Below are 144179 nucleotides of genomic sequence, written 5' to 3'. Positions count from 1 at the left end.
TCCTTCATGAGGGTAGGAGTCTGTACTAAGAGAATCACACGTGTTTAATATTAAAGTGCTGTGCCGTCGATAAGGTATTGCTCTCTTCAAGATTTTTATCCAAGTTTTTTTACCAAGCTCGAGCACGTGTGCAGTCAACGGCTGCCTTGAGATTCTTTCACATCAGTCACGCGCTGACTGCAAATCAGCGTGTGGATGCCACAACATAAGATCCGGTGTATGCTTTGGCTAACACCTCAAATGCTACTAAACACTTGGCAAATCGATTACCATTTAGACATCTGCAGAGCCACTAATGGTGTTAACATTGAACTTTATTAACCTGCGAATAAACTTGAGGAGTGCCCTCTTTAATGCAACTGAAATTTATAAATAATCATGGGTGTTTCTCCCACATTACATAAACCATTATTTCTGAATATCTATAGCCCCGACACGCTGGAGGAGGAAGCAATGCCGCTCCCCCCCCCCCGTTATCTCCTACCATGGCTTCACTCCAGATTATGTGTTCCTCATTTTTAACGGGTTTTTAATGATTCTTTTTTCACATTAAGAACTGAAGTACACATATGTATACCTAACTCAAATGGTCCTAGTGAAGATACCAACCCAAATCAATTAATTAATTAATTGGAAAATCTTTTAAAGGAAATTTTGGCATGCAATAAACACAAATCAATCAAAAAAAATTTAATAGTTAGTTTTGGCTCAGGGGTGTCAAGGGGATAAACATCTTCATATAGACAATCTTTATCTGCTTTGACAGGGCTCCTAGATCCAGTCCTTAAGCCACGTGATAGCTCAGTAAGGGGCCGACAAAAGCTCAGATCACAAAGATCTCTATCTGCTCATACGTTTCGATATTAGAACCCTTATTTTGAAACTGAATTTGATGGCTCACATAAAAAAAAGTGACGAGGCAATAAGTCCTATCAGAAATAAGTGACAATAACTCACCACGAAATGAAAATAACAGTGTGTAAAAAATTGAGGACTGAAATGGCACTTCGGAACTTAGCCAACTCCTCCACTGCGTTGACTGATGCAAACTTTCTAGCTGGCAATATGACCATCTATCAATATGCACAAACACACCCACGAGAAATATAGTCCGGGATTTTTTTGCATAAATTAGATCGAAATAATTCAGTCGTGCAAAATTGTTTTCTGAACATTATTCAGAGGTAGTTAAAAAGGCAAACGAATGCTCGGTTTCATTCTTACAAAGGTCTCATCGCAATTCTCCTAAAGTCATTCTTCCGCTTCTCCGAGGCTCTTAGTTCGTCCTGAACTGGAGTATGCCCTAAGGTTTTGGAGACCAATACTTTCGGACGAACATAGACTTAGTTGAGGGGGTGCAGAGAAGAGCTACGCGTGCTTTTGTTGGTACACAAGGCTTGAGCTATGAAGAGACATTTGATTTCTTGAATAAGTTTACATTAGAAGAACGCGAATGTCGGGGGAGGGAGATAAGATCGAAGTGTTTAAAATTTTCAACGGGATGTATAGAACCATGAGTTATTAATACACCGTCAATCAAATGCTTCATCAAGGGGACACCAGTATGCTTCAGTGGTGTCCACAGCAGCAGAAAGAAAAGTATCCTTTAGTAAGGGACAACTCCAGGTTGTGGTGTCGCAGGGAATTTTTTCTCTTAAGGGTTGTTAATAAATGAATAGCTTACCTCCGGGGATAGTGAATTCTAACAAAATTGACACGTTTAAATAGAAATACGATAAATATAGTGAAATAAATCAAGAAACTATCCACATACTTAGATAAGACAACCATAATCTTTTTATGGCAGTGTATTATATATTATTATTTTCGAGATAATAGTTTTATATTGGGTTTTTTTTTTTCAAACCGAGCACAACTCAGGTCTATCACCATTTATGGGCGATTTACTACCTAGTGAGTTGTGCCGGAGGTGTAACTGTGTATGTAACCTAACAGTCTGAGTGCATATGTAGTGTTGTGTTTGATTTTTCAGTGTTGCCATCTATATTTCAGAAGGGAAGTGAGCGATGTGTTATGATTGAATTACATTTGTGCTCTTTGATGGTCTGTTGCTATCTGTGGCGACACTTTTTACCGGGGAGATCGGCTCGCATTCGTTCCTTGAAGTTGGGAACCACAGAAAACCAACTTCAGCCGACCACCACTATGGCGACGGTGGGGCTCGAACCCGACGAGTCCACGAGCCCATCACTATAACCACTCGACCACCATAGCGGCTTAATTGGGTTGCTGAATATTTTAGTTACATTTAACATCCATATTTTTTATGGGCATCTTTTATCAGCCACCTCGTTAGGCAATTTGCCTGTTGTGGTCTTTGTGTTTGTATTTTTAAGGGATAAAGTTGAAGGAATCAAAAATTCTATTGGAACGAATCTTTGAAATAGACGAGTTGTTTATGCACTTGATGCACAGCTGTCATACATTGCAGCTTCAATTTCGAAGAAAACAGTTCTTCAAAAAAAATAAATAAATAGGTAACGGGGCATCCCGTTGAGTTCTTATTCGTTTGTTTGCTTCGGGCTTCTTTTAGACATCTAAACCTTTGTGTGTGTGTGTGTGTGTGTGTTTTTTTTCTTTTCTTAACCTTATAATATATCAATATATATATATATTTTTCCTTTCTCACTTCCTTCGTATACCAAGAATCTCTAACAGAGGCTAAAAAAATGGCCTATCATTTTTCTGTTCTAACACAAAACGTCCGTATTGTCTGTTACTGTTCTTCGGTGCCAAGGAACATAAGCAGAAAGGAAAGGAGGGATGAGGATTGCTTTTCACGACTTCCAAAACCGTGGGCCAATACAAACCTATTTTTCCTTTTGAAAGCTTCATAGTTCCCTATTTTTTTTCTCAACAATTTATTTTATTTTTATTTTCCTATTTATTATTATTTTTTTACACCCCCACTATTTATTAATATATATATATTTTTTTTTTTCGAGCTATTCAATTCAATTTTTGACCAGCGGTGGTGTCGCGGGTGGCAGGGGTTTTTTATTTTATTTTTTTGTGCCGGAGTGCAAGGATGACCAGAAAGTGGTGGTAGTAACTGGAGGGTAAAGCCAGACATTCGAAAAATGGCGAGGGAAAAGTTGGCCATTGTTAAATATCGCCTTCAAAAAGTACATTTTTCGAAATGGAATTCATCCCATTGATTTTGCTCATCCAGCCATCCTCTCGCACTTGCTTCTTTTATTTTTTATTTTTTATTTACCCTCCATCTTCTGTGTGTACGTGCGTGGTTTTCATTTTTAGATTTTTTTTTATTATTATTATTTAGCTTTATTCTTTTGGTCCCTTTGTGGGAAATGTTTGTGTTCAGCGTCTATCTTCGAAAATTCCGCGTCCCTGGTGCTACTGCTGGACGCTACCAACCCCACCTTCTTCGTCAACCATTATACGCTGGGAAAAAGTTTTGTAGATTTTCGAAGCAATAGTTTCAACCGGACACGATCCCGTTTGTTGTGCACACATGTACACACACATACACACGAACACATCCCTTCTCTCTCTCTCTTCTCTCTGACCATATCTATTCTATAGGAGCCAAGAAATACATTTTCCAACACAACGGGCGCATTGAAAGAATCTTCTGTCAGAATCCTCTGCCATTGTTCGCTTCCACAATGAGATCCCTTTCTCTCTGGGCAAAAATGCTGCGAGTTGGGGGTGAAAAATAATAGGATTTTCCACCGGGTTTTTTTTTTCCTATTATTATTTTATTATTCCCGAAAATTTTTCTCCTCCAGTGGTGTATAGAAGAGAATGACACGAGTAAACTGCAGAAAAAAATTATTTTTTTACTCTTTTTTTTTTTTCTATACTATCTGTGATGATACAGAAACGGTTCATTCGTCTTTCTGTTCTCTATATCTGAAATTTGATGTGATACAAAAGTTTGCTCTCTTGCTTTAGAGATGATATCGTTGGGTGGATGCGAATATAATATAATGTTCTCTACACTCTACAGATTTTTTTTCAGGCAATCATATACCATCTGTGATATCTATAGGTATTGTCAAAATAGTACTTTTTACCGCTATCATGAGTACCAAACACATTGAATGTTCACACTTTATGATAAATCACTATCAGCCGTTGTTAGTTTTTGAATTTTATGAAAAAATGTTACCACAATAGATGAATGTAAATTTTACCAAGTAAAGAAAGTGATGAAAGAATAAAGTTACCAATAGATGAAATTATATTATAATGATGAATTACAGGCCATTTCATAAGAAATTCAAACTGGTGAGCCATTTTGAAGAAAGGCCAGTGTAAAAAAAAAACAATGGTGGGGGGGGGGGGTTGTGCCTACGAATAAATATTTTTTTCTCTTTACTGGTGGGCCCAAATAGAAAGGGGCTGAAAACCCCATCAGTTAAAGTGTTAAAAAAAGGCTTGAATGAATTATAAAACGCCACAATACATATTTTCCTATTTAAAACTATCTCAATAAAGCGTGTGACCCAGATAACGCGTCACTCCACTTACCGGATCACTTTTCAAAATCCAGATTGTTTAAATTCCCGATAATGCGTCTCCACGCTCTGCTTAAGGTAGGGGTTCTCAAACGGTGTGCCCTGGTGCTCCGCAACCCTCCTTCAGGTTTCGATGACAGGTTTTTCAAAGATATCTTTTGTTAAACTGCCCTAGGGAGCCGCGGATAAGCATTGATCAGTGCAAGGCACGCCACGGGGGGGGGGGAACAAATTAGAGAACCCTTGGTTTAAGGGGCCATTTTTTTGAAAATACGCCTTCATAATTTTTATAGAAATTGGAAACTCTTCATACAATGTGCGAAGAGTTGACACCTCTCCATCAATGATTGAGCGTTAAGTCAGCTGGACAAATCCCAAGCGCCAGGTCACCAAGGCGACTAGAAAATCGGTATTGGTGCCCAAAATTTACTGCGTCTATAGAAACGGGTTTTCTTCTCGTTCCAGGACGAACAGCCAACGATCCTTTTTGTGGTTTCAAATTTCGTTATCATACTCCGAAGGTATTTTAACATTCATTGGACCTTTCGAATCCTCTTCCAAGTCCGATATTTTCGTTGAGCAGTTACTGCGGAATTGCTGTTTTGGTAAAACAATTTAACCACGAAAGCGCGATCTCGTAAACTTACCGTCGTTGTGAGCAGCAAACACATTGAGAAACAAGATCTCCGCGAATGTTTCCAGGTTTTATAACAGCTGCTGTGTGACATCACATAAATTTACATGTTTACTACAAGTATTCAAAGTGAAATGCCCTCTGGTGTCGACATGTGCAACTAATTTTTATCCCCGAAACAAATTCCCATCACTTCACGAAGTCCTCCACAAAATTTCGCACTTTTCTGATGACTGGTTTCGCCTGTAGGCTGCTTTAAAATAGGGTCTTTTAATTATGGACGCCCTGTACTTTCTCTAATTGGAAATATGCCTTTAGGATCAACGATTCACCCGTAAAATGCTGCAATTAAGTAATCAACCCGTATATACAGGGCCGCCACTAGGGGAGAGAAGGTGGGTCTCGTGCCCCGGGCGCTGGACCAGACGGGGCGCAAATTTTTTTCTCAAACCTCTCATTCAACATTACAAGGGGGCGCCAAAATGCGCACTTGCCCCGGGTGACCAAACATCTAGTTGTGGCCCTCCGTATATATGTTGGTCACAGTTTTTACTGGACGAATAATCAATACACTTGGATGGTCTTGAACATTTTTTTTATTATTATTGGAGTAGCTTTTAGCATCAAAACTATAGAAGTGTCTAATGCAGTCAAAACGACCCGAACTTGTGCTTTTGCGAAATTCCACGATCTTTCTCTTGGAAGGGAAAATATAAATTTATATATAATTTACTTAAATTAATAAATTTCCACCACTGAACTCATTTGAATAATGAATAGTTGGTTTTATGTTCAATGCATCAATGGGGGAGGGGGAAGAGTAGTAGTGAGGCCATGGCTTACTCCGTTTAGTGGATCACTCACGGGGTCATATTTATGCTCTCCCAAGAATGACCTCTTAACGAGGCTTGAGTGTAATTCGGTCCCGCTTTCATTGCGAGTGCCGAAACCGACGACTATTGAACCTTTCTGGTAAAATTCATTGTTTAGGTCGTAAGAGGTGATCAAAAACGTTTTTTATATAACTAGGCTGATCATGTGTTTTATTAAAGAAAATATAAAAATAGCGACCCTAAATACGAAAAATACTGAACACGCCAATTCTCGCCAAAAAAATTGACAAACGTGAGTAAAATCAGCCATTATGGGTAAAAAGTAGGTTGGGCCGATTAATCGATCTCAACTGTTAATCCAGTTAAAAAAAATTTTTAGTAATTATTTGAAGTAAAAAAAAAAAGGCCGGTATTCACCGACATGGTTTAAACTAGTCACAATTTTTTGATAAGTGATCGACACGGATATATATATATATATATTGGTTAAATTCAGGTTTTTAACCAATCTATGTTGATCTCTTATCCAAAAATTGTGACTACAGTTTAAACCATGTCGGTGAATACGGCCCTTACGGAGTGAACAAGGACGCATTTATAAGACGCCCGTTACTTCCAACAAAATCCCATTTTAGTCAGTCAGACAACATTTTAGATGAATTACGATATTTAAAAATATTTGAATCAATGTATTGAATGTATAAAATTTTTCGGCATTTGGGAATACATGTCGATTTAACGAAAATTGGTGATACAGAAATTTCAGTTTCAAGAGTTTGATGGGTGTTTCAGAAGACAAGACCAAAATTTATTCTCTCCAACAGTTTTCGTATATTCTGTATGTATTTTTGACATCCATATTTTTGCAGACATTTTTTTTCAGCCACTTTGTTGGGCAGTTTGCCTGTTGTGGCCTTTTTATATTTGTATTTGGGAAGCATCAGCTCCTCTCCCAACAAGTAGCCTACTATACGGCAATAGTTTCTAGGAAAATAAGTAACAGTATGAAGACTAGAAGTAGTTTCGAAATCGGTGATTAACCTAAAATAACTAATTTAAGTGAAGAAACTCCAAGATTTTTCACAACGTTCAGGATTCATTTCTTAATTTAGCCTTATATTTGTTTAAAATTAATGAATAAGTGTATGAAATGAATAAAAAATATTTTTATAGCAGCAGTTAATACAGGGTGGGCAAAAAGTCCGTAGAAACTTTGAAAATGAATAAAAACCGGAAAAAACCGAAATAAAAAACGGTTTGCAGGGTTAGCATCACTAGGTCACGGGATTTTTTTAACAGAGGAAAAAACCCTCAAAATATATATATACAGACGATAAGTGGCGCTAACGCGTACACAAGTCAGAGAAAAGATACGCAAATAACGAACAGAATGCCTCCAAATCGTTCATTACAGCAGTATGTGTTCCACGTGACCACCACCAAAGGGGATAACACATTGCAGGCGAGTCACAAATCCAGCAACGGCAGAGTGCAGCAGGTCCGGATGTGTACATGACACCTCTCGGCGGATCACATCTTTCAGTTCCGACAGATTGGATGGACCGGATCAATACACCCGGGATTTCAAATACCCCCATCACCAGAAGTCTGCCGGTGTCAAATCTGGAGACCGAGGAGGCCATGAGAGCCTGCAACACCCAATGATTTTGTCTTCCCGAACGTCTGTATCAGGAATGCCTTGACCGGAGTATCAGTGTGTCTAGTTGCTCAATCTTGCATAAACGTGACGGTAGAAAGCGCATCTCTTTCACGCAAACATGGCACGACCTTCTCGCGAACGCTGCGCATTCACCGTAGCCGTTTTCCTCCCATTTACTGGGCAGTGCGTTTTAAAGAAGAGTCCTATGATGAACGAACCTGTGAACCCACACCACACTGTCACTTTTGGGGAATGCAATGGTTTCTGCGTGTACTCACGTGGATTAGATGTCGCCCAGATGCGACAATTATGGGTATTAACGTCGCCGTGAAGCAAAAAATGAGCTTCATCTGTCCACAAGATGTTACGAACCCAAGTGGGGTTCTGTTCAATTTTGGAGAAAGCCCACCTCGCAAATGCTTCCCTCTCTACGGTATCCGCTGTTAAAAGTTCATAGCACGACAGCAATCTGTATGGGTAAAGATCAAGGATTCCATAAAGAATATTGCGTATCGAGGATGGTGATAAGACCAAGTGTCTGGCAACTTCACGAGCACTGCTGGTCCCTGCAGCTGATTCGGACGCTAACGCTTCCATTTCGGCTGCAACACGCGGCGAACGTGTCTTCCTTAAACATGGTCGCGTCCGGCTCTCTCTCTTACACGATCCTCCAGCTTTCCTCAAACCGCTAAACAAGCTTTATGAGGCCTGTCGCTGTTAAAGGCCCTTTTCCAGTCCTCACATTCTTCTAAACTCGGAGTTTAAGCAAGACAATGGTCGCTGATTCCTGGTTCACGTAAAACAACTTCACCAACAAAACTTTACCCCTTCGCACTCAGAATCCTTGTTCACATACACGGTTTACAACGGTGAACTGGTTGTGGTTTAGGAGGGCAAGTTCTTATAACCATCTCATTTGCATATTTCCACCGAAGTCACTCGTACCAGCGCCATCTATCGGCGTTTTTTCCTGTCTTTAAAAAATTCCCGTGACCTAGCGATGCTAACCCTGCAAACCGTTTTTCATTTCGGTTATTTTTCCGGTTTTTATGCATTTTTGAAGTTTCTACGGACTTTTGACCACCCTGTATTATATAGTTAGGAAAAATATTCGATTAAAATTCGATTAATCGATCAAAAATGTTTGATTAACCAGTCGCTGTGGTGGTCGAGTGGTTATAGTGCCGGACTCGTGATGCGAGGATCCGGGTTCGAACCCCACAGTGGTGGTCGGCTGAAGTTGGTTTTCTGTGGTTCCCAACTTCAAGGCGCAAATGCGAGCCGATCTCCCCGTTAAAAAGTCTCGCCACAGAGAGCAACAGTCCTACAACGGTAAATCATTCAATCATAACACTTCACTCATAGTTAGTAAAACTGGGGGCAGATGACAGCACTACACATAACAAGCATTACACAGATACAAACTTTACGTCAGGTTGCACTACACGTACACGCACATTCCCGCACGTACCGATTCGTTGGGGGGTTCCGTGGGGGGGGGTTGCATGTGTGGTGTAGTAGGTAGGGGCTCGGGGATCAGCCACCTCGTTGGGCAATTTGCCTGTTGCGGCGTTGTATTTGTATTAAAAATTTTAATCGATTCCCAGCCCTAGTAAAAAGTAAATTTGAATTGTTAAAAAATCAATAATGAGAGGGAAATGAAAACTACTGTATTAAATTTCGCAGTAAAACTATATTCATCAGAAAAAACGTTGAAAATTATATTTATTAAATATTTATATTTATATACATAGTCATAATCACATCATAATTTAATTTATAAGTTGGGGAAATGTCATCCTGATTGAAATAAAGAATAAAAATTGAATCAAAGCTTCATTAAAAATTTTCAAATTTCATTAATTAATTCCATATTTTCAGATTTTTTTTTTTCCTCATTAATTTTCAATTACTTCTTCCATTGATTTTGTATATACATCAAATCCGAACTTTCACTAATTCTAGAATGTGATATTCCTATTATCAATTTTCAACAATTTATTTTATACAAAGGTTTCAACAGCTGGCTGATGCGAAGAACTAATTCTGCGGAGAAACGAACCAACGTCCTCTCATTGGCCGAGTGAGCGTGCTAGACTACTTCTTTACAAAGGCAACGAACCTCATTCCTTAGAGCTCGCGTGCGCTGAACAGGACCGTACATAGACAGTCAGACCTAACTCAGTCCAAAGATCACAACTGCTGACTCTGCCACCAGATGGCGACTTATCCGAAGATGTGTGATGTCATTCTCCGCTATTCATGTATGAATCAATAAAGATCATATCTTCGGATATTTTTTTATCAATTCTGCATTTTCTGAATTTTTATTATTCAAATTATTATTTTCAAATGATTGTGATTAAAAATTACCAAATTATTTTATTATCAAATAATTTTGAAAATTATTTCGCAAACAATGTGGCAACATTTGGTGAGCGGGCCATCGATACAGCATGTATGCTCTACTATGTGCTGAATCAGGGAAAACCTACGGTTTGTCGAAAACTTGCTTCAAAAATGAATTTTTTAGATTTATAGGCGATACGAAACACCATTCTGATCAATAGGAATAAGTTTCTGTATTTTTAGAGATCATAATAATTCTGTTTCTTTTATGAAAAATTGGTTTCCTCCAAATCATGTTCCATGTCTAAAAACCTAAGCCAACGATATAATGCACTTCATCATTGACATCGCAAATTTTTGTCAATTACGAACATAAATGCACTTTATTCGGTCTTTTTTTAGCTTTTGCATAATTTTCCTGACTTTAAAAAAATCACGTACTACTGCATAACCCTTTTAGACCCAGCATTCAGTTTTTGGAATTTTCAAAATCTTTTGATATTTTTGACACTCAAAAATGCATTGAAAACATCAGTAAATCTTTATTTTTCCAAATTATTTCCAAAATATATTTTTTTTTTGAAAAAATAACTCACTTTTCACATTTTTCAGCCAAGATGATGCAGAGTATATTCACTTTACATACAAATTCTTTTCCAAAACTTTGTTGCTAAATTTTATGTAATAAATCACTTTTCTCGGAGGTACTTTCTCCTGGAAGCCATCCTAAAAAACCCCTGAAAGCAGGACCGTCTTAAGAGCTCATGGGCCCCCGGACCAAGCGATTTTTCTGAGGCCCTACCTGGCAAATTCTCGAAAATTTGAACCAATTTTCATTTTTGTGAGGGCCCCCCAACCTCTTTTCTCGAGACCCCGAGCCGTGCCCGGGAGGGCCCATGCGTAAGACGTCACTGCCTGAAAGTTCAACTTCAAGTGCTCCCCTCTGATGTGAAAGCTCCCAAAGTTCATATTCACTATTTCTAACTCAACACTTACACAAGTCAGGGCTTAACTCCCTGAGATCAAAAGAAAAAATTCTACAGTGAGGAAAAAAACAACCAGCACACATTTGTGTGACACCAGGATCTGAAAGGGATATATAAATCAAACCGCTTTTTTAAATTAACTTTTTTTTCAATTAATATTTTATCACGCAATTTCACATAAGATTTATTGTATGCAATTTCTTCGGTTTTTTATATATGCATAGTCCTCTTTCGTTTAGTTTATATAAATAAATTTCCATGGAATCAACTCTCATGTGTGTCCCAAAATTAGTCAGAATCGTAATAATCTTTTCGGACGGTTTATATTTAAATAACCACTCCTTGACCGAGAAAGATGTCATTGGCACTTGCTGAAAGTTGAGATAAATGGCTGTGTGTGTGTGTGTGTGTGTGTGTGTGGTTCAAATTTTGGCTTCCAGTGCTTCTACAAATCGTCATGATTTGCGAATTTATTCTCCGTGACTAATGAACGGTCACTAGAAAAGGGTCGGAACGTGGATTAATGTAATAAAGGTAGGGTTTCAGGATGGGCATTCAACAACAATGAATGATAAAGAATAACGCGTATCTCGATGGTTCCAACTGCATCTATTTTACGTGCGCTTTTAATATCTCTCAATTCATTTCTGCAAATGAATTCAAGTTTTTGATACGGCACTTTATGTTGGTTTCTATCATAGGTGCTCAATCTTTTCGAGAGTGCGGGCCACTTCATTGGTTTCTAAACGTGTCACGGGCCACTTAAGTCATCTGTTATTGTGCTGCATGTCATTTAGGTGATCTGCCAATGTACCGCGAGTCAGTTAAGTGATCTGTAAATGTGCCGTGCTCACTAAACGTGATCTGTAAATGTGCCGTGCTCACTAAACGTGATCTGAGACTGTTCCGTGGGCCACTCAAGTAATCTGGAGCAGTTCCCTAGGTCACTTTAAGTGATTTGTAAATGTGCTGTGGGTCGTTTAAGTGATCAGGAAATGCGCTGTATGCCACTCAAGTGGTCTGGAACAGCTGCCTAGTCACTCAAATGATCTGTAAAAGTGCCGTGGGTGACTTAAGCGATTTTTGATTATGCCGCGAGTCCTTTAACTGATCAAGAAATGCGCTGCAAGTCGCTCGAGTTATCTAAAACTGTGCCACTGGTCACTTAAGTGATCTATAAAGGTGCCGCGATCACTTCAGGGATCTGGGAATATGCCGCAAACCACTTAAGTGATGTTGAACTGCACCGAGGGTCACGATAAGCAGGACACATCAGATGACTCCGAGGGCCACATTTGTCTCGGAGGCCGTGGGTTGAGCATGTATGGTTTGTAAATTTTTTTAACCTTCTAACGTCCAATTTTCCTTATCATATAAATATGGAAACATCGGTTTTATTAATCAGAAAAAAAATATATTTTTTCTTCATAAAAGCACTGTTTTTTTTTTTTCTGAAGGTGTGAGATTTCAAACTTAATTTACAAAACAAAAAAATTTCAACCATTTCAACACATATGCTATCAATTTGATTTTTTTTTAATTTAAGGAAGTATAAAAATTAATTTTTGTTTTAATGTTGTTTCTGTGGACATGGGAAAGTTCAGAAAACACACAGGAAAAAAATTTTCAGATTTTTTTTGATTGAGAGAGAGATGAATGTGTGTCTAAAATGGGAAATATATATATATATACAGGGTGATTATAAAAAAAATACCCCCCCATCCAAAGGAACTTTAGGCCCCGATAAGGTATCTTAATGTAAACCGCCCCTTTTTATATCAATTATTTGATTTGTTATTTATTTTATATTTATTCTTGGCTTGATATTTATTCTTTGGAGATTCTTTGATGTTTGCGTGACGTCATTTTGTACTCGATAGGATAATAGAGAATTCCAAGAAATCCTTGAACAAAATAAGTGCCTAAAAAAACTCAGACTTCTGTAGTTTTTCACGATTCACCGTAGTTCCGTATTTTATGGTAGAAATCCGTAGAAACTACAGAATTTCCGTAGTAGTTGGCAAATACGGCTCACTTATATTTTTTAAAAATTTGCAAAAACAAATAACTATTAAAGATATGTAAAATATTCTATTGACATAGGATAGCACATAAATTCAAAAATATGTGTATTAAATTTGGAACGAATAAATAATTAAATAATTGTTTTAATGATATTTCTTCAGAAGCATAGTTTTCCACTATGTTAAAAGGTAGGAGATTCCTTAAACTAAATAAGTTCCATTATTGGGAGAGAAATGTATATGTTCTTTTCCGCACTGCTCTCCATTTCAATCTTTCGCTTTCGGTGTAAATTTGCATTCGATGCAATTTTTCAACTGTTGTAGAGCCCAACAAAAAGCTTGCCATGAATGAATGCGACGTCTGTGTTCATGCAAATTTGGACAGATGAACATTGTACCTACGACTGATATACGTTTATTAAAATTTTTGTGTGACCTGAATTCTGTCTTCTGTAGATTTCGTTGGACAAGACAGACTCGATTTTGTTGTTCGCGTAGTTTCTCGGTCGCAGTCTTTCTTCTCAGGCGGTTGAAAGTGATTTTTCTTAAGAGATTTACTTTCTACAGTCTGGAAGAGACCAAGACACATGAGAACATGTCTAGTACAAGAATCGGAAGTTTGACGTTTTCTCAAGGTTCTAGCAGACAATGATGGATTTACTGATATTGATAAAATTGAATACTGGGCATAGTACTTGTTAGAATGGTATATCGCATCATTCTCTCGAGATATTTTTAAAGTACTGAAGGATCGTTACATGAATTTATGTATAGGTAATATTTATGTATGTACAGGGTGCCCCATAAATTCGTAAATAGTTTAAAAATTCATAAAAATCGAAGTAATTGCTACATGTGAATGAGATTTTGCGAAAACGTTATTCTCACAAAGGGGAAGGAAACAAAAAAAGAATGTTTTTTTTTAAAAACAGAAAAATAAATTAGTAAGAATTTTTGTCGATATAGAGGGAGCTAGAAACTAGTCTGGAAGGAGCGATTGGATCTGAACCTTTCTTTAATCTCTTCTGTGTCCGAAATATTCGAGAAGCTTCAGCCGGTGATTCGTGGCTGAGATAAACAATTGCGCTTTATCCACTAATGTCAACATCGCAATGATAATCTTATGGGGCGCGGTAGCCCAGGTCGATAAGATACTCGCCTAAAGTACTAAAGGATGTTTAGAGCAGCGGTTCTCAACCTATTCGGACTCGCACAGCCCTGTCCAACGTATAATTTCTATGGCGGAGCCCCGTTTGGCTCGAGGAGCCCTTTTTAGTATATAACTTATATGGGGTGGAACCCTCGGGCCTCTTTTTTTATTTATTAATCAAATTTACTGACTTATTTTACTTTCTCGAGTTGCTGCGGAGCACCGGGTGAGAACCGCTGGTTTAGAGGATTCGCGAGTTCGATGCCCATTTCGTTCTTGTCAGAAAATCTTTCCTGACACAGGGATAAAATAGAAACGGTGACATGACCGCAGGGAAAATTGCTACCGAAGGGAGTTCCCCATCGACGGGTAAGCGCACCAACCTCTCGATGAGTATAAAAAACAAGCCTACCGTTCGGAATCGGCAATAAATCCTAGGTCCCGGTCTAATTAGCCCTCGTGTGCAGAAAATGACCGTTTTACGACAAAAATGATCAAATTATAATCTTATGTAAGTGCCAGGAAAATTCAAAAATGAGCGGTTAATCGTATCCCCTGCATTTTATAGGACTCTGATTTGCATATTTCCGGTGATTTTCTTTCATGCAACACCCTCTATCGACAAAAATTTGAACTAATGTTTCTTCTGTGCCAAAAATCCTCCTCTATGAGAATTTTCCTATTTCTTCAATTTTTATGAATTTTTAAACTATTCACGAATTTGAGGAACACCAAGGTTTTGAGGAACATGTATTTATGCAAATAAGAAAAAAATAAGCTTACCTTTGTGCTGACGTGTGGATGCACAATTATCTTAAACAAGCACTATGTTGGTATCCTTGCTATAGAGTTTTTAATGGTACAGTATATCCCTTGTTTCCTTTCTTATTCACGGCTTGACATGAAAAACAAATGTCATTAAGGTAATTATCTCTCTACTTTCATGTCTGATGATGATTTCCAGAGAAAAATTTTCTGCTTACACAGATTTAGTTGATTCTGTTCAAAGGACCGCCTATCAAACATGATTCCAGTGATAATCTTTCTGACACCTGCAAATATATAAAAGTTTACTCATAATTCAGTCACATTAGCCATCGTCTCTCAATTGCTTTAAATTACTTGAAAAGGAAATCATTTACTGCTCACACACATATATATTTCTAAAATATAGTTCTACTATCAACTAAGCGTAACACTCGGGCCCTTGCATATCGAAAAGTTTTAGCAATCAACATAGAAAATTCACGTTTTTATCTCCAGTAATACAAATCCTTTGAATTTTGTTGCTGGAGAAAGATGCTTAGAATTCCAAATGGACAACTAAAAGGACTAATAAATCAGTTATCGAAGAAGTCGAAGCTGACTACTCTCTAGAAGGTGAAGTCACTATAAACAGAAACTATCTTACTTTGGGCATATAATGCGTACAGAAGGCTCACTAGAAAAAATGATAATTCTTAGAAGAATTGGAAGGAAAAAGCAGTCCAAGCACCAGATGGATAGAGGAGGCGTTGCAAAGCACCAGAATGAAGCTAGCACAACTGAGACATGCTGTGAATGACAGGCCAGCTTAGAGACCCATGATCTATGGAGTCACCAAGAGTCGAAATCGACTCCATGGCTCCTAACAACAACAAATACAAATCCGAGCTCTACAACAGGTAAAACACCCAACGAGGTGGCTTTAAAAATATTGCAAAAAAGAATGCCCATAAAAATATGGATGTCAAATAATGGATGTCTTAAATACAACACTTCAAAATAAAAGCAAATTTTATGAAAAAAAAACGAACTTCGAGAAAAAATATGGCCATAAAAATCATGTGGTTGTCTTTAAATTTAAAGAAAGACTGATTTTTTAAAACTTGGATAAACGACTTGATTGCGACATCACAACCTGGAGTTGTCCTCAGCCATTCGATACTGATGTTTCAATGTCGAAGCACTCAGTTGATAATGTATTAATAATTAATAACTCGTGGTACATCCTATCCATCCCATAGGAAATTTTAAACTCATATTCCCCCGACATCTGCGTTCTTCTAATGCGAACATATTCAAAAAATCCAAGTCTTTCTTGTAACTCAAGCCCCCGTGTACCAACGCGTAGCTCATCTCTGCCAACACCTTCTATAGCAGAAAGCCTCCATGCGAAGCTCGTGACGTCACTGACGTCGTCCATAGTCATTGGATATACTGCAAAAAAATACAGATTTCGCATACGTCGGCCTGCTTTATCCAATGGCTACAAGCGAAATGAACGACTTCTGTGACATCAAAGCTTCGCGCGGAAGCTTTCTGCTATAGAAAATGTTTTCTTTGCACCCATCGACCAAGTCTATATCCGTCTCTGTAAGGCATGACTTCGAAAACCGTAAGGCATTATCCAGGCCAGGATGAATTACGTCTCGGAAAAGTGGAAGGATCACATTAAGAAAACTCAAAAAGACCGTCTTAAGTGTGAAACAAGCATTTAGTTTGACTTTTGATCACCACAGAACAACGTTCAGAAAACCTAAGCCACCCATCAATGAAAATTCCGTCCGATTACCATCGTGAAACGTAGCTTATTCGATCCAAAGTGAGCCACCATGCACTTATCAACATTGAAAATTACCCTTCATTCAATTGCTCTTGCTGCAATGACATTCAAGTTGGTCTGGAGCATATATACAGCTTGGATTTCCAACTACACCCGTTAGTTTCACGTAATTTGCTACTAATCCCATCAATACCTTAATTGAGGTTATCTTGTGACCATCGAATTAGAAAATTCCCCGTTGATTTCCGTTACCATGATTCTCTGTGACTTAATCCGCAACCACAACTCATCCAATTCCAAAAGTAGCACCCCCCCCCCCCCCCGTCAATTCTAATCTCATATAAACGTTTCAAGGGTGGTTTATCGCGTTGGACCCAATCGAATGTCTTTTGAAAATCCAAGTAAACAACGTTTACATTTTTGCCCTGCCAATGGGCTAGAGCCCTATCGCATCTCTCGTGATGGGGCATGTAGATAGATATTTTAGACAGTCGTAAACTGTTTTTGCACCGGGCCGCTAATGGCCAAGTCCGGCCCTGCCTCTAACTAGCTGTAAGTACCTGTCTACCAAATTTTCATACTATATTTTATTACCCTGCTTATAAGCAGTGGATTATGCGTTAACAAAAACAAAATTTTTCTCTGTGGATTTTATGCCTCGTTTTTTTCTGCGAGGATGAAATAGAAATGGATATTTTGAAAAAATTAATTTATAAAAAATAATTTTTTTTAAAGACTTTTGAATGGCGTATATATGCAAGTAGAAAAATCCACATTTGTTTCTACAAAAAAGTGACCAATAAGCTTACTCTTTCGATACGATTTCATTATTCGCATTATTAGTGAATGAAATCAGCATATGCGGAAATTTGCATTTGCATATGCCTCCACCCCGGATTATATGCAGGAAAAAACGATACTTACTATCGAAAAGCTTAAAACCATATCTCATTATCACGAGGCTCCCTATGCACTTGAAGCCACTCGGTCACGGCCCGAATGAGCACATACGTTAAGATGACCCTGGCCACAATAAATAAAAGTTTTTAAAATTCCACAGGATTCTCATGCCATACCCTCTTCACACCTGATCCAAAACTTACTACCAAAAAAAATTTTTTTTAATTGATTTGTATTTATTGTACGACAAAATACCCTTTAAAAATAAAAAAAATTAAATAAGTAATTAATTAATTTAAGTCGATATCTTTACTAGAATTATGTGAGTTAAGTACACATGTGCGTACCTATGTCTTTACTTGAAAAAAATAATCATTAAAAACGATTTCAAATCATTTAAAACCGTTGTGTACCTCTGAAGCAAAGAGAATACATATATCCACGTTCGGTATAAACCGCATATTTAATGGTATGATCCCCGTGTTGAACACTGAAGCCAGAAGAAAGTCACTGACAATTCATTTAAAATCAATAATTGCTGAAATAAAAGTATTTATACATACAGTGCAACCGAGAAGAAAGGTTTCGAAAAATCACAGAAAATTTAGAAAACTTTTCAACGATTTGAAATATTTAGAATATTTCAGCTAATATATATACTAATATATATGTATGTGTGTGTGTGTGTGTGTGTGTGTGTGTGTTACGGTAAATGTGATAAATACGGTTATTATATAAAATATAAAATAACCGATTATTATGCATACTTACCAAGCATTTTGATAAGTTCGATAAATTTCCTTAAACTAATCACTTTTACCGGTGATTATGCATAATACCCAAACGCATCGTCGGTGGTAAACATGATAAATCGTACTATATGATATACTATACATGATAATTCATACATGCATCATTATATCGGGGTACGATCCTAAAATTTGATATCATTATATCGAGGTCCGACTATATTCATCTGACATACTAGACTCATTTGTATTTTTTTTATCAAATTTACCAACGACGATTGGATATTATGCATATTCACCGGTAAAAATGATGAATTTATCAAACTTACTAAGACTATTGGTAAGTATGTATATATAATAACCGATTTATCACATATACGTACAAATTTTGAAAATACTTTTTTGCGAAAAAACCAGAAAAAGGGTACCTTTTTTGAGTATGAAGAATCAATTTCTTAGCTGTCTGTCAGACTGGCTTGTAATAATAATAACACGTGCGCGTGAAACTACTCATCCAACAACTGTTGACAACAAAACGGATGAGATTGCCCGGTTGGCATGTTGTTCATTCACTCAAAGCCCAAGCCACTACGAGTTAGAACGAGTATCAGAGAGAGCGGGGGAGGCCACATGGCTCTCTCTCTCTCTCTCTCTCTTTCAATAGCAAGCCGGCCTCGTCACTGGCTGAATCAATTCCAAAAGAAAAAAAACCATGAAATAAGTATATGTGATAGGTAAAATGGGGGGGGGGGGAATTCAAACTGCCCTATGGTGACCGCTTCTGCCATCAAAGTTTTATTCATTTTATTTTTTTAAAAAAACACCAAAACATCAGGAAAAGTCAGGCAGACTGTATACCCTTAGCAGTTAGTTATCAGCTAAAAGAATCGTGTTATTATTATTATTTGAAGCGTTATTTCTTGAATTTAATTTTTATTATTATTGTTATATTCTACCGCCCCCCTTCTTTTAGCTTCACTTTCGTTAGGGCGTGAAGAGAGTAAAATTACAGTAATTTCATTGCACTCATTTCTTGAAAATACACATTATGTGGTGTATTTTCCATGATTTTCTAATCGGTGTTGAGTATTTATTGAAGGCTGCATCTGGTTGACGTGTTCTGAATACCGCATTCGATCTTAGCCTTATATCGCACTGTTGTATTTGCATATTTTTGTTTGCTGGCACGTAAAAGCAATCTTCTCCCTTTTTCGTAAGTTCATAACTTAATATGCATAGTGAATACAAAAGTATCCCATGATGTTTTTTTAAATACAAATATCACACACACAAGATATATTTCTTATCATAATCGCACTAATTAACAGAATACACTTTACTTACGATCAATCATATATTTTCCGTATAAAGTAACATATAATATATTTATTATATTTCAAGTTTGTTATACAGACCTGATAATTTTTGTCACGCCATAGTTATTTCATGTGCGCTAAAGCAGATTCCAAAACAACAGATACTCATATTTATAATAGTTGTACGCTCGTTTTAAATTTTGAACGCTGTTCAATTTATACAGGCTATCCCAAATTGTTTGCACAGCAGATATCTCTGCAACCGTTGACTTTGGAAACATACTTTCAATTACAAAGAAGTTTTCAAATGTCTTGCGTTCACTCGAAGGCTCTTACATTTTCCAAGGGGTCATATGCATAAAAAAAATAGAAAAATTAGCTTTTAATGTAGACCCTGTGCTAAAACTTGCAATAAGTCATCCGGCTCTAAAAAGTCATTTACAAAAAATTGCATGTTTTAAAATGCAATATTAACGGAGATATTTGACTCTAAAGTTTTTAGCATCTTATCGTCAATGATTGAGGATGTTGGGTTCACAAATAGATTATTCTACTGATTCAATGGGTTATCTCTACAACCGTTGACTTTATAGGTACGTTACTGCCAAAGCCCGAAGTTGGCCACTTAGCGAAGTGGCCAGCCCAGTTGATCCAACCAATGTCCGAAATTCACGATTTCGTCAGGCTTTGTCCAGCCCCAATATATTGATTCCTGTAAATCCCTATATATGTACCACTAAGATATCGATATTCAGATTCCTTTGATCATTAGGGTTGCCATAATTATTATGGTTAGCTATGGTTAATTATAAATGGCCATAATTATCACAAAAAAATACGCCAACGCGGTAATGACCCCGAATCATATGGATCGATATAGGGATGTATAGGGATCGATATATAGGGGCCGGACCGGCGAAAGCCCGAATTTCGGACATTGGCCGGGTCAACTAGGCTGGCCACTTTGCTAAGTGGCCAACTTCGGGCCTTGGCACAGTAACAGATATACTTCCAAATAAATACAAAAAGTTTTCCAATTACATACGGTTTCTTAAAACGTCGCAATTTTTTGAGGGGTAGTATGCATAAAAATTAACTTTTTATAGCCTCCGTGGGACAAAACACCCAATTAGTGAAATGTATAACCGGCTTTGAAAGCGCTTTGGTAAAAAATTCCATGTTATGAAATCCAATATTCATCGAGATATTTAAGATAAAAAAATTACAATGTTTTGGTGACTTACCGCTGTGTTAGCGCGTTCGTATTAGTTTGAGAATCTCCATTTTTAGAGACTACACAAATGAACTGGCCTCACCTCTCTATTGGTTATTTTATTAATATTATTATATTTTATTGCTCATTTAAAGGGAAAAATTCCTTTCATCGATTATTGCGTTTCAGATACTTTCCATCCCTCTCGGACAAAATTATGATAAAATAATTATTCAACCTTTTGGGAACCAAGAAATGAAATGAAGAAAGCGAGAAAAAAAAACCGCAACGTATTGTAAATATCTCTTCGGCAAAGCAGCAACGTTTCATGCAATTTGATTGTAACTTCATGCCACTGGCAAACGCGGATCCCAAGGGAGGGGAGATGGAGGTGATTGCCCTTCCCAAGAGCCGGATAATATAGGAAAAATCAGTCTAAAATACGGGATGATTTACTACGAACCTACACAATAAATCGCCACTCCCAACACCTTGCCTCGGAGCCGCGCCTGACCACTAGTCACATAAGAAACGCAAATGAAAAGATGATTCCGTTGTGAAGCAACAACTTAACTAGGAAGGCTTTCTTATTAAAAGTATTAGAGTGTGAAACTATTTCTCTTTTTTATTCACAACTGCAATTACATTTTTTTACAGAATTTTTACACTTTGAATTCGTTTTCGCAATTTGCGAACCCCGCCCCCAATCATTGGTAATAAATACTGAAAAATTCGAAGCAAAAATATCTCCATAAATATTTCACTTAAAAATATTATTATTACTATTATTTTTTGAAAATGACTTTTTTAAGCTCTAGCATATGAGGACTGTATAAAAATTTATATTTCTATGCACATTTGACCCCTCAAAACATTACTGTATTTGAAGAAACCGCATGTCATTTGAAAACTTTTTTTTGGAAGTACACCTCTAAAGTCAACGGTTACAGAAATAGTCCTTGTGGACAAACAATTTAAAACACGCTTGTATAGAGAAACAAATTTTTTGATTCCACCAAAAATCGAATCCCGAAACTTGTTCTATGCATTGTGTACGAAATTCTACTAGAAAGCTAGTCAACCCTTGGTTTACCAACTTAATTCAACCTGAAGTAAATTTGCAATAATTTTTCCCATGGGAATCAATGTAAAATGAGTAAATCTGTTGCTGGGACTCCAAAGATTTTTAGTGTGAACTTTTACAACATTACCCTATTCATAACCAGTATGGTTATCATTCAACTAACACCGAAAAAATTGCCATAATTCGAAAGAGATTAAATGAAAATGGTATTAAAACAATGACATGGCAAAGTCTGGTTTCGTGAATATGTACCATCTACGTATAATCTCAGTGTCAAAGCTCTCAAAATCTATATGCCCACAAAATATACTTCAGGCTAAATTGATGGCTCTGTGTGATAATTGCTGCAGAGCTTTGTAAATGAGAACTATGCAAGGTAGGGTGATAGAATAAAGTTTCCAGAAGTTACTGACTGTTAGTTCTACGTCAGATACATTGCAAAACATCAACGAAAATGTTCTTCTCTTCAGAGCTTCATAAAGTTTGAAATGACCTGCAGATATGTGGGCTGGATGAGAGGAGCCGTACTTGGTGGCAGGAATTTTACTCTTTATGAAATATAATTCTTCTCAGACTTCTGAAACACGCTTCTTCCGGAATATGGACCGTTTTGCGTGTTTCTAAACTGGGATTGGTTCGTAAGCTGAATATGTTTTTGTTGTTCGTAAAACGAATTTTACTCAAACCGAGACGTTTGTAAACCAAGGGTTGTGTGTATATGAGTTATAAACAGTAGTTATCAACCTTGGGACATATGGACCCCTTGTGGTCGTGGGATATTCTTAAGCGGTAACGGGTAGAAATCAAGTGCAGGGGAACCATGACAGGTGATTGAAGGGAGCCACAGAGAGCTGTGAAAAAAATCAGTTGTGAAGAAATAAAGCCTTAATATGAAATATGGTTGGAAAAAGTATCACTACTTTTAGAATCGAGCAGAACTGCTCATAGAAACTAGAGCCATCTTTACACATGGGTCCATCCGGCATTTCCCGGGGACCCCCATGCATGGGAGGAGAGGGGGGGGAGAGGTATGCCCCCCAGCGTCCAAGTCGGAGCCGACTGATCCAATGTATATGCGTATACAGGGTGTCCTGCAAGTGCTCCTGCTGCCTTTATTTCATCAATCGTCCGTCGTAGAGGCATGATTACACTTTACAAAATGCTCAAAAAGCGTTCAAAAATTACCCTGTACCAGTATTGAGAGTAAAAATACAGTGTGTCACAAAATAAAAAATCTACATTTTTATACGATTCCCTTGACCGCTAACTTCCAATTAAAAAGTTGATGCCATGTCTCTCCTAAGGCCAACAAAAAATTCATGTTTCCAAGTGCAATATTCGCTGAGATATTTTCCATCATTTATGCTGTTATTTCCCCAACTTTTTTTCTCCGTTATTTGAATTCAAATATCTCAATGATGATTAATTCAAATATCTCAATGATGATTAATTCAAATATCTCAATGATGATTAATTCAAATATCTCAATGATGATTAATTCAAATATCTCAATGATGATTAATTCAAATATCTCAATGATGATTAATTCAAATATCTCAATGATGATTAATTCAAATATCTCAATGATGATTAATTCAAATATCTCAATGATGATTAATTCAAATATCTCAATGATGATTAATTCAAATATCTCAATGATGATTAATTCAAATATCTCAATGATGATTAATTCAAATATCTCAATGAATGGATGATATCACTTGGAAACATGGATTTTTTTGGCCACAGGACAACAACTTTCTAATTGAAGTTAGCGGGCTAGGGGACCGTATAAAAATTTATATTTTTATTTTGTGACACTGTATTTTCACTCTCAAAACTGATACAAGGTAATTTTTGAAGTCTTTTGAGTATTTTTTAAATTGGAATCATACGTCTATGACGGATGGTTGATGAGATAAAGGCCGCATTAGCGTTTACAGGACACCGCGTGTATGAACTGGCATCATAATCATCCTCATGAGCCCCCTCCCCAGACTTTTAAGTCTATCCTTGCCTATGCCCCCACATCTATAAGGGGGGGGGGTCTATATGATGAGATCTGGTGCTATGATTTTCGTGAGTAAGTATGTTAACATGCAACCCCCACAAGAAGTAAGCTCACTGAACTCTTGCCCAGGAGTCCAAATATCAACCTAATTTGTAAAAGTTTCGTCAAAAATTTAATAGAAAAAATAAATTCAATAGGTAAAAAGAGTCTCGCTCCTGGATGAGGGTGTGGAGTCCTGAACAAGACTAGGAGGGCCACGACAAGAAAATATGGTCCAAAGGGGGGCCACGGGCTAAAAATTTTAAGAAACACCGAGTTTATAACATCTAGGTAGATCATGGGTTTCCAATTGGTGTTCCATGAAACCCTGGGGCTCCGTGATAGCTTTTTGGAGATTCCACATGATCAAACGTCACGGAACCCTCAAAAATCCCGGAACCCGGAGAGCTTTCAAAGAAGAAAACTTTCTCGTTACTGATTCTCGCAAACTGTTTTTTTTATTTTGAATTTCGACGAGATAGTATAGTTTAAAAAAATCGGACCACTTGAATGACTGAACAACTTGAAAACGGTATAACATTAATATATTTTTTCGCATCAAATTTTCGAATCAGGAGGTCATGAATGTCATTTTCTTTTTCTTCAGGAAATGATTAATGTAAAAATGTAAAAACAATGCTTTTTAAGAAATTTTTTTACCCACTAGAAGTGAAGACTCTTAGACCGCAGAATTTACGTGTACTTTACCGGACACCGAGGGCCATCTTAACTCATGAGTAGAGCCCGGGCACGGCACGGGGACCCTCTTTTCCTAGGAGATTCCACGATGACATCTGGCACAATGATTTATGACAACAAATATGTAAAGTAAGCGGTCGTGTCTAAGCCCTTTTTCATTTTGCCCTGGAACTGTGATGCTGTTGAGACGGCAGGAGGGAGACACTCTTTTTGGAGAAATATCCAAAACTTTGTTTGCGTTCCGTAGAACAGAAAATGTTCATCAAAGGGACCGCGGAACAGCTTTATATGAATATTAAGGGTTCCGCGATAAGTTTAACGTTATAAACCCCTGAGAGATGAAAACATTCTTTTCTAAAACTCATGCGATTGGTTTATACTTAAATACTTAAAAAAAAGTAAAGAGACGATTTTTCTAATAAGTTTCATTTTTCCAATTAATTCAAATTTGATTAAATGCTTAAAATTATTTTTACCTGTCATGACAGTTGAATGATTCTATTCAATTTCTTTCGGTTCCTAATTTGTATATAAAAGAATTTTTCAATGGGTTTTCTCACCATTATTCCTTTATCTCAACCTGGTACAAATAGTAATAGATTAATAAAAAAGGTGTGTGAGAATTCAATAGGTTTTTCCGCCCCTATTTTGTCTTTTTATGAGAATAACTTCTGCACCCACGACATCACTATAATGTGAGTGGGACAATGCTTTGAAATCTACGCCGTTTTCTTTTATATTTCTCTTGGCAACAAATTTGAATTATCATCGGAAAAAATAAAATTCACACGATTCTCTTAAAAATTAAGAAAGGAATAAGGAAGCTTTAAATATTATTTACACTTTCACTCGTATTCGAACAATTTACCACGCATACGCCGGACTCGTTTCCATCAAAAGTATTCATTTGAGACATTAGTGCATTATGTGCATTAAATTTATGCCCCTTAATTCTGGGTTTAAACACTCAGAAAAAAAACAACAGAATACAAATCACTATACAATAAGAAAGAGAGTGAGAACACGTTTTCTTGTTGTTTAATTTTCATTTTTTTTTTTTTTTTTTTGCGAAGGTCAAAGGAACCTTAGCTTGAAAATACATAGAAAAAAGTGAAAGAAGTCAAAAGAGATTGTTTCTGTTGGGTGTAAAGAAGCCTCGGTCCAGGATCTCTCTCTTTTGTTTCGGGTGGATCTTTTGAGGGTTGGATTCAACCCAATCGTACTAGGCAAAGGTGGCAACCTCTAACCCGCGGCACCTTCAGTTCGTGACTGTTTCCATACTCCGTGGTACGAAAGAAGCACATGGACAAGTTGTTACGAACAGGAAATAGCCACCTGCATGTTTTACATTTAAAACTGATTTTCAAACTAATACGTAGAAGCAAAAAAAAAAAAAAAAAAAAAAGATGCGCGTGTTCTTGCTTGAATACCTAACAAGTAGGGAGTGGTCAGCAACAAACTATTGACGTTCTGACCAACCAATGTTAGTTACATTACATGAACACAAAATCACGTGCAGCTTCCTAGATCCGAACAACGCAATAAGGATTTTTTTATATATACACGGTGTCCTGTAAATACGAGCACGGCCTTTATCTCATCAACCATCCGTCGTAGAGGTACGATTCCAATTTAGAAAATGCTCAACAGATGCTCAAAAACTACCCTGTACCAGTTTTGGCAGTGAAAATGCAGTGTGTAACAAAATAAAAATAAAATCTAATTTTTATACGGTCCCCTGTGCTCTAACTTCTCTCTTGATGCCAACAAAAAACAGCGTTAAATGCGGAAAAACCGTTTTACCCGCATTTAACACTGTTCTTTCCCGAATTTCCTCCGTTTTTCGGATTACGAATATCTCTATGAATATTGCACTTAAAACGGAATTTTTTTTTGTTGGCATCAGGAGAGACAAAGAAACAACTTTCTAACTGGAAGTTAGAGCACAGGGGGACCGTATAAAAATTTAGATTTTTTTTTTATTTTGTGACACACTGTATTTCCACTCCCAAAACTGATACAGGGTAATTTTTCAGCGCCTGTTGAGTATTTTATAAATTGAAATCATACCTCTACGACGGACGGCTGATGAGAGAAAGACCGTGCTAGCACTTACATGACGCCATGTATATAAGCTGCTCACACTGCTCAACACTGATTTTATTGCCGAAGATATTTCAGTGATTGTATGGTGACTATGGGGGGTGCTGATTCCGCATCTGGCATAGGTTTTGTCAAACTGGCTTTAGTTTTTGAGATAAAGTGAAAATTAAATTTTAATAGTAATACTTAAGCAGCATACAAATCACATTGAAACTGTGCGAAATTTAAATCAATAATAAACAATTATCATCATCAACAACAACAACCATTTTTAATCCACTGCTGGATGAAAGTCTCGTCTAAATTTTTCCATTGTGCTCTGTCTGATGCTTTAGCCTTCCAGTTGACTATAACCACTTTTCTGATCTCGTCGATCCATCTTGCGTGGGGACTTCTCGGACGTTTAACACCACCGGGGTACCAATCTAGAATACTTGTGGTCCATCTGTTGTCCTGTTTTATAATATGTCCAGCCCATTTCCATTTTAGACATTTAATTCTTTCAATGATATCATATACCTTTGTGTGGATCCTTATCCAAGTGATTCGTTTTTTTTTTCCCTTCTTGTGATGCCTAGCATACATCTTTCCATGCTCCTATGTGTTGTCTGTAGCCTTTGTATCGTCTTGCTTGTGAGTGTCCATGTTTCAGCTTCATAAGTCAGTGCTGGTAGCACACACTGGTTAAACACTTTTCTTTTCAGGCATAATGGCATGTGACTCTTCAGAATTACACAGTTTTTGCCAAAAGTGCTCCATCCAATCCTGATCCTTCTGTTTATTTCATTAATGATTCCGATGTCCATGGTAATTTTGTGTCCCAGGTATACATAACTTTCTACTTCTTCTATCTTTGCCTTTGAATACTTGCCTTTGCAAGTTCTTGTATCATTTCTTCTAGTTCGTCTGGATTATTGCTGATAATAACAATGTCGTTGGCAAAACGCAAATGGTTGAGAAATTCTCCATTTATTTTAGTTCGAAAAGAACGAATTCATGATGCATAACTGTTCGCTCTCTGCAAAGTCGACGAGTCTGTTTCCTTTCTCGTTTCGTACACCGTAACCATGACTTCCGACTGAGCTTTCACCATTTCTTCTCTCTTCAATTCTAGCATTGAAGTTACCCATTACTATTTTGATATGATGGTTTCCTTTACTATTCATCTCGTCTAATTCTTCATATAAAAGTCTTCTGCTTCTTCCTCAAAATAACTTGTTGCTGGTGCATAGACTTGTATAATCTGTATCCGATATCTGCTTTATATTTGCATAACCAACTTCGCAACTCTATCAGATGTACTATCCAACTCAACAATGTGATTTTTCCACTTTTTATGAATGAGAAATCCTACTCCACTAGTTCTTCCATTATCTGTTCCGCTGTAGTAAAATACATGTCCACTGGCAAGCTCGATTTTCTCCTCTCCTTTTCTTCTTACTTCACAGATGCCTAGGATGTCCCAATTTATTCTTTACAGTTCTTCTTCCAACTCCTGCAAACGATTTCTGAAGAAAGAGATCGTCCGTTATACGTGGCCAAAGTCATCATCTTATGGAATCCTGGTCCAACCCAGTCTGGTCGCTGCGGTAACCAGGTACACTCAGACTGCTGGGGATCGAGGGCCTTTTTTTTTTTAGTTTACAGACAGAGTTCATATTTCTTTTTAAAGGGTTTTTGGTCGTAATCCTCCACACTAGCCAGTGTGGGTTGGAGGATGCCATTCGTGTCCGTTCACCACGTGTTAAACACGGCTACTTACAGACTGCACCACGAGAAGGTGCGGATTGGACTTTGAGCCTCTACTCCTAGTCGATTCCTTCAAGTCCTCATAATGAAGCAATTGAAGGATCTTCTCCTAGTTAACAAGTAAAGACCTATATATATATATATATATATATATATATAGGGATCCCCCCCCCCATTAGGAGGGTCATAACGGGGTTCAATGGTTACAGAGACAAATCCCACCGAGCCGAAATCGCTGAAGCTACAACTACGAAATTTCGTCAGTAGTCTTATTTCATGATGACTTAGTAGACTTACTAAGAAAGGGATTTTCGAAATTCCACCCCTAACGGGTCACAAGGAGGTTTAAAGGTTATATAAAGGTATCACACCGAGCCGAAACCGCCGAAGTGAAAAATATGAAAATTGGTCAGTATTTTTATTTTGTAATGTAGAGACTCACTGAAAAGGGATTTTTCAAAATTAAACCCTTAAGAGAGGGTTCACAGGTTATACGGAGCAACCATCGCTGAGCCGAAATCGTTGAAGTTATAAACATGAAATTCCGTCAGTATTATATTCCATAATGTAGACACCCACTACGACGGGATTTCTGAAAATTCAACCCCTAAGGGAGTCATGAGGCGTTCAAATGTTATATGGGCAAATCATCGTCGAGTTATTTTCAGATTACCAAATCCCCGCGAGTGAAAGCGCGGATAACAGCTAGTCAATACATATAGACCACTGACATCTAATGGTGATGTAAATTAATAATGTAGTGAATAAAATAGGAAAAAAAATTAAAAATTAAAAGTAAAAATTCGACGCAAAAATTATTGGCTGCAGACTATATTGAAATGTTGAGAGTGTATGCGTTACTGCCAAAGCCACCACCAAACCAGAACATGGCTCCCACTCTGTCCCAAGATAGGGATATATACTGCCAAAGCCCGAAGTTGGCCACTTCAGCCCAGTTGACCCAGCCAATGTCCGAAATTCGCGCTTTCACCGGGCTTTGGAAAGCTCCAATACGTCGATCCCTATATATTTATCACTAAGATATCGATATTCAGATTCCTTTGATCGTTAGGGTTACCATAATGATTATGATTAGCCATGGCTAATTATAAATGGCCATAATTAGTTATCACAAAAAATACGCCAACATGGTGATGACTACGAATCATAGGGATCGATATGGATCGATCAGCCAGTTCGCTAACTGGCCAACTTCGGACTTTGGCAGTAACACATGCAATAGCTATTAACTATAAGGAAATTCATTTAAAAAAAACAAAATTATATTGTTATCTAAGAAAATGTGAAACTATGGTATACACACAATGGCGTGAAAAATTTATAAATTTCAAAAGTTGAAGTTCCATTTAAATAATGCAAATATCATGGAAGTTTACACAGAGCTCGTAAACCATAGCTGACAATATGCTCGCTGAATGGACAATAGGGGTAGCTGTTGCATTTTTTTCCTTATGAGGTGTTTCAACGTACTTTACGCAATATTTAAATTCAAAATGCTTTTTTAGTTCCACTAATTTACACCTTTTTTATATTTCCATGAACAGTAAAATATAAAAATTGCACGCGTACACATTGTGCGCATCAAATAATAAAGAGTTTTAAATCATACCTTTAGTAGATGATGAGCTGTTCTTTGTTCGTATTGAATAATGATTTTCAGTCATTTCTCAATTTTTTTTTAACAACTGTTAGATTATAATAGAATGTGTAAAGTAAATAAAAGTCTAGTTTAAAAAACTGGCTGGAAATATTTACCACCATCCAAACACGGTATCTCGCGGTAACATCTTGTCGAACTAACAGCCATACAGTGTGATCGTAAATTTTCCACTGTTATACGAGGCAATTTATTAAAATAGTTTGAAACATCATTATAATAGACAACAATCGGTTGAAATAAATGAAGAAATTAGTGCATTTTTAAAGATGAAAGAGGGTTTCTACCCCAAAAAAGGGTAAGCTCTGGAACTTCTCAACACAATTAGTGTAAGTGTAGTTTTTATTTAACTGTGATTTTGAAGCATTTCAGTTGATAAAATATTGACAAAGAACACTGTTAGGTATTGAAGCATTTCAGTTGATAAAATATTGACAAAGAACACTGTTAGGTATTCACAAAGAGTTGTGCAACAAAACTTAATCATCAACTGAGTTTTAATAAATTCAAATAAATGTATTTAAAAAATTTAAGTAAATAATACATATATCCTTTAATTATCTTGAGCAGTATACGTTCTCTCTTACACATAAACGATTTTTTTCCAACTTAAACCAAATAGAAAATCAATGTCTTTCGCCGATGACACAGTTTTGTGAAAGACACGGAAATAACACGGCATTAAAAATGCAGAAAACCTTTTTCATTATAGATAGTTGGTTGAGTAAAAACGAATTGAAACTACGGGGTGATTGTAAATAAACTACAAGTGATTGAAACTGTATACGTGTACAGGGTGATTCCATAATTCCCCTTGCCGCATATTACTGATGAACCGTTGGTCCTAGAGGCCTACTTCCAATTAGAAAAAGTATCAAAATAACGTGTAGATTGAGATAGACGGCTTTTTTCTCAGCCCAATCAAGAAATAGGTATTAAGGATATATAGTTATAGAATATAGATATACAGATATAGAATGTAGATATATAGATATAGAATGTAGATATATATAGATATAGAATGTAGATATATATAGATATAGAATGTAGATATAGAATGTAGATATAGAATGTAGATATAGAATGTAGATATAGAATGTAGATATAGAATGTAGATATAGAATGTAGATATAGAATGTAGATATATAATATAGATATTTAGGATTATAGGATATCAAGGAAACAGGTATTTTCTGGATACTATGCCGAGGGGAACTCCGAAAGAAAAGCCATCTGGTCCCCCTCGGTATAATATTCAGAAAATATTGTTTAACGTGTAGATTTTTTTCTTAACTGGAAGAAAAAGTCTAAGCAAGGGTAGCAATTTTTTTCGTGGTCATGTTTGTTGCCGTTTCTGTTGCACCTCCGCGTAAGAAAATATTTTGACAAGGACGAATTGGGTATCTCGAACTCGTGACACCTCTACACATTCTGTGGTACTTAAAGAGTTAAAGGTAAGTATCTTATCGACCTGGACTACCGCTGCCGAGTCTAAACCACACTTCCCCAAAAATATTGAATTTTTACATAGAACATTGTAATATAGAATTAGTCGAGGTGGGTGCAGAGAAGAACCACGCTCTCTCTTGTTGGTACACGGGGCTCAAGTTATGACGGGTTGTACTAAGTTACACGGGGCTTTTCAATATGAAAAAAGAGACTTGATTTTTTTAAATCGGTTCACATTGGAAGAACGCAGGAGGCGGGGGTGGAGGATATGATAGAAGTGTTTAAAATTTCCTGAGAGAAAATGGATAGGAAGGACCTTGGATTATTAATACACCGTCAATCGACTGCTTTGACAAGGGGACACAAGTGTCCCCATTGGTAAGAACAATTCCAGGTTGTAGTGTCGCAGAGAATTTTTCTCCAACAAGTTTGTGAATAAATAGCATACCCCGGGTGTCGTGAATTCTAAAACAACTGTAACGTGGACACACACATTTTAGAAAGAAATACAATATTCATGTTAGGATGAATTAAGAAGCTGTCGTACTTAGCTAAGACAATCATAATTTTTTATGGGCAGTGTATAGTCGGATACAGGAGGTGGGCAAAAGGAGAGATCCCTCCCCCGTTCAGTAAAAAAATTGTATTATTGACATAAGCGGGTGGGTGGGGTGGACAACCCCCCCCCCCCAGTTCACCATACAACGTTATTCCTTGTTCAAAGAGCCTGTATCCGCTTATGTGACAGTGTATTACATTTTATCATGATAATTAGTTTTTTTGTGATGATTGCTATTATATTGGGATGCTGTATTTTAGATATACTTGACATCAATGTTTTATGGGCATTTTTTTTCAGCCATCTCGTTGGGCATTTTACCTGTTTTGGCCCTTTGAATTTATATTGTGTTTTTGTCAAGTTAGTGTCATACAGCTGACTTTGGTGTTCTTTCAAAACGTCTTATTCAAGTTAATAAATATATCATCTTCACCGACAGTAAATTATTTACTCCAGATGCTTGAAAAAAATAGCCGGCATATAATAACAGGTGTAATCAAATTTGATCTTTTCATCAACATAAAGATTCAATAGCCTATTTTCCATTTGACCTTGGGGCTCTTGTAAAGATGTTGTTGGGCTCTACGATATTGAGAAACATCGATCTCGAATGAAGTGGGGGTCAAAGAACACAGGATATAGCAATGGCGCGTCTTTTGAAACCTTTAACCATCATTATCCACGAGTTCAGCTTCACTTTTGGGTTATTGGTCAGTCTCTTCGGACCTTTCTGGTATCGTGCGAATAACAATGTGGTTGTGAGAAAATAACAAGAAAAGACAGTTTTTCCCTTCCTCTTTCTTTATTATTATCATTATTATTTTTAATTTTTCCTTCAGCTTTTGGCGATTGGAGTTGATGCCCAGCTAAGGTATTGTTTATGTTCTTTTCAATGATTCCTTATACTCGTTGTGGACAGTTATTACATCTACACCTGACACTTGACTCTTCACCTCCAAGAAGCCTTCGTACATTTTTGTTGGCTGTGTTCTCTTTTATCAACTGCGGTAATTCTTCTTTCCTTTTATTATTATTATTATTCTCTACATCTTTCCAAAGGAAGGTAACATTTTCACCTCTTGTACATTAGCAATTCAGACGTGCAGCAAAATCACAAACCAGTTTTTTTTGTCTGAACATCAGCTTTATTAATAAGAAAAAATAATAAAAAACAAGTGTTTGTTATTATATTTTCGATAATCGTGTACTAAAGGTAATTCCTCAGTAAAGAAAGAAAAATATTACATTCATAGAATTTTTATTATTATTATTAATGAACTGGTTATTTATTTCACTTTTTTTTGTATTTAAATAGACGTTTTAACATATCCTGTTATTTTCCGCTTTTTTTTAAAAAAAAGACCGAAATCAAATAAAGAATATATTCTCGTGGAATTGAGAAATTGCATTATTTGATAATAATAATGAAAAAGTAATTTATTTTTGCCTTTTATATTTAGTATATATACAGTACCTTCTATTCAAATATTGCTATCACGGAACATGATGGAAATTTTTATTTATAATTCTCTCCACATTTATTTATTAATGAGTGAAAGCATTAAGGAATAATATGAATTGAGCGTCAAGAGAATGATGACTCCTTCGCATTTACATAAGACACAGATGAATAAAAATATGTTATAAAGCTGAAATTTTTTTTATCATATGATATTTTGTTACAGAATTTGTTCATTGAAATTTATGTATGTACGAAATGCATATTCAAGTTAAATTCAAGAAAAACACAAATTCAGGTTTTTCTTGAAGTTTTTTTTGTCATGTAACTTGATATTTATTTGAAATCTAATACATTGAGGATGAATTTTATCCCAGCATGGACATTACTGATCCATATACATGAGGTCGTTTGATAAGTAAGTTAAAGATCTGAAATAGCAGCACGATTACTTTCAAATTATTACGACTGTAAGTATCACAACACACTCATCAAATCCTGTTACACCAAGTTAGAGCATAAAAAGTTATGTGGTTTATTTTTTGGGGTGATTCCAAGTTCGGGTTGTAGCAGTCGGTATAATGATAAGTGTCGTGCACTGAAAAAAAAAAAGAAGCATTTTTATCTAAAATAGTTGCAAGAGCTGCCCAGATCAAAGTTGAATTGGAAAAAGTTCATGGGGACTATTTATTTTTGAATCAACGAATTAAAACAGGCCGCACGTCCACCGAAGAAGAAAAGCGTCCTGGGCGTCCGGTTTAGACCATCATCCTGGAAATCATTGAAAAAGTCCATGGTATCGTTATTATGGAAGATCGCAGATTGAAGTTGCATGAAATAACCGATGTTGTGAGCATCTCAATAAAATGGGTTCACAATATCCTCTATGTGAAATTAAAAATTAAACAGCTTTGCCCAAGATGGGTGCCGGGATTGGTCATAATTGATAAAAAAGCGAAAGCAAAAGACATTTCAAAAGAAAATTTGCCAATTTTTCCTCGTAACCCTTGAGATTTTCGTCATAGACTTTTGGCGGTGGGTGAAGTATGGTTTCACTACTATACATCAGAATCAAAACAACAATCAAAGCAGTAGATAGAGAGTGGTGAAACGGCACCAAAAATGCAAATTCTATGTTATCCACCAATAAAACTGATTGACACATTTATTTTAGGATTCTCGAGGTATTAGACTACGTCCAGGAAAACCTTAAATTTGGCCAATGGAATGGAGAGCATTATGTTATTTCTGAAAAATTTGAAAGAACAGCTGCAAATGAAACGGCCTAGATTGACGAACCAAAAAAATGTCCTACTTCACCGCTCCATCTTACAGATACACCATTTCAATCTACCAAATTTCAAGAATTAGGCTCTATACAAAATCTCTCATCCACTAAATTCTACAGATTCGACCCCACGTGACTTCCTTCAATAGAACTAACTGCTTTTAATATTGAAAGTTTCGCATGATGAATAAAATTGTTAGTTAAATAAAGAGGCCATTACTATATAAATGACTTTTTTGAAGAGTTAGGGAAAATGTAATTTTTTGACGGGACTTTTTTAATTTTAACATAATTGAAGAAAGTGTGTGGAGCTTGAAGGACACTGGTGAAATATGATAAAGAATTTTTCGAGAAAAAAAAATGTCAACACCGTTTTTTACCTTACTTATCAAACTACCCTAGTAAAAGTAACCCCTTGAATTATTAATACACCGTCAATAGACTGCTTCGACTGGGGGGATGGGGGGGGCGCTAGCCCATGTCGATAAAATACTCGCCTAAAGTACGAAAGCGTGTTTAGAGGTGTCGCGAGCTCGATACCCGATTCATCCTTGTCAGAAACTTTCCTGACGCGAGTGTTCAAACGAAACGGCGACATGACCACAGAAAAAAGATTGCTACCGCAGGGAGTCCCACACCGAGGGGTTAGCGCACCACTCACCTCTCGGTGAGTATAAAGAAAGCTGCCGTGTTCGAATCGGCAATAAAGTATAGGTCCCGGTCTTTTTAGCAGAAAATGACCGCGGTGCGACAAAAATGATCAGTGATCAATACGACAAGGGAACATCAGTATCATTTATCAAGGAAAAATTCGAGGTTGTGGTGTCTCAGGGAGTTTTTCTCTAATAGGGTTGTTAATAAATGGAATGGCTTACCTCCGAGGGTCGTGAATTCAAACACAATTGACACGTTTAGACCTTACGATCAAGGACGTAATATTGCGTCCAAATGCCAGTAAAATAAATTCAAACAGGTTCTCTCAGTTTCCTTTCCTCTCTTCTCATTATCGCGAAGTTTAATTGTAACCCTATACGTTTATTCTCCTCTTCGTTTTTTCGATACCCTGATAGTGATTTTTTTTCCACATGTGATGTATGTTTCTACTATATACATATAAGAGTGAAAGAGAACAGGTAGGGTGAGAGTGAAAAAAGAAATCTACTTTGCGCACCTACACTCTTATCTTCTTATCTATTATACTGTTTTACTCTTTCATTTGGTTTTTTTTCCTTCCCATTTCTCTTCTACTTTTTTTCCTTTCTCCTTTTAATTTTGCTAACGTGCGGTAAGATTAGGACAAGGTTACCATATTTATTGCCGATTCATCAAATAGATATTACCCGAATTGCGTTACGAGCCGCTCGTAAACGAAGGGGTTAAAAAGAAGTACGGCAAACATATTGGCATAAATCGAGAAGCTATCCATGCTAGATAAAACAACCAAAATGTATTCGTAAAATAAAAATTTGGGATGAATGTCTTGTATTGTTCCTCGAGGACAAATCTCTGCGTAGAATTCATCTCATTCAGCATTTTGAATTCCTGAATTTTTGCTTCGTTTTTTTTCGTAATCACAGGCACCGACATGAAGAACACATTGGGAGGGCTGAAAGTTGCTGGTCGTCCCGTCTATACGGGCCTTAGGCGCGTACACAGGAGACATTGCATTGTTTTTTCCTAAATTATTGGGGGACTCAGCCTCCTCACAAAATTTATTCGGGGTAGGGCTCCAATTGCCTCAGCCACAGCCCATAGGTTCCAGCACCTATGTTAGTAGTCCATCCTAGGTAATTTCTTTTTCTTTTGATTAACGCTATTTAAACTCCGTAATTATTCTATATACAGTATTTATCGTTATTTGAGAAAAAAACTCACGGAAACCTACTCTGTACAATGCATACTGTTTTCTTCATGTTTCGGGAAGAAGAAATTTCAATTTCTTAATGAAAAATTAACTCTATTTGTGTTGAATGTTGTTGATCCTAAAGTTTTGATCTTTGACTTATAACGGAGTTCACACATATGGAAAAGAACCCACGTGAACTTTCGATTCTGAAATTTACAAAGAACAGACGTTAAGCGCCATCTAGTATTCAAACCTTCCGTCAAAAAGAACTCGTCTTTCTAATTATAATCACTCAGCTTTTAATCAGATTATTTTGTTATATATTAGTCTCCCTTTTCTTTCCGAAAATTTCAAATCAAATATTGAAACGAGGGCCTTTTGTAAACCGCTGTTACAGCCGGCAGGACTCGGCAAGAAATTCTCGCATTTCGCATATTGAAACTTATGCAAATACTGGGGCATTTCTTCTAATTCTGGCACAATATATGTCTTCCAATTTACATAAATTATTCTGGAAAATTAATACATAGCTGAATATTATGAGGCCCCTCTGCCCGTAAGGCCCCAGATCTTGCCCGGTTGGGCCCATTTATTAGGACAGCAATGAAAACGGAACCCAGTACCCAGGGCCATAACTAGAGGGCAGCAAACTGTGGCTAAAAAAATCAGACTAAAATGGAAGAAGAGCGCAAAAATCTGTGTAGCCCAAGGTGGCAAAACCACGGGGCAGTTTTCGCGAAGAAAACCTCGATCCGAGCATTGTGGTTTGGTGATCTTTGATTGTTGGGGGGGGGGGGCACCAGAGCCGAATAATATGGAGAAAAAATTAGTCAGTCCCGTAAAATACGGGGCGATTCAACGAACTCATACAATAAATCGCCCTCTCCCGCGGATCCACGCCTGATTGAGAGGAAGAGAGATGCAGATAGCAAAAGTGTGTGAAGCACTGCGGAACTCCGTAGTCCAGGAGTTCTCAAACTATGCGCCGCCAATCTTCGTCAAGGGTGAAGTGGAGCGGTGGCCCGACAAAGGGTTTTCGAAGAGGTCCTTTGTTAAACTGCTCTGGGGGAGCCACGGATAAACGCTGATTAGGATAAGTGGAAAAACTTTGATAACTGCAATAGTTACGAAATATATATTACTTAATTTTTGCTTTCTTCTGAAACATAAAGAATTGTTTGCCCCTGGGGCCCACGGACCTCTACTTAAACATTATTGTATCTACAGCATCCACTTTGCTTTCCTTTCCATTTTCCAAGCTGTAAAATATTTTTGAGTAAATTTTAAATTGTATGTAAATCAGGGGCGTAGCCAGAAATTTCGTTCGGGGGGGGGACAACTTTCATTTTGGGGGGGGGACCAAAGTGACAGAACAATGGATTTGGCCATCTTTTTCCCTTTTTTCGGTCATTTTCTCACATTTCGGGGGGGGGGGGCAGACCCCCAAGTCCCCCCCCCCCCCGCTACGCCCTTGATGTAAATTGCTATATAAAACTAGTGAAAAACCCCTCTCTTGTCCGACGGGCTTGATATCGTGGTACTTTACTCCAAAAAATACGGTAGGAGAAACGTATTTAATAATCATGGTTATTGTAATAAAAACCTCTTTCACGTGGTGCGTATGCTTGAAAGATTATAAAAAATGAACTTTTCACTTTTTTCCCAATTATTAAATTAATTATAAGTAAAATTATTAAATTAATTATAAATGCAGACATATTTTTTGCCTAGGATTACTTTCCGGAGAATAAATACAATCAAAACTCATTAGTGACATTGAAGAAAACTTTTTACGGTAAAACGGCTGCGAAATCATATAATTTTATCTCTCTCTCTCATTTCTTTCGCGCTTATTTCCGTAAGTTTCGTTTTTTCATGTATCTTTATCTGCGAAGTAATTATCTGAAAGAGCACACAATACACTTCTCTTCTTTTCGATGGCATGATAACAAAACCAAAACTTTCAAAAATGCTGGGAAAATAACTGGATTAAAAGAAAGTTTTATTCATTTTCCCCTTAGAGAGACATTATGGATGGTCTCCAGAGAAGATGCATGGAGTTCTTCTTTCTTCAAAATAAAAAAGGGTAAGAATTGCGAATATAAACTACTACTACTGCTGAACCACACATGCACCTCGTCCGCATTCTTCTGCGGAACTTCTAACGAATTGGAATATGTTGGAATGTGCGTGTACGTGTTGTGAACAGGGCCGTAGCGAGAGGGGGGACTTGGGGATCTGGTTTCCTCACCCCGAAAAGTGAAAAAATACCTGAAAATAGGGAAAAGATGACCAAATCTATATATATATATTGTTCTATCACTTTGGTCCTCCCCGCCAGTGAAGTCTTAACGCATGGGCCCAGCCGGGTACTGCCCGGGGAACCTCAAAGAGGAGAGGGGCCTCAAAAAAACGAGTAGTTGAATGTTTCGAGAATTTACCAGGTAGGGCCTCAGAAAAATCACTTGGCCCGAGGGCCCATGATGCTCTTAAGACGGTCCTGTCTTCCCCCCCCCCTGAAATGCAAGTGGTTCCCCCTCCGAACGAAATTTCTGGCTACGGGCCTGGTTGTGAACCTTATGTCAAGTTTATTTCTGTGTAATGTCTGTTATGCGTAGTGCCGCCCGCTGCCATTAGTTTTTCTAACTGTGAGTGAAGTGTAATGATCTAATAATTATATCGTTGTGTGTAGACCTGTTGCTCTCTATGGCGAGGCTTTTTAACGGGGAGATCGGCCCGCATATATACTGGGCTCATTCAAGCTGTACAATAAGGGTCTTCAGTCATACATGAGTTTCGATCATCGTCTTGCCTATGTTCCCCACAAGGGTGGGGCTGACAGGGCGCGGAACAATTCTCATCATTTTTTTCACACTGTAAATTAACTATAGAAGGGCCCGTGAAAAGTATGACCGGGGGACATAAAATCAGTCTAGGGGCCCTGCTCCAGGATGTGGGGGTCATGGTCTTGCCCATAACCAGAAAACTAACATCCATATGGTAACTCAGACATAGGTTTACCCAAACGCAAATCCGCATAATCCTTGAATGAAACAAAATGAAGTGTTTAATTGGTTTGCCGACCATCACGTTGACCCACTTACACGAGTTAACCCTTTGACTACGAATTTAAAAAAAGAAAGACCTCAACTTTCTATAAAAATGAACAAAATAAATCACAAGTAAGGCAAATTTAGCACACACATCTGGAATTTATTTATTTATTGGGACACAGGCCTATATGTCTCGTTAGTAGTCAAAGGGTTAAGGGATCAAGTAGTTAACTAAATTTTAAGTCGTCAAGTGCCTTAGAATGTATGCTAACGAAGAGGTTAGCTTAAACTGGCTAAGTTGGTAAGTGATCAATTGATTTAGCGATTAAGTAGATAAGTAGAATAGGATCATGTCTACTTTTCGATGGAGTGGGCAATGCGCGCATGCGCCAGTGGACATGTCCTCGTGTTATACAATGAGTATTCACTACTTGATTACTTACGTTGGGACAAATGGGACAAGTTGGGACACTTGACACAGGTGGACTTTCAAGTCTATCCGCCTATGTCTGTGTGTTCTAAAATTTGTCCCAACGTAAGTAATCAAGCAGTGAATACTCATTATATAACACGAGGACATGTCCACTGGCGCATGCGCGCAGTGACCCCCCCCCCTCCCCCGATAGACTTCAAAGTCTATGGATGGTGATGATGTCAATTGTATTTTTTGAATTTGCTGGTAGATGTTCCAAGAACCCGTTGCAGAGCATGAATGGCTGCCATTTCGCTACTTTGTTAAAATATTTTGTTGCATTTCTTTTTACCTTGAAGTTTGCAACCCGATTTTTTTTTCTCTTTCTTTCTCTTTTTTTTCACAAAGAAGATAGCTTTTTTTTGGAAAGTAATATTAGGGTATGTACGCCCTCCTTAAGGTCCTGTATAAGCAGTACAATTCGAAAAAGATTTTTTTTAATGATTTCTCCTCATTTCTATACGTGCTGTACTTCACTGTGAAAAAAATTATCTGCTCGAAAAATAAATTGAGTACTTCCGATTCCATTGAATTATGCAGGGCTATCGACAAATTGAGCACTTAAGGTTAATACTAAATGAGTGTTGAATCAGCCACAAAGTTGTGTAAAAGATAATTCTTTGGTCAGCCATAGGATACGGCTTTCCTGCTTTAGACTATACTCGTAGACAAAACGATCAAAATCAAAAACTTCCAATGGAGTAAGATTCTACAGACACTGTCTTTTAGCCCGAGTGGCGTGGTGGTAAGATGCTCATCTACCTCCGTGTAGGTTGCCGTCACGGTCCCAGGTTCAAACCCGAGGGAGAATATAGATATTTTCCCTAACGAACTTGAGGCGACCACCGATAATAGATAGCGCCTGCATTTCCATCTCATTAATGACAGTAAATTGCGATATGGTCAGAGTTGGTGAAGTATATGCTATCGTTTTAAACAAAATTTACACGATCGTTTAACAAATTATCCGGTCTAATTTAGAATATGATTCACCGTTATATATCAATAGAATTAGTCTGTTTATTTGACATACATGAGGATTTTCATTCAAAATAACCTCACTATGACCTGTCTAATACTGAAGTTAAACTTCACTATGAAGTGCTGTGAAAAAGGCCCAAGGAGGGAATTTCATTATTTGATTGGCAGCACGGGGATGGTGGCGTGAGGTTGTTTACGTTTCAGAGGATTCCAATTCCATATCTCGAAGTTGTGGTTTGTCTCCGCGATGGCTTTCGTTAGTCGTCTCAGAAATTTTTCACGTGTTCGCGACAATTTCGACAAAAAACTGGTGAGTTAATTTATTGAAGCTGAATGTAATAGACATAAAAAGTTTATTTCTTAATTCATGTTTTAATGTGATGATCATGAGCGTATTGCCAATGTTCGTTTCGTAATTCGCCAAGAGGGTAAACTTTTACAAGCATGTTAAAATCCTAATGAGGTTTCTTCTATAGATAAAATGCAGTGCCGTCTTAACATAATAGGCCCACCTGGGCACCTCGCGAAAATGAAATCTGATTAAAAAATTTGAGTAGGGCATGCAAATTGATAGGCCGAGCAGGGCCACAACTATGGGGGGGGGTCTGGTGCTCCGGGCGCCGATCAAGAGGGGCACAAATCCCTCCTTATCTCGCCCTCAACATTACATAAAGGGCGCCCAAATGTGTGCTTGATCCGACTGACTAAGCATCTAGTTGTTGCCCTAGGCAGAGGCATTTCTAACCAGGTAGGGAAGGGGGGCTCAGAAAAAATCCCTTTACCTGGAATGCCCATGATACTCTTGAGATGGCCCTGGTAAAATGGTAACTGCACAGTTAATTCTTTCTTTATGCCAAAAGTCAAACAGTGAGAGTGTTTTGTGTCAGATAACAAGCTCTTATCTTTCTACTTGAAGTAGCTTTATCATTTGTAAATATTTGCTTGTGTGTTTTTCTTTGATGTAGGCAATATATAGTTATTGTGTGTACATTGTTATTGTGTTCAATGTATTGTGTCTCCTATGGTTCATGGATAGCGTGCATAACCTTTACCTTGAAAAGAAAAGAACAATCAGAGTATAAAAGTGAACGAGTTGACCTATCATTGTTTACTGATAAAAGAAGAGCATTGAAGAAAGCAATAAGCGATAGTAAAAAAGAAGTTGAATCTAGGTTGGGCTGCCATTCGGTATCGGCAATAAATTATAGGTCCCGGGGTCTAATTAGCCCTCGTGTGCAGAAAATTACTGTGGTGCGACAAAAATGATCAAATGAATCTAGGTTGGCAGATAACATTGGCTCTGACCCAAAATCATTTTTAGATATATCAATGATGGATATAAGGAGACAGTTGGCCCCCTTTCAATAGCAGGGTCTAGGGTAGCGAGCAATGTAGGTATGTGTAGTGCTTTCAATGACTTTTTCGCATTGGTTTTTTTATAGAGATAATGATATCTAATGTGCGGGTGTTGCATGGGGTAATAAAATCCTCAACGATATTCAAGTGGAAGACGTGAAGGTCCTAAATCTTCTAAAAAATGTATGTGCAAGCAAAGCACCAGGGCCAGATAATATCTATGCCGGGGTCCTCGAGTAATGTACTAATGAATTGTTGGGGCCAGTCGCACAGATCTACAGGAGTAGTGTTGCTGAGTGTATTGTCCCAAGGGATTGGAAACTTGCTAAATGTTGTTCCAAACTGTTATAATACAATTCCCATTGAGATTAAAGAGGCAACTACATTCTCGAGTTTCAAAAAAAATCTTAAGTTCCATTTTTTCCAAATTCCAGATATTGAGATCCACTTTTAATTTCACCCTCAGACTTTCTTGCTTAAACATATTTTTTTATTTTTTCCCCTCTGCTTTATGTATGAATTAAATAGAAAAATTTAAAAAAATTTAGACAATTGCTAATGCATTGTATTGGCATGGATGTACAGTATTGTATTGGCATGGATGTACAGTATTGTATTGGCATGGATATACAGTATTGTATTCCCCATATGTTGATTCATTTTCTCATATCGCATAAGCGTTACAGCACCTTGAACCCCATTAAATGTTTATTATTCACACCAATTGTATATATCTTGCCACCACCTATTGTTATGCTAAATTTAATTACATTTCTCTTTCCTTTCTCTTATTTTCTTTTGTTTTCTGTTGTTTATTTTTCACTTATCTTTATAATACATGTTTTTAATTTTGCTTCATTAATTATAGATTTACTATATATTTGTCAAGAATGTTAATTTATTGTAGTAATCTTAACATACACAAACATTTTGATTGTAACAACCAGTATGGGACGAATGTGTCCTTGGTTGTTTTGTACTTGTATATAAATAATATTTTATTTTCTTGTATTATTTGAAATAAAATATTTAAAAGGGTAGTAGAAAAGCTTTGTCTAATCATAGGCATATGCAGAATTTTCTCGAGGAGGGTTTTCAGATTTTTTTCCTTCTGGGGGTTACGTTTTTTTCTTGCAAAATAACACTATAATCTTGGCTTAATAGTGGGGGATTAGAACCCCAAACCCCCCCCCCTTTTGCGTATGCCAATGTGTCCAATTATCGTCCAGTGAGTTCTATGAGCTCCCTCTTGAAAATTTTGGAAATTATTATCAGAAGGGCAATTGGTGAAGTGGATAGACGAGAATAATGTATTGTTGGATAATCAGCATGGATTCAGGAAGGGGGAAGTCATGTGTAACTAACCTCCTTCGCTTCTATGATCACGTGACTATGGTTTTGGGTAAGGGCAAAACTGTAGATGTTGTTTACTTTGACTTCCAGAAGGCATTTAGTCGGATCAAGGCTGTAGCGAGGGGGGGATTTGGGGGGGGGGTCTGGTTCCCCCCTGAAATGTGAGAAAATGATCGAAAAAAAGGAAAAAGATGGCCGAATCTATTGTTTTATCACTTTGGTCCTCCTCCTGAACAATATTTCCTGCTACGAGCCTGGATCGGATCCAACAGGGTAAACTCTTCGAGCATTTACGTAAGATTGGGGTAAACTTGCTGAATTGGCTAGAATGATGGTTGAGATGGGTCACAACAAGTTACGGTGAACGGGGAATTCTCTGGTTGGACAGGCATCACAAGTAGAGTTCCTCAAGGAAGTGTTCTTGGCCCCATAGTTTTTTCACTTTTTATCAATAAACTGGATCGGGTATCGATGGGATTGTTAGCAAATTCACAGATGACATAAAGCTAATGGGGGTAGTTGGGAATCAAAGCGATAGGGAGTTGCTCCAGACCACATTAAACAGGATTGTATCATGAGCAAATGAATGGAGCATGATGTTTAGCGTTGATAAGTGCATGGTTGCTCATTTTGGTTTGAACAACACACGAGATTCTCTTACAAGTTGACTGGTGTCGCTATCCCGGATGCAACTTGGTTCACAGATTTGGGAATTCTCATTGACGAGCAGCATAGGTTTTCTGAACATTGTTCAGCGGTGGTAAAAAAAGCAAATAGAATGCTCGGTTTCATTTTCAAAAAGGTCTCTTCACATTCTCCTAGAGTGATTCTTCCGCGGCTTAATTCATCCTGGACTGGAATATGCTGTAAGGTTTTATTATTTCTTCAAATAATAAATTGCATAATTAAAATTCAAAATTACCAATGGTTTCATTTCAATTAAAAACACCAATTTTATTTATAATTTTGATGAATTTTAAGAAAATCTATATTTGGCTACTGAATATTCTGTATTTGGCTAAATCACTATCAGTCTGGTAAAATTTTTTAAGTCTGGTCAAAGTGGACACTGGACTTGCTCAGCTGTATATTAAATTATCAGGATGAGTTTTTCTTTTAGTTCAACATTTTTTGTTGAAATTAAATAGTAATTCAATGTTTCTATAAATCGATGTTTATGCCTTTCACATTAGTGATCCAGAGTGTACATGGAATTGGGGGGGGGGGAGTGGGGTAGAGCCTGGGAAAAAAATAAGTTACGAAAATAATGGTTCTGTCCCATGAAATACATAATATATTGTCATATAAAGACCTTTACTCATATTAAAATGCCCCTTATGACACATCTCCCTGGATCTGTGCCTGGCAGTTACTACTAACTTTCATATTTAACTAAAAAAAAAACATGATGGAGAATGTGGTAATGGGTTTAAATTGAATAGATTATAGAACCTTATCAAGTTCAACTTAAAACTTCAAACCTCTTAATTAAAAACTTTATTTTAAATCATGGTTTCCATTCTGTTGAGTTGCTGGAGTTTTCAAAAAACGTAACAGAGTGAAAAAATTAGCCTAAATTATTATTTTTTCATTAAAAATTTGAATGATTGATGAAAACTTTTATTATATTTTAAAGCATATTTCCATGTACTATCACTTAATGTTGATATAGATGGAAAAAAAATTTAATTAAAAGACAGTGAAAAATCTGGTACTGGAGACATAACATGAATCTTAAGTCGTTTTTCAAAAGTCAAATCCAAAAAAACATTAAGTGTGTCAAAAGTGTTATCAGATTTAATCTGGAATAAAAATAAATTTCTCAAATGACTAACAGAGTGGACATTTCAAGGTGGGAAAAATTTTGGGACACAAACAAAACAATAGTTTTTCATAAGAAAAAAAAATTATTGTCTGTTTTATTCATCTATGGCACATATATAAAACATGATTCCAAGTTTTTTTTTAAAAATTCCAGAGATTTGCACCAAGTATCTTCGTTTAACACTTTTTCAAGCCGAGACAGCCAGATTTTGAGGTTTTGCTACAATGATTTTTTTAATAAATTAGATACCATCTGAAACAAATTAAGAAATACCATATGAAACAAATTAAGAAATACCATATGAAACAAATTAAGAAATACCATATGACAAAGAATTAAATGAACTAGAAAAAAAATTACTAACAGAGTGGGCTTAAATTTTGTAAAAAAAATTATAAAGTCTCGAAAACGGTTACTACATATTTTTTGGTAATGACCCATATACATCAATAAAATTTGGCAACCCTAAGACCCCCCCCCCCCCCCACCTCCTAATGTTTTCTTCACATTGATCTTCATCTGAATAGGTGTTTCCAAGTTAAGAAACAAAATTGAAACACGTTGATAAAGTTATCCGTTTACTAAAGGACTTTAAAGTCTACTGAGGTCTACAAGATGGAGTTCGACCTGGGGTAGAGGTTTTAATTATACCGCCATATAATAAACTATCTGTTTATTATATCGGGGTGATTATAAAAAAACTATCCCGACATATGGGCCCCTAACTATCATACCATTCACAGAAACTGAATGAAATTTTGGCATGAGGTATTTTGATGTTGTATGCGCTCAAGAATGATATGGAAAACAACAGTGTCACTCTAACAGTTACGGTTACAGTGAGAAAATTTCGAAAATATCAAATGGCAACACCAAGTTTTTTGTACTGGAATGTGATCTCCATTGTGAAAACCCCTAAATAGCGTTCGAACGGCAACTGTAGCATGAAAATCACCGGCGGTAGATAGGCTAAAAGTGAGGACAACCAATAAGGACAGAGAAGCAGCATAAAATGAAGCATTTTATTGTGTTTCACAAATTTTCCACATGACCACCTTCACACACGATGACACTTTGCATGCAGCAGATGGTAGATAGCACTGCAGCACGTACCATGGCAATAGGAATCTCTTGAATCGCAGTTCTGATGGCATCTTTCAAATCAGATGGATTGGCCGCTGTGGTGGTCGAGTAGTTATAGTGACGGACTCGCGATGCGAGGATCCGGGTTCGAACCCCACAGTGGTGGTCGGCTGAAGTTGGTTTTCTGTGGTTCCCAACTTCAAGGCGCAAATGCGAGCCGATCTCCCCGTTAAAAAGTCTCGCCACAGAGAGCAACAGTCCTACAACGAAAAATCATTCAATCATAACACTTCACTCATAGTTTGAAAAACTGGTGGCAGATGGCAGCACTACACATAACAAGCATTACAGAGAAACAGAAACTTCACGTCAGGTTTCACTACACGTACATTCCCACATATACCGATTCGTACCGGTTCCGCGGGGGGTTGTGGACGGGGTGCATGTGTGGTGTAGCAGTAGTAGGTAGGGCTCGTAGGTAGGGTAAAAAAGGGCTCGGGGATCCATGATGTTCTCAAGTCAGCCACCTCGTTGGGCAATTTGCCTGTTGTGGCGTTGTATTTGTATTTGTATTTGGGAATTATGCAGTTTGCGGACGAAACTGATACACTTTGGATTTCAGATATCCCCACAGCCAGAAAGCCATTGGTGTGAGATCAGGAGACCTCGGTGGCCACGGAAACGGGAAATGACGGGAGATAACTCTGTCACCAAACTGTTGACTTAAGACACGTTTGACTGAAGACCCTACATGTGGAGGAGCGCCATCTTGCATCCACACAACTTCAGATAGAGCATTTTGCCGTTGCAATGCGGGAATCGTGTAACGAGTTAACATGTCCAGATAGCGAGCACTCGTTACTGTACATGTTTGCAGATCACCGGCGGTAACCTCTTCAAAAAAATAAGGGCTGAGGATGAACATACTCGTTATACCACACCACACAGTCACTTTCTCGTGTAATGGACGTGCAAGCACATCATGTGGATTATTGTCTGCCCAGTGCACACAATTTTTCGAATTCACGTTACCAGTTAACAAGAAATGCGCCTCATCTGTCCACAGAATGCGTAAAGGCCAGCTGCTATCTTCATCGTACCGGATAAGGAATTGATTCGCAAAATCCAGCCGTAATTGATAGTCTCCCGATTCCAACATCTGGACACGCTGGAATCTATACGGAAACATGTTTAGAACAGAGCGCAGAATCTTGCGGACAGTTGAATTTGGCAGATTCAGAACACGTGAAACACCGCGTGCACTTGCGGGACGAACTGTGCTTATCGTCTGATGAACTTCTGCAACAGCTTTCACGGGAACTGAAGGTCGATCGCATGTGCAACCAGTTTCTTCAAATTTATGAATCAAGTCCCGTACAGCTTTGAGAGTGCACGGGCCTCGCCATAATCCATGGTTTCTATGGTAAACAAGCAATGTCTCTGCGGCATTTTGTCCATTCAGGTAATAAATCTTTACGATTTCCCCACGTTCTTTCCCTGAAAGCGCCATCTTGTTCGGAATGGCAGAAAGCGACATACGTGGCTCGCATTTCGCAGTGCCTTTTCTTTCACCTAGCGTGACGGCGTCAGTCATGACTGTGTCTTACGCAGAACCCGAAATTTGCATTTCTTGGTTTCTTCTTCTCGTTTTGTGGAGGACTAATCAGGCTGGGATCTCAGCCGAAGAAACGGTGTGACGAATGAAACGAACATTAATGCTTTGGTGCACGGCAAAGTCCTTTTTACTTTTTCCTTGCCTAGCTCCGGGGATTTTAGTGCTACAGGTGCAATTCCAATGCTATTTAGTGTTTTTCAGTATGGAGATCGCATTCCAATACAAAAAACTTGGTGTTGCCATTTGATATTTTCGAAATTTTCTCACTGTAACCGTAACTGTTAGAGTGACACTGTTGTTTTCCATATCATTCTTGAGCGCATACAACATCAAAATACCTTATGCCAAAATTTCATTCAGTTTCTGTGAATGGTATGATAGTTAGGGGCCCATATGTCGGGATAGTTTTTTTATAATCACCCTGTATATGTGTATATATGAATTGACAATGTGCCCCCAGCAATAATGACCGTGCCCCCCAGACTTCCAAGTATATCTCCACCTATGAGGGGGCCATGTAAACCTGGCATGCTCCAGGGTGCTCATGGTTACTGGGGGATGGAAAAATCTGTTTTTAAAGGGGACCACAAAGCTGTTTTTTCACTGTGTCGCAAAATACCCAAGCCTGTCCCTGGAGAAGGCCTATCATACCGAATAGCTTTGGCAGCCCACAACAGTAATTCTCAACCTTTCAAAGCTGAGATTGGTTAATTCATTTTTGTAAGTGGGAAAACTCTATCATACACATGACTCACAGGAAGTGAATTAGTTTCTCAAAGTGATCTTCAATCTTAAAAGCATCTTGTTGTTGTATATACGTGGCATATTTTTTAATATTTGCTTACACGTTGATTTTTATTGCTTGGATGCATATTAACCCTTGTGTAGATTTTTTTTACTAGATTTGTTAAGGTAATAGAAGATAAGTGTGTAATTCATGCCTGCTAGACCATTTCATCTCTTTTTCTGTTTTTTTAAATTATTATTTTAACTTCTTGTTTTTGTAACACATAGTACACACATTTTAAAATAAAAGCAGAAAATTAATAAGTTGGCATTGAAGAATAGAAAACACGTTTTAATTAGAATCAAGACTTCCAGCTTCAACTGTTAAATCAAGGGAATCAGTTTCTTATTTAGAAAAAAACAGTAAGTATCAATGAAGCTTGTATGGACCTTTCAGTCATTAACCAAGACCCATCTTATCATTAAATTCAAGTTTGACTGCATGTCCTTAAATACCTGAATCTAAAATTTTTTATCCAAATCATTCAAAAAAATTTTTAATGTGTGTAATTTTTGTGTGGCATATGTCTTGGAAGCTTTTAAAAGATGTGAATTATATTGAAACCCCCCCCCCCTTTTTTTTTCTTAGCTGTCTGCATCATACAACCCAAATGGATGTTTCTCTGTACTTTACAGCAGTTTCAAGGTAAAAAAAATATTTTCGTATATTAACTAGGAAAGTGTCCCAAGGTGTCGTCCTCTAAAAATTATGATAAATCTAAGTACATTCATTTCACCAGAAATATAAAAACAAAAACAAAATAGTGACAAAATTCAATTATTAAAGCTGAAAAAATTATTTAAAATAACAGTTACTTATAACAGGCTACATCACCTTTCGCTTCTTGTTGATATCTATAAAAAATTGCTTTTCTAACTTTCTTTTCCTTTTTTTCCTCCAGCTTCTCTGTCCTATAAACTTAGTTTTATTTCTTTTCTTTTTTTTCTCTCCCTTTGGTCTGTACCTGATCATGTGTTGTTTGAATGACATCACTCTAAGACTCTAGGGTTGCAGGATTTTAAAATTCTTTCTTGCCCTCTATTAGCATTCTAAATATTAATATTTACATTTTCTTTGAGTGGCCTATAATAATTCCGCCATATTTTTTTCATATTTTTGTGTATATTCAAATGTGTAGAATCAGTGGTAGTTTTTTCAAAACTTTTTGAAGACGTCATCAGGGGATCCTTTCTTTGTAAGGGACATTTTTATGATAACTGTGTTTCTTTTTAACCTGTCATCTGGCTAATTAATTTTCTAATATGATACCTGCGATGCCCCTCTTAATGAAGATGCATACTTTTTCCTTTTTTTTAAATAAAATATATGTTATTAAAGATGCTGATAAAAAATATTTTTCGATTGAAAATTTTTTAATGAATACATTAAGTATAGTCGTAAAACTGAGTTCATCATGTTCTTTGCTGTTTTTTTATAAATCATCAACAAAAAAATAATTGAAGTAATTACCAATGTTAGTTTTTTAAATAAAAATATTGAACTGGTTATTTTATAGAATGACGGAAAGGGTTCTTAAGGTTCAAAATGAGTGCAGGAAAAAAATGTTTCTAGAAATAAGATTGTGTTCAACTCTCTCTACTGGTGAGATAATAAAGTAGAAGGATACTTGTGCAGGCAGCAGCAGTTGTATAATGAATTATTCCTTCATATATCCATGTGGAATAGATAAAGAATCGGCATGATGTGCTATTCCTTCATAGGCATCATTACGTATGGGCACGACATGCTATTACGGCTTAGACAGATGATTGGATAAACTAGGCTCTCTTTTTTAGTTGTCGCGTTTATTTTTTGAGATATCATGTATCAAAAGAGAACTTGGAATAATTATTTGACACTAAGTCAAGGTTTAAGCTACGGTCACATTCTTTGCAAAATGCTAAAAAAATCCTAAAATGTGAAAGAAGTAGTAGCCGCTTTCGCAAAAATGCGTACAAGAAGTACGAAACGAGTAGACATCCAACCATCAATCATTAGCATTGTAGCATTTTGCTAAAGCTTTTCCCCCCATTTTTGTTATTTTTCTAAAGGAATTTCTTATCTAGCTTAAACTCTGCACTAAGTATCAATACTTTTATTGATGTATTCAGAAAAAAACTATTGTTTTACAGAGGTTTAAAAAAAAGTATTTATTCTTCTCTTTTACAAACTAAACGAATTAAAATGTTGAAATTAGACAATACATCCAAGACCCATCAGGAGTGCATTTTCTGCATGTGTATGTATGCCTATAGCAGTGGTGCGCAAACTTTTTGAAGTGCGACCCCCCCCCCTTTTGACCACAAATACCCCTACATAGTCTGACCTACTACATAGACTACATGACTACTACATAGTCCTGGTTTTCTGGGATATTCTGATTTTTTTGCCAGTAAACATGTTATCCCAAAAGCCCTTTTCGCTTGTTTCGATTTTAATTAAGCGATATTGACTTCCAAAGATATTCAATTTTTTTAATATCATATAAATATTTACTTTGTTTTTTGATGTACTCAAGTGTCCCTTATGGGAAATGGAAGTGTTGCAAAGTGTGTGGTCTTTGATTTTCATATACAAGATGATTAAGAAAGAATCATCCAATTTCAAAATGATTTTACACTTGAAATCGACCATTAAAAAAAATTGTTCATAAAACGTAGATGCATTTTCCCCCATATATTCACATATTACTTATCATTCTATTCTGTGTTTTTTAATTTTTAATAAATATACAATTTTGAAATCAGGTGATTCTCTTTAAGTCACCCTGTAAAAGTACTAACTTGATATTGTCTGGTGCATGCCAGAAGCACGAATGTACAAATTTTCCTTCTTTTTTTATCAGCTGTTTGGATACCTGGTTTTGCTATCTAACTTGTGCCTGAAATGTGAATGTGTATCCCTATTGAAACACGTTGCAAAACATTTTAGGAACATAACTTCCATATAGTGACATGGGTAGAAAGTAAACATTCAAACATCATTTTCAAGTTCTTTTTTTTTGCAATAGCATTGCATAAAAAAGTGATTCTGGCATGACAGAGCCGATATATTTATTATTGTGCAAGTAGAATTTGATAAAACTGCATGAGGCTTTTCGAATAAACGTCATAATCATCATCAGCATCACTCTGAGGGACATACACTGGATGATCCCCATAGATATCAATGTTAAAATTGCCGATTTTAGAATAGAAATGTGGAAATTTGTTGGGGTTTTTTGCCACATCAGTAATTTTAAAAATTGAATTGAATTTTCAAAATATTGAGTTTGCTTAGAGATACGAAGCCCAAAAAATTAAATACAAAATTATGAGCCAGACCCACTTTTGAGGTGGATATCCATGCAATAACATTGATTTCAACTTTTTATTTATATTTTCTCAAGCACAGAAATGAGAATTAATGTGTCTGTATTGTCTTATAATATCCAGTCGCATCAATCCATATAGTTTAAGATGTTTTAAAATTAATTATAGGCCCATATAAATTACATTGAAGAAATCCTCAGCTTTAATCAAGTATTTTTTGAAGCAAAAACAGGCAGATCAATAACTTGAACTTAAAAAAAATTGAAATATCTACTCCTATTAAAAAGGAAAAAAACGATTCATTTCTGTTTCTTTAATTTAGATTTGTTTCTTTCATGAGTCGCACAAGAAGTCGCCATATTGGTTACCTTGTATGTCCCTCAAGAAAGAGGGAAATATCATGTGATCCAAAAAGCCTCATTGTATGATACATGGTAATTAGCTCAGGTGAATAAAGGCATTCTCAGTTTTGACATATTTTTAAATAAAAATAAATTTCTTATTTGAAAGTTTCTATTTTGGAGAATCTCTCGCTATCCACCGTAGACCCATGGTTTGTGCACCACTGGCTTATGGGATGCTGTATACTATTGACTTTCAATTTAAATTTTTTCAATTAATAAATAAATTTCTAATGATGTAAATTTCAGCTATGGTTATCTTTTCTAGGAATACACAAAAAATTCAACATTCATCACTACTGAGAAATTTCATGCCAATATTGGCATGTCTGTGTATTCATGAATTATTGAGGGGTTCACTTTCTAAGTTTATTGGGTGGGAGCGACAGGTCATCTGAGCTACCAGGTTCCAGCACCTATGACTGCATCTCAGGCATGCTGAGGTGCATAGGTAATCCATGTTGAGATCTGGTGTTGTCTTCTGTATTTTTAGGACATGCAGAGGCATAAACAATGTTTAAAAAACTCTGCAAAGAGCTAGAAATGAAAGTGCTTCATTTGTCAAAAACTATGGCACTGGCATTGAACAGTAAAATGTAAGCAAAACCCTTTGCAAAAACATGATTCATAACAAACACGTTTTTCATCCAACATGTCTTTCTCATCCAAGCATGTCTTCATAATTTACTGTGCATAGAGGAAGAGAGTTGACAGACTGGACTTTGGAAGACTTAAAAAATAATGTAATAATTAAGGAATCTGATATTTTTCTAAAAAAGCTGTCTATCTCTCTTTACTGTCCCACTTGGGGCCATTTGCTGAAGTTAAGAGAGGTTACTAGTGCCTCTACTTCAGCACCTCGTACCACAGTGCATGAAATAAGGAAGGCAGGATCGTGTTTCCAGTGGTGTAGATGGTGCCGCTGTGGTGGTCCAGTGGTCATAGTGATGGACTCGCATCGCAAGGATCCGGGTTCAAACCCCACCGGCGCCTCAGTGGTGGTCAGCTGAAGTTGGTTTTATGTGGTTCCCAACTTCAAGGCGTGAATGTCTTAACATGTTAAAAAGTCTCGCCACAGAGAGCAACAGGCCTACAACGTTACAAATATTCAATCATTACACTTCACTCACAATTTGAAGTATAGATGACAGCACTGAAATATCAGACACAACACTAGCTACACACTCAGACTGTTAGGTGCACTCACTTTGTTCCAGACTCTGCCACAAAGCTGGACTGGAAGAGATCTCGGCAACGGGATAAGTCCGGTGGCAGAGACCCTGGCTTTCATTCATTCAGTGGTGTAGATGGTAGCATGCTTGCCCAATTTGCAAGAGGGCCTGGGTTCACATCCCAGCGGAGACCAGGTGCCTTTTCTTTCAAAATCCACCTCTGCATAATATCCAGAATATATGTTTCCTTGATATATTGGGCTGAGAAAAAAACTGTTTATTCCAGTGTAATATATTGTTAAGAGTAAGGTTGGCAAATTTTTGTTGCAGTGGAAAACCATGGTAAAAACCGCCCTGGCAAAAATAGTTTTTGCCACATTTTCGCCAATGGCAAAAATTCATAGAATTAAAAAATTGGATTTATCTGTTTTCAATTCTTTAAATAAATAATCATAAAGTCTTTTATTTATGATTCTTTTATAATAAATCTGGATGATGCATATTTTATTTGGATACGTTTTCATATTTTTGATTGCTAAATATTCATTTTTCTACCATGTAATTTTATAAGTTAATTTATTAAAAGGAATATTTCATAATTGAAAAACTAAGCTTGGTATCTCTTGAATAAAAAGAATAATTTTGACCAATTTTTGTAATTTTTGCCTGGTTTTTCTCACTTTTTGGCACTGTCCCTGCAAAAAACCCAACCCTGGTTAGGAGAGACTGGATAGAATTATCTGTGGTTGCAAGTACACTGTTTTGACCAAAAATTGTTTTTGTTATCAAGCAGGGTTGTACCAAGTGGTTTTTTTTAAAAGAACCACTTTGGTTTTTTTCCAAAAATCAAATAAAAGTTGCCTAAATATCATTTTTTTTCTTGAAAAATATCATATTGGTTCATTATTAGCCAAAATGTTTCATTTTTACCACATTTTATATCCTTGGGGTACATTCTGATGGTATATCTTTAAATGGCATAAGATTTTATAAGTGGTTTTTTTCAAAAAGTCTCATAAAAGTGGGCAGAATATATATATACATTTTTCATATGAAGTATCTTAGTTATTTAAAGTTATATACAGAAGCCAAAATTTCTCATTTTTTACAACATTTTCTGACCTTTGGCTATATTCTGATGCTCTATATTTTTAGCAAATTCATGAATAAGGATTGCATCACACATCTTGATGTAGTGATGTATTATCTCACAGGGTTTCTTTTTCCCTTCACAAAGAAGCAGCTACAGTAGTGACACCATCATGCTAGGGGCAGGTGGTCCTATAATCCAATAAAGACACCAGCTGTTCTTAAAGGACAAAGACTAGTGTACTAATTTTTACATTACCTCACATACATTTTCATTTTCTTTCCCATAAGAAGTAGCACATCTCCTACTGTATATCTCCCAGTCTTAATATTCTCTCAATAGTTGTATTTTTTATACTTTCACACACACACTGTTAAGCCCGGTTAATCAAGGTTCTACTGTATAGTAATAACAGATTTATGAAAAATAATCAGCTATATACAGGGTGATTATAATTAAAGTTTTGATTCCAAAACTATACAATAAGTACTGATCAGAATGACTGACTTGAAAATTTGCATGGATACTCCTGAAGCAATGGAAGTGTCTTTCGCAAAAGAAAAAAGTGCAAAATGTGCAAGTAGATGATGCTGTACTTGGCCAGCAGTATAATCTATTTTGTGCAACCACATCATTTCGGCACTTCCACAGCATCAGTGTGTGGATAGAACTTCTATCAAAATGCACATTGCAATACCAGCAAAGCAGCTGCTGAAGACCCATTTTGACAGGATGCACCTTAACCCTTGCAACTTCTGGCTGTGGGGGTACCTCAAAATTTTATAAACGGTAGTCAGATTGCAAACTTTGGTGAATTGCAATCTCCAGCACATTCCCTATATGTTAGAAATTCCTCAGGAATATTAACGGGGGGGGGGGTGCGTTTGGTTTAATAAAGCTGAATTGCAAGCACATCCATATTATGACCATGGCATACTCCGATTCTGTTGTTGAACAAGAATTTTTGTGCTTTCAACCTCATAGCCAGAACACGCGGTGGACAACATATTTAACATTTCTTAAGTAAGTTGTAGTTATTTGTTCAATTACTTCATTTTTTGTGATGTTTCCATGAATTATGAAATCGTGAAATGCTATAATTAAGGTATCATTCTGCCATGACTGGCTATCGTTTCCATTCTGCGAGCAAATTTCCCACATGTTGGATGATGTCATTAATTTTACATTTTTAAATATTTTTTCCCCTTTATCAAATAAAATTGAATTTTTTCAGGAATATTCATGTCAATTTTCAAGTCATTCTGACAATCGTTCTTTTTTTACAGTGTTTTGAAATCAGAACCTTAGTTATAATCACCCTGTATATCGTAAATCATTGCTAATTAATCTGCATTATTTATGCTTCATTAAATACATTATATTCACCTAATTTTTATTACTTTTTGTAAAATAGCTTCCTAATTAAGTATACTGAAAGTAACTGGAGAGAAAAACCTTTATATATTATATGATTAATAATAACATTAAAAGAATTTTCAAACACACAGTAATCCATTGAGTTAAGCAAAAATTAATTAAATTGCAAAAGTTGGTTTTTGTTAAAATGTAATAAATATTTATTGATAAATTAGTATGGGAATAGTGTTAATTACATTAATAAACATTTTATTTTAGTTAATTATTGGAAGTTTGAATGATTTTTCAGAAATTTCATTGTTTTTAATGTTAATACTATTTAAAACAAAAAAAACGGTTTAAACCAAAAAAACCTGGTTTTTTGGTTTTTTTACCAACCCTGTTATCAAGTTATTTCTGTCATTTTGCTTTGGCTCGAGTCAATCTTATAGGATACTGAAATAGGGCTGTGAAAACATTTTTTATTTTAAATTTTTTAAAAAATAAAGAAAAAATCACTTTTCAGTATTTTTTGTTATAATGCTATGATTATGTTGTCTGGGGGGGGAGGGGGTGTGTGTAACCCAGTCATACTTTTTCTAATTTTTTTAGTAGGAGCCCTGCCATGTTTTTTTTTTTATTATTAAACTGCTCTGATTATGTTGATATAAATTTGCTCTCAATCACTTTGAATTAAAGTTATTTGATTCTTTTCTTTATTATTGTATACATCAGTAATTATCCTTAATTATGAAATTTTAATTTTAAGTTTTCAGATTTGACTGTCAATCTAGCTGAACATTCAGAGATGAAAAAAAAGCCTGACTCAAATTCCTTAGTATTTGGAAAACACTTTTCCGATCATATGTTTCTCTGTGAATGGTCTACTGATAAAGGATGGGGTAAACCACAGATTTGTCCAGTACAAAATATTTCACTTCACCCAGCTGCAAAAGTTCTTCATTATGCTATAGAGGTAATTTAGAATTCACTTTTGAATGGGTAGTATTCACTTTTACGAAAAACTTGAATAAGATTTTTTATGCCAATAATATTTTTTTATTTTATTTTACCACAGGTTTTAAATACTGTGCTGTGCAGTGCTAATTAATTACAAATGACAACTTTCCTTATTTGGAAGTCTCCCATAAGCTCCATGTATTTACTGTACCATATGTGTAGTTGCTGATAATCAAAATTGAATTTATATTTACATGAGGTGAATGAAAATCCCGAAATATTTCAAAATATTTCAATGCACCATAAGGAATTGACAACAAAATATGTATAGGTTAATTTTTTTAGTAGTGGCTACTATTTATTTTCTAGGTACAGAGTAACTTATACGTGCAAAGTTCTAAGTTTTACAGGCCTTAGATGTAGTCACCAGCAATGTTTACAATGTGTTTTCAGCAATGCAGAAACCTTTTGATACTGTTGGCACTGCCAAATCTCTAGATGGTGCGATCTGTTGCCTGAAGAACATCTTGAACTGTTTGGAAGCGAATCCTACAAAGTGGTTCCTTCATCTTAGAGATTAGGTCAAAGGCACACAGGGACCTTAATTTGGAGGGGGGGGGGGGGTTGGTAGAGCACTTTCTTCAGCTCCTGCGATTTAACAAATCCAGACACGGCTCCTGCTGCATGTGCCGTTGCATTATCATGCAGAATGATGGATGGGTTATACATAAAGTAAAGTGTGGTTGTTTTCGACTAAGAGCTGCTTGCAGAATGTTTTGCAAAAACAAATAGTACTTCCCATGAAAGATAATCTTTTGAGGGAATAGCATTCTTTATGATAACACCATCCCAATCCTAGACAAGAATCACCATAGCTTTTGCATAGGTGGTGTTTGCCCAACTGTTGTTTTTCGCGATAACCTGTAAAGATGCCATGCGGTCAATTGGCATTTCCGCATTGGTTCTCTTACCCACCTTGCTGCTGTTCAGGTAATGGAGATGTACCGCAAGCCTCATGCGGTCCTTGATGTCACTGTTGTATATTGCAACCTCTATCACATTAAATTTTTAGCCAGAACATTGAACATTAACGAAAACATTGCAACTGTATCCCACTACCGGCTCGTTTACAACTACTCTGTTCCTGTTATCACTATCCATGGAGGGAGAGGGTGAGTTCATTTGCTCTGGAGGGTAGGCATTTAAATTATTTGTGGTATAAATGGCATGGCCTGGCTCCATCCCATGGTGTCACTACAGCATTGTTGCTACTATTAAAAAATCCACCTCAAGTATTTTAACTTGATAATAAATTAAGTAGACCTATCACACTACTTAAGAGGCTGTTATGTTTAATGAGGTTATGAAAAATTGATAATTTATTGATAACCCCAAAGCATTTGATAAACAAATTGATGTAAGAATCTTGTTTTTAAATTGCAAAAAACATCTTGATGTTCTTGGAATATAACATTTCAAATAATGAATTCTTTTAATAAAACTTTTCTTTTAAAGGCATTTGAAGGAATGAAAGCTTTTCGAGGTGTAGATGGCAAGATTAGGTTGTTTCGTCCTGAACTTAACATCAGACGTATGCTGGCAACAGCTGAAAGAATTGAGTTACCTGTGAGTGTGTGTGGCTTATTATTATACAGTAGTACCTCTCAAAACTAAACTCCTTGGTAGAGATGTAAAATTCTCGAGAATAATCTTTCAGAGAATATTCTCTGCTAGGACTACTATTATAACTTCAGAATGTTCTTATAAGTTCTTGATGAGAATATTCTCCTCTTATTTATATATAGTTACATATAATATCCTTGAAAATATTTTCTGGAAGGACTGCTTTCATAAATTACTGGGGAATATTCTTGTAGAAAATAATAAGAATTATTCTGGAGTTATTAATAATAGTCCTTCCAGAGAATATTGTCCTCGATGAGAATATTCTTCAGTTACCGAAATATTTCCAGAGATTATTGTCAAGAATATATGTAATAACATGTATTATAATGGTCTAACATGTCTAAGTGGATAGACGAGAATAATGTATTGTCGGATAATCAGCATGGGTTCAGGAAGGGGAAGTCATGTGTAACTAACCTCCTTTGCTTCTATGATTACGTGACTAAGGCTTTGGGTAAGAGCAAAAATGTCGACGTTGTTTACCTTGATTTCCAGAAGGCATTCGATCGGGTCCAACATGGCAAACTCTTGAAGCGTTTACACGAGATTGGAATAGGGGGCAACTTGCTGAATTGGATAGAATCGTGGTTAAGAGATAGGTCGCAACGAGTTATGGTGAACGGGGAATTCTCTGGTTGGACAGACGTCACAAGTGGAGTTCCTCAGGGAAGTGTCCTTGGCCCCATACTTTTTTCACTTTTTATCGATAAACTCGATCAGGGTATCGATGGAATTACTAGCAAATTCGCGGATGATGTGAAGCTAATGGGGGTAATCGGGAATGAAAGCGATAGGGAGTTGCTCCAGACCAACTTAAACAAGATTGCAGCATGGGCAAATGAATGGAGCATGACGTTTAGCGTAGATAAGTGCATGGTCGCTCATTTTGGTTCGAACAACCCACGGTTCTCTTACGAGTTGAATGGTGTCACTATCCCGGATGCAACTAGAGTCACCGATTTGGGAATTCTCATTGACGAGCGACTTAAGTTTTCTGAACATTGTTCAGCGGTTGTCAAAAAATCGAATAGAATGCTTGGTCTCATTTTCAAAAAGGTCTCTTCGCGTTCTCCTAAAGTCATTCTTCCTCTTTTTCGAGGCTTAGTTCGTCCTGGACTGGAGTATGCTGTAAGGTTTTGGAGACCATACCTACAGAGGGACATAGACTTGGTTGAAGGGGTGCAGAGAAGAGCTACGCGTGTCCTTATTGGCACACAGGGCATGAGTTATGAAGAAAGACTTCATTTTTTGAATATGTTTACATTGGATGAACGCAGGTGTCGAGGAGATATGATCGAAGTGTTCAAAATTTTCAATGGGATGGATAGGATGGACCATGAACTTTTAGTACACCGCCAATCGACTGCTTTTACAAGGGGACACCAGTATCGATTGGTGAGGGACAATGCAAGGTTATGGTGTCGCAGGGAATTTTTCTCCAATAGGGTTGTTAATAAATGGAATAGCTTACCCCCGGAGGTAGTAAATTGTAACACAATTGACACGTTTAAAAAGAAATACGATAAACATGTTGGGGTAAATCGAGAAGCTATCCATTCTTAGAATAAGACAACCATAAGTATTCTTTATGGGCATTGTATAATATTTTTTCATGTGTATATAGTGTTTGTAATTTGTGTTAATTGCATTTTTAATTGGGTTGCTGTATTTTTGAAACATATGACAACCATATTTTTATGGGCATCTTTTTATCAGCCACCTCGTTGGGCATTTTGCCTGTTGTGGCGTTGTATTTGTATTTGTATTTGTATAATAAATAACTTAAAAATAATTATTTTTGTATAATAATTATTTTTGATAAGAATATTCTCTAGTAATTTATAATAGTAAATATGTCCTGTCCCTGTCTCTTTTCTAAAATACTCTGTCCCTGTCTCTTTTCCCATCAAGAAGATGGGTATATTGAAGTTTGTAGACCACAATATTGAAGTTTGAAAGCAAGAAAATTAAACCAACACGGCTGAATTACACAACTTATAAAGAAATGTGAGTGATACAGAATATTTAAGTGTATGTACATTGAAAAAACAACAGTTCTATATCTTCTTAGAATGAAGGTGATAATATAATAATTGCTTCCTTTATCAATCAACTTTGATTTAATTTCTTTTGTTGTGAACTTATTTCTGAAAATTTATGTAATTTTAAAATAATTTTTTAAGGTTTTAATCTAATGGTTTCTAAAATCTTTATAACCAAACTTTTAAAACCTCTCATCATGACCTGGAGAATATTCTTCACCTAAAAGTTGTCATTGGGGGTGATTACAGCAAAAATTGTTTTGTTGTAAATGTTTCAGGCAATGAAAACTGGTTTATACTTCACAATATCAACAAAATTAGTAAAAAAATTTAAATTATTTAAAAGAAAAATGTATATTCTTGATTATTCTCCAATTTTTACATCCAGGAGAATATTCTCATCTCACATCTCTATTCCTTGGGACCAAGGTGATTCCGGGTTATGGATCAACTTTTATTTCCAAAGTTTTGATATTTAAAGCAGTAATATACCTCTTCGATTCATACTTTCCTTTCAAAAAAATTATTAAAGTAATAAAGCTTATAGTAACAGATAATTTAATTAAAACCATAATTTCTAGTTTACATACCATTACTCCATAGTTATCCATGAAAAAAACCATTAATTTTTAAACATTTTTTGTATACATTCTCGGATCTAAAAAAATATTATTTTTTGTTTCTGAAGATCACGCACAGTAGATTTTCTGATTCCATGTTCTCTGCACAATATTTGTACTGGCATTCTGCATTCTAGTTTTTATATAATTACCCTTTAAAACTTTATAAGCTCTGACTTTACTATAAGGAAATTATGGTAATTTATTATTTGCATAATAAAATTTATATTTTTGTTTTCTTCATGTTTTCACATGTTTTTGCTCTTTTTGTTTGTAGGCTTTTGATGAAAAAGAATTTCTAAGATGTCTGATAAAGCTTGTGAATATTGATCAAGATTGGGTACCTAGGAGCTATCCTTCATCATTATACATTAGGCCAACATTCATTGGAACAGAGGTTATTATGCATTAATGTTTGTCCTCACTGCCATCTAGATACATCTATCATTTTATGCAATATATATATATATATATGCATTTAACATATAATGGTTTGGTTTTTTATTTTGAAGCATATTGTTTTTCAGAGTTGATATAGAGTAATTATGGAAGGGTCTCTTCCAGGTTAGCCGGTTTTGAACCTGTAGTCTGCTGCACTTCATGACAGATGGTCATAGATGCAGATACAAGAAAGGGAGGGTAGCAATGCCTTCCCCCATATCAATGAAATGGCCTGAATGATACAGTCGAACCTCATTATAGCGCTCTCCGATGTCGTACCAAACCTGCTTAGCGCCAGAAATTTTCAGTGAACAAATTTTCCATTTCTAGGCTTTACACATGTTAAACCACATTGTTCAGTATAATGTTGAACAACTCGTTATAGCACCAGAATTCTTCGAAATAAATGGTGGCGTTAAATTGGGGTTCAACTGCATATGTTTATCTACTGGCATCGTCATGGCCCATCCCAGCCCTCTAAATGTATCTCTACCTAGTAAAAAAATGATCATGACAACCTTCATAAAAATTTTCCCCCTTTTTAAATTAGTTGGTCTTATCTCAATTTCAGCACGTTTTGTGTGCATCACAGTGCTGGTGTTAAATGCTTAGCAGATGAAAAAATATAGAAAAAATTCAATCTTCATCAAATTTAATGTCTTCAAAACTAACATTAAAATTTCAATAAAATTTTCATTCGTTAAAAATTCCATAAATTTAGTCTTTTCTTTGAAAGAAACATCATTCATATCTTTTGTTATTATTGGTCTAGATATCAAAGTTTAAGTCCAATGGTGTTTTGAAATTCATTAGAAATTCCTCAGAGAAATGTTTATGTGGTGCAAGTGTTTTATATTGTTTATCCCAATTGGAAGTGGCTTATTTTTCTTTTAAAGTTTTAAAACAAAATAATAATAAATGAGTGTTACTTTTTGTTCACACATTTTTCAATTGTGATCACGTTATTAGATTTTTCATATTATATAGCCATCTTTAGGAGTTGCAGAATCCAAAACTGCTTTGTTATATATAATCACGGGACCAGTAGGGTCATATTTCAGAAGTGGCACTCGAACACCCGTCTCCTTGTTTGCAGATCCAAAGTATGTTCGAGCGTGGCCTGGAGGCACTGGGGATAGAAAAATGGGAGCGTAAGTACTTTCAGTGTTTATATTTTCACATTTCATTATGAAACACATTTTTTTAGACAACATTTACTTGTGAGAGTTCTAATGGTGAAGTGTATATTCTTGGGTACTAGAATTTTTTATTAAATTTGAACAATTCTACAGCATTCTTTTTTATATTTTTGTTGTCTGATTCCAAGGTGAAATAAAATAGTGGCCTTTGGTAAAACTTTAATATTGTTTTGATAGGTTTTACATGTATATTGTTTACACTGAAATTGGTGTAGATGTTAATTGGCTGTGTAATTTTATTGTTGCTAGATCCTAGGTGCTTGATGTGTTGTACTTTGAGGTGCTTTAGATTAAAGTGCTTAGGGGTCTCTTAAGATATTTGAAATTCTAGTCTCATTCTCAAGAATGCCACAAACATAACAGTTTGTTAATTCCTGGATTAGCAAATTCAGCTTAGTGGAAATTTTCTTCTTCAAAGAAAAACATATTCTAAAATTTCCATGCAATTTTTTTTCTGCTACAAGCTTTGACAATTAAGATCTAACCATAGCCGCTGTGGTGGTCGAGTGGTTATAGTGCCGGACTCGTGATGCGAGAATCCGGGTTCGAACCCCACAGTGGTGGTCGGCTGAAGTTGGTTTTCTGTGGTTCCCAACTTCAAGGCGCAAATGCGAGCCGATCTCCCCGTTAAAAAGTCTCGCCGCAGAGAGCAACAGTCCTACAACGGTAAATCATTCAACCATAACACTTCACTCATAGTTAGTAAAACTGGGGTCAGATGACAGCACTACGCATAACAAGCATTACACAGAAACAAACTTTACGTCAGGTTGCACTACACGTACACGCACATTCCCGCATGTACCGATTCGTTGGGGGGTTCCGCGGGAGGGGGGTGTGTGGTGTAGCAGTAGTAGGTAGGGGCTCGGGGATCCATGATGTTCTTAAGTCAGCCACCTCGTTGGGCAATTTGCCTGTTGTGGCGTTGTATTTGTATTTGTACATAGATGTGTATGTTGTTTTTTTTTCCCACTGTTTTGTTAGAAGGTGAAAGTTTCATCCATATTTACTTAAGTTTTCATTGATTTCATGATACTAATAGTATCTATATGTATGGTGGTTAATTTAAACTCTGCAATTACAAATTAAATTTGGTAATATGACTACAAATGAATGTGTATAAGCCAATACTAGCTAGAATGGAAATTAGCTCAATACAAAAATTCTTTATTCTAGTTCAGAACAAAATAGTTGATTGGTGCTAACATTGAGGTTTTTCCATCCAATAGGAATAAGAAAATCTTCCCTTCCAGAAACTATAGGGTTACATATTGAAATGGTAATAACTTGATACCAAGAGCAAGAAGTGGGCTAATGTCTTTTTTTGTTGAGAATATATTGATAGCCAGTGGGTTATTAAAGCAAAAAAAAATTTCATACGCTCATCTATAACATTATAAGACAAGTTTTGCTGAGATCATTAAGGAAAATAATGTGCATCTATCAAATTCATATTTAAAAAAAGTTTTAAGATTTCATCACAACATTATTCAATTCAGGAGTTAAAATATTGTTTTCTTTCTCAAAGAATATCACTTATTATTTTTCAATTAGAAACTATGCTCCCACGATTTATGTTCAACTTGAAGCAGAGAGAAAGAAATTCCAGCAAGTGTTATGGTTGTACGGAGATGATCGACAATTGACTGAAGTGGGAACTATGAATATCTTTGTGTTTTTGGTAAATGAAAAAGGAGGTTTGTACTCACTTATGGAGATGGTGTTATTGATAGTTTCTTTAGCATATAATTTCTTGAGTATTCATCTACTACATTAAAAATGTATGTAATTTTCTCTCATTAAATATTGAATCGCATCTAGTTATTCATAGCCATATGAATCCGATTATCATTCAGAGTTGAAAAAAAAGTTTCATAATAGGTGTTCAATTACTTATTGTTTTTAAAAAAGGGTATTGTATTGAATGGTTTTTATAGAAAATGCATTTGTGTTTGTGGAAAAATTATTTGAATAAATCCGCGCTGGGGTGGGAACTCTGCACCAATTGCACTGCAATTAACATTCTGCTCCAATAGTGTTTTTTACACCAAATATATAACGCTTGGGTTTGCTTTTGTTATTTTGTATACCTAGAGCACCTTGAATGTTACATGACAATTTTTTTGATATTTTTTTCTTTTTATTGTTTTTTGTTGCTTCAATTCATTGAGTTCTTTTTCCCTAACATTAATAATGCTGCCCGAAAAAAGTTCCAAAGCCTATATTTTGCTGCTCCAAAATGGACTTTATGCCTTCCCATCCCTGGAATCAGGGTCTAGTGACCGCATTTAAGCAACTGGGAAAGATGACTTTGTTTACGTAGCGATTATCGGCAATCATTTATCAGGAGTATGACCTTGGTTGCCGAAATTCCTGTAGAATCATCATTGTATTCCATTAACAGCCGTGCGGTTTTGTCAGTAGCTTTGTATTTTGAAGTTTTCTTAAATTGTTTCCTCCAATAAAATATGTCTTCAGAAAGAAAATATATATATACACTCATTGCCATAAAAATTTGCGCACCCAGAAGAAGTCATCAAAATGAAACGAAATTTTACACATGTAAGTACTACGTTGATATAAGTAAGTGATTAGAAAATCCAAGAAAAAGGATAATTTATTGCAGAAAAAAGTACAGATGAACAGAAGTTTTAGTACTCGGTTGGACCCCCCTCTAGTGCGAATGCACGATGCGATACGAGCGGGCATTTAGGCATACAAGTTCCGTATGATGTCCTGAGACATCTCGTTCCACAGTTGCTGTAAATGCGCCTCTAGTTCGACCAACCTCGTAGGGTGTCCAACTTGCCTTCCCAAATGATCCCAGATATGCTCGATTGGTGACAAATCTGGGGATAGAGCAGGCCAGGGAAGGGTGGTAATGTAGCGGAGGCAGTCTTGTGACATCCTTGCTGTGTGTGGCCTAGCATTGTCTTGTTGAAAAATGGCTCCTGGGAGCCCTGCCGTGAGTGGCAACACATGTGGCTGAAGGATGTTATGGACGTACCGCTGGGCTGTCATTGTGCCATGGATCAATATTAGGGGTGGCCGTGTATCGTAAGCAATGGCACCCCATACCATGACACCAGCTGTGGGAGCGGTGTGTCGCTGTAAAGTGAAGGCAGGATTGAAGCGTTCACCACGGGGCCTCCACACACGAACACGATTGTCATCACTGCTCAAGTTGAATCTCGATTCGTCGCTGAAGACGACCTGGTTCCATTCCGTTGCAGTCCAATCCAGTCGTGCTCGACACCACTCCAAACGGAAGCGTTGGTAGGTGGGTGTCATTGGCAGCACACGTAATGGGCGCCGCGATACCAGATGTCCTTCAGCCAGGCGCCTTGCGATGGTTCGGGAAGACACAGGGGCCCGTAGTGAAGCTGCTGCCTGTGTCTGGATAGCGGCCAATGAGGCAGTTGGCTCTATGCGTGCGTTTCGGATGATGTGACGGTCTTCTCGACGACTGGTCTGTCGAGGCCGTCCTGAACCTGGTCGCCGTGTAAATGACGTCTCTTCTGTCCACTGGTCCCAACACCTCCTCACAGTAAAATAAGAACAGCCTAGTTGACGAGCTACTCGCCGAGCTGACCACCCAGCTTCCATCATCCCGATGATTCTTCCCCTATCGAACTCTGACAACTGCTCATATGGTCTTCGACGGCGGCGTAACGGCATGTCTACCTCAGCATTTCCTTTACAAACGATTAAATACACTCCAGCAAGCTCTGCTTACCTGTTTTATACTCCAAGGAGAACGAAGTTCAACGCCCTCTAGTGGCATTACGCAATGCGCAATCACGCTGCATTTCTTATCATTTGCATATCTGCCCGACATGTACCTTCAGGCCAACTTTCGTTTCGATCCCACAATTATTTCTTGGTGCGCAAATTTTTATGGCAATGAGTGTATATAAAGAAAAGCTAAATATAAAGCTTTTAAGAGTTCATATACCCAAGATTATCAATTACTGATAGCATCCACGAAAAGAAAGACTTATGTTTTATGAACAGTATGTAGATGTGATTTCTCTATTATATTCTGCTCAAGGGCAATGCAGAACCTGCCTTGGGGGGAGGAATGGAACTTTTTCTTAATTGATTAAAAAAAAAAGTTCAAAATTTTTTTTTTAGTCTATGAGTGCCGGGGGACACCCCCTCGGGAGAATCTCCGAATTTATGGATTCCAAAAGTTGGCAAGTCTGGGTTTCATTTTAAGGGGATGAGAGTCTTCTGGAGATGCGGGATGGTTTGGCCAGAATACCAGAAGTATCAAAGTTAAGATGACCATGAAGAATCTTATAAAGCAGGGTTAGTCAAGAAATAAGATGAGGAGTATAGAGTTGGGAGGAGATTAAGTTTGTTTTTAAGATTGGACACAAGAAACAAAAGTCTCCATAAAATAATGAAAATACAGTTGTCTCTCTCTTGATGTATAAGTAGGCCACTTGTGTGTGCCTAGATTGCAAGAGAATCGGTTCCATTCCCAGCAGACAGCAAGTTTTTTTTACTTAACTCTTTATTCAACATTGGCAAAATATCTCCCCTCCTTCTCAATGGAACACTTTTCCTATACCCCCCTTTGTTTGCACCTGCTGAAAATTGGGCGAAAGCCTATTTCATAAAAATAGATGTGGCATTTTGAAAGGGATTTAGTAATTTCTGCTATGCAGTTAAAAGGGTTAAAAGAGTGCTTTTAGTGCAATATGAGCTATTTTTTGAATGGCAATAGGTGTTTCAGAACAATATATCATATGCAGATTAATACCATTCAAATGATTGGTATTGCTTCAGCAACATGAGTATATTGTTCCAACATTCCTTCTTTCCTTGATGTATTGTGGGCTGAGAAAAATCTCTATCTGTTAAGTGGTTGATTTTAAAATGGAAAGTAGTATCTTACTGTTAGTACACTTTAATGAAGTTTGTCTTAGACTCTTTATTTTGATAGAGGTACTTGATTGCACAAAAATGTTTTTTTTTATAGAAAAAGAGCTGGTTACTCCACCTCTGAATGGAATAATATTGCCAGGAGTAGTTCGTCAGAGTGTATTGGATTTAACACGAAAATGGGTAGGTAATTATATGGGTCATAATTGTAAATAATTCTATATTAATCTATAGATTTAATTAAGAAAAATATTGACACATGAATAGTTAATTTTCATTAATAATAATGTGTAATTGTTCATACAGTAATATTTCATAGATAAATTTCTTGGAAACTATTTATTATTATACAAACATGAAGCCACAATCCAAAATGCCCAACAAGGTGGCTGAAAAAATAATGATAATAACAAATATGTATGTCAATTATTGCTAAAATACAGCAAATCAATTAAAAGTGTGATTATATAAAATCTATATATACATGATAAAATACAAGGTGATTCAGAAAAGATGGAAAAAAACTAAGAGATGATAGTACACACCAATACAAACAATCGTCATAAAAGAATGCATGGTCTAACATTAAACATAAACGTGCCAGCACGTTTTGAAACACCCACTCCGAAAATGTTGAAACTGCATTCCTGTTGAAATTTATCGGGAGAACACCATTCATGCAAATGTAACCTGGGGAAAAAGAAGAAACCGTATGCAAATCCGTGTCACAGTGAATAAAAGGTGCAGATGCTAGCCCTGTGAAGTTATTCCAGCATGCAACCTTTCTAACAGTTGTAAGGTGCAGGATAATGGCACACTTTAGTAATACTGAAAAAACACATGCATTTCATTTATGCATTTATTATGCAGACATGCATTTCATTTATGCATTTATTAGGCAGACATACATTTCATTTATGCATTTATTAGGCAGACATACATTTCATTTATGCATTTATTATGCAGACATGCATTTCATTTATGCATTTATTATGCAGACATGCATTTCATTCATGCATTTATTATGCAGACATGCATTTCATTCATGCATGTCTGCTTTTTCAGTATTGCTAAAGTGCGCCATTATCCTGTACATATTGCAACTGTTAGAACGTTTGCACGCTGGAATAACTTCACACGGCTACTTCACCAAATAACCAACTCTGGCCATATCGTTATATTGCAACTTACTGCAACTTATGATGGGTTGGAAATGAAGGCACTGTCTATCGGTGGTCGCTTCAAGTTCATCAGGGAAAATATCTTACCTATATCCTCCCTCGGATTCAAACCCGGGACCATGACGGCAACCTTCACGGTGGTAGATGAGCATCTTACCACCACGCCAACACTTCACAGGGCTGGCATCCGGGCCTTTTATTCACTGCAATGCAGATTTCCATGCTGTTTCTTCTTCCCCAGGTTACATTTGCATGCATGGTGTTCTTTTTCTCCTGATAAATTTCAACAGAAATGCTATTTTAACGGTTGCGAAGCGGCCATTTTGAAACATGCTAGCACGTTTGTTTTTCATGTTAGACCATGCATTCTTTGATGACAATTGTTTGTATTGGTGAGTATTATCACCTCTTAAAGTTTTTCTCATCTTTTCTGAATCACCCTGTATAATACACTGCCTATAAAAGAAAAATATTTATGGTTCTCTTATCTAAGTATGGATACTTTCTTGATTCACCCCAGTATGTTTATCGTGTTTCTTTTTAAACATGCCAATTGTTTTTGAATTCCCAAACATTAGAATTCACTACCCCTCTTTTTGAGCTATTCAGCTATTCCATTTATTCAAAACCTTATTAGAAAATTTTTTCTGCGACACACCAGAACCTGGATTAGGTAGGCTATTATTATTAGGTAGTTAATAAATGTCTCTTGATTAATTCAGTATCTATAGATGTAAAATTAATTTTCTATATGTATATCTTTGTCTGTGTATGTTCTCAATACAAATCTGCAATTTTAGATTAATATCTGCCGAATTTTGTATATAGACCAAACAGGACCTGGCTTGAATGATAAACTTCTTTAAAAGTTTGTCAGAGCTAGGCAAATGCTCAAAATGGTCTGAAAATTGTCCAATAACAGTTGTTCCTCTGCCCCTTAAATAATGACTTTTGAAATGTTTACTTTGGTTCCCAAACAATGCTTTTCAGACATTTTTCCATTTACAATGGTTTATCACTTCTTTAATGCTCACAGTATATGTAAAAAACCTGGGCCGCACTGGGTATTATTGCTAGTTCACATATATAATACAGTAGTTCCTTACAATTCAACACTAATCCATTGCTAAACTAATGTGAAACCATCAAATTGCTAAACAATGTAATAACTCAATATAAGTTTATCCTGCAATTTCATGTATGCAGGCCTGCCAACTCTCCGGATTCAGGCCGTAGATTGTTTTTCCCCCTTCCTCCGGATCTGTTAAAAATTTCATTTTAGCAAAAAATTAGATTTGGGAGAAAATTTTTTTTGATTTTTTTTAGATAAAAATTTTTTAGACTTTCCCTGAGCTTTCACGATGTTGTGATATCAATGACTACGGTCACGGTTAGGGAAAACACCTATAGAGGGTAGCCTAGTTTGCGAAACCTAAGGCAACTGGAATAGGAATATTCAGTTTCTATAGTAGAACCTACCTACTCAGTTAAAGACGTCACTTCTGTCGAGTAGCCATGGAAAAATGTCTTGGTGACCGCCTTTAAACAAACTGGCAATGACATGACTTTGTTTACTTAGCATTTATCTGCAACCATTTATCAGGGGGTTTTCTCTTATTAAATGCCTTCAAAAAGAAAATATAAAACTGCTTTTGAGAGTTCATACACAAATAGATAGATGCACACTTTTTAGAAAAATAAGGATGTTCTTCTATTCACATCTATATGTCATCTTTTACCTTTAAAAATATACTTTCACTCTAACCCTTCAGGAAAAACTGCATATAATATGCACATCGGTCTGTTTTTCCCAACCAAAAAAACCCAGATGTTTTTGAACATATTATCTGTGGCTTATACAGAGAAAATTATGGTAATTTTAAGATTAAGTTGTTACAAAATTTTCTTGATTTTAAACTTATTGTGTTACTTAGTAGTTATGCTATATTTTGAACTATTTTTTGCATAGGCCTATATATCTTTTTGCTCACTTCAGATATTCATCTGTATTGTTAACAAATAGAAAGTTAACATATTCTCTATTTTCTTCTCCAGAATGAATTCAAAGTATGTGAAAGGATCATTACAATGAAAGAGGTTTCTGATGCATTAGATGATGGGCGGGTGAGGATTTTATTTATTTTATTTATTTATACAATATTGTTGGCCCTAGGCCTATACAAGAAAATGCGGTTGAATGAGACAAATATATTGTTTGATATTGTGCAAAAAACTAGTGATAGTGGGGGAGTCGACAATAGAACTGGGGAGTTCCATTCACCAATGGTATAAGGAAAGAAGCTGTATTTAAAGCAGTCAGTGGAAGCAAAAATAGGTTTCCAGACCTGCCAACTCTCCGGATTTTTCATCCTTCTTCCTGCTCTCTGGATTTGTTAAAATTTCTCCGGATTTTGACAGAAAATTAGATTTTACGTGATCTTTCACGTCATGACATCAATCACTGCTGTCGTCATTAAGGAAAAAACCCATAGAGGACAGCCGTGGTCATTTCCATAAAAAAAGTCTTGGTGACCGCATTTAAGCAACTGGGAAAGATGACTTTGTTTACGTAGCGTTTATCGGCAATCATTTATCAGGGGTATGACCTTGGTTGCCGAAATTCCTGTAGAATCATTATTGTATTCCATTAACAGCCGTGTGGTTTTGTCAGCAGCTTTGTATTTTGAAGTTTTTTAAATTGTTTCCTCCAATAAAATATGTCTTCAGAAAGAAAATATATATATATATAAAAGCTAAATATAAAGCTTTTAAGAGTTCATATACCCAAGGTTATCAATCACTGATAGCATCCACGAAAAGAAAGACTTATGTTTTATGAACAGTATGTAGATGTGATTTCTCTATTCTGCAATTATATTCTGCTCAAGGGCAATGCAGAACCTGCCTTGAGAGGGGGGGAATGGAACTTTTTCTTAATTGATTAAAAAAAAAGTTCAAAATTTTTTTTTTTAGTCTGTGAGTGCCGGGGGACACCCCCTCGGGAGAATCTCCGGATTTATGGATTCCAAAAGTTGGCAAGTCTGGGTTTCATTTTAAGGGGATGAGAGTCTTCTGGAGATGCAGGATGGTTTGGCCAGAATACCAGAAGTATCAAAGTTAAGATGACCATGAAGAATCTTATAAAGCAGGGTTAGTCAAGAAATAAGATGAGGAGTATAGAGGGGGGAGGAGATTAAGTTTGTTTTTAAGATTGGACACAGAAACAAAAGGTGACCAGTAGTCATGGATGAAACGGGTGGATTTATTTTGGATTTATTTCAGTTTGTCTATATTACTGGAGGTGTAGGAGTCTCCGATTTCAATGGCATAGGAGAGTATGGGAGAGGTAGCAGATCAGTCTGATATCCTGAGTGGAATGTTTGAGGTTGCGGCGGAGGAAGAAAAGTTTGTGTTAAGACATTTCTGGAAGATGTAATCAATATGTTTGTTCCAACATAGGTCTGCTGAGTTATTTAATTTCAGAAACTTGGGAAATGTTTAAATTATTGATTAAGTAAAGGTATTCAGGTATTTCTGGGTAACTCTCGTGAAAATTGTTTTTTAAATATTGATAGGCATCTGCCGTAGTGAACACCAGTCAGAGATAGAAGCCATATTATGTTGGAGAAGTTCTTGATCGGACTGTTGGTGAATGATGCCGTAAATCACACAGTCATCTGCAAATAATCTATTGGTGCAGTTGTGAGATTCAGGGAGATCATTATTGTAGATCAAGAATAATAATGGGGAGAGGAGGACCAATCCTTGAGGCGTACCAGACTTTACAGAGGCTGATGGATAGTTGAAATAATAGGCTAGGATCCTAAATAGTTAGGATAGTAAATGTTTTATGCTTCTTCTTGCAATGTATATAGTTGGTTTGAATTGATTAATAAATTTAAAGTAAGAAATAAAACTGCTCCATTTATTATTTGTGTTATTGAAGATCCTCGAAATATTTGGTTCTGGAACTGCATGCATGATTTGTCCAGTGTCTTCCATAAGTTATATGGAAAAAACGTTTTCCTTGCCAAAGCTAGATGTGAAAAACTCATTGAATGAACGTATATTTCAAGTTTTATCTGATATTCAGGTAAGTTATGTTTAATTCTTAGTGATGATACATTTTTTTTCCTGCAAAATAAAAACAAGCAGCAGGAAAAATATAATTCCAGAATAAATTATTTAGTTGATCCTTAGCAATTTGAGTGTAATTAACATAACTCTGCTCAATCAATTATGATGGACTATCATGTATTACATACTGAAATGTATGTTTTGTAATTCTTTTCCCGCTCCCTTTATTTATTTTTTTTTTCCGCAAAAAAAAACTTGCTTCGCACCCAAACGAAATCATGTGCAAAGAAGTGGAAAAATAATATACTGGCAGAATAAGATATCACCATCACTGTAAAAAAATCCTAAATACATAGAATACAATCAAGTAGAACCTTGATTATCTGGGAACTGTGTGGGAAGTATATTAACCGCGATAAAAAAACCCTCAATACTTACAGAAGGTGGAAGAGATCTGATACTAAAATACTACACAGAAAATGTAAGGTTGAATGATGAGTATGTATATTTGGAAGGTATATGATTACTCACCTTTTTGTATGGCAAACTTAGGGCTGTATTCACCAACATGGTTTAAACTATAATCACAATTTTTTGATGAGAGATTGACATGGATTGGTTAAATTCAGGTTTTTAACCAATCTATGTTTATCTCTAATCCAAAAATTGTGACAACAGTTTAAACCATGTCGGTGAATACAGCCCTTATTGAAGACATTCAGTTTACTCGGAATAACAAAAATTAAAAAAACAATTGTCTGAATGACATTATTTGTGAAGCCTTTTGCATTGCTTTGCTTGCAATCATGGTCGACACCTGACTTCAAATGGTTCTTTGCAAAGCAGCCATTAGGGTCGCCCACAACTAGGGTCAAAGATGTTTGATTAGTTATCAAATATTTGTATAAATTATGGGGAGGGATGAACCTCACTCATCCATGTGAAAACTGGGCTAGCTTGTAGTGTAACCGTGTGAATACATTTCGTGTATATGCTTTCTAAAATTTAAATTGTTATTGCATGATTTGATGTATTGCAATTATACACTTGTTTGTTGTATTCTTGTTTAATATATAATAATACTGCTATAGTTTTGTAGATCTTTGGTATGATAGTCCTGTTTCCCACCATCACTGGATAATCAAGGTTATACTGTAGTTTTGTTGATTTTTAGTATTTTTCGATTTTGACTACTCACTATACAAAAAATATTTTTCTCTTTCATGTTACATGATCTTAAGAGTTCTAAAGCATCACTAAATATTAGTGATTTTTTTAGCAGTCCTTACAGCCTGGTTACAATTTTTTTCCCCTATATAGTAGAACCTCTCTAATATGGACACTTCTGCCAAGATTTTTTTTTTTTTCCCCCTCAACCTTTGGTGTTTTTTCTCTACCCTAATTCTCTTTAAGCCTTTTCTGTTACATCTGTTATTTTCTTTCTTTTTTCTACCTTTCTTTCCACCCCCAACTTACTTTTTGTGTGCAGTGTGGTTTTCAATGAGGGGATCGTCGGAAAATTGAAACAAGGATGGCACCTTTGTGTCTTATTGAATGTTATTAGTCAGAAAAATCAAAAGAACTTCTCTTTCTTTATTTCATGTCTTTTGTGCTGTGCAGTTAACCTTGGTAATTTAGAACTTGTCCATCACTCTATTTATTTTATGTGATTATCTGAGTTTTCAAAAGTGCCAAAAACCTCAAGTTATGTGACAGGTACAAGCTGCTAATGGAAACAACACTTCAAGTGTATATGTGAGAAAGTTGGACTTATGAAGAAAAAAAACAATGTGGAACATCAGTGTGAATGTTATATAAAGAATGTAGAATCCAAAAATCTGCCACTTTTTATAATTTCCAGAAACAGAACAATCTTTTTTATCAGAGAGCTATGCCTACAAAAAATGTTTAAAGAGTATGTAAGGGACTTTTTGTTTTCAGTGGATTTTTTTCTATGGTAATGATATGTAAATAAGAAATTATCTGGTCTAAAATTAAATTATCTGTCATTATATGCATATATGTTGCTTTACAATTATGAATCAAAGTGCTCAAAGAGGCATACTACTGTTTTTTTTATAGAAAAACTTTGGAAACAAACCATATTTTCAATTCTTTATCCATAACTATATTTTCAATAAAACCTTTATTCATAATTTCAAAAAATTCCCCAATTCATAAACACCTAGGTTTTGATTAGAGTGGTTCTGCTATAGTGCACTTTTAAGAATTAGGAGAAGGTGGATCCCCCACCCAACAAAATATATATTTTTTTGAATAATATTGTTTGGATAATATTAGTTCATCAGAAGATATAACATGGAAATAGATAATGACTGGGTAATAATTGTGAATCATAATTTTATATTAGTATATAGATTTAATTATTAAGAAAAAGATTAATTAGCACACTAATAGTTGATATTAATTATTAATAGTATATAATTAATAATCCATAGATTATAATATTTCATTGATAAATTTATTGGTTAATAATTGGATTATGATTAATTACTCAGTATCTTTATGTATTTAATTCTCTATCTTTATCTCTATTACATCAACAAAATTTGCTTGTTCTCTGTGCATTATTTAAAGTTTTACAACCAGAAATTTTTAATCTTAAGTCAAAAATCATGTGTTGTAGAGAAATTTATAAGTTAATAAAGCAATGGAGAGAGAGACCCTGGCATTTATATATATTTATTTAAGGCATGAAAGTGCTGACTAGTGCCTCAAAAATCTTGTATTACTTTGTTCTATATATGAATATTTGCAAATAGGTTTTATATACAATATATATGGCAAAATTTTTGATTCAGAGAAATTTGTTCCTTTACTCGGGGGGGGGGGGGGAATATCAGCATTTATATATGGGACAGTTTTTAAGGAGAAAAATTCAACTGTTTTTTAGGTTTACCAACAGCTTTGCACCCTATAGCAGGTTGTTCTAATTCTAGTCTGCAGAGAGGGTTCCACCCAGACTCATAAAACAGTGTCATCTTTGCAAACTCATGTGGTTCCACACTGGGCAGTGCTCTGTGGTCTTCCTGGAAGTCGGAAAAAATTGGTTTTAATTGCTATGTAAGGGCATCTTAAGCCCCTCATGTACCATGAGGCCCTCGGGCAATGCCCAGATGAGCCCATGCATTAACCGTTTAAAGGCCAATGTTCCATAAATGGAACATAGTTTTTATTGGCAACAATGTCAGATAAAATTAATTCAAACATTTTTGGCTTTTATCGTGTATAGAGAAGAGTTCAAAGTAGTTTTTTAAAGTGAAAAATTTGGAAACTTCAGGTTAATATAAACTTTTTTGGCAGAATTTTGAAGTTTAACATTTTTTGGTCATTTTTCCATATTTCGATTAAAATTTTAATTTTGAAGTAAATTGAAAATTATTTTGAGTGTTTCTGCCACTTAATATATCAAAGTAAATCAATTCGTTTCTTTGTACTGTTACACATGAACAAGCTACGTGCATTAAAAAATACATGTTCCATAGCCTTTCACGAGAGCAGGATTCTAGAAATATATAATGTGCAGTGCACTGCTTTCCCATTCGAACTACGGGTTGTTGACGTGTGTAGGGGCAAATTCTGTGTAATATGGCACAGAATATGCTTTCTGGGTCGGATTGTTTATATTGGGTGAGTGCTTTTTTATTCTTGCATTCTTAGAAATGCATGTTTTTGAAAACCGCAGACTAATCAAACTGAGATCAGCAATCGCAGATAGTCTTGTTATGTTCAGCTGCGTTTAACCATGTCAAAAGATGTCTCACATTAGAAGCTGTAGGATATTTAAAAACGCTTTCAGATTCGGAATTAGTGGACATAGATATATTATACATGCCAATTACCTGCTAATGAACCTTTGAACATCACAGGTGAAGAGGATATTGTTGGAAATGATCTAGTGGCAACAGTTTCAACTGATGTGTGTAGAATGGTAGATATATTTTGCAACAATGGATGAATTGTTAGAAATTCCCAAAGTGTGTTCTTCAAAAGATGCAGGGCAGAAAACAAGAGCAAAACATAAGTGCAACAATCGTGTTAAAATTTCAAGAAAAAGCAAGAAAGTTTTGAACAAAAAAAAACTATTGCATGGGATTAAAAAAATTCTTGCAAGAACCTGATAAAAACCACAGCTGTGAATTTCATTGGAAAAAGATTTTCCATATGACCATTATAGACAATACATGACCATTATAGCATGTTGGATAATTCATTCAGAGTTGCGAGAAGTGGATCGTATTTCACATTTGAAATTATGAAGATAAATGACAATGAACCTTCTACGAACAAGGGAGGGGTTAACCATTCATCCGGTCCATGTTGTCAACTGAAAAAAAGATGTCATGTCATCTGATGGCCATTATATTGTATCTGTGATACAAGGATGGTGTGCGGTTTGCCTAAAAAACACTATAAATGCTACCAATGTGACAAATGGGTCCATTAAAGATGTTTTCCTCCTTTTATCATGGACATAAGAAAAAACATTTTAATTTTCTTCGTACATTTTTGTTCTAAACAAACTAATATGTGTTGTGAATTTGAAATTGTAGTAGAAAATAGAAAAATTTGTGATAACTGTACTCCAGAAATAAATAATAGTCAAAATATAGATGGTGCCAGTTTCCGCTTTCACTTCTCCCCAAGTGTCAATATTCCATTTATGGAACATCATGGAAAAACAATTAAGAAAAAAACTTTTTTGCCCAATTTCAAAGCTGATCTATGTATAAGCATGGAAAAGGGCCTCGAATTCCAAATTTCAAAACGATAAGTGACTGTTCATAGTTCAGCCTTTAAATGGTTAAGAAGGTCCTGCGTGGAAAATGTTTCCAAAAAGTATCAATCCACAGAAAATAAGGCCAACAGTTTGTGATTCACGAATGGTAGCCATCTCTTATATCCATCCAGCAGACTGAAATATTGTACACTTGTGCCCTCTTGTTCATGTGGTTGCATTGAAACAATAAAAAGCATATTATTGCTGTCTCTTGAAGTCTCAGCCAAATGAATAGGAGGAGGGAAACAATTTTTTGAAAGCTTTCAATATTTTTCATTGGGTAACTTTTATGCCTTAGAAACACCTTTTTTTTCTTCAATGTGTTTAATTTCTGGAGGTCAGCTTTATCAATTTTTTGCACTTTTTTTTAGGCCTCAAGTGGGGGGAGGCAGCATATACAGTAATTAACGCCTATTAATGTGATATTAAGAGACAGTTGTGAACATATTGTATGTTTGTTTATTGCAATATTTGTTTCATTTGATCAAAATTTTGCCACTAAACACCTTTAACCTGTGGAAATTGAATTTCTGTTATCTTTGCAGAGTGGTGTTTTGTCATCTTCGTGGGTCACTGAAATCAAGTGAATCATATGGAAATTGTATCATATGTTATTTTAAGTCATATATGAGAGGTTATTGTATAGATATGATTGAAGTGAAAGCCTTGAAATATCTTCTGCTCCTCATTAAATAGTTACACTGCTGGTTTTTTTTTCTACAAAATGTATGAATTACAAAGTATATAAATATGAGGTCTACATTCTATAAATACCACCAAAAATTGGTTTACATAGTCCATTCTTCTCAGTGAAAATGATTCTGTAACATAAAAATTCTATAAATGTGTAATATTTGTGTCAGCAAAATATTTGTTATTCATATATGCATTCGATTTGATAAGGGTTAAAAGAAAATTTCTCGATATAAACCATTTTTGGTTGCTGCAAAAAATAATTTACAGATGTCGTCTAATTAAACATACATAACTACCAATTTTAAAAAGGACAATTATGGACCAACATCTTATATATACCAAATCTGTGCGAAAAATTGAAAATTAGCCACATTTTTCTAGATGTACAATTAAGCAATTTGGTAATTAGCAAATTGATTTAACTTCCTTCACACCCATTTGCATCTAGAAGCAGAATGGTCCACAAAATTGTAAGTGCCCCTTATCACATAGAGTAGAATAATTTCAGCATAATAATCATTACACATGCAAAATGTGTAAAAATCTGTTTATGGAATACAAGGTGAAACAGGATAGGTAGGGAATTAGGAGGAAAGATGCAAATGGGTTGATGTGCAATTTATTCTTTATTTCTTATTTAGACACTTTCTGATTATGATAAGTGATTTTATTTGTGTATTAAAAATATATATACACACACATATTTGTACATATGTAAATGTATACGTTTATGAAATTTTTATTTGCTAGTCAGACACAGTAATGTATTAGTTTGGTGTGTTCATTGAAATTTGCTTAAGAATTTTATGCAAATTTAAATTGTCCAGAAACCCTGTTTAAGAATCTTTAGTATCAAAAATATTGTTATATCAATAATGAATTGTTTTTAGTCACGTAAAATTTAATGGAAAATATATTTCCTTTCTATAATTTGTATGCCTCTTTGAAAAAGGGCTACTGAAATTGTCAGGCAGCTTTAGAACCTCCCATATGTGTTAAACTAATGGGGTTTTTTGTTAAATTTTGTTAGTGTTTAATTTGTTAAGTTTTTAAATTTTTTTCAAAGCTAAAATATTTTTTGTGAGAATTAAAAGTGGAATATTTTAAAATAATTCCTCCAAAACCATGAAGTACAAAATAAAACACATGAAGTTATTTCACAACTACAAACAAATAAACTGCCATATATCAGATGGTATGAAAAACAAAATATTTGTTTTTAAATCTCCAGAGGAATTTTTATTGTTTTGAGACATAAAGAGCAGGAATAAGGATGAAATTACTTGTTGGATATATATTCAGATGTATATGGATTAACAGTGCTATTAAATTGTATATTTTTATGACTCATTGTTTCCATGATGTGCTGGCATTTTTATTCATTTTCACAATTCTGATTTTGCATCAAATTCATGGAAATTGAAGAAAAATATTCAAAGTAGCATACAACTCGACATAAAGTATTATAAAATTATTTTTCCTCCAGTGATATCAATCAGCTGTGTCTGGCTCCTGTGCTTTTACAATCAGCAGTTTCATATCCATCTATACAAACACAAAAATATATATCAATAATGTTTGAAATTTTGAGTTACTTTGGCATAGATTTGGCATTTTATCAAATTCTTAATCGGTATTTTTTTTTCACTTATCGTTCGAAAAGAGATTAATTTCAAACACACAACAAGCAACAAAAAGATTTTGCTTGATGTTTTCCAATTGAAATCTTTCTATATATATATACAGGGTGGTAACTATTGACCGCCCCCATGATTTCTTGTGAAAAATTAATATAGAAAAGTGTTTTCAATTTTTTGATCTGACCCATAATTAATGAGTTATAATGCTTTGAAAATTGATGACATCACTTCAAAATCCTGCTAAATTCACAACAAACATAACTTGGCATTTTTGAAAGTGCTAAAAATATATTAACCCCTCACAGAAATCCAGAAAATGAAAGAGATATAAAAACGTTTTTTTTTCCCTCACACTTTTCAGAAAAGAGAACTTCACAAATCAATCAGAATAGGTTTTTTGCATTTCACAATGCCAGCTTTACAACAGAGGTTATAGATAAGCGTTAATCATTTTGTTTTATTCTCCGGAAAGTACAGAGTCTATTTTTATTTTTTTTTATTTCTGTGGTAATAATTTTTAATTTGATGGCATTTTCTCAGCATACAAGAATATTGTATGTTGAACTACACTTAAAATTTTTTTAGAGGGTTGAAGTTATTCTTCAAAATTATTTTTTCGAATAATACACTGGCTCTAATAACTACCATAAAACTAAACATTTGTGAGTAAATAAAAATAGCCTAATTTTAGGCCAGAAAAATAAATTTCATGTTCCCAACGAAGGAAATTTTAAAGGTTTTAGAGTATATTGGGGCTGTTGATTTCAAAACTGGTGTTGGTTTTGCCGAATCGGTTCTAGTTTTTGAGATAATATATGCATAATTTGAATAATAGTCTGCAGCCACTAATTTTTTCATGGAAATTTTTCTTTTAAATTTTTATATACTTTCCTATTTTATTCAACACATTACCAGACATCAATGATCTTTATGTATTGATATTAAGTTTATTAACGATTTATATTTCACACAGTTTCAATGTGATTTGTATGCTGCTTGTGTGGCATGAGCGGACTCAGAGCTCGTTGGGAGGGGTGATTTTACAAAATAATAAATAAAATGAGTTACACACTGTGAATAGGGTGACTATACATCCTTCATTTTGTCCTGTATTTTCCGTAATAGTCCCCATTTTTTCTGTTTTTTCTTCATCCCGAATTTTTTGAAAAAATGTACTTGTTTCTTGAATTTGTTATTTAATCAAAAACTTTTTATACAGAGGTAATTTTCAACGAATTGATTAAAAGTGTAATATCATATAAAAGTTCCAAATATTTCATGAATTATCGTGTTTTGCTTGGGGGATCACACCAATCACCCCCCCCCCCCAATAGATCCGCACCTGACTTATCGTATTACCACTGAAATTCAACTTTCACTTCATCCCAAAAACTAGATCCTATCTGATAAAACAAATGTCAGATGAATTTTTTTTTTTTTTAACAAAATCAGTATTGTGTAGTGTAATCAATAGAAAAAAAAATCTTAAACCAAAAATTATTTTGAATAGGTCAATTCATAACATAAGTTTGATTAAAAGTTTCTGATTGAATCGTTATTATTTTACTGTTTCCAGCAATTTCACATTCATCAAGCTATAATTTTTACATCCGCGCCTTTTACGAGTAACAGTTTCAATGAAAGTTGAAAAAAATTCAAAGAAATATTGCCATTTTATTGTCAACATGTAATCTGATTAAAACAATGTGAAATAACGATCACACGCAGTAAACACATGCGCACTGTATGCATCTTCCCTCAAAAAATTTGACTTGATATTGAAGGTAAATAAATTGTGTGTGTCACATTTTTTCAAAAAAGTGTTGATTTGACTAAAAAAAATTTCAAACATATCATTTGGCTAACACTACAAATCTGGTGATAAATTTGCCAACATAGGGGACGAAGCTAATTCTTAAATTATACATAATATCAAGGTTATAGCATCACACTACATGGAGAGAAAAAATGCCAATCGTGATGGAAGAAAGCAGAACTTGGCTTCTAATGGGATTGAATATTTCAGTTAATTTTCAAAAAGCAACAATCTGCTGCTGACGGAGAAATATACTTTCGTTTGAGTTTGGTACATAACTGATCGTTAGAAAAATGACCATGTCACAAAATTTCAAAACCTTATAACTCACTTAATATTCGTCCGATCCAAAAATGGAAAACACTTTTTCATATTAGTTTTTCACAAGGAATGCCATGTGTAATTATTGGGCAGTCAATAGTTACCACCCTGTATATTCTTTCACATAATAAAGATTTGGGATCACACCTTTGACTATTATATTGTTCAGTTTTTAAACATTTTAAAATTCCACTTGGTTCAAGTTTTTAACTTATCTTGACCCATTTTAGTCCCTGTTACCTCAGGCTTTATTTTAATTGATTATTAAAAGAGAAAGTATTAGAAATAACAGCTTTTTGCATTTAACTTCCTAAAAAGAAAGTAAAACTACATTCCTATAGGTAGGTTTACTTACATTAGAATTAGAATTAGCATTTCTTAATGCTACATTTGCTGCTGTTAGTGATAAACCAGTTAATCTTGTACTGTCAACCATCAAAATTTGATCACCAGGTTCTATGCTTCCACCTTCAGTCATGCAATTTCCTGGCAATATCTCTGACACCTTGATTTTTCCACCAGGATCAGAATTGATGCCTCCCTCTATTGTAAAAAACAGGGGACCATTCTGAAATATTGAAAAGTGCCATTACTTTTTAGTTTACTGCATATCCATTTTGGCAAACCGCTATTTTGAATACTTGGTTTTTACAAATTTTGGCAAACCATGTGCATCTTATTTCTTTACTCAAAAAAATAGTTTTGAACATGAGAAGATAGGAAGGTTTTTAACAGCTGGCTGATGCAAAGATGAATTTTATTTTAGAAAAGAAAGAAAATTCAACTGCCCTTGCAGGGGAATGGAATCTACGTCCTCTTAATGGCCGGGTGAGTGCCCTTGACTATAAAGGCAACGAATATCTCAATCTTTTCTTAGAGCTTGTGTGCACTGAACAGAACCATGTATAGAGGTTAATAAGTCGGACTTAATTCAGTCAAAGCTCACAATTGCTGACATTGCCACCAGATGGCAACTTAGCCCAAGATGATGCAATTGTGAGCTTTGGCTTGAATTAGGCCTAACCGTCCATGTTCGGCCCCGTTCAGTGCACGTGAGCTCTAAGGAAAGATTGAGATATTCATTTCCTTTGTAGTCTAGTGGTGTAGTCTAGGTCTAGGGTGCTCACCCGGCAAGTGAGAGGATGTGAGTTTGATTCCCCGCAAGGGCAGTTGAATTTTCTCTTTCCTAAAATTCATCTTCATATCAGCCAGCTGTTAAAAACCTTGGTATGAATAGCAGAGAGTGACATCATCCTCGGATGAGAAGATAGGCTTCAAAGATTACACATGTATTTTAACACTCTTGATCCTAAATTAATGTCTCAATTGATTTTTCTTAAAATTTTGTATTAGTTGGCTTTTGGCTCAGAATAAAGAGTTTTGTAACAATTAATTGATTTTATTTTTAATGCAAAACTTTGATTGAAATTGATAGTAATGGTAATATAAAATAACTGTGTATAAAAGCTTTAAATAAAACTTTAAATTCAGTTTATTTCACCATGTATAGGCTCTTCAATCTAAGAGGATGTGCATGTGCGCTGTAGTACCCAACCATAACAAAGGCATTAACTTCAAGAATTCTATCATCAGTGAATCCCTTTTATTATTAGTAGCTAAGTTTTTTTCAGGTCCCTAACCCTTTGGCTGTGCAAATAATAGGAATTGTGGCTCTAAGTGCGTGGAAAAAAAATCCTTTTTTTTTTCACCTGTATCACAAATCATCAGGAAGCCATTCAGCAGGCTACTATGTTCATCATCTAAAGACACTGGTAGTAGTTTGATGGCTAACTATTGTACATTATTAGTAGACATTTTGTTTAATAGGATACTGAAATACCCTAAGCAAGCATCAGTATTTGAGTTATAAAATGCAGCTTGATGGATCTTTACAACAAGATATGTTAAAACTGTAATTGAAGGATAAAAGTGGGGTAAACGATGTGAGTGCCAAAGAAATTGAAACACCAGTTTTCACGTTAAAGTGTCGAATGAGTAATGCTTTATAATGTTGTCAACGTGAAAAGTGCCTGGGATAGTCCTCTAAATAGTTCAAAAGAGTATGTAAAGAGGTCACAAGGGGAAACATCCCTACGGGTTGTGCAAAAACAGTTTTTTTGCGATTCCCAACATTTTTGCTTCTATATAGCACTTATGTTTATATATATACCACTGTCATCCTTCAATTCATAGATGAAATATAAAGTGATGACAGTTTATCTGATTATGGAGATTTTAAGTGACTGCAAAAGTGTTAAGAACCATAGATTCGGGTGGTGAATCATTGTTATTATTACAGTGTGGGTGTTGGGTTTATATTACATGGGAAAATGTTACATTTGATGCGATATTTTCTCAAAAAGTTTAAGAATATATATAGTTTAAAAAATTGAAAGACTTGCACCGCATCAGTGTTACAACAAATTTTTTCATCATGTGGTGAGGTTTGTGGAAAACCAAAACCTAAGAATGGAGCACTTTGCATGAAACGCCAGGGTTCTAAAGAAACTTTCTGTAATTTTCTGAGAAGTAAGGACAAAAGTATGATTCAATTTGCACTGATTATTATGCCACCACATATGGTAATTAAATAAAATTGTGAATAATATTATAAATTGTTTTGAGTTTATTGTGTTGAAAAAGAACAGCCAATTCTCTAAATTGTGTTGTATCAAAAACATGATTATTTTTTCTCTATTGTTTTGTGTTTTTTTCCCTATTTTTGTGGGGGGGGGGTGTTCAATATAAAAATTGATGTTTACTGTTTTATTCATAGTTTAGTCTGATTTATTAGCATATTGCTATAATTTCCAATGACAAAACTGTGTATGGAAAGAAAATAAATCTTTAATGCAGCTTTTCAAGATATACTGCAATATCTCACGAGCATTTGTGTCTCTCATCAGGATGCACATACAGTTAAGAAGACAGCCAACATCAGCTACTGGGGAGAATAAAATGCATCATAACACAAAAAACATCTTCAGATGACCGAAATATAAAAATCTATATTACTATTTTAATTCTTTTCACTACACTCCTTTTGACTGCTGTCAAGACTTGTCATATTCAAGTGTTTATATTTTTTATAGTGGTACCATCAGTAAATACAGGTTAGGTTAGAAAAAAATTCATATGAGCAGCAGAATTGCATTGTCAATTAATACATTTTTACGCTACTTACCCGTAATTATGTAAAAGACTTTTAACTTATTTGTTTATTACATCGTGAAATTTTCTTCCATATCTCTTACAAGCTGATGCCAATAGAGCTGCTGAACTCTAATGTGTAGGTCTGGATCTGATCCCCGTTCCAATTTATCCCACAAATGTTCAGTTGGATTGAGATTAAGACTTTCAGCCTGCCATAATAATGACTTCACACTAGTCTTTTGTACCATTGTGTGTGTAACAAATTCATTTCTATAGCACATTGAATTTCCATTGTGGTAAAGAAATTGTTAGTTCTGCAGAGTAGGAATGACATTTTTGTCCTTTTACCCCCATCATGACAAGAACAATAACCAGGGATTCACAACTATGCCAGCAGAAAGTGTCCCAGATTAAACGATACACTGTCTATATATATGTAAGTATCTGGATAATTATTAATAGGTAGTGAAATATATATTATGAAATTTCCAAAGTTTTTAGAACATTTTACTCTGCTCAGTCTTTATTTTTAACAAAAATTATAGAAATTATCTGATGTTGGAAAAACATAAATTAAATCAAACCCCCAATGGAAATTTCTTGTATTTTTGTCAGTAGTTTTTTTTCTTTTGCATAATTGCTTATAATATATTTTAAAAAATTACCTTCTTCAAAATGACCCTCTGTATCTGTCTTCCTTCAGCTTCCTTGAACAGTAGCTGAAAAGTTAAGACATAATTCAAATTTTCAAACCATTTTTTTTTTTTTCAGATATGTGATTTTAAAAGGGTTTGATGCTGTGAAAGAGGAGGTATTTGGGAATTGTTAAAAAATATTTAAGAATCAAAAGTTCTTTATTAAAGGAGAAAGACTTATATATACGTCTTTATTTCATGCTCCAATGATTTATACATATAACGTGATTGTCCAATGTGCATTCATTGATAAGTTATTTTTGCCTTCAAAATTTGTGAGACTATGACTGTAAAACATCACTTGCAAATATAAATGTATAGGAAAGGAGAGAGAAAGAATCAATGTGAAAACAAATAACTACCCTTGAAGCTTATTAAATAATTACCTCATCTAGTGATTCCAATGTTTGTCCTTTTGAACTGTGGTTGGGCTTTAGAGGTAATTGTAATTTATCTTCTTGCCTAAGAGTTAAAATATCACTATTATTATGGTAGAACTTACAGGTGTTTTTTTCCTCATTAGGTATTTTTGATTCTCACAAGCATAACATAATTTATGTTATGCTTATTTGCCCCCAGTAATTAAAATAAAATTATACAAGTTAAAGTTTACATTAAATTACGAATTTTAAAACCAGTCAATAGCTTTTGTATTAGAAATAAAAGTAATTTTTCTAAAGACTATGCTGTGTTAAAATAGAATAGTTTACCTTTTTGTTTGCAGCTTCATCTCTTGGTCTGTTTTGTCTAAAATTATCTTGTTATCTTTGTGGAAAGATAAAGGAGTTTTCAAAACATTTGGCACTTTCTTAGTTTCATCTGCAACAAACATAATGTTTTCTTGATATTTACACCTGTGGGAGAGAGGTGAGCTTGGACTGAAAGCACTGTCACTAGACACAATTGATTCACTTGTTGGAGACCTGGGTTCTGAAGAGGAGCTAGAAGGCACTATACTACTTGCTGAAGATGAAGTCAAATGCTTATGATGATTAATATAAGTTAATTGATTTGTTTCACTGCTGCTAGAATCTTTGGTCCTGCAAGAAACTCCATTTAAAAATCTATTTTGTTGTTGAGAGTTAGAATATGTTCCAATAGTCACAAGAGGCTTCACAATTGACTCATTTTTTTCAAAATACGTCTGTGGTGGCTTGGGATCTGGCTTTCTGCTGTCTGTAATAGGTGGTTCTCTTTGTCTTCTTCTATATGATATCTATTAAATGCAGAAGAAAAAATTGTTTCAGACACTATTGTTGCTTATTTTATATGCATCTTATATTTACTGAGAATTTCAAGATACCAAAGTCTTTGGCAATTGAAGTTATAGGCCAAAGGGGTTTCTTTCCCCCCCCCCCCCCCCTGTAACCATTAATTTGACAGTATTTATATTTAAGATGATACTGAAGCTGTTCCATTGCTATTTTTTAAACTTTGTATAAGCTGTGACTACTAGTCAGTGAAAAAAGATCACTTTACTATATAGTTTGAATTTCATTAAATTCATTCTTTGAGTCTCATTGAATTCTTCTACTTCATCTAAATGGAGCTTCTGTTCTGGTCGGAGCTGTGCGGAAACACTTTTGTGCTTTTTTTTAAGTAGGGCCCTAATTTACAATGGGGTATGGTTCAAGTTTCTATTGCGTTTTCACAACTTTGCTCCTGGACAAAAATATATACTGATATTCACACACAAATTATTGCCGGTGCAGTTTTAAATCTAAGAAGTTAATACCAAATGTCCTTGAACAACTTTATCTTTTCTTTTGTCGTGTAATGAATTTTTTTTAAATTTAGCTTATCTATGTTATTTGTGGAGGAGAATGTTAGTTTTTTTAAAAATCTATTTGGAATTTAACCATTTTATTAATTATCAAAAAATAATGTGAATAATGATTTTGGGGTTTTGGTGGTCATACGTAAGTGATCGGCTTATCTGCATACTCTGAGACTCAAAAGGATAAATATGAAATTCAGTTACCACTGGACTGGTTATATCATAAGCTATGTCGTGCACTTGCTCATCAGTTTGAGGAAAATTTTCTTTATTGCTGCTATATTCATGGGTATCAGAAGGAGGTGGTGGTGGTGGTGGAACATTCTTATCTTTTCTCATTTGTTGCCTACGTTTGTGAGGATTCTGACAGTCCTGTTGATTAAATAAAAAATCATCGTGTATTACTCTCAAGGACACACCACCACCTTTTCTCGTCATTATAGTAGCAAAATTAAGTTCATGCTAAACTAAACAGCAAAGATTAAATTGATGAACAATAAAATGGTGAAATCTAAAACAAATCCAGGACAAAATTAAAACTTTATAGTATAATATATTCCTAGACGAAAAACTAGTTACTAGTGGGTTAGATGGTCCTAATTTCAATGCTTTGCAAATAATGTGGATCTTAATATTGTTAACTGAAGGTGTGGGCATTCAATCACTAGTCTATTGCCTTAGAGTAGTTTATTACTTTATTTTCGAAGGATCTATGTTATCTGTAAAGTTTGAGACAGGATTCATGGATTGCGCCTAGGGGTACAATCTTTTTAGAGGATGTATACAGGGTGATTCAGAAAAGACTACACACCAGTACAAACAATTGTCATCAAATGCATGGTCAAACGCAAACGTCCTAGCACGTTTCGAAACGGCCACTCCGCAAACGTTAAAATGGCATTCCTGTTGAAATTTATTGGGAGAAAAATAACACCATGCATGCAAATGTAACCTGGGGAAGAAGAAACCGTATGTGAATGGAAAGTGCGAACACCAGCCCTGTGAAGTTATTCCAGCGTCCAACCGTTCTAACAGTTGTAATGTACAGAATAATGGTGCTCTTTAGTAATACTGAAAAAGCAGACATGCATTTCATTTACGGAGCTGCAAACAGATGTACCACAGAGGCAACATGAATGTTCGATGAGCATTTTCCCCACAAGGGGTTGCCCAATCTTAAAATATTTGCATGCTTTCATCAGCAGCTGTGCAAAACAGGATCCTTTCTTTTAGAGCGTTTGCCAATCCCTCCTTTGCGACTGTTCTTCTTGCATCACCGTTGGCAGTTGCTCTTTTAAGCAATTATTGTAAATTCATTAAAATTCTGTTTTTAACATATGTGTTATTGTGTTTTTTCTTCGTATCCTCGGTTTTACTATGTTGCGCCCTGTAACATGTTTGCATTTCATTTTAGACCATGCATTCTTTGATGAAAATTGTTTGTTTTTGTGTGTACTACCACCTCTTAAAGTTCCCCCCCCCCATCTTTTCTGAATCACCCTGTATAACTTTTCTTTATTTCCCCCTTTAAGAGTACAATGCAGTACCTGTCTCATTCGCTGTGGGTACAATAGGGTGCAAAGCAGGTGTTATCAAGTGGCAAACTGGTGTAATTGCATTTGCCCATGTGAAAAAAATGGCTTTATGAACTACGTTGTGTTACTGCATTTGGAAGTTTGTCTACGAACTGAGGTGGTGTTGGTCCACCAGTTTAGGTGAAAGTTTCCATTAGAATCATACAGCCACAAGCTGTAAAACACGCAGGGGATGTTAGTCCAATGACATTGTCTTTTGGAGCGAAAGTATCTGACTATGACCATCAACATGTTTTGCAGTTTGTGGCTAACAGTCACTTCTCTTTCAGGCAGGATTTGTTGCAATTCGTCACTGATCTTTTCCAACTCATTTGTAATAGGAATAGAATGTTTATCAGAAAATTGTCAATTGAAATTGTATAAACATGTTCATCATGTACCTAGGTATAGTTCCAAAGAGCTTCTCTTTAGCTCATATGTGCAAGGTATTGTTAGCTGCAGGATGCTCTCTGTATGTTCTGGGGATCTTTTTAGTTGAATGAAAATATTCTTTTGGTACACACATGACAAGTGATTTCAACCATTTTTAACTATACATTTTGAACCACTTAGCTTGCTGGACAAACAGAAATTGCATTTTTCCCTTCCTCTCAGCTGGAAAAATAAAGTTTAAATTCCTATGCCCTACATAATGCTTCTGGGCTGAGCCACGATCTGGGAAATTCACTTCTTGACGTTTCACCCTCAGTTGTTGCAATATCTTCAGATGTTTTGTGTGCAAGTCTTTGCATCAAGCGAGTGTTATACGACCAATTCATGCAAGATTGATGTGCACACTGTGCACCTGTTATTTGTGGAGATGAAGATTACAAGGAAGAAAATTCATCACTGCCCCCACGGGAACTTGAATAACCAGTCTTTCGATGAATCTTGTATTGACAAGTGGAGAGGACGTTTCTATATGCATATGGCCATCTGGTTGGCCTTTGTCATTCACGAGCTATTAGTTGATTGTTGACGCCGTCCATGTACGATGCCTTTCAACATATATATACGCTCCAAGGTTGAAATATTCTATCTGCTTCCATAGCTTAGATGGTAGAGCATTCGTCCGGCAAGCGAGAGACCGGGGTTCGAGTCCCCGTAGCAGCAGTGATGAATTTTCTTCCTTGTAATCTTCATCTCCACAAATAACCAGTCTTTCCATAAATCTTGTAATAATATTTCACCCGCATCTTTTCCTTCTGCTTCCTCGCAACCAAGGACTAACCAATCTTTTAAAAGCTGGAGGATTTCGTCGGATTCCTTTGTTGTTTCTTGATTATCGTCAAAAGCAAGTCTTGGCCATAATTTTTCCCAGATTTTCTTCAGCAAGGTCTCCACCATGTTTTCCCGCGGTTTCCACTTCTGCAGGCCCGTGAAAATGACATTTTTCGCCGAATTTTTTTTTTCATTTTTTGGAGAATCTCGTCTTCGATATCTCATTTTCAGTGAAGCAACATTTTTTCTACACCTATTTGATGCTTTGTAACCAGGGTTGAGTTTTTGGCACGACAAGCGTCAAAAACTGTTTTAAACCGTCAAAAACTTAATTAATGCTTTTAGATAATGTTTTGAACACAATAGTTATATAACATGATGAAGAATTTACCATGTTATATGGTAAGTTACATTACCATGAAGAACTCACCTGTAAGGATACTCACTATTATTAGTTTTAAAAAAGGCATATTTAAAACACAAATCCCAGTAATCTAAACTTTTAGATAATCCAAACAGATTCCGATCCCAATTAGCTCGTATTAGCAGGGATAAAGACTGTATTAACTACTTTACGGTTACCAGATGACAGCACAAGTGTGGAACTACTAGTTTTTTGAATATGTTTATTAATAAAATTTAGTTGTTTCGCCCCTATGTGTAAAAATGTTTACTGCATTACATAAACGTGTAATACAGTAAAACACTACTTTTTTACAAAATGTTCCCCTTAACAAATGTATAAAGCAAATTATGGCTTTTTTTGTGGTAAAATAAAAAATATTCATTGTTATGTATTATTCACCGTGTTTACCAGGTTAATAAATTTGTGTACCAAATAACTTTTTTCAAAAAAAAAATATTTTTTTGTTTTTAGGCTTTAATTTGAACTAAAATGACCTAACAAAAAATTTACATGATAATTATTTCATTTTTTCGAGATGTAGTAGTGAAAGGGTTAAAGAATAGAAACGGTTGTTTGTCGCATTTTTGTGGGGGAGAAATGCCCATTTTCTACTGACATCTGTATACTACCTTAAAAAAATCTTAAAATTATTAATTTTTGGAATAATTGCTGCTATTCAAACCTCCCGGAAAAAAAAATGGGGTAAGCTGTGTCATAGACACGGTAGCAAGTTTTGACATGAATACGTGTTCGTCTAGTTGTGAACTGCACGAATCAGGGCAGCAGGCCTAGTGCCCAGATGAAGAGATATTTTAAAACCGGAGTAATATCATTGCAACTTTGCAATGTGAATCTGACGGTACCATTGCTTTTGACTTGCGTTAAGTATTTCCTGAGATATGAGCGTTTAAAGAATTTCATCACGCAACTTTTTGCGAATGCTCCCAGTATCGTCAGATCATTTAAAAGACGTATTCACGTCAAAAAAAAAACCCTGCATATATATAAAACGCAGCAGTATATAGGATCCGCAGTGAGAGATTCGAAATATTTTTAACTTTTAATCTGCGGATTTTATAGGCAGGAAAATACGGTACACATGTATGGCTTTACGATAGCAAAACAGAGCCTACAAGAAAGAAATCGGTTGAAAAAATTCGTTTCTGCCTCATTTTGTGGAGACACAAATCCTGCTTTTGTCATATGAATGCAAAAAAGCCACTTTTCTCCAACTTTAGATGTACTGGTGAAATAAATTAAGAGAATTTGCAAATTTTATCGAATTTCATGAAAAGAACTGAACTGAATGTAAAATCACTGCTTCTAAACAAAAATGCAAATCTTATACGTCAAATACGTAAGCGTACACGTGTGTGTAGGCGGAGCCAGTAGAGAAACAGGCTTTATAAGCGCGCATAAGTTAAGACGCATTTCGTTCGCTAGCACACCTCGGCGAATTTCTTGGTGTTATTTTGCAGCAATCGGTTAATTCAAATTGTAACAGTAAAAATGAGTAACCACCAACGTTTAGATGATGGAATGAGGTGGCGAATTGTGGGGAGGCTAGAAGCAGGCCAATCTCAAGTCCAGATTTGTAGAGAGTTCAATTTAACGCCCAGCATCGTGTGTAACTTATTGAAACAGTTCCAGGATACCGGATCCATCGAGAGAAAGCCTGGGCAAGGTCGTCCAAGAGCCACGACGGCCAGAGAAGATCGCCATTTGTCGATTATAGCGAGGCGTAACAGGAGTGCTACAGCTTCTCAGCTCTCTCGTGACTTGTATGCAACCACAGGAACCCGTGTATCAAGGGTGACTGTTTCCAAAAGACTTCATGAGAGAGGGTTGTTTGCAAGAAGACCTGCTGTTTGCGTCCCGCTCACTTCTACGGACAGGAGAATCCGTTTATCATGGTGCAGAGAGCATAGAGATTGGAGTATGGATCAATGGGCGACCGTTCTCTTCACTGATGAGTCCCGGTTCAGCCTAACCACCGATTCTCGCCGTACGTTCATATGGAGAGAACCAGGGATCCGCTACCTACCCTCCAATGTCCGCGAAATCGACCATTATGACGGAGGAGGTTTAATGGTCTGGGCAGGCATCATGTTGGATGGCCGCACATCTCTCCATGTCTTTGAAAGAGGCACTGTGACTGGTGTGAGGTATAGGGATGAGGTCTTGGAGCCCTATGTTCGCCTTTTCAAGGGTGCAGTTGGCCCTGAGTTCATTTTAATGGACGATAACGCGAGGCCACATAGAGCTTTTCTGCTCGACGATTTTCTAGAGAGTGAGGATATTCGCCGGATGGATTGGCCAGTCAGATCTCCAGACCTTAACCCTATAGAGCATGTCTGGGACGGGCAATTGCAACTCCCCTCCGGGAACCATCCAGGGAATGAAAACAGCGTTGCTGAACGAGTGGGACCAATTGCCACAGGAAATGATAAACTGCTTTATTTCAAGTATGAAATCACACTGCGAGACCTGTATATCTGTAAGAGGGGACCATACCCCTATTAACCCATCTTTTTGTTTATTCTGCAACCGCTGTTTCATACCTTCATTTGAATCATTTTTGTCGCACCACGGTCATTTTCTGCACACAAGGGCAAATTTGGCCGGGACCTACAATTTATCGCCGATTCCGAACGGCAGGCTAGTTTTATTATACTCATCGAGAGGTTGGTGTGCTAACCCCTCGATGGGGGACTCCCTGCGATAGCAATTTTTTGCTGCGGTCAAGTCGCCGTTTTTTGTTGTACCCCTGTGTCAGGAAAGTTTTCTGACAAGGACGAATCGGGTATCGAACCCACGACACTTCTAAACATCCTTTGGTACTTTAGGCGAGCATCTTATCGACCGGGCTACCGCGCCCCGTTTCATACCTTCCGACTCCAACGAGTGTTACTCACGATCATGCGTGTGTATTACAATTATTGAATGGTTATTTGTTTTGTATTGTATCAATGTATGTACATATCAAATTTCATTAAAATCGGCACAGTAGTTCTAGAGATAATCGACCAAGTCTGCAAATTCTCTTAATTTCTTACACCAGTGTAAATTAACTATCCTCGTTATTACATGTGAAGCAGTCAGCTAAGGATTTTCTAACATTTCTTTTTGGAAAGTCAAACGTTATATACCTGCATCTCTGTGTTATTTTTCTTTGGAGGTTTCACAACTTTTGGTAGGCCTTGTCCAAACATTTTTTTATGTACTTCTCTAAACTCTTCCATAAGCAGCTCTGAAAAAAAAATATATATGTATATATATATAGCAAAATCGATACTTAGATAAGACAACCATAATCTTTTTTATGGGCAGTGTATTTTACAGTATTAATTATTAGTTTTTTCTTTCGTGATATATGTTTCATATATATTGGGTTGCTGTATTTTGTTTATATTTGACACCCATATTTTTTCTGTGTCATCTTTTTTCGGCCACTTCGTTGGGCATTTCCCTGTTGTGGCCTTTGTGTTTGTATTTGTAAAAATAACACAGTTTTTTGTATAAATGACAATAGAAATCTCTCAAAAATAATAATTATAGATGGAAAAATTTTTCGAAAAACTGATTATATTCACTGCATTTAGTATGTATAATTATGAATGATACTTTATCTCCTAAAAGAATCAATTCTCGAAAACGTAACGTCTGTGAAACGCTGTGGTCACACGAATCTTTTCTATCTAGGTTATCCAATGATAATCCATTGATTCTGAACAAAACTCCCATTCATATTTTATGCAATTTAACACTATATATCCGTTGTATATCCTGATTCCCGATAAATGTTTGTTAACTTCTAAACTTTACGATTAGAACAATGATTCCCAACCTTTATAAAGCACACGTGTAATTTTTCGTGGGGGTAGAAGACGTGAACATCCAAATTTTTTTTTATACAAAAATTGCCACGTTTTCAAGACAAATAAATTCAATTGGTCGAATGGTCGACGCGTTTTGGCTCTTCAATGGAGAGCCGTCATCAGGACCTCGTGGTCAGAATTCACACGAATGAGTCGTGGAGGGGTGATGTTTATGTGTCTGGTCGTCCGAAGAGTTCGCCTTTGTATTTGCTGCGTCAGAGTGGTCTTTGGATGCAAATTGGGGAGCCATCTGTTGCAAAGTGTTGAAAGTTTTGTCACGACTGAGGTTAATAAAGCCTGCCCAAGCTGACGAAATGGGTGGCGTGTTTCTTCCATCATTAATGAGGGAATTCTGGCATGTTCTGATGAAGTATCCCTCGAGAAAATTCAATTCAGAATTGTGTGATGCTTTTTTAAAAACAAACGCTTTATCGAACTCTTTATCGAAACGCTTTATCTTTTATTAGGCGAACTCTTCGGACGACCAGACGTGAACATCACCCCTCCACGACTCATTCGTGTGAATTCTGACCACTAGGTCCTGATGACGGCTCTCCATTGAAGAGCCGAAACGCGTCGACCATTCGACCAATTGAATTTATTTGTCTTGAAAACGTGGCAATTTTTGTATAAATTAAAACCAGGCAAAGTTTCTCATTTTTGTGAAAAAATTTTTTTATTGTCAAAAAATGCTGCTACATCAGCTGTAACATAGTTGTTACATTTTTACATAGCAACTTGCCATTCTCGGGCACCAAGAAAAAGCTCGGCAGGTGCATGGTTCACGCCGGCATCGGGTTGGAAACCACTGCATTAGAATAAAATACATGATGTTTCAGGAAGACTGTACAAAAAAAAATTCCATGGCCAATTCTAAAATTAAAAGAAAAACTACAAGTAACAAAAAAAAATAATCCGCCATAGAGAGCTTATCACTCAGTAATTTTATAACTAAATATAAAAAGTTTTCAACTTTCAAACAATATTTTAATAAATTTTATACCCCAATTGTTCCCCAATCAAAAACTTCCGTTAGTAAAACTTGCGCCTCTCTATGCTATACACAAAAAAGACATAACCCTCTCTTTATTTGAAAAAATATATATTCACCGAGATATATAATATCAATGATTGTGGTTTTTTTTTTTTTGCTTTTGCCACTTTTTCCTTGCTGGAATAACTAAGTCGGAAAATTAACACGGAGATAGTTGTAAAAAGTAGCAAAAGTCAAGAATTACAATCACAGATATCTTGATGAATTTTCCTCCAAATAAATATGAGGGGAATTTCTATTGGTATAATAAATAGAGGCTCCAATTCTACTAATTCATGTATTATTTTTTTTGGATTAAAGACTGTATAAACGTCTTAATTCTTACCGAGTTTTTAATTTTCCCGCATTATGAAATTACGGGGTCAAAACTACCCCCTCCCCAACTCAATTTGGCTGGGCATTGTATAGTATTTTATCATGTGTATATATTGATTATAATTTTTGTTAATTGCATTTTTAATTGGGTTTGCTATATATTTTTTGGAAATATATGACATCCATATTTTTATGGGCATCTTTTTCTCAGCCACCTCGTTGGGCATTTTGCCTGTTGTGGCATTGTATTTGTATAATTTCCTTGTGTTTTTGTTGGTCATTTTTAGGGGTACCGACATAAAGAAAGCTTTAGCATCCTCATGATTTCTTTTAGGGTTGAGCTTAAGTTCCCCCCGCCCCCACCAGATCCCGGTGCCTATGGTTATTTTTGAATTTTTCTCAAATTTTCAAAATCAACAGCGGAACTTTCATTCCTTTCTGACACGTCCTTCCATCGTGAAACGCACTGTATAATACCAGTTTTATCTGACAACACATGAAATGAAAACCAAAATAATTAAATAATGATATGAATAAGCGAAATTACCAATACCATGTTGTTTTCTTTTCAAAAATTCATTCTGTGGCTTTGCATTCTCTATAAAAAAATTACAAATTTTCTTTAAACGCTCTATTTAGGAACAAGAATTGAAATTTATTCAAAACTGTAGATTATAGATCAAAAAATAAAGTATAATACATTTCATATAGATATCCGGATGACATAGTTACTTTGAAACTGATTAATCTATGTTTAATGGTCTAAATTCATGGCTTTTAATGCATTTGAAAATGTTGATTGATGGAATGAAACACTCGAATTACAATGAATATTTATGACACTATCAACTATTATAAGAAAAATTATAGGACATTGCCCTTTTTTACAGCAAAAAATGATTATACTATTACTATACCACGCATTTTCTTCTCGTCAACATTCTGCAGAGGAATTTCTAACGAATAACGAAGCATATTAGAAAGTGTTTGTGCTGGTATCCCTGGCAAGTATATATAAGTTTATACATGATGTTCAGCGAATTTATGTGGTTTGTGCTTCCATCTATAAACTGGCAAACATGTAATTTTTTATGTGTGTAATTTTAGAGTTGTGAATCTGCTACTCTCCGTGGAGATACTTTTCAAAGGGGATGCCGGATCGTATTTACGTGGTTTGTCCTAATAAAAAGCTTAACTTATTGGACTACATACCATTTTTTTCCATGTCTTATCATTGTGCTTCTGTATGAAAATTAAAAGTATGATCATATAAATTGCTGAACACAAAAGCTTTTGGCTCTTATATTCGGTCGAAAGACGAATAGTACACGTTTAAACAGAGGTGATCTTTGATTGAGGTTAGACATAATTAGTCGCTAAAACTTAACCACTCTTCCTCAAGCACCCACATTCACTTCATGTTGAGAGTACGTGAAAAAAAATTGTCGTTTTGTTTTTCCTTGCAAGCAACTCACTTCATGCTTCACACAATGATCCAGAAATTTCTTTTTGCATAAGTGTCTCTATCTTGTGGAAACAGTATGATATTATAGCTGACTTGCATTCCCGAACTCATTGTATCATATTGCATTGGCTATATATTCTGACCATCATATACAAACCGAAATGAATTGTATTGCCTATGTAATTTACGATATTATTTTCTTATTCGATTATATTTTAGTGATAAATCAATATATTAAAAATACTAGCATCTCCCATTCGTACGGGAGCTTCTACTTAAATTCTTACATGCGTCTGGAATTCACTGTATTACGGTATTTTCCATCTTCACACAGCAGAAGAGCATCATCGTATTAATAGCGTTAAGTAGTAAGGTTTGGTATGATTATCTGCTCTGAAGAAATCGCGCTTCTCTTGGATGCAGTATCAAGAAAATTCGTACAAATATCACTTGATTAATCCAAATTTGGGGAAAAAGGACACAAAAGGAAGGAAATTTGCTTACCTTTTCTTGATGCGATCTTTGGTACATTAGGATAATCGTCCGAACTAATGCTACTAAGTTCCGACTTCTCATCACTTGTCACGCTAGTTTTATCTCCACTCCCATTAGTAAGGGAATGTAAACTAGCACTATTTACATCACTGCTCATATAAGTTTCTTTACTAGAACTAAAACTTGAACAAGAATCATCTTCTGATATGCTGTTTGTGTGAGATGACGAACAGTAGACTTTCCCATTTTCAGAACTATCAGCCTTGGATTCGTGGAGTTCAGTGTTCCAGGAACAGTTATTTCTGGATGAAATCTTATGTCCATTCATTATTTCATAGTCCATGCCATCGCCTGCTCCTCTTGAGCATTTACTATTCACATGCTCATCATCACCAGATGACGAGTGGACAGTGGCATGGACTTTATGACTGTGCTTGTTTTGTGCAGGTACACTGTTCGTTACCTGCTGAGAGGAAGCGTCAGAACTTGGAGCATTCCCATTCAGCATAACCAGTCCATCCCTCTGATGCTTGTGCTCAGTGACACTTTTGACTCTATCACTGTGCCCATTCATCATTTTGGCATCTCTGCGGCTGCGGGCATAAAAAGGTTTGTAAGGCAAATACTATCCTGCATAAGTAAACTGTTTTAACATCTATAGGAAAAGAAAAACTCTGGACATGTGTAATGACATTGCTGACACCAAGACTTGAAATAAAATATCTTTTATTATACAAAATATTTACATACTTCATAGAATTGGTATAAAATCACTAGTAGTTCATTAAAAAAAAATAAAAATATATATCCTGCTGTAAAACTTGTATAACTCTATCTTATATATTATCATAATATTAATATGTAATTAATATGATTGCACGTGTTTTTCTCACGGTAATTAACACGAATAATCAAACTAGAATAAACGCTTGTATGTCTGGATAATGCCAAAAGGCTGAGCATGAGAAAGAGCACACCTTTCATCTCTTGTTTCCTCTTCTTCAACACAAGATAGTTTTTTTTCTTCTTGTTTAGCAGCAGATCGTCTTTGTTTCTCCTCTGAAAATAAGTGTGATCCTGCACACTTAAGAAGAACTAACGACATCTGCTTACTTGATTTCAATGCAGCTACTGCCTGAAAGATATAAAATGTGCAGTATACGTTAACTACTCATGAGGATTTTGTTTCACTTCTCTAAAATCATTTTGGAACGTCAGTCGATATAACGATACTCTGCGGACCAAGACAAAATATCATTGTAGAGAGGTTATCGTTATATCAAGAGGTAGCGTATTACCATCAGGCGTGGCTAAAATTTGAGCAGTTGTTGAAATTTGGCATCTTTTCTGAATTGGTGTTGTTAGTACTTCTATAAAATGCATTTATGAGTGTTTATTCACAGCAAAAGTTGTAATTGATTAGTTAATGAATAAAATTCTGTTAGTTGTTTCACCCTGTAAAGTAGCCCATCGCACAAAACTTTTGTGTACTACACAGAAAGTAGCTTCATGGCAACTTCATTAACGCTTTCAAAGGGTAGATAGTAGGCCTACAAAATACCGATGTTATTAAACACCCTCGAAAGAAAAAACTGGTGAGGAATTTGAAAATATATTGAAGGTGATTTTGAGCAAAATATAAAATATATTGTTGAGTGGTTTTGAAGTACCCTAAAAAAGTATCGTTATAGAGGGGTTTATCGTAGTAAAGAATATCATTATATCGAGAGGATTTTAACTATAGGAAACTCCAGGATTATTCTAGGACATACTCTAGTTAACTATAAGATGACTATAGGAAATTCCAAATACAATTTGAAAAAATATAGTTATAAAAGGATCGTTGTATTAAAGTATCGTTGTAGTAGCGAATTTTCAGTGTGTTTGCAATTGCAATCATAATTGAAAGAATATCATTAAAACATTGGAAAAGGTTGTATACATGTCTTACTTCAGGAAAATCCACATCAGAAAAATCGTGTCCATTCATTTCTATGATGCGATCACCCACTTGTAAACCAGCTTTCTCCGCTAGACCACCTGGTTTAACTGACTGTATATATATTCCTGGAACATCCGGGGGTCCTTTGACAATACTAAAAAGAATAATTTCACAATTTATGACTCAAAAAGTAACAAAAATATAGCCTAATAATAATTAAATGATACAACTTTAACAATCTTGTTGAATAAATTTGTTAAGTAATAGATTTCTTTGATTTCGATATAAATATCAATTTTGGAACTCACCTACAACCAAGACCAGAAGATCCAATTACTGGAATAGAAATTCTTGTTTCAACACATTGGTCAGCCTGTTAAGAATTAATAACAGAAGTGCGTACCATCAATCATTTCTTTTTTCATATTTCTAATAATTGGACTTGTTCAAGAGTAGAGGCAAAACATATAAATATCAAAACATCGAATGACTTTAACGCAAGGAAAAGAATGCAGTATTATAAATATCATGGAATAGTGGGCTGCATGATTTGCTTATTTTTGAATTCTAGAAATTGCCAGAAATATTTCAAAATACTCGGATTTCTTACTTTTCCATTCGGTTCAGAATCAGTTGGTCCCGGATCTACAATTTTCCACGTCAAAGGATCTTTCTTGGTACTGTAAAAACCGAAGAATTCGGGAATTCAGTTCAAAAACAAATAAAAAATAAATCTGATTTATAGTACAATGTTTTCTTCAAGATTACAAAAATATTATTTATTACATGTATTTGTTTTAAGCAGGCCTAACAATGGGAGACTGTTTTATCAAGTTTAGTTAATGAAATGATAGGAAAATTGAACAATTTATGAAAATATTGGTTTAAAATTTCTATACATTGGGTCGTTCAAAATTGATATTTATATACGCATTAAGCAGCTTTGATAACATTGGGAAAGGAGGAGAAAAAGGAATTTCTTGCAGAGCTGGACAACGTTTTTTGAACAAGATTCAAGTTTTCCTTAACATTTTTAATCAAAGTTTCTAACCGAAACTTCCAACGAAAGCCTGAAAATTTAAAATTATGTTTCGAAAGATTTGTAGTCAGCAATAAAAAAAAAATATACATATATATATATATATATATATATATATATATATATATATATAACTTACTCTTTAACGGGTATCATCCCCATACCTATAAAATAAAAAATTTATTACCGGTCAAGAACAATGCAATGAAATCCAAAATAAAAAGATAAACGAAGACGAGACAAACTACAGTAATTAAAAACAAAATCAAATTTTGTTTTTAATTACTGTAGATTAATTTTGATTTGATCAAGAAACAATTTGTCAAGTAAAAATGTGATACAATAGCAAATTTTCAACGTATATCATCACCGGCTATGTCGTAGTCAGAATCGCTTCTGCCATCAAGGTGCTACTCCGCTTACAGAAGAGAGATGGCACCAAAGAGACAACCTCGTGTTTACAAATTTCCGTGGTGCAACGAAAGTAACTAAATATTGTAAATTAACATATTAAAAAAATCTATGGAACAAGATATATTACGCAGTTCCTATCATAAAATACACATTATACGATGATTGTCCGTAAAATGGTCTATTGGTCATTGTATGAACAAATCGGTTTTGAGTAATTTGTAGCGTAAAAAAAACTAAATTTAAACTTTAAGATTTTATTTGTAATGTCCAATGTTTTTATTACTCTTTTATTTTTATAAATCACATTTTTCACTCGATTGGTTACAATCCATAAACTTTATTGCAAAAATATTCATTAATTAATAGAATATAAGTCTTATACTTTTGACTTTTATGACTACTCCCGGCTTCGCTCGTAACAAGGCGAGAACTTCGTCATGGATAGCATGCTCAATATTGAATCCATTTATCCTGAGTATCTGATCACCTACCTGATAATGAACGATAAAATAACGTAAGTTTTTCATTTCTTAAATATTGTTTTGGTGCTATTCAAGTATTACGTCATCATCGATGGGGGGGGGGAAGGGGTTTCCGATTTGCTGACTTTTGATGACAAGGGGGGTAGTTTGGATAATGCTTACGTCATCAAACACCCTTTATGAAAATATGAGTTGGATTCAGAGGGGCAGAGCTGATGACGAAATTTTGCTGACGGGGGGGGGGGGGAGAATCAGCGTTTTGCTGACAAGGGGGGGTGTCGAAAATGGATAAAAATTTGCTTACGTAATTCTTGAACGGCCCCTTTCTCGAAAACAGGACGTAAGATTATTTAAGTTCGAGTTTCTTACCAACAGTCCTTGATGATGTGCTTCAGACCCTGCACGAACTTCAGAAACAAAGACACCAGTTCCATGTTCTCGGCCTTCAAAAACGAAACGATATCAATACGTATACTGTATAATACATATAGTCTAGAATGGCGTACAAAAGTTTTTAACGGCTCGCTAATGCGAAGATATATTTTGGAAAGAGAGAAAATTCAGCTGCCCCTGCAAGGAATCGAACCCACGTCTTTTCACTTTCCGGTTGAACGCTCTAGAACTTGAACTAGGGCGTTCACCCGGAAAGTGAAAGAAATCGTGGGCTCGATTCCCCGCAGAGGCTGTTGAATTTTCTCTCTTTCCAAAATATATCTTCGCATTAGCGAGCTGTTAACACTGAGCTATAAGTAAACTTGACTTATAGCTCAGTGGCTGTTAAAAACCTTTGAATGGATAAGCGGAGAGTGACATCATCCTCGGATAAGTCGCCTTCTGGTGGCATTGTCAACAATTGTGAGCTTTGGCTTGAGTTAGCTCCGACCGTCCATGTACGGTCTCGTTCAGTGCACACGATCTCCAAGGAAAGATTGTGATATTCGTTGCCTCTGTAGTCTAGTGGCTTAGGGCGTTCACCCGGAAAGTGAAAGGACGTGGGTTTGATTTCCCACCGGGGTAGTTGAATTTTCTCTTTCCAAAATATATCTTTTCGCATCAGCCAGCTGTTAAAAACCTTTGCATCGATAGCGGAGAGTGACATCATCCTCGTCTCTAGAATGTACGCTAGAATGGCGTACTCTGAATATTATACCATATTTTTATGAAAGAAATACAGTCGGCCCACCAGTGCTGTGGTGGTGGGTTGGTAAGATACGGGGTTAGAGATGGGAAGAGTTCAGGTTACATGGGTTACATGGGTTCAAACCCACCCACCTCCAAAGAGTTCAGGTTACATGGGTTCAAACCCACCCACCTCCAAATAATTACACATTTTTTGCCGCTGTGGTGGTCGAGTGGTTATAGTGACGGACTCGCGATGCGAGGATCCGGGTTCGAACCCCACAGTGGTGGTCGGCTGAAGTTGGTTTTCTGTGGTTCCCAACTTCAAGGCGCAAATGCGAGCCGATCTCCCCGTTAGAAAGTCTCGCCACAGAGAGCAACAGTCCTACAACGATAAATCATTCAATCATAACACTTCACTCATAATTAGAAAAACTGGTGGCAGATGGCAGCACTACACATAACAAACATTACAGAGAAACAACAAAACTTCACGTCAGGTTTCACTACACGTACACGCACATTCCCGCATGTACCGATTCGTTGGGGGGTTCCGCGGGGGGGGGGCGTGGTGTAGAAGTAGTAGGTAGGGCCTCCAAAAAATGGCTCGGGGATCCATGATGTTCTGATGTCAGCCACCTCGTTGGGCAATTTGCCTGTTGTGGTGTTGTATTTGTATTAATCGGATATCAACGATTCCAGCACACAATATCCGATTATGCGGGGGAACAATTTAATTGACATTTTACAACGTTAGTAGTTAGTATATTGAGAAAACTGGTGAAGATCACAGGCCATTTTATAAGAATTCAAACTGGTTGGCCACTTTGAAGAAAAGGGCATTCAACATGCACAGAAATCATAATCATTGACGGAAAAACAATAGGTCGTAACCCACGAGTGAACATTTTTTCTCTTTACCAGTAACCTGGGCCAAAAACGTGTTAGAAAAGGGCTTGAAGGATCAGTATTAATAAAGCTTCTCAAATAAATCAGACATTAAAAAAGAAATGAAAATTGTATCAAATTACAATGATCACAATACCCGAGATTTTTACTTTTCATTAGGAAAGTTAGGGTAAGGTCCCTCTATTGGCTTTTTTGGATTGGATTTTGATTTTTTTTGGCGCAAGGACCAATTAGATCAAACTGCGCCGAATTTTCTATTGGTGCAACTGAGAATAAAAATAAAATAATTAAATGTAGTATTTTGAAGACAATTTGAATACTTGGAGGCCAGTACCTATTCTCAAATGTATTAACCTTAACTTAGCAACATATTTTCAGTTAATTCCAAATGTTTCATTCAATAAAAACATTGTGCATGCCTATACTGCAAGCATCTTTCAACCCGTTGCTCGCGACAGGGCCGGACTTAGGGGGGTGCGAAAGGTGCGGTCGCACCGGGCCGCAAAATTTCAGGGGCCGCAATTCTTCCAGAAGAAATCCTTTTCTTTCTCAGCAGATGTTTTGGAAATTTTGATTAAAATTTAATTTTCCTCCCATCAAACTATTATTGATTGTGAAAGGAGGCTTTCAGTTAGAAGCCCTATAATATATCATTTATAGTGTTATTAGGCATGGCATTAGCTTATTTCAAACAGGAAAAGAGTGTATGCAAGTGGTCACATTCTTTACCCCTGAAAAAAGTCTGGCCTTTCTTTTTTCTGCTAGTAAAGATTTAACAAGGCTGCATCAACCAAGAAAAAAAACATGCTTAGGACATCAAACGAAAGGGACACCACAAAAGAAATCTAGTAATTTTTTCCCAATGACAACCTCCCCTCTCATTGGAGTTACCATCTGGTCTGAAGGTACTAATAGTGTTCACAATGCGTAGTTTCATCCGGTGCTGCTTCCATTAGCCATAGTAGCTTGTGACATGGACATCTCTAGATGATGACTGCCTCAGAATGAGGCAACTTCGACTGTCATTTCGGAGTGTTAATTGCATACCTTCCTGGGAACTGTCATGATGTTTTCCTAGGGCGCAAGGCCGTAGTGTGCCTTTCCGGGGCAGACTTTTCTTTGGAGCCCTTCTTGAAAGGGTTTCTATTAATCAAAATAAATGTAAATTTTTTGGAGTTCCCCCCATTAGGCTCGGGGCCCCGGTTGCCCCAGCCTAATTACTGCCCTGCTAGGGAGGCGTGAAAGCTTCTTCGAAATTTCTTAACGCCACCATCTGAGAATAATTCTCTCATATATCCCGGAAGACAGATATACAATGTACGAATTCTAAATTGAGACAATTTTTAGAACTGAGCTTTCGAAAAAAAGGTATAAGACGTCTCTTCCTCTGATTTTTTTTTTTCAATCTAATTACTCATTTAGTAGAGTACCGACATTAGAGATATTCTGTTTCATGAACAGGGAGTCCATGCATAAAAACATTTAAGAGCACAAAGGTCTGAAAATTTAGGATGTAGGCGACGTTGCTTGCAGCCCCGATAGTTCATTCTCTGATAAGAAAATATATTTGCCAACTATTAAATAAATTATATCTGAGGTTTAGACTGATTGCAGTAGTGTTGCTAATATTGGACAACTTATACAAGGGCATCTTTTTGAATTTCAAGTTTGAATATTAAAATATTGAGATTACAATCTTGGATATTATTTGGGGCAAAAACTTTTGGTTTTAAACAAGTAATAACATCGGAGTGATCATATATAATGAATCCCACTTAAAGCGTTTTTCGGAAACTCGTCTTAAAAAACGTTGTAGGCGGGAAAACACTTTAAATGGGAAATTTCAAGTGTTAGAATTATGAAAATAAGTCGTATGCAGCGAGAACTTTCCAAGTGGGAACATTAAACGGAATACACTTTATTTTTGTGAATCCCAGTACTCGATTCCTTTACTACTATTATTTACATTAGTTGCGCAAAAACAAAAATAAGATTCGAAAAATGATCAAAGTTATTGCATTGTAACATATCTTTGATAAAGATGATGAAACACTTTAAAAATATGTCAGAAATGCATGTCTGTTCAATATGATTCGAGCCACGATGAAGTGCAAGCAGGTGGACCACGCTAATTATTATAAGGCATTTATAAATTTTGTCAAATTAATTAAAACGCAATTTCCTCTCAATATACCATGTTTGATTACGATCTCAACTATCAACGCGTTCCTGAAATAGTGGAAAAATAAGCGTAATAAAATGAGTTCTTCCTGAACAATTTTTCCCCCCTTCAAGATTTAAAGGGGGAAATTTTATTTTATTTTCGGAAGTCTAAAAAATTACAAGTTATGGAGCGACTTCATAAATTTTTTTGGAGGGGCCGCAAAATTTTTTTGAACCGGGCCGCGAAATTATTAAGTCCGGCCCTGGCTCGCGAGCACCTCGGTGCTCCCTGAAGTACCCAGAGTGCTCGATGCTCATACCCGATTTCGTGCTCGCGAGCACTTGATCAACTTTCCAATTAAACACCTTGGAGGAATAGCATTCACGGACTGAAATCATCGCCATTACATGCATTCGTATCTTAAACCTGCCGTAAGGGTGCTCTTCTTTAGATGATGGGTACAAGCAGTGCTCGCAACTAGAAAAAGGTGGAGGACCTCTGCTATAGAGGTTGATGTGTGCAGCGTAATATTCGATTAAGCGGGGAAAAGTTGTTGAAATTATCATCTTAAGGGGGGAACTTTAACATTGTCTCTATGGGAAAAGTTTTGATGAAGGAGGATTTTATCCATTTCAGCGAGTCATCTCTCTCTCCGTTTATCTGCTATCCGATTAAGTGGGCCAACTGTATTAGTCATATTACTGAAATATATTATGTAAAATAAACGTATATTCCAGGATACACGTGTAATCTCGACATTTTTCACCGTTATCACGAGTATTTGTTGATAATTCAAATTTACACTTCCAGAAATAACTAATTAAATTAGTTATTTAATTTAACAATATACTCAATTTAATATTATTAAAAATAATAATATTACCTCCTCGTATAGAAAAACCCAAAGGTAAATTATTGCGCCTCCTCAAACGAATTACACGTATTCTGTTGCTGCCTGCCGAATCACCATTATTGTTGTAACTTGCGTCAGGGTTATTGGAGTAACTGGAGCTAAAAAAGTAAAAGAAATATTTTCATTATAAATAATGCCAAAAATAAATACGTAAATTTTAAACTACCGTTAAAAAAAAAACTTTTGTACTTATGATGACCGGATTTAGTCATGTGTTTATTGCTTGCAAATGCGTGTTATGCTTCATTCACTGTCAAAACTGCATAATTAAACTGAAATCAGTGAACAAATTATGTATGAAATAGAAAAAAAATTGAAACTTAATTTTCTTGCACGGCCAAAATTCGTTTTGAATGAAACTTGATAGAATTCTGTGCATTATACATAACAGTTTTGAGAGTGAAAATACAGTGTGTAACAAAATAAAAAATTAAATTTTTATACTGTCCCCATGTTCTAACTTCCAATCAGAAAGTTGTTGCCCTGTCTCTCTTGATGCCAACAAAAAAATTCCATGTTTCCAAGTGCAATATTCACAGAGATATTCTCTCTAACTCAACAATCGGAGAAAAGTTGGGAAAGGACAGCATAAATGAGGGAAAGGAGCGCTGTCCGTTAGATTTTGCTATTCTTTCATAACTTATCTCCGAGATTTGAGTTCAAATATCTCAGCGAATATAGCACTTAGAAACATGGAATTTTTCTGTTGTTCTCAGGAGATACAACTTTCTAATTGGAAGTTAGAAGACGAGGGGGCCGTATAAAAATTTAGATTTTTTTATTTTGTGACACAATGTATTTTTACTCTCAAAACTGGTACAGGGTAATTTTTGAACGACTTTGAGCGCTTTTTAAACTGGAATCATGCCTCTATGCCTGACGGTTGATAAGATAAAGGCTGCATTAGCACTTACAGGATACCCTGTATATAAACAAAAAAAATTCATTTCATTATCTAATGTGTGTGGGCTGATGCTTTTTTTCATACTCAAAAACAATTTTATAAAGCAGTCAATCGATCACTAGGCTTTGATGGGCTTGAGAGTTGTAATCAACTCTATCATTGATTCTTTAGCTGTTAAAAAATCAGAATTCTGAGGTTCACAAAATTTCAGCTTCTATATAGTATACTACGCTATTACTTTATACATCCATTAATTTATACATTCGTATGATTGTTTAAGTGATCATATGAATTGGAACAAGGAGCAAGAAATACTGTGACTTTCACATTGTATTAAATAAGTATGTACGTACTACTAATCAACTTCAGCTTAATCTTTTGCTGTGCATTGGCACACTACGATCAGAGCCGCCCTTAAAAGCGTACGGTCACACCGAGCCCCGCATTCACGGTAGGTTACTGGAAGCTTTTTAACCAATTCTGAACTCATTTCTTACATTAATTCTGAATTTTCATCAATATTCTGGAATTATTTCTTCTGTTAATTCTAGATTTTTATCAATTCTGAAATTTTTTTCTTCGGTAAATTATGAATTTTCACATCTATTCTGGAATTTTTTTCCTCTGGTAGTTCACAATATTCCCCAATTCTCGAATTTCTAACACAATTGACGCGTTTAAAAAGAAATACACATGTTGGGGTAAATCGAGAAGCTATCCATACTTAGAATAAGACAACCATAAGTATTCTTTATAGGCATTGTATAATATTTTATCATGTATATATATTGTTTGTAATTGCATTTTTAATTGGGTTGCTGAATTTTTGAAATGTATGACATCCATATTTGTTATGGGCATCTTTTTCTCAGCCACCTCCTTGGGTATTTTGCCAGTTGTGGCGTTGTATTTGTATTTGTAATTATTTCTTTCACCAATTCCAGAATTATTTCTTTCATTAATTCTGAATTTTTTCCCTGTCGCTGGAATTGTTTTTAATTCATCAAGTCTGAAATTTTCATTAGTTTCGGGAATTGTTTTTCTCATTAGTTTAACCTTTATTAGTTTACCTCCAGTGCTGAATTTTTACCAATTTTCGTGTTAATTTACATGTGATTGTGTATTTAAAATTTGTTCTATTTGTTCTCAGCACTCGTGTACTCTGAAATAATAGATCTGATTCCACCACCACCCACAAAATATATAAAATCGGCAAGGTGGTCTTGAACATTTTTGGTGCCCCGAAATTGTTGATACGCATTTGGCCCCACATCTGGTAAGGGCGGCCCGACTACGATCATCTCTGCCAGGACTTATAAGATATATACCGTTGAAACCGGTGGTTCTAATCCTGAGGCCGTTATATTGTAAAGAGACACGGGTGAAAAGCAAGTGAAATAGGAGCCACGACAATTAGTTAAGGATGACCACAGAGAATTGTGAAAAAATTCGGCCGTGAAGAAATTAAGCTTTTAATGGGAAAAAATGTGACTACTTTTTGAGATCCCATATATATATAGAACCTGGACCATCTTTATGTATGGACCCATCCGGCTTTGATCGGGGGTAGGGTGGGGAATTGATATAATATCAATCCTACATGATGAGATCTGGTGCTATGATCTTCGCGACCAAGTATAGGATTGGATTGAATTTTGGATTTATTGGCGCAAGGACCAATTTTCTCAAACTGCGCCAAACAAATGCGAGTTTAAATATATAATAATGATAATAATAACGTGATCCTCACGTATTCCCAACACATCCGTATGATCTGTCTAGGGAATTTGTTAGTGTTAGTAGACATCCATGCCCGACCAGGGATTCGAACCCATACCTGAAAAGTAAGAGGTCAGCTCCCCCTCTTAATTTCTCGACTTTCATTAGAAAACAATCGCTGTTCTAGTTGATATATGGCGCCATTTGTAGCAAACTTCCGTAAGTGGCGTTGGCAAGAGTGCGTGCGAGTGCTTCCTGATTTCTAAGTTTCGGAATTTGGTAACTCTATACAGAATTATATTTGTACATTGAAGCATATATCGCCATCTAGTGAGCACATACATTAGAAGTTGACGGAGCACTTGATTTTTTTTAAATAAAACAGCGAGGCACTATCAGAGCCGTAACTAGGATGCTGGCCGCCCGGGGCAAACATTATTTTGCGGCCCCAACAACTTTAAAATTCGATAATTTTGTAACGGTGTTCTTTGTTCCCACCTAAAACTGCCGCTCCCTAAATTTTGCCACCCGGGGCAGTTGCCCTACGCCCCTCTAGTTCCGGCCTTGGATACTATATATATATAACTACGCCAAAACCGCTCTAAATTATGAAGCACGCTTACAGTTAGAAATTTACGAATGAAATAGTTCTATTTCAGAGGATCTTGGATTGCGCAAGAAATAACCGGAACAAACAGGCTTCCCGAAAGCTCTTTTCGGGACAGGGAATTTAATAGCGGAAAACCGGGACATCTGGCTACTTTATTCCGGGCTTAAGAATAACGATGCAGTACAATTATGATTTGCAAATGTTTCGTCTATATCTGCGTTAGCCATCTCTAGACAGCCGGGAAGATAGCATCATCTCCGTGCAGGATTCAACTTAACAGCTTAGAATTATCTTAACCTTGAAGCTTTTGTCCGAAAGCCTCTAATACTTTTATCCTAAGCCTAAAGAATCATTCGAACTGCATTCCACTGCCAGCCACTAAAAAATATTGCAAGAAACGCCTTTAACTCTATCTGAATATCATCAACGAATATTATACCGACACGTAAGAATATGAATTAGATACGATTAATATACACGCAATAGAATATGATAAAGGATATCTCTGTGTTTTGACTAATCCATACATATTTGAATCTATAAAACAAGAAAAAAAAATGTATATTTTTTAGCCGAAGGAGAGAAACGCTTATGAAAAACATGTGAATACAATGTGATGAATAAAGAGAAAGATGATAATTTGCGGTAGAAAAAAACATGGAGATAATATTTACGATAAAATACAAAGCGATATGTGGGTGGGACTAATCTTTTGAAATGATGCCGAAGATAACTCGAGGCAAGAAACGAAAATCCTCGACCCACTTTTGAGATTGAGCGTAAAACTAACAGTACACGAAATAACCAAAGAGATCTTTTACACACAATTCCATCATATCTTGTTGTTATAACTGAGGTCACTAATTTTAAGTGCGATATGCTTACGGTGACCATATTAACCGTATTTTCGCATTTGCATCCTGACTTTTTGACGTGTGTGAATACGTTTAAAATCATTTAAAAATACTAGATGCATCCCTCAAACCTCAAGTTAGCCTGTGTGCTCCCCCCCCCCCCAAAAAAAAAGTATGTCTTGCTTACGCGTCTGTCCCCTTTCCGTGACTTTCCGTTCGTGTTATGGAAGAATAGATAAGCTTTGCCAATAATAATCAGAAATCACCATCGAACGGAAAATACAAAACTCCTAATGTATTTCGACACACAGTGGGTGCACCTTCAGATGAAATATATGTAATCACTAATCACACGCTAACCGAGAATCTCATTTGGGTTGGATACCAAATCTTAATCTCAATTACTCAGCGGAAAAATTGGCCACTTCTAACCACGACGTTTGAAGTGAACAGCGTATTTTTTTCCGCTGAGTAACCGAGAGCTAAGATTGGTATCCAACCCCAGTGGGACCCTCAGTCAGCGTGATTAGTGGTAATATACAGGGTGATTCATATAGAACCGGCCCCGCAAAATTTGGTACATCATAAAATATATCACATACATATAATTATGTTCTTTATGTCCTCAATTTTTTTGAAATTTTAATTTCGATTGGTGATTGTGCCTAATTCTGACAATGTTTTCGATGACAATTGGCGATGCCCTGTATTTTACGGATTATTATTTAAGAGATCCCAGTTAACCGAATTTTATTTTTCTCAATGAAATATGGTCATCAGATCATTTGAATATTTTTTTCGTGAAATACATTTTTGTTTACTGCGATTGTAACACCCCTTCATTTCTCACCTTCAGCAATTTTAGCATTAATTAGAAAATTGCATTTAAAGCAATGAATTGCAATTTTTTGCAAAATTTAGTGGTATCCCGTATTTAGAATGGCAATTTCCTGCATTCTCCTCGATGATATATATTGAACTTAAGTATGAAGGTTATAATTTTATTTGAAGCCATATGGATATTTTTACCAATATATCAATTACAACGGAGGAATAATTTTATCAAGTTTGGCTGAGGATCACCTATGCCATCGTTACGGACCATAGAAACCTGCACTAAAAGATGTACTTTTAAAATAAGGGAAAGTGCCCGATATCCATCCCTTGCTATAAATTCGTCCCCCTCTCTAATTTGCATATACAGAGCTGCTATCTTTTGAAAGCACTAGAAATCTCTTCAGAACCATTCAGTTGACTACTTACAGTGTTGCAGTTGCTCTTTGCTCTCTTCATTTACGCTTTAATTTTTGAAAAATAGTTTTTGTTAGAGTGCGGAACTAACTTTGAACAGCTATATTAACATTAATAATAATAACACTAATTTACATTCGAACCAGAACACTCGCCCGGACAGTGAGAGATTGGTGGTTCGATTCCCCACAGAGGAATGTGAGAATTTTCTTTCCGAACTATACATCTCGATCTCTGCTTGGTTATCCAGGCTTTCGTACTTCGTATGAACAGCGGAGAGTGACATCGTTTCTCTCTACACTACTTAAATATTGCGATGAATAGTCGTTTAGTCAGGAGCAGTCGCAATTTTTGCTACAGCTGAACTCCTAAATCAGTCCCCTCTGAGTTTCAGAGGGAAACTCGTGTATATTCTTGTGATATATACATATATATAAACTAAATATTATATATAATATAACTAATAAATATAAGCAACTTAAATAAATGTGTAGATAATAAATAACTGGAAAAAAGTGGGGAAGACGGAACAAGGACACCTTTGATAAAAATCCAAAATTTGTGTTGTTTTGATTATTTATTTGTTTTGGCTAAGAAAAATTTATTTAGTACAATCACATCACACTTGCAGCATTATTAGATAATAAGTTAAGTTACTTAAATCAGTTTTTAAATTATTCTTAACTCTAAACAAATTTTCAGAATTAACGATTTTGCTTAGGGGGACGGTACATGGGCACTTTCCCTTACCAAAAAAAAAAAAGAGAGAAAAAATGGTACAGTATATAACGAGAGAGAGAGATTATTTTGACCATGTGTTTGCCACATACATATATATATATATATATATATGCATATCCAAATATACACAGAGGGTTAAGATCACACTTAAATATTCAGAAATGGCAATTTTTCGTTCGTATTTCGGTAGAACGAACGAATCAGACAGAGCATACAATAAGTCACTCTCAAACAAAGACACAGAATCCATTAAAGAAAATCGTAAATGTCAATGATCCGAAAAACAAACAGGTTTTAAGCAAAACGTTGGTGCGAGATTCTAATCTAAAAAAGCATACAACTTTCTCAACAGGATAATCAGTTAACCAAAAAATACAGTTCACACAAGCAAATAATAGCATTATAATTTCCATTTCAAAAAAAAAAAAAAAAAAAGCTTGACCATTTCTTAATGAACTATAAAAATACTGTATTCAATATAAGAGAGAGACTAAAGAAGAACCCCTAAACAAGAGTTAAAACGTACGAAGAAGGCATCAGCCAAAAGATTTATAAATGGGAAAAAATAGGTCAGTGAACTATTAGAGATGAACAATGGAAACATCCAAGTTAAATGATCTAAATAATGAACAACACTGGCGGAGAAAAATAATAAAACGGAGGAGTGAGTGAATGCAACAATAGAGGCGCGTATCAAATTATAGTAACACAGCAAAGTGAAAACCTGATTATTATTAATCAATGAACCAACAAAAAATAGGTCTAAAATCGGGCAGAAGTAAAAATAGAAACACTCATTCAAGTTCTCAGACTTTTTTTCTTTTTGCAAAGAATGTTAGGATGTGAAAATGAATAATAAGAGAATTGAAAGAAAAATTACTAAATGAAAAAAATAGAGCGAAGTTACAATGTGAAATTCTGTAAAAAGCAAGGGGGTTCGACTTTTAGGAGAGTGCGGGCCATTTCATTGGTTTGAAAACGTATCGCGGGCCACTTAATTAAGTGATCTGGAATTTTGGAGCTCGTTTCTCAAGTGCCATGTAAATGCGCCGCGGATCGCTTAGATCTTAGATGATTTGTAAATGTGCTGCAGGCTGCTCGAGTAATCTGGAACTGTGCCACGGGTCCCTAAAGTGATTTTCAGATGTGCCACGCGTCGTGTAAGTGATCTGTGAATGTGCCGTGGGCCGCTCGAGAACTCCGGGAGTGAGCTGCTCAATTGGTCTGTAAATATGCAGCGGGTCATTCAAGTGATCCGGAACTGCGCTGCGTTTCTCTTAAGTGATTTGTGAATGCGCCACGGGTCACTTAAGTGATCTATATATAGGCCGGGGGGCTGTTTGACTGATCTGAAACTCTGCCGCGGGTCACGCAAGTGTAAGTGGATCTGTAAACGTGCCTGCGAGTCACTAATCTGTTCTGTAAATATAGGTGATGAGGAACTGCACCGCAGATCACTTAAGTGATCTGTAAATGTGCCGTGGGACACTCAAGGATCTGGAGCTGTGCCACACGTTATTCAAGAATATGCAAATGTGCCGCGAGTCACACTTAAATTATATCTGGAAATATGTCACGGACCAATCCAGTGATGTAGAACCCCAAAGCGGATCGCTTAAGTGATCTGTTTATATATATGTATGTGCCACTCAGTTCATTTTTACAAAATTAGATTTTGAGGTCGCGTTTCACATCAGATGACTTCAAGGGCCACAGGTTGAGCGTGTATGCTGTAAAGTATCATTTTTCATCTTGTTCCTAAAAAATACGAATAATTGAAATTTCGCGCGAACTATTTATTATTAAATAAATTCAATGAAAGGCTAAATATCATTCAAATTTATATTTACTATAGTAAAATTATAAAGTGAATCTGCACTGAATTGGAATTATTAAAAAATACAGTTGCACTCGTTACATCGCGCCTCGTTATTACTCCCATTTTGATAATTCGCGCCTCTACATCAGTGTTTCCCAGTAGTGAGCAATATCGCCCTCTATGGGGGTGAAGGAATTATCCCGGCGGAATAGAAGCTGTGGGTATAGCATAGGATCCTGTGGATTGGCTTGCGTTGCAGGACGATGAGAGAAAAAAATGGAATGTAATGATTCCAATTTAAAATTATTACATTGGAAAATAATATTTTTTACAATAATATCATGCAAATCATATTTCCACAAGTATAAACTAATAATAATCACAGCGATCATCTAACCCATAATTTCCCAACCTGTTTTGTCCCATTGCCCTCTTCTTCAGAAATGTTTTCTCCCATCGCCCCCCAACGCAATCTAACCCATAGGGTCCTATGTTATACCCGTAGATTCCATCGTCCCCAAGGGGGCGTTAACGCCTACGTTGGGAATCACTGATCTAACCCGACGATACCCAAAGGTTTTTGTGGACCCCTTTTCAAGTTCTGCGGAATTGTCTTATAATGGCAAAAAGCTAATTATAATTGCTACTAAGAAAATTGAATAAAATATTCAAGAAAAAAATTTGGTATAAATAAAACTTTCAAAAGATTTAAAAAAAGGGCCTTGTAGACTAACTTGTTAAGACCCCACTGAATACAGTCAAACCTCGTTAATGAGTCACTCTTGGGAGAGCAAAAATATGACTTATTAAGCGGAGTGATTCGTTAAACGGAGTAAGCCATAGCTGTGTCAATTTATGCCTGAGGACAATTGGGACTTCCAAAAAGTGACCCGTTAAATGGAGTGACGTGTTAACCTGGTGACGCACTAACGAGGTTTGACTGTACTCAAAAATTTATGATAAAAGTTAAAATTATTTTCTAAGTTAAAATATAAGTATCTATAATATATAACTAGGCTTTTCGAAAATTTAATGAGTATTTTTAACAAAATAAATCCGTTGCGAACAATCAATCACATTACACGTTTCGTAAATCCGTAAAATTTCATGTAAACCATTAGGACATCCATCATAACAAAACAGTCGCGCGAAAATATGTATCTACGTATATAATATTGTTTATCTTAACAATACCTTTTTTTTCTAGAGATGACATTTGTCCTAAATAGACAATAATAAGAAACAAATGTTACGAAAGGATAAATATTTGAAATGACGGGCAAAAAGAGAGGCAAAAAAAAGCGTTGCTTCATTATTTTCTCACGAAAAAACAATGACGTCAATATAAATTCTTATCAGTTTTTTTTTTTTAAATTTACGCATCGTATCCTGCGGGAGAAATGGAATTCCACAACACTTTAAGACCTTTATAAGAGGATTAGAGATTTAATCAAGCGCAATTCTCGATCACTAATCAAATGTAGGACGGACGTATTCAATGTAATGTAGGCTTAATGATGTATTTGTTGAGGATTATGTTAATATCTCGATATATATATTTTAAAAAATGAATATAAAACCATTTCGCAGATGTGTCTTAGTATGAACCCGGAGCTTCCAGTTGTATATGATAATAATAATAACGGATTGCTTTACAGCACGAAACATGGTCTCATAATGACAATTGAACAGAAACCGGAACAAAAGATTTCAAGAAGAAAGAAAAAATATATCATTTTCACTCACACAACACGAGTATAGCATAGTGCAGCATAGCACAGGATGGCATGACTATGGACAACGGCTACCTTTTTTTTTGTCTTTCAAGGGACAACCCCGGGGGCATCCCAAGGGTATTTCTATTGTTTTTATGACGTGAACCGTAAAACAAACTAATTGCGAATAGTCAGTGTTTTCATTTTCCCATGCCGCATGTTGTAATTTTTTGTTTTCCTTTCATTATTCGCCATCAATTTAAATTGCAGACATTTCTTTGAAATCAAACTAATATAAGCATAATAGTATTTAAAAATAATTTATTTTAATTTTAAGAAACTTTATCAATTGAAAATTTTCGATATTAATAAAATTTACATCATTCTTGGTTCATGTTTGTTTTTAAGGTATCCAACTCTACGTTCAAGAGCACTTTTCAAAAGGTACTTTAAAATGGCCTTTTTTAAAATGATAATGGAGTGAACTTTAACCCTTTTTTTGAAGAAAGTATCCAAAATGTAAGTAAAGTGTCTCAAAATGGTGAAAACAATAATAAATTTTGGACTACCTATGTCATTTTCTATGGATGTCCTTTTTGTCAAATTTTAAGCAAAATTTGAATAATATTCGAAACACGATCGCAAAAAATTCTATCAATGCGATATGTTTTGTTATTTTCACAGAATATTCAGCTAGTAATGTAGCAGGTTATGAACCAGACTTTAAAGGACTGCATGGTATGCTCATAAGTTATACTCAAATCTGTAAATGTACGTGTGAATTTTTTGAAATTTCATTCTACATATCGTCTATAAAACACTGCACTAAGGCCGGTATTACACTATAAAAGTTTGATAAAATCCATTTTATAAAACTTGAAAAATCTAACCAATAATGTTATTGGTTACATTCTAGAAAATGCAACCGTTGACCTTATTGTCTGCATTTTTCAAGTTTTATAATAGGACTTTTATCAAACTTTTATAGTGTAATACCGGCCTTAGACAAATATTTATGTGATAGACCTTATATTTTGATTCACAACCTCAACAATATATAGCAAATATCATATTAAAATTTCGTAATGATGTAATCAATAGATTTTTAGAAACATGTTTCAAACTCAAGTAAAATGTCAAAAAAAAAATAGCATTCTTCGTAAAACACGTTTAAAGTTTTTATTCACAGATTTCTTGTATGTAGAAACGCATCGCTAAATTGGACGTAACTGTGGTTCTAAGCGTCATATAAACAAAACAAGGCCTGTTTTGGAATTACAAAAAATACAGCTTTCATGAAAAAAATAAAAATTCATATTTTCTTTTAAAATGACGTTTTCAACGTAGTCGAAAACCTTATTTATTAGTCGGGTACCTTAAACGTTATTAAGCAAATTTTCTCTCTAAATATATTCTCATTTATTTAAATATTTTAAAAATTAAAAAAATTACTCCAAATATGCAAGGGTTATTTTCCCCGAAAATTCATTTTTGTCTACCAATACCTTTTTCTTACGGTTTTGAGCACAGGTCATTAACTGAAGAATTTTTTCAGGGTGTAATCTTGGAAATCAAACATCATGAGCTAATGAAAGAAGCGAAAGCGTAGGTTGTTCAAGTCGTAGAAACTAGTTTTGAAATCTAGGTATCATTTTTTTTACCCTGGTGGGTTTTTAGAGAAAGTTCATTATTATCATTTTTAACATCTACAGTACATTCTATTTCAGTTAGACTTGAAGATTTTTATTCTAAATTTCTGGGAGTTCGTTGACTCTCTCAGAAATAACATCGAGAGTAGTCAAATTCATTTATAACGACATTGAAGAATCTGTGAAATGTTGTCGTTATGACCGAGGTGTCGTTACAACCGAGGTTGACGTTTCCAAGACCTTTTAAGTATGAAAAATAGAACCAGATGCAATCGAATACTATAATAGTTGTGATCTCATTACGTTTAGGGTGACCATTTTTACTTATGAAAATGCGGGGGAAAAACGCTCATAAATATTGGAAATCACTAATTTTCTCACCAAATGTCAGCAATTCCCACAAATTGATCTTTATTGCTCATAAACAGTAAAGACACTAATATAGTGCTACATCAAGTCTGCAGTGAATGAAAATATATTTAACGAGAAAAAAAAAAGATTTTAACTAATTTGTTTCATGAATATTTGCATCTATACATACTGAAATGAATTAAAAACACAATTTCCAAATTATGCAAATCATCTTCTCGATTTTAATGAAGATTATTTATTAAATAAACTTCGTTGAAAAAAAGGAGCAGTTTTATTTTTAAAAAAAATCGGAAAAAGCAAAATTACGAGAAAGTACGGGAATGTTCTGTTTACGAGACATCTATGAGCAAGTTAGAACGTCGAACATTTAATGTCTTTTATCTATCGTTAATTATAAACGGAATAACAGATAAACACATTCCCTAAATATGACCAGCTCTAACTTTCGGAATTTCTTAACCCTTACAGCGGCACCCCGAAATATCTCTAGTTCCAGCAAGCTTTTTTATTTCCAATGTAGCAGTTATAATGCGGCTTTTAAAAATCACTTGAAGTGTTAAGAAAATGCTATAGAAATGGAAACAAAAGTGCAAAAAATATGTCGTTATATTCAAGGTCGTTCCGTTTTCATCGACGTTATAAGCAAGATTAATTAATTTTTTTCTATGGGAATCAACCGTGACTCTGCCTATTGTTGACGTTATAGCCCAGTGTTTCCCAAAGTGGGCAATATCGCCTGATGGGCGATGGAAAGATCCAAGGGGGCGATAAAAGCTACGGGTATAACATGGATCCTATGGGTTCACTTGAGTTTGGGGGAGCGACGAGAGAAAAAATTTCTCTGAAGAGTGGGGCGATGAAACAAAAAGTTTGGGAAACTATGTTATGGACGAAGTATTGTTACAACCAAGTTTGACTGTATCTACAGTAAGCACTATCCGCAATGGTGACATAAAAGTGGGTGATGCATAGGCGGAAATAGACTTGGAAGTCTGGAGGGTAACGATGATGATAATGATGATGTCAATTCATATATACACATACACATTAGATCAGTGGACCACTTTTGACGCTGTTCCCCCCATACCCCCCGTATCTCCGCCCATGAGGATTGGACATGGTGGGCCTCGATCCAAGATGTCTAAGTGGGCTGAAGTAAGGTATTATAATTAACCTGTTGATCCTTTGAAATTCGATTAATAATTTATTATTTTGAACTGATATCAACTCAATATTAAATTCAAAAATTTATTCACAAAATTAAATTGATACAAAAAAACGTATTTCGGTTCACACCCAGTATTATTCACTCAATTCGATCATAAAACATAGTACTGTATGTCATAATTTCTTAACGACTAGATTGTCAAAATTATGGTATTGAAAATGAACCAAAATCAGAAAATGAAAAAAAGAGATTAAGTTCCTTATTTTTCTACATATTTCTAGCAATACTTTGTTTTTAAGGGAACGTGAAAGATTAGTACCGTAATAAGGAAAAAGTTATATTTATAACGGATCGGATAATTTATATAAAAAAAATGAATTTTCGTTTCCGCGGTTTATTTTTTGTTTTTGTTTTGAGGAAGAAAAATCGTTCATTATCGTTTCATCGCTATTTTATTCATAAATAACATGTTCTAAAAAATGTAGAATAATTTACATACGAATTCACACGCATTGGGTGAATAATAATATAATAAACAGTTTTTTTTTTCCTCTGAGAAGAAACGTGGAGACCTTTGACCTCTCTAAGAAGTGAACTGGCCATCGGTCAATAGAAAAAGGGAAAATAGAAACATATTTTCGAAAATAATTTTCCTTAGTATTCAATTATTCATTTGAAGTAACGTAGTTTGAATGTTGAATGGTTTCAACAAATTTAAAAAAAAAACAGAAATGTTACAATTTACATATGCTAGGCGATTCTATAATTCCCTTGCCGTATTTTACTGGAATACCGTTGATCCTAGAGACATACCTCCAATTACAAAAAATATTCAATAACATGTAGACTCAGATACACCATTCATGTTGCAAAGGGGTTGTTTATTATTAAAATATGGAAATTTACTTTTTATACCGACAACCTGTCCTCAAAAACCCAGTTAGGACGTTGTTGCCTTGTCTTTCCCGAGACCAACAAAAAACATTCAACATTCACGTTTCCAAGTGCAGTATTCGCTGAGATATTTAAATTCAAAAACAGGAGAAAAGTTGGAAAAGAACAGCATAAATGGACAACGCTTCTTTCCTTCGTTTATGCTGTTGTTTCCCAATTTTTCTCCAATTTTTGAATTAAAATATCTCAATGAATTTTTACACTTACAAACGTGGAATTTTTTTTTTGTTGGCCTCAGAAGAGACGGGGCAACAACTTTTCAATTGGGTTTTTGAGGACGAAATGTCCATATAAAAGTTCTTTTTAATTTTATTAACTATACGACAACTTGCAACATGAATGACTTATCTGAGGTCTTCACGTTATTTGGATACTTTTTTCAAATTGGAATCAACGGTTCACCAGTAAAATGCGGCAATGGGAATTATGGGATCACCTTGTATATTGACCGATTATAATAAATATCATATCAATTTTACAATTTAATTTACATGAAAGATTAAGAACAAAACTTGTAAAAAGCCTATAAAAACATAATAATGTTTATAAGCCATGAAAAAACTACAAATGGCAATGATTGATATTCATTTCATTCTGTCATCTTTGATGAGTCGAAAATACTTTTAAGAAATAAAGAAAACAAAATTTTTAAGATATCATTACTGAAAATTTTTATTTAGAAAGAGATATTTTTTTAGAAATATCAGTCAGTAAAAACATACCAGTAATTGCGAAATTAATTCTTTGTTTTAGTTACAGTTATGACATCCATACTTGTTATGGGCATCTTTTTCTCAGCCACCTCGTTGGACATTTTGCCTGATGTGGCCTTGTATTTGTATTTTCTTTGGTTCCTTAAAAATTTTAGATCGGGTTGAGGTCTGCGTAGCACGTCAGCTGGTCATGCGATTTCTTACCTTGGTCTTTAGAAGCGTCTGAAACGTTCTTGTACGATAATTTGTGCATATTCGAGCACAAAAAAATTTGAATTTACACCACCGAGAAACAATCTATCTTCTTTAACTCTATTAATATAAGGGTTGGGTGTTTGACGTCAAAAACCGGTTTTTAAAATGATAAGCGTCAAAATCTGGTTTAAACCGTCAAAACCTAAATGAATGTTTTGGATAATATTTTGAACACACTAGGTAACATGATGAGAAACTTACTTTTTTTGCATATGACAATGCTTTGTTTTTAAACACTAATTTATTACAATAATTAAAACAAAATATTAATTTTTATTTGCAATTTTGAAATTTTCAACATACAAAGGGTCTGGAACAGATAATATATAATTGTATGGTTCATTTTATCTAAACTACTGATTATCTGTGTTCAATTTACTATGAAAACTAGAGCTGTTTATTCAAAATATGCGTGATACGGGATCAGGGTTAGGAGGGTTAGGTTTTAACCCCAGAAACTAACTCATTATAAAAACAGTGAAAAACTTACTGTCAATGTTGCCTCAAATAGTTTTTTTAACCTGATAGATATATGTTAAATAACAAAGCACTTACTTTTAATGTAGATTAAAGTTTTATATTTTAAATTATAATTAGTGAGAAATATCTATTTTGATATTTTAAATTTTCTGATCCACCCAAAATTTTATTCCATATAAAAAATTCCGAGCAGCATCTGTTAATACATTAATTAAACTCATTCATTCTCACCTCAAAATTTATTAGCTCAGGTTGTATAAATTCAGAGTTTTAAAGAGTATTTTCAATAAAAGCAGAGCTGGCAGGAACACCTATCTGCAATAAAAAGTGTACAGCAGATGTTTATGTCTATACACATATACTGTATAAGCAGTTAAAGAAATTTTGGAAGGTCAAGAATCCATCTTGAAATGAAGAATTCCTCTATTCCCAATTCAAATTGTATATTTTATAAGAAAAACTACATACGCATATATTGTTCAAAATAATTCTGTAGAGAGTAGGAAATTATTTTACAACATAAAAATTAAGTCTTTATTCTTTGTATAACATAGTCACTTTAAACATTACATGCAATCAATGTGTATTTCAAATGGTAATTTTTATATTGAAAAGCAATATTTGAGGTTTTTGATGTAGGGTTTTGACGGGGGAAGGGGGGGGTATATATTGACGTGACAGTTTAAACCGTCAAAAACCTGCCGACCCTGGTTTATATCTATTAATCTGAATTCCATACGTGTTGCTTACCGGCAAATTTATGATAGCATGCAGTGTCATTTTTTTTTACTTCAGGGCAAACAACGTTTGGAATCTGTAGATAGCACAAACCAACTCTTACCTAACAAAAAGTGTATATAAGTCTATTCCTATGCTATAGAGGTACTAATATGTCAAATTCTTATAGATACCTCACAACTGTAAGGCTTCGCTATGCACATTAAACACAGAATACGAACCTTCGATCATAGCAAACGTTTCGTCACGGTTTGTTGAGATATCCGTGTTGTTGTGACTCGAATGAAAATTAGCTTGCAAAAAAGTCTGACAGTTTAAACTAAAAACGGTTTCTCACCACCAATCGGCCTTTGATTACAAATTTTTAGCATGAAATGAAAATACAGTACCTCGTATATACAGACGGACACAAAAAACGTTGATAGTGGATAGTTGTTACATATTTTAGTTAAATGTATACTTACTTCTTTCTTGTTCTGTTATATCCATTCGAGTGGAATCATTGTTGAAAAAAAAAAAAAAAAGAAAACGTCATTAATTTTATGGATAACACGGGAACAAAATAATCCTTGAAGAATGTCAACCATTTTACCGTCGTTTTTGTACTGATTGCACCAAGGAAAATATAATAATCTCGAGATATTATTACACACATTTATCCAAGAGGAACGATGCAGGTTACCATCAAATTGCTTTCTAAGATTACAAAAAATGAATTAACCTCATCAGAAAAAAAATCTGAAACATCGAACTCAATACGTGACGTTGAATCAAGTCGGATCAATCGAATAAGTACAACGGAATGAGTGCAACACCAACATTTGAAAAAATTCCCGTGCATTTTTCATGCGCATTTTTGTGTCGCAATCGTATGTCACTCTTTGACTGAAATGTAATAAACTAAATAGTAGATGTACACTTCACTTCACACAACCTCTATCCTTCTCAGTCCCGAAGGTCATTTTGAATTTTTCATTTTTTATGTTTATTTTTAAATGTGAAACTGCCTAAAATTAGTTTCTGCCAACAGATGAGCATGAATAAGTTGCTACCAAATTTGTTTGTAGCATCTAGAACTAATTTTGAGATCTCTATGAGCACTTTATTTAGCTAGGTGGATATTTTTCAAAGTGCTGTTCAGTGTCTCCCACAGGCGAAGCAGGGACTGAGGAGGTTATATTCGAATCAATTGTAGAGAGATGCACAAATTGGTTTAAATATTACGACAGGGATCCTCACACCTTTGTCACACGTGGCTCCCTTGCCCAGTTCATGGTTCTTTCGCGACTCCCCAGAATAGTTTAGTAAACATTTCCTCTTATAAAAGAACCACTTCGAAGCGTGAATAGGCACATGGATCAATATCTCCAGCTCGTCGCGATACCCCTGACACATGTTGGCGACACCCCTAGGAGCCACAACGCACACTTTGGGAAACACTATTATGAGAAAAATATTTGAAATAAGTCTGCTTGTGCTGTGGTTTCCTAATCTAATTACTGTACTTGTATAATAGTACCAAGTTACTATAATTAGTTCCACTTGATATTATTATTTCGCGCAGGGCCGTCATTTCAACTTTTTCCATGGGGGGAGGGCAAAGAGCATGTACTCAATGTATGCATATATATATACCATTTTTAGTGTATTTTCAAAAGCCGGGGGGGGGCAACGGTCCCCCCGACCCCCCCAAATGACGAGCCTGTTATTTCGGTAAAATTATAATTACCATAAAAATTTTCAAGTTACTCTGATGAATTGATTCATATAATCATCCACTGATGGATGAATGCCTCTAAATTTTTCCATTTTCCTCTGTCTGAGGCATCATGTTGTCTTTTGTCACCTCGACTCGATTCATTCAAGTCTTCAAAATAAGGCCCGATTGAAGAGTCTTCTCTAATAAGGGACTATATTTATCAATTTACTTGATTCATATAGAGCCCCAAAATGTAATCCAATATTATTATCTTTTAGATATCTTTATCATTTGAAGCCGGGGCTTCTTCCGTACCACTTACGCCTTAATTAATATCACGAATAACAATCTATCTCACATGTAAGGTTTTTGATTTCTAAGAGAACTGCTTAATGCACACAATTCTCCTTTAAAGACGTAGATCGACAGAAGAGAAAACTTACAACTTTCATTTTTTTTTTTTTTCTAACCAACCCAACTAGCTATCTTATTATAAATAGTCGGTATTGAAAATTAAAGAACAAGAAAGGGTGATGTGTATAATAGGTTATACGTGTGGTTATTTGACGAGCCTAGACTCTTGTAGGACAAGGAAAAAAAATAGGTAGGTTAAAATGGAAAGAGATACGAAAAAAAGCCACCATAGAATCAGGCCAACTCTGTATTTGGTGGAATCGTGATCCTCCCAAAGTTGGTTTTTTTTTTTGACGACGCAACCCTGTGATCCGTAGCATCGTGATTCCTTTCCCCTCCTGCTAATAACAAAAGCGTCAGGGGGAAACCCTCAATTTGTAACAAAGCGTTTCCTCTTCCGATGCAAAATGTACGTCGTACTACTACTACTACTACTACGCCCAGAAGAAGCAATGTTCAAATGCGATCTACCTGTTGCCATAACGAAATGAAAATATATATATATATATATATATATATATTATGAAGCTCAAAAACAGTTCTTGAAATAATAATAAAAAAAAGTCCAGGAGAGAGAAGATAGATATATAGATACACAGAAGTTAATTTCCATTGCGTCGGTTATTGCACGAACGGATTGTTATAGCTTGTGATTACCGGCAGCGGCAGATGTTATTCATGCGATCGAGTGGGACGGAAGTAAGGTCAGTCATCTGGCGATTGGTGATTAGTTGGTTTAATAGGCAGTTGTGGATATATTTTTTTCTATATGATATATTCCCACGTGTTTCCGGCGTTGATCGGTTGGATGGTTACGTTTGGATGTACCCTCAGCCGGTAGTTGTTTATTATTTTAGTAGAATATGTGCATATAACGAACTTTTCTATGTGTCGAAATTTCTACCACAAAGCTCACATTTTCGTTAATTTACTCTACATTTAATATTATTACTTCATAACGAACTTTTTGATGGAAGAAGCAACTTATAAGTATGTGAAGATGCGACTATATTTTGCAAAATTCTATATCCCTCAGACCGTTTCTTTTACCTTCTCTCTGGCATTGAAGAGATATCTCGCATCCTTAAAAGTATTTTATTTCAGTAATAACAAGCCCAGCTATTCTGTGAAGCTGATATTTCTCAATGAAAAACTTTTCTCCATACCCTCTACTTTGCATCTGCTAAAAGTCGGAAGAAAGTCTATTTCATTAAGAAAATTATAACATTTTACAATGGGTTTAGTGACTTGTGCTATGCTGAGGAAAGGGTAAATAAGTTGTTATTCAACGTGTGTGGTAATCATATACGGTATGCATATTCAACCTACTGCTCGTGAGCAGCGCGGTGCTCATTAAAGCATCCTGGAATTTGGAATTCTACAATTTTTTCCATGCCTTGTGTATGAAACTGATTGATTGCCCATTTGAATAAAATTTAACTTGCATTCAAGAACTTACATTTCACTGATTTGAGTTTGTATATGGCAATTAAAAAAAAACTTAATTAAAAATAAAATTTCAATAGACGCGTTAAAAAAAATTAAAAGTATCAATCTGAAAAATAGCTAGAATTAGAATTCAGAAAATTAAATACAAATCGAGGACTAAATGTCTTTGAATAAGCACCTGCAGATTTCATTGAAGGTCTGCCTAAACTAGGGGTATCTAACATTTTGGGTTTTCTGCGCCGCACTGGAAGAAGCAAAACCGTTTTGGCCACATTGTTTCGGGAGAAAATAAAATTTTGGGGGTCGTACTTGAAATGCAAATGACAGCTGATGATGACATTTTGAAGCCAAATTTACCATTTAAGTGCAAAAAAAACGAGCAAAATTCTTTCCTTTCTTATTTTTTTTAATGAATTAATTCTTATTTTTTTTAAGTAGCAGTACTTATGAATTTCAATTAGGACTGATTGTCTTGATTTGGTTTCTTCTGACCAAGCGATCGGTCCTCCTCGCCCAGGTACTATATATATGGATAAAAAAAATAGCCATTTGCGTTCTTTGAATGAACAGGAAATAACTGCGAATTTTACAAAAATGTTTTTACGGGTTGTAATTAAATCATATTGTTACGGGATACAGTAATATCATTCTGAATTGAGTTTGTGGTAGTGATAATACATTTCTCCCTAAAGCCGCTTGCTTGCCTAGGTCTCCCGTACGTCAGGGAATGTCATGTGTGGGTGCTCATCTTCTGATTAATTATGGGCACAGACGGACGGAGCTCGCGACTAAAAATATGCCTGATAGATGTCATTAATGTATTCACATTAAATTCATATGATAAAATAGCGTATCGGATTTAACCCTTTATCCGGCATAGCAGAAATCATTAAACCCCTGTAAAATGGCATACCTTTTTTTATGAAGTATGGGGGAGGATAGGAAAATATTTTCCTTTGCAAAATAAGCTTCACAAAATATTTGTGCCAGTCATTGATAAAATGGAAGGCTTTTCAGGATCTAGCATGTTTACTGCAGGAAATACCGAATTTCACTTCTTGTGACTATCGCTACCAAAGTCAACTAGAACTCACAGTTTAGAGACGATTCCGAATGCTCGAAATTGTCTTTAAGCTTTGCGAAAACAATCCCGGTTTAAATAGCTCTCGTGTTTATAAAATGATTGCGGTATGGCGAAATGATCTGATCAACCAGGACGTGCTCGAAATATTCAGAGCATCGAGATGATATTTTTAAGACACAGAAGCATTTGATTAATAGAATACGTTATTTTGAACTCCGCTGTCACGAGAAACTGGACTGTCAAGTCTCAAAGGTGTGTGACAGTAACCCGAATAACAACAAAGTGATATGTTATTCAGACATTCGTTTCTCATTGTTACATATGTGCTTTTTATCACCAGCGCCTCTTCTTGGGTATGGAAATATTTCGAAAATCAAGATTTGCTCTCGATCCATTGGCATAAAAAGATACAATCAATGCCTTAAAATAAACAACACTGAATTCAGGTGAATAATATTCCGCGGCTTTTTTTTTTATCCTTATGTTCACTGTTATATCGATCAACGAAATAGTTTGCAATCATCACCATCAAGGATGACCTACGAAAGAAACTGATTTGTTCCATAAGATAAGGAATCAAACAGTCCAACACCAGATCTTGACATTTCCCAGGATTTCTCGCTCCGATAGCTTCAGTTTGGTATGATGATGGAACCTTCATATAAACACCGCTATTTTTCTGTGTATAGCTATCTCTATCTATATCTTTCTTTTTACCGGAGGCTGGACATTCTTCTGAATTACATCGTTGAACAGATCACAAACGAAGCGTATATAATGTTCTCATGAACTTTGAAATATAGGATACGATGTCAGTATAAAAATAAATCTTCCACTTGAAATTTCTGTAAATCAAATACCTGATCACACGTAAAAAAAAAGGTTCGATACAATTTATTTTGACCTCAGCACGAAAAGAAACCATGGAATTGATTTTGTTCGATTTTCTGTAGTCTTTTAATGTAAATTGCAAATACAAAGGCCACAACAAGCAAATTGCCCAACGAAATGGCTGTAGAAATTATGCCCATAAAAAATATGGATGTCAAATATGACCAAAATACTGCGACCCAATGAAAAGCATATATCGCCAAAAAAAGGTAATAATAATAGTTAATAATATATAATACACTGCTTCTTTTTAAACGTATCAATTGAGTTAGAATTCATGACACCCGGAGGTAAGCCATTCCATTTATTAACAACCCTATTAGAAAAAAACTCCCCGTGATACCACAACCTAGAATTATCCCTTACTAAATAACTCATGATCCATCCTACCCATTCCGTTGAAAATTTTAAACACTTCGATGATATCCTCCCCGACACTTGCGTTTCTCTAATGTGAAAATATTCAAGAAATCAGGTCTTTTTCTTCATAGCTCAAGCCTTGTGTGGTAATAAAGCTTTGTGGTAAGGTAAATTTTAAAAGTTTATGTTTCTCATTTAATTGCCGATACCTACTTTATTTTTCGCTCTGTAATATCGGTTATCAAAGATAACCTACCATACAATGGCGAAATATTCTTGCTTTGGTTTTGTCTATACTGGGCATTTAACTAGTACTTACTATACAGTATACTATTTGTATAGGGATAAACATTTCAAACTCTGCATTGTTTGGCACAACCATTGAAACCTTCTACACCACTGTATTTGGTGGTTACGGTTTTTGTCTTTTATGACCATTTTGTGAAATTATGACAAGGGTTTAAATTCATACATCCTTCATACCGGTTCCGGTTCGGTAGATGGCTAAAGATTTTACATTTGTCCTACGTAATTGCATTTGAGTACACATGTAGACCGACAGAAAATCAATTTCATCATTTTTATCAAACTTTTTATCCCAATTGATAGATCAACGAAACTTGAATGAATTTTATTTCAGTAGCTGACACAAATCTGAAAAAAAAAAGTTTTATTCTTGATCACATTCTTCTCAATTTTATAACTGAATTGAAAAGTTACTCATATATGGAAGGACATGATAGACTTGAGGTTTTTGTTTTATATACAAGTGCCTATACTGGGGCGATGGGTCGATTCATTATTAAAGATATCGCTCGTTTTCTTTTACGGTCTGTTGCACCAAAAGACAACATCAGAAACGACAAGCATCACGAAGGAGTTGGTCGCCGTTCTCCTTTTCCATCGCGTAGGTGAGGCCGCTAAAAGACACGTTTGCAAGGCCAAGGACAATGACCGGCTCACGAAATGATGTCGGCCCAAGAAAAAAAAATACGCAATTTAAAGTGTTTAAAAAAGAAATCTTATCGCAGCAATTTTTTTTTACAAATGACCGAAATCATCCAACTTCCTTCAGACATGTATGGACATGGAAAATGCCTCTCAAGTTACCCCCAACATAAATCTAAAACTTATGTTTCTTCCTTATGCGATTGCTCAAATAGCATTTTCGGACATGTGATTCCCTAGTTTTCTGAAATATGATTAAGAAATACAAATTGAAAAAAAAAACCGCTGTCGGGGTGTAATGAGTGTTTTTGTCTCGGAACCTTAAAGACATTTAAATAAGTTCTTCATATGTAAATGTTTTTTGCCAGAAAAATAGGACATGAAATGCATAACTGCAATACTTGACTATTTTCGTCAAACTATGGTCATTTTAGACAAGCGATTGCTGATTAGACCACGACTCACATATTAAAGGGGTTTCCTAATAGCCAGGGGCTGGTTCTTGGGCCGTACGACCCGTACGGGGTGCCACTCTAAGAAGGGCACCAATTCCAAGTTGAAAGGATGGAAATAAATCTTTGTCGATCAAAAAAACGTGGTCGAGAGCGTCAAAAATGGATCCTGCACCAAAATGGATCCTGCTCTTTTTATCGAGCCGCCCCTGCTAATAGCTGCTAGATAACCTTACTCAGTATTTAGCAAATTATATATGAAGAGAATTCATATTCATCTTTTTTTTTTTTTTTTTGCACCAACTGTACAAGAATCTAAAAGGAGTAGGAGTAAAAAGAAGTTGAAAGAAAGATATAGATCAAGCCAAATGATCAAAATTCAAGCATCAACAAACGATCCGACTCAGACCATATAGGCTGCTATAGGAGGAAGGACGGAGGGGCGAACGCTCTCCTCCCGTTGGGTGAAAAAATTATATTATTAGCATAGTCAGGAGGGTGGAGGTGGACATTCGCCCCCTCTTACCCTGTTCACTATATACACTCTCGGTGATTCGCCCCCCCCCCGTTCAAGGAGTCTGTATTCGCTTTTGGCATAGACCTATAACCGGCAAGTAACAAATTCTTCAATACCCTTTTTTGAGTGGTTTTTTTTTTTTTGCACCATTCAAATACAGTAATCTTGGAGAAGTATTTGCTAAAGTAGTAACTGGGTGTAAGACTTGATGGCCCTTTAATAACTTGTGAGCGATCTAAACGATTTACGTCGTAAGAAAAAAAAGAAAATTATCGGTTTAATGGTTCAATCCTCTCATCTCAAGTTACAGCACAAAGTATTACCACCTATAAATAAAGAAAATAATGGGTAGTTTGATACTCACTCCTTTGATGGTTACTATTAAGTAAATAACTATACTTACCGCAATTCAGATTCGAAAAGGTTTAGTTTATTTTTTTTTATTCCCCGTTCATTCCTCCATATATACTCATCGTGCGAGAAGGATTTAAAGATAAGCGCAGCGAGGATACGTAGAACACTTTCTTAATAATTGTATATATAGGTAACCTCGTGGACCTAACTTGAGAATAATGAAAAAATCAATATTCAATGGCTTAAGATGTTTTCATATGGACCTTAAGCGTCCGGAAACAGAAATGATGATAATGGAAGTGGCCTCCATAGTTATGCTCGCCCAACCAAGAATTCAGTTCCAAAAGAAAAGGATAACGCGCTTTTTATAACAAAACGTATAATGCTGTTGCTAAATAAAACAATCATATAAAATCGTTATCAACATGGAATCTTTTTTATAACATTCATCAAGGACGAGATTATGATTCGACCTCAAAATGTCTAAACTAATGTCAGCAAGAGTGAAGAAGTATGAATGAGAAGAAGAAAAGGAATATATATATATATATATATATATATATATATTTATACGGAATTCTAACAGGATAAGTGCATCGTTGTATTCTTTAGCGTATTTTGCTGTCATTCGTAATGAGTGGTATTTGACGCGTCAGTATCAAGATGATTCTGCCAATTTCATTTCTCGGGATGTTAAATGGACAGAAAATAACTCTGTCAATAAACGCGTCAACCATACAATGCTGGAACGTTCTTCTCATAGACCAATGCCATCATTAATAATTATATACAAATACAAAAACAACGCCACAACAGGCAAAATGCCCAACGAGGTGGCTGATAAAAAGATGCCCATAACAAATATGGATGCCATATATTTTAAAAATACAGCAACCCAAATAACAATGCAATTAAAAAAAATGTATATACATGATAAAATATATATATTATACAATGCCCATAAAGAATACTTATGGTTGTCTTATTCTAAGTATGGATAGCTTCTCGATTTACCCCAACATGTGTACCGTATTTCTTTTTAAATGTGTCAATTGTGTTAGAATTTACTACTTCCGGGGTTAAGCTATTTCATTTATTAACAACCCTACTAGAGAAAAATTCCATACGACACCATAACCTCGCATTGTCCCTTACCAATCGATACTGGTGTCCCCTGTCCCCTTGTAAGAGCAGTCGATTGACGGTGTACTAATAATTCATGGTCCACCCTATCCAACCAGTTGAAATTTTTGAACACTTCGACCCGTGTGCCAATAAGGACACGCGTAGCTCTTCTCCGCACCCCTTCAACCAAGTCTATGTCCCTCTGTAGGTATGGTCTCCAAAACCTCACAGCATACTCCAGTCCAGGACGAACTAAGCCTCGGAAAAGTGGAAGAATGACTTTAGGAGAACGCGAAGACACCTTTTTGAAAATGAGACCAAGCATTCTATTCGTTTTTTTGACCACCGCTGAACAATGTTCAGAAAACCTAAGCCGCTCGTCAATGAGAATTCCCAAATCGGTGACCCTAGTTGCATCCGGGATAGTGACACCATTCAACTCGTAAGAGAACCGTGGGTTGTTCGAACCAAAATGAGCGACCATGCACTCTTGTCATACTCCCACTCTCTCTCTCTCTCTCGTTATAACTAACACGGATGTTACGAATTTTTGCATATAACGGAGTTCTTCCGTGTCTCGTGAATTTTGTATTGCTTATCTATGTTATTTTGATTGCTTATAACGAACACCGATTTCAGCGAAGTACATCTATAACAAATTTTTGACCGATTTCCAAACATGGAATTGTCGTGAATTTCTTTGTAATTTTATCTAAATCTTCTTATCTGTAAATTTACTTTTCTGCAACTGATACAATAATTTCTCCTTTCTTTCCTTGGAAGAAATTCAATAGGGCTGTTTAGGGTACTGTAAAATCCGATTTTTGTTTTTACATTTTATCTGTTATATCTAAATCTTATTTTGTTTGCAGAAAACCTCATTAGGAAGAAAGGATTGAGGTTATTTATTCCCAAGAATCTAACCTCCAAACCATCTTGCACATTGTGCTGCACATTTGCCATTCTCAAGCTAGACTTGAACGTTGGTTGCGATAGTTTCATCGTGCTGACATTAATTTTGAGAATGTCCGAAACGATATTCATTGCTTCAAAGATTATAATTATACAGTTTAGTAGAAGCCAAAAATGGAAAAAGAAAGTGAGGTATCAAATAAATTCCGAATTACTTGAAGTTCGTCATTCTTTCTTTAAATGGTTCGAAAAAATGAGACGAAAAAAGTTTTCAGTATCCGTGCTCTTACTAAAAGAAAAAGCATTACGTTTTTTGCATGCTTATTTGGCAAAAATTATTTAAACGCAAAATGGTCAAAGTCCACAAAAATAAAGGAAAAAAGCAAGGATTGACATATTTTTGTCGATTTATTCAATTATATGCGACATTTTAATAAAATTTTTAATCTTTATTAAAATATCATATTATTTTAATCTATTCATTTGAAGAATGCACAGATTAATGGAAAATGCGTATCGTGCATGTAAAATGTTTTATGTTGCCTAAACGTATTTTTTCAAGCCGGTACGAATATAACGAAGTTCGCGTATAACAAGTAGTTTTGTTTTTTTCTGACTTCGTTATAGGCGGGTCTGACTGTAGTAATGATAGTGTAATGATAAAATTATTTATTATACGATTAATTGATGGTCAGTGCCGTCTTAAGAGTACCATGGGCTCCCAGGTTAATTGATTTTTCTGAGGCCCTACCAAACAACTTCTCGAAAATTTCAACCAGATCTTATTTTTGTGAGGCCCCTCTTTGCTTGAGGGCCCCGGGCCGTGCCCGGGTGGGCCCATGCCTGAAGACGGCACTGTTGATGGTTTGTTATAAAGCGCGAGGAAGTGTTACTCTAGGAAAGCACGAGGAAATGCTGTTGATATTCATTTTTTAACGTTTTATTTCTTCGCAATACAGCCATTTTATGTATTCTGAGGGGCTATTATACCATGACCTGTAGTCTAGAACCGATACCAAACGCCTGGACAAAGAACACCCATACTCCAGCCGAGATTCGAGCCCAGCACAGCCAAAAGTTGATACGCTACCCCAGTGGTTCTCAAACTTTTATCACTCGTGGCTCCCTTGCTCAATTCATGGCTCATCTGCTGGTTCCCTGAAATAGTTTGGTAGATATTTTCTGTATAAAAGAAGCACTTCAAACCATAAATAGGCACACAAATCAGGCTCCAGCATGCCGCGACACCCCTTACAAAGTCTAGTGACGCCCCCAGGAGCCACGACAAACACTTTGAGAAACATTACGCTACGCACATTAAGATGCCAGTCAGTATCTTTTGTAGAAATAATGTAAAATTTTGTATAATACTGTAAATAATTTTGTCAAATATATCGAATTGCTGATAATTACAGTTTTGTTCTAACAATTATCTGCATCATTTCATTAAATAATTTCCAATTGATACGAATTCACAGTACTTTAACGATTCTCGATGTCCAATTGGGAACATTAGTAAAATACACAGAATGTAAAAATATTTATTTTTAATAAGATATGAAAACATTTGATTAAATTTAAAAATATTTAAATCTAAATTAATTAAGAAAATATCGTTAATTACTCAAGTCCTTTTACAGGTTAGTTAAATTTTTTTTTTCTTAATGGAAGTTAGCAATGTTCAAAAATTCACGCATTAAAAGCAAATGTATCGAATTATTGATAATTCCAGTTATTTGAAAAAAATGGAAGTTGATTCGATAACAAAAATTATACTTACCATCCGTTTGGTTTCATTTTATGGTAAATGTCTTTGAGATGGTCTCACAAAATCGACAATGATGCCAGATAAAGCTTATGATCCAAATAGCAAAAAAAATGTTCTATAAAATTGTGTAGGATATCTATGTTTTTTTTTCACAATAACACCACTGCCTACCGCATAAATTCGGTTGCATTCATACAATGGAAACAAAAGAGTTTTCTTCTTTCACACTGTGTCCGTTCTTATTTTCAGCTAAAGTGACAAATTTATAACAGTTCCGGTGATCATTTGGGAAGTTTTTTGTTCGTGGGCCTTGGGTGTAAGATGGAAAAAGGATTGTCCAAACAATGAAGAAGAGAGTGGATGGACTTCCGGTGTGTTAGCGACCACTGAACAACAAATCCCGAGGTTCTTTTCGAAAATACACACACACACTCACAAACACAATATCTGGGATAACGACAAGTCCTTGAACGCTAGAAGGTGTTCACCCACGGTCCGGAACAAACGTACTGAGGATAACTGATGCTCATCCTACCTTTGCTGACGAGGGAACATTGTGAGTTTTGATGCGTGGTGCGTATATTTTATCCCCAACAGGTGATACGCATTTGGCTCGAATGGCGCTTTGCTTGGCGGTATTCTTCTTCACCGTCGTGATTTGGATTGAAATAATGAAATTTTAAATTTCTCTCTATTTTTTTTTTATTCAAAAACAACAAAAATATGACAACTGGTACAAACTTTTACAAAAAGACAGAAACAAAAACACAAAAAATACATGTATTAGGAGAATTCACTCCATGACCCCAAGGGACTAGGGTGTCTTTTCAGTATGTCTACAAGAAATAATCCAAGATCTGTTAGTCAAATGGCAACCAGAACCGGAGTTCGGAAATATCAAAAATATCTGATATTTTGATATATATATATATATATGCACACGATATTTTTGGTAGAATAGTCAACCTATAGTTGACTGTAAACATTTTCAGGCATGATGTAAACCAGTAGTTAGAACACATCTTTAACCTAAAAACTTTTATCTGATATTTTTTTAATAATACAAAGTTTTAACATAATTTTTCGCATTCAACATGTGTATTGTGATCCGATATTCAATAGAATATTCAAGCTATAGCTGATTATAAATGTTTTTACGAAAGGTGTAAACTAAAATTTAGAACATTTCCAATTTAGCACATCAAGATTTTTATTTGATAAATCTTAAGATATTTTAAATACTTTTTCACATTTAATTGAAGAAGCAAGTTTTGTAAATGTAACATTTTTGAAAATATCCTATACTTTTTGTTGATTGAAAATATCAGACCATTCTCAATTGAAAATATCAGACCATTCTCAATTGAAAATATCAGACCATTCTCAATTGAAAATATCAGACCATTCTCAATTGAAAATATCAGACCATTCTCAATTGAAAATATCAGACCATTCTCAATTGAAAATATCAGACCATTCTCAATTGAAAATATCAGACCATTCTCAATTGAAAATATCAGACCATTCTCAATTGAAAATATCAGACCATTCTCAATTGAAAATATCAGACCATTCTCAATTGAAAATATCAGACCATTCTCAATTTAAAATATCAAATCATTTCTTGACTGAAAATATGAAACCAACAATATCAGTACATTTTCATCTGAATGAAAATAGTAGCTCATTTTCGACTGAAAATATCCGAATATTTTTCGACCGAAATATTCCATTCTCAACTGAAAATATCAGACTATTATATAAAAACCATTTTCAATGAAAATATGAAACTGAAAATGTCATATCATTTTTCACGATATTTTCATTTTTGAACAAATTTGTTTATCTATTTGTTCACAGATAAACAAATTCGTGAATTTAAAATTCATATACCCATAAAAATATCAAACCATTTTTGACTGAAAATATTGACAATATATGTGTGTCATATGATATTTTGAAAATAATTATCTAATATATATCGATTGATATATGTCAATGAACCTGATGGCAAGCGTCATAAATTTTTCAAAAATAAGTTAATTGATGGTTATGGTTTTATAATTGATTTTACTTAACATCTTCTTTTCCTTTTTAAAATATAAAGTAACAGAATGAGCCGTTTAATAGCAAGTTATGTGTACATTAGCATCTTATTAGTGTAATCAATATCACATATGCATTTTTTTATCAATATATAAAGCTTACTGTGCAGGGATTGTAAAGATTATGTAGCACGCATACTCGAAATGATTCATAAGAAATTTTGTTTTTTTTTTAATTTTGAAATTTTTGTTTCAGAAGAATTCAAAATTTAATACGGTTTTGATTTTGTGAGGATTATTGATGACTTATTAAAATTAATTATCGATGATAAACAGTGACGTTGTAACGGATCGGTCAACGTGTGTCAGTGCCCAAATCCCAGGGTCAAGCAGGAAGGGGGAGGAGCCTTGTATAATTAAAAAATTTAATTCATTCTAAAAATTCCGATTTTTTTAATCATTTTTCAATTCAAAATTCTTTTTATTTCGTAATTGGAAAAATTCGATTTAATGTTTTTTGAAATATAACACATTTATAAAAGTTCAATAGAGACCTCACAAAAATGTTTAAGCCCTGGGCTTTCGAAAGCGTTAAGACGGCCCTGATGATGATAAGATCTTGAAATTCTAGTTCATGGTATTAAAACTGTTTAAAATTTAAAATTTTAGCTCCTTTATTTTAATTTTTCGTCATTTTTTATTTCCTAATGAGTTATCATTTTTATGATCTAAGGTGAGTAAAGCAGAGATGCCTGATTATTCTTATACATGATTAATTTTTAAGAATACAAGTAGTAAAATACTGAATTTATTCTGTTTTTTTTCTCGTACCGTATTCATTTTATTCAGTCGAAAGATGATTGGACTGAAACCATACCAGTTCGAGGGTGTCAATGTCTATACTGTAGACATTTTGATGTGCTATAGACACAATGCTAAATGGTCTCAAAAAAACATTCAGGCCCCCCACGCCCTCGAACTGGCAAGGTCCCAGTCCAATCATCTTTCGATTATATCGATTATTAATTCGATTATTATTATTATCGATATAATTGCTAATGAAACAACGAAATGAAATATTATAGCAAGGAATGAGAAATTGATAAGAAATTCACAATGAATATAACTTTCTAATTCGTTGGAGGCCCCCGTTTGACTCGAGAGAGGCATAATTACAGTATTATACAGTATTTTTAGTACTCTATCATTTTCAACCAATTATGGAAAAATAAGTAAAAAATATATTGCATGGTTGTTTTCAACTCGACATCCAAGTTCAAGTGTGTTAACGGAACTTCGGGATGTCCCCCTTGTGGATTTCTATATCGGAAAAAAACAATCCTTGAAGTCTACGACTTGGTAGCAGATTTCCCGCTGACAAACGATCAGGTCACTTTTGTGAACATTTTGCCCTCCCTCGGAAAAAGGTTAATTAAATTAAGCAGGATGTTTACACTAAATACCTCATATAAAACGAACTTGATGTCATTTCCCACCGCGAATTCTCAGCATGACACGCATAAAATATGTGACTGCATTCGTTAATATTATCAACAAAGCGTAAATGTAAACTTTTTGAGGTTACCATATTAAATGTTTTTCATCAACTTGATACTAGAGTAATGCTTCATGTATTGGCCATTTGTCTCTTGACTGTGACATTCAATCCACAATTTAATGGAAAAAATTATTTAATACGGTATTTTTAATTCAACTTGCATTTTGCGTATAAAATAATGCATTTCTTCCATGCTTAAATTTTTTTTAATTCGAAAAAGTATTAGGAAATCTAGGCTACGATATATACATTTTTGTTTTCCCAAGAAACATGGATACCGTCTGTTGGACAACTCTTGTTTGAAATTTGAAAAATAATAATACTGTATATATATATTTTGTTTAAGAGACATGTGTACATAATTTGTCAAGCACATAATTCATGAAGGTTGATTTTCGTGCAGAAAGTAGATAATATACATGAGATCACTAACCTCTGTATTAGGATTGCGTTTAACTTTGTTATGTAACAACACAACAACAAGCATTGACCCGGGACTACGAATATCGTGCAAATAACTCACAGGATTAATGTTGTGCTTTTTTTTCATTGAGACCCGTTGTGCGCGAATTCTGAAAAATGGGAAAATAAGAAAAACAAAACGGGGACCCTCAAAAGAAAAAGAAAAGGAGGAAACCATGACCTTTTCCTGATATAACAATAAAAGACTCTCTAGTGGCCCGCCAGCTCGTGTCGTCAAAGTCCAACGATGCGTTCTTTGGTCTTTAGACCATCAACAATCAGCAGCTCCAATAACGCAAAATCTCATTGTAATAACACGCAGTTTCAAGTCATAAGGATATTTCTACGTTTTAAAATAAATAAATTATATCAATTAATTGATATTTGATATGCATAGATCCTGAAAACTCTGTTTTCACGAGAATAACGTCTCTAAAACCAAATAGTAGATATATACTGAAAACTCGAGAATTTGAACATCACGTCACAAAAATTTGTCACACTTCAAATGCTTATATCTCAAGAAATACACGGCATGAATAAAAGTTCACGGTGTCTACAGATAAGTCTTTTCAAGTCAAGCCGAACCATACCAACACCACCCAATCATGTGCATAAATCTTCCATATTCAGTGGCACTTCACCGTCATCAAAACGATTCAAACTCCTTAAAATATATCCCTTTAAAATGCTATATCTTTTCCAATTAAGTAGGTTTTCTTCCAATTTCTAACAGGTCCAATGTAAGGGGTATAGGAAAAAATTTTCCGTTGAGAAATAAGCTTTACAAAGTATCTGGAACTTATCAATGCTAAAATAAGAGGCCTTTAAGGAGGTGAGATATATCGTCTACGCCACTTAAAGGGTTAAGGATGAGCCTTGCTTTTTTTAGAGGAATTGAACAATAGCCAGACCTCAAAGTTTCGTACCAGACTGGCCGTTCCGCACTGTTAGTTACGACTAAATGCGTACTAAATGGGATGCACAAGACGTTTTCACGTCCAAACTTGCAGCTGCATGATACAGCCTACTTCTATTTTTATTGATCTACACTCATGAAACGGATTCCGTGTGAGATTATTCTTTGTACAGTAATATCAGACAGAAATTAACTTGGGTCGCAAAGCTCACTATTGATAGCTTTTCTTCATATTCTGTATGTGTTAATAATATTTTAATGTGTCTGTCTTTTTAATTAGATTATTATGTCACTCTACTCGTAAACTGAAACTCCGATAAAACCCGATTACACGCGCAAGATCTTCTCGATGGATTATTCAAATAATGCTTTACCCTGTTTCACTTTGATTTTGCCTGAGGGTCTCATTGATATGGCGGCTTTTCTGGATTAGGCAAAAAAAAACCTATGATATTAAAAACTTTAAATGCATCTTCAGGTGCTTTGTCGTGGAAAGAGATATACGTGGGATTAACCAGACTGAAACTTATTCTGAAAGGGAAAAGAGCACATCCCGATGCACAAGCTCATATTACCTCTTGAAATTGAAATAGTTAAATTATGAAATTCATTATGTATTCTTTAAAAAAATACTTCAGTCATCGTGAATCATGAATATATTTTTATTCCCTTTTAAATATTAATTTTTCGTAGGGGAGAAACCAAAATTCACAATTCAATGTACAGACTTTTCAATCTGGGGATGTATAGCAGAACTCATCAGGTATGCATGTATTTTCCAAACAGCATTTGAAGCAAAAAATAAATCAACTTTGACAGTTTGTGTTTTCGAACACAGTTCTAACTCTATACAGTACTGTTCAGAACTTCTATTCCTACTCTCTATCTAAGCAACTTAATGTTAATTTTGATAGATAGCCTAAAAATGTTAAAAATTATAATCGATGTACATTTGTAGTATTTCGTTATACTCGACTTTGTGTATGTACCCCAAATGGAGAAGGTTGAATTCTTTTCGATTCTATTTAAAAGATATGTTTCAAAAATATTCATCTTATATATACGTCTTATCAAACAAACACAGCCACTCCCTGGCAAACAAACAGCTTCAGCTCCGAACACTAGTCCACAAGTTGGAATTGCACCAGCAAACACAATGGTTATCAAATAGTGTTTCGCTTTCTATCACGAAAGCTCGGTATTCATTCCCCGTTTGATGAGCAGCCTGAGAAATCTTCGTATCTATATGAGAGAGAGAGAGAATCGACGCGCGATATACATTACTCGACATATATAGAGCGTGGTAGCCCAGGTCGATAAGATACTCGCCTGAAGTGCCAAAGGATGTTTAGAAGTGTCTCGAGTTCGATACCCGGTTCCGTCCTTATCAGAAACTTTCCTGACATAGGAGTACAACAGAAACGGCGACATAACCACAGAAAAAGATTGCTACCGCAGGGAGCCCCACATCGAGGGGTTACCGCACCAACCTCTCGATGAGTATGAAAAAAGCTGCCGTTCGGAATCGGCAATAAATTGTAGGTCCCGGTCTAATTAACCCTCGTGTGCAGAAAATGACCGCGGTGCGACAAAAAAGATCAAATTACTCGACATTATTATTTATGTATATTAGCTAGATCTAAATTATTCGACTTCGAGCACAACGGCTGAATAGAAACCGGGGAAATTCAACAGTATTTATGAATTAAGGCACCCGAGCACATTTCGAGACAGTCTCGGCAAATTTTGCGATGTCAAAAAACAGCAAAATTACTTTCCTTTTTTGCATTTGAACGAAACTGGTTGAACTCTGTCAACGCATAAGAATAATTGTCAAACAACGGTGTTCTCTCAATTAGCTCTTTTTATTTATAACCTATAAGATGCAATTTATAAAAATCTTTACACCGACGTTATTTTCTTGGGCTTTTGCTATATCATTTGATAGTTTTCCACAACAAATACTCTGATCTTGACTTGAACGTTAAATTGCTCGAATGTTTTAGATCTTTAATGAAAAGTCGTAAACAATTCATTTATTTCGAAGACCATAACGTACCAAGGAAAAGCTCCCGAAAACCCCAGAGTTCAGCCCTCTCGCTACTATTTTTGAAATTTTTATAAATGATTTCCCAGAAATATTAAACTGCACTACTAAATTATTTTCAGCCGACAGATCGAGAAATACTTCAATCTCAATTATATCTCTGACGGGTGATAGTCCTGGAAACTACCCCTCAACACAGCAGTTTTTATTAGGGTGATACCCATAGCAATTCCCTGCGGAATCAACCCAATCCGAAAATCAACCCTATATTTGCCTCTACCGACTGATTTAAATTTTGAGTTTCTTTCCTTCATGGAACTAGAATAACCTCCGATCTATCATTGCATATTCTCCTACGATTTTTAATTCGTATTTACACAACACACAACTATGTGAAACAATATCTATTTATCAAACAATATCAATTATCACAAACAACGTATTTTCTTGCATAGGCTTTGCCTATAAAATTGCGTAAACTCTTTCATCATTTACTGAAAACTGAATAATCCCAATTTGTATGATTGGTCATGTGTTTTGTACTTTTGAATTCTTTCTTGCCATCATCGACGTAATAAATTCGTTCCTATTCAATGCCACGCAATCACTAAAAGTATATCTATTGTATATAGATGAACTTCTTGAAGAATAAAAATAAAAGCATGTGTGCGCGCGCGATTTGATTTTATTTCGGCTCTTTATCCTGGAGATTCTTCTTCTAATTTGCATGTAAGTTTGTTTCGCTCGAGTGAATATTAAATAAGCTCAGACGATTTCCCAGTAATCAGGTCGGACAGATCAATTGTGTTCTGCTCTAACTGCTGGCAAATAAGGCAAGAATGAAACATACAAAAGAAAGCTGACATTCGACGAAATTCAACATCGTTGACCTTTTACTAATTTCCCCTAGTTACCATTGAAAGTTATTTAATGAGACTAAAAATAAATTTATTATTATTTATTGTCGATCTCAAAGTTCGATTTTTAACGCCTGTTAATAAAATTGCATTTTTGTGTATTTTATTAGGTTTTCAACGTGATCATAATTTGGCACGATCCTCACTATGTGTCCGAAATACGTAAAAAAATAAAGCAGGCAATTCTCTCTCTCTCTAGATTTAACATGGCTTTTCATGTGGACAATTTTTCGAATGAGATTTCCAGA

At 35.4% G+C, this 144179-nt stretch overlaps 2 protein-coding genes across 5 annotated transcripts; one reads left to right on the top strand and one right to left on the bottom strand.

Moving 5' to 3' along the window:
* Positions 1-41486: 41486 nt before the first annotated feature.
* Positions 41487-80622, top strand: Bcat (Branched chain amino acid transaminase). The gene is made up of 11 exons (XM_089232783.1): positions 41487-41644; positions 49942-49998; positions 57453-57659; positions 59159-59269; positions 62269-62388; positions 63420-63583; positions 65186-65328; positions 68619-68704; positions 71758-71826; positions 73649-73795; positions 79126-80622. The coding sequence occupies exons 1-11, from the start codon at positions 41582-41584 to the stop codon at positions 79165-79167; spliced, it is 1209 nt and encodes a 402-aa protein (XP_089088909.1). The 5' UTR covers positions 41487-41581; the 3' UTR covers positions 79168-80622.
* On the bottom strand, positions 80489-136575 carry LOC149085025 (uncharacterized). 4 transcript variants are annotated; one of them, XM_089232778.1, is made up of 18 exons: positions 135996-136575; positions 108039-108166; positions 103333-103406; positions 102864-102972; positions 102207-102231; positions 101639-101708; positions 101337-101401; positions 101038-101182; positions 100064-100221; positions 99096-99679; positions 97674-97724; positions 95029-95129; positions 88883-89050; positions 87612-88117; positions 87288-87363; positions 86872-86925; positions 83409-83621; positions 80489-80821 (listed from the first exon to the last, which is right to left on the bottom strand). In XM_089232778.1, exons 1-18 carry the CDS (start codon positions 136010-136012, stop codon positions 80768-80770), a joined length of 2598 nt encoding a protein of 865 aa, XP_089088904.1. In that variant the 5' UTR covers positions 136013-136575; the 3' UTR covers positions 80489-80767. The 4 variants fall into 4 exon arrangements, with proteins under 4 accessions (XP_089088904.1, XP_089088905.1, XP_089088906.1 ...); XM_089232779.1 differs by having other exon boundaries at positions 97680-97724; XM_089232780.1 differs by lacking the exon at positions 88883-89050.
* Between the last annotated feature and the right edge of the window lie 7604 nt (positions 136576-144179).

Source organism: Pholcus phalangioides, unplaced genomic scaffold (genome assembly GCF_987345545.1).
Source record: "Pholcus phalangioides strain wild (caught in Gottingen) unplaced genomic scaffold, Ppha-v1.0 ptg000007l_1, whole genome shotgun sequence".
Classification (NCBI taxonomy): domain Eukaryota; kingdom Metazoa; phylum Arthropoda; class Arachnida; order Araneae; family Pholcidae; genus Pholcus; species Pholcus phalangioides.
This window is presented reverse-complemented; position numbering and strand designations above follow the sequence as displayed.

Excerpts from the sequence above, each read along its gene's own strand:
- Bcat (XM_089232783.1), top strand. The coding sequence starts at position 41,582 with ATGGCTTTCGTTAGTCGTCTCAGAAATTTTTCACGTGTTCGCGACAAT. Across the intron at positions 57,660-59,158 it reads TTCTTCATTATGCTATAGAG|GCATTTGAAGGAATGAAAGC; the intron begins GTAATTTAGAAT and ends TTTCTTTTAAAG. Across the intron at positions 63,584-65,185 it reads GGGGATAGAAAAATGGGAGC|AAACTATGCTCCCACGATTT; the intron begins GTAAGTACTTTC and ends TTTTTCAATTAG.
- LOC149085025 (XM_089232778.1), bottom strand. Across the intron at positions 101,709-102,206 it reads GGGATGATACCCGTTAAAGA|TACCAAGAAAGATCCTTTGA; the intron begins GTAAGTTATATA and ends CGGTTTTTACAG. Across the intron at positions 100,222-101,037 it reads CTGATGTGGATTTTCCTGAA|GCAGTAGCTGCATTGAAATC; the intron begins GTAAGACATGTA and ends TATATCTTTCAG.